This window comes from Homo sapiens, chromosome 4 (genome assembly GCF_000001405.40).
Source record: "Homo sapiens chromosome 4, GRCh38.p14 Primary Assembly".
Taxonomy (NCBI): Eukaryota; Metazoa; Chordata; class Mammalia; order Primates; family Hominidae; genus Homo; species Homo sapiens.
Window position 1 is genome coordinate 188,755,262 of NC_000004.12, and position 144,179 is coordinate 188,899,440.

Below are 144,179 nucleotides of genomic sequence, written 5' to 3' on the forward strand. Positions count from 1 at the left end.
ATCAGTGCTCCGTGTCTAGCTAATCTAGCGGGGACTTGGAGAACTTTTATGTCTAGCTAGAGGATTGTAAATACACCAATCAGCACTCTGTGTCTAGCTCAGGGATTATAAATTCACCAGTCAGCACCCTGTCAAAACGGACCAGTCAGCTCTCTGTAAAACAGACCAATCAGGTATCTGTAAAATGGACCAATCAGCTGTCTGTAAAATGGGCCAATCAGCACGATGTGGGTGGGGTCAGATAAGGGAATAAAAGCAGGCTGCCTCAGCCAGTAGCTACCATCTTGTGGGGTACTTTTGCACACTGTGGAGGATTTGTTCTTTTGTTCTTTGCAATAACTCTTGTTGTTGCTCACTCTTTGGGTCTGCACTGCCTTTATGAGCTGTAACAATCATCGTGAAGGTCTGCAGTTTCATTTTTGAGGCCAGTAAGACCACGAACCTACCGGGAGAAATGAACAACTCCAGAGGGGAGGAACGAACAACTCCACCCGCACCCCTTTAAGAGCTGTAACACTCACCGCCAAGGTCTGCAGCTTCACTCCTGAAGCCAGTGAGACCATGAATCCCCCAGAATGAAGAAACTTTGAAGATGTCCAAACACTGGGAGGCACAAACTTAGGACGCACCATCTGTAAGAATTGTAACAGCTGCCGCGAGGGTCCCTGGCTTCATTCTTGAAGTCAGTGAGACCGAGAACCCACCAATTCCGAACACATGAGGACTTCAACATATGAACCTGGTGGCAGGGTGGGGGGAGGGGGAGATGGCAGCGGGTGCGGGAGAGGTGACCATAATGGCATACTATATATTTTCCTTTTTTTTTTTTTGAGTCTTGCTCTGTGGCCTAGGCTGGAGTGCACTGGTGTGATCTTGGTTCACTGCAAGCTCTGCCTCCTGGTTTCATGCCATTCTCTTGTGTTAGCCTCCCTAGTAGCTGGGACTACAGGCATCTGCCACCACGCCTGGCTAATTTTTTGTATATGTAGTAGAGACAGGGTTTCACCGTGTTAGCCAGGATGGTCTTGATTTCCTCTCCTTGTGATCTGTCCACCTCGGCCTCCCAAAGTGCTGGGATTACAGGCGTGAGCTACTGTGCCTGGCATATGTTTTCTTAAAAATGTGGGGACAACTTATACGCATGGATATACTGTAAAGAGGATAATCAGGAAATAAAAAGAGGAAAGGAGAAGAGAAATTACTGTTACCAGAAACCCTGCATTGGGTTATTTCAGGTGCTGAAGTTAGCACTGTTTTCCTAGAACCTACAACACAAGGGAAGACAAGTTGAGATAGAAGGAGGAGCACAAGAAGGATGAGAATGAGGAGTAAGAGAAGGAAGAAGAGGAGGAATCTATCAATTTTTACAAACAAAATTTTGATACTGCCATTGAATTTAAAGAGGAAAGTTTTGAAAAGCAAGGACTTATATTTGAGGTATTGGGAAAAATAAATAATTTTAACAAGTTATAGACTAAAAATAAATGGTTAAAATCAACATTTCTCATAGCAACTCTCACTAATACTTGTGTGGTATTACTTTAAATCTTAATTCAGAGTAGCCTCTTTTTGTTTTCAGCATCTAAGATTATGTGGTATATTTTGTTTTGCGATGACAATACAAGATCAGACCTCAGAGAGTCTAAAGACAATCTTAAATGAATTGTTTATTTGACAGATTCTCACACATCATTGATTTCAAATGGTCTTTAGCATAATTTATCATCATGTTGTGAAAATTTAAGACCTAAAATTGTGGAATTTCCTGGATCAGTCTATTTATTTCTAGAATTGGCTACAAAGCAGATCAAAATTAAGCCTTCAAAGAAAATATAAAAACATTGTCAGCTGGGCACGGTGGCTTACGCCTGTAATCCCAACACTTTGGGAGGCTGAGGCTGGCAGATAACTTGAGGTCAGGAGTTTGAGACCAGCCTGGCCAACATGATGAAACCTTGTCTCTACTAAAAATACAAAAAAATTAGCCAGGCATAGTGGCAGGTGCCTGTAATTCCAGCTACTCGGGAGGCTGAGGCAGGAGAATTGCTTGAACCTGGGAGGCAGAGGTTTCAGTGAGCCAAGATTGCACCACTGCACTCCAGCCTGGGCAACAGAGTAAGACTCCGTCTCAAACAAAAAAACCAAAAAACAAAATTGTCAAGCAATTGAGGGAAATTTTTGCTTGAAATCTATGAGAAAATTGCCCTTTAGCCTAAAATTGACATATTTAGTCAAATTTTTAAAAATTTAGTCAAAAAAGAAATGCATGACCTCTGTCAATTTTTTAATGGATTTTCCATTAAGTGTCAGCTGCGAATTGAATAAAAATAGCGACTATTTACTGAAGATCTCCCACTTAGAAAATTCTTTCTATATGTCATCTCATTCTGTCATCACAATCACTTAAGACCAACATGCCTTTACTGCTAACACTTTACAGACGAGGAAACCGAGGCTTATAATGGGAAGTAGCTTGATGAGAGGTACATAGTTAATGGCAAGCTAGATTTGCAGCGCAGATATAATTTTCACACTATAATGTAGCATCGATTTGTGGAACATAAAAAATTTCTAATAGAATTACTTAGTGTTATACATATAACTGAGGGGGTGCGTTTTCAAAATACAATGATTTTATTTTAATGTAATTGAGTATACTTTGTATCTTTGACAGTAATCAATCACGTGTTTCAGAGATTTCTTCATTCTCTTCTTCTTTATGAACAATAAAACACCATTAATGACATCAACAAAGATAATTTTTTCTGGTTTGGTATATCGATATATTGATACCTCTGCTATATTGATATACTGTCATATTTGTATATCTGATATATTTGGTTAATCTGATACACTGATTAATAGCTGTCCTAACTTGTTTTATATAGGTTTTTTTTTTGAAAAGAGGAGCCAAAAAACTTTTATTTTAGGTGTAATATATCATTTAAAAGAAGATCTGTTAGAACTTTGGTCAACTTGGATTTTCATAGGAGCATTATAACACAGGTTTGGAGTATTAATAGGAACTGTACCTACAATCTAAATTTCTATATTTAAATAATTGAAAATGGAAAGTAAATGCTGTGAAAAATTTATTTTGATCTTATGAGAGTATTTTTCTTTAAAAAATATATCACATTTTAACTTCTCAAAGAAACTCTTTTTAGGGAATATTGAGTCAATTAGCTAAGAAATCTCCCCACCTCGCAAAGATTACACATATATTTTATAACTGAGTGTAAAGTATGATAATCCCCAATGAGATATAGAAATTCAGTTACAAGAGATCAGATAGCCTCGAAGTAGTGAAATCATTAAATCTTATGGAAATGACCCAGAATCCTAATAGGTCAGAGGAGTCTTTTTAGAGCTTCATTCTTGAGTGAAATATTTTCTTTAGTTTTCAAGGGAATATCAGTTGTAGTAGGATATTTTGAAAGTAAAATTCTGGCAAAAAGTAAAATCTTTGATAGATACCAGTTCCCCAGTGAGGTTTATTGTAATCATAATCACAGTTGTGCTTTGTTTTATGAACTCATTCTGTATTACTTTATTAAGTCTTTAGCTGACTGTAAGAGTTTCCTTGGAGGTGTTTTCTCAACTATTTTGCTAGGAATTTGGCTTCAAGGTAATATTTATCCAACCCAGTCATAGACTGTCAAGTCTTCTACAAGGAATACAGGCTGCTTTCATATTGTCTAAAGTCTGTTGATAGGAAGTTAAAGTAAATTTTTTTTCTACAAAAGAAAGTGAATAGTGTTGTACATTCTTTAGTCCTCAGGGGTTGATACTGAAATTGGCCAATTATTTTATCCATGTGGAGAAATATTTTAATATAACCCAAAGATTATAATTAAGATACTGTGCATAAAATACTTTGAAATAATAATGTTGAGGGTCAGAATGAAATTTGTATTGTTAGTAAGATTTTTAAATGAAATATTTTAAATAGAAAAGTGGAGAAAAATATGAAACATATATCACAAAATTTAACAAATGTGAGAGCCTTGACATGTAAGCTTCAGCTATTTTTTTCATAAACAACTCAGACACAGTTCAAATCTTTTAAAAATTCCTCTCATTATATTTCTTCTCTTTCACACATTTGTGAAACTATTTTTTTCCAATTGTTTTAATAATACATTTTCTTATGTAGCTCCTTAGGAGGTTTTTAAGTTGTTAAATTTCATTTTAAATTATTTAATTTTTTTGACATTGACAAAATTGCATATATTTATGTATACAACATGATGGTTTGATATATGTATACATTGTAAAGTGGCTAAAAATAAAGATAATTAATATATGCATTACCTCACATACTTTTTTTTGTGCTGCGAATACATAAAATTTGCTGTAAGCAATTTTAAAGTATACAGTACATTGTTATGAACTATAGTCATTGGGATGTGCAGTAAGTGACTTCAGTATATTACTGTTATCTAACTGAATTTTGTGTTCTTTGACAAACATCTCCCCAGTATCCCCTTTCCCCAGCCTCTGGTGACCACCATTCTCTCTGCTTCTGTAAGTTCAACGTTTTTATTCCACATATAAGTGAGATCACACAGCATTTGTCTTTATGTGCCTGGCGTATTTCACTTAATGTAATGTCTTCCAGGTTGATCCATGGTGTTGTCAATAATAGGGTTCCTCATCTTTTTAAGGCTGAATAGTATTCCATTGTACCCATACCACATTTTCTCTTTCTTTCTTTTTCTGATTTCAATGGTTTGCTTATTTATTTATTTATTTATTTTCTTTAACTTTTATTTTAGTTTCAAGGGTACATGTGCAGATTTGTTACATGGGTAAGTTGCATGTCACAGAGGTTTGGGGTACCTGTCACTCAGGTAATCAACATAGTACCCAATAGGTAGCTTTTCAATCCTCACCTTCCTCCCCACTTCCAGCCCTCAATGATGCCCTGGTGTTTATTGCTCCTTTTTCTGTGTCCATGTGTACTCAGTGTTTAGCTCCCACTTATAAATGAAAACATGCAGTGTTTGTTTTTCTGCTCCTGTATTAGTTTGCTTAGGATAATGGCCTCCAGTTCCATCCATGTTGCCATAAAGGACACAGTCCTGTTCTTTTTTATGGCTCTAGAGTATTCCATGGTGTATATATACCACATTCTCCTTTTCCAGTGCAATGTTGATGGCTGTCCAGGTTGAGTCTTTGCTACTGTGAACGCTGCTGCAGGGAATGTAGGGATGCATGTGTCTTTATAGTAGAACAATTTATATTCCTTTGGGTACATACCCAGTAATGGGATTGCTGGGTCAAATGGTAGTTGTTTTCAGTTATTTGAGAAATCTCCCAATGCTTTCCTCAGTGTCTGAACTAATTTATACTCCCATCAGCAGTGTGTATGTTTTCTCGTTACTCCACAACCTTGCCAGCATCTGTTATTTTTTGACTTTTTGATAATAGCCATTCTGACTGGTGTGAGATGGTATCTCATTGTGGTTTTGATGTGCATTTCCCTAATGATTAGTAATATTTAGCATTTTTTCATATGCTTGTTGGCTGTATGTATGTCCTCTTTTGAGAATTGTCTGTCCATGTCCTTTGCCCACTTTCTAACAGGTTTTTTTTTTTTTTTGCTTGTTGATTTAAGTTCCTTATAGATTCTGGATATAAGACCTTTGTCATATGCATAGTTTGCGAATATTTTCTTCCATTCTGTAGTTTGTCTATTTACTCTATTGATAGTTTCTTTTGCTGTGCAGAAGCTCTTTAATTAGATCTCACGTGTCCATTTTTTGTCATTGGAATTGCTTTTGGAGTCTTCATTATGAAGTCTGCCAGGACCATTGTACAGAATAGTATTTCTTAGGTTTTCTTTTAGGGTTTTTATAGTATTAGATTTTACATTTAAGTCTTTAAAACACCTTGAGTTGAGTTTTGTATATGGTGAAAAGTACGGACCCAGTTTCAATCTTCTACATATGACTGATCAGTTATCCTTGCACCATTTGTTTAATAAGGAGTCCTTTCCCCATTGCTTGTTTTTGTTGACTTTGTCAAAGATCAGATGATAGTAAGTGTGTGACTTTATTTCTGGGTTCTCTAACCTGTTCAATTGGTCTATGTGACAGCTTTTGTACCAGTACTATGCTATTTTAGTTACTATATCCTTGTAGTATATTCAGGCTTTTTGGTTACAAATGAATTTTAGAATAGTTTTTTTTTTAATTCTGTGAAAAAAATGTCATTGGTAGTTTGATAGGAATAAACAACAATGAATCTGTAAATTGCTTTGGGATGTATGGCCGTTTTAACGATATTGAATTTTTGTATTCATCAGCATGGAATGATTTTTCATTTTTTAATGTCATCTCTGAGTTCCTTCAGCAGTGTTTTGTAATACTCAATGTAGAGATCTTTCACCTTCAAGGCAGCCTGCTGGAAGAAGCACAGTTTACTGGAGCCCTGGTGCTTCCTCTCTGGCCCCATCACTGCATTTGCACAAAGCCCAGACACTTCCCCAGCAGTTCCCAGTCAGCAACTGAAATAGCCAAGGGTGCTACTATGCACCAGTCTGGAGCTGCTTTCCAGTGGGCCACTTTTGTTTGGGAAACCCCAGTTGACCTGGGTAAGACTGTTTTAGAGATACTCTGACTAAGCCTCTTCCTCACTAATCATTCCCTCCCACTGTCCTTTCACAGGTGCCAGCCCTCCTTCTTGGCTGTGAGGTTCTCTCTGCCTACTCCTGCTCCTTCCCTCTTTGTCTTTCACAATCTTCTCCCCATAAACTTCTCACCAGTCTCACTCTGCTTGGTATTTGCTTTTCAGAAGAATGAACAAATATATCAGCTTTTTGCTTCTCTATAACATGATTTGAAAGTAAGGAAAACAAACAAACATAGTTTTCATTGAGATATCTAATGGACAAACTGTTATTAATACTATAATAGCCAATTCTAATATTTAAGTATCTTAGCATAATTAATAAAGATTTTAGAAACACGTTGCTTAGTAAATTGTAAGGCGTCCTAGATATCTGAGAAGTCAATATCTTTATTTTCATGAAAATGTGGTTATTTGTAAAAACAAAAATAATTAGGTATGCATAACTGAAAAGTTTACTCTTCTGTTGTTTTCTATTTTACTTATTTACTTATTTTTATTGGCAAGTTACAATTGTATACATTTATGGGGTACAATGCGAAACATATATACACATATATATGATATATACACACACACACAAGCAATGTGGCATGATTAAATTGAGCTAATTATCATTCATAACTTCACTAACCTATCATGGGGAGACATTTGAAATTTTATGATGAGACATTTGAAATTTTCCTTTAGTTATTTTGAAATATTTAATACATTATTATTTACTATAGTAACCTTGCTGTGCAATAAATCTCAAAATCTGTTACTCTTGTCTACCTATAACTTTGTACCTTTTGATAAGCAACACTCCATCTCCTCTCTTTCCATGGCTGGCATCTAGTAACCATCATTCTAGTCCCTGGTTCTATGAGTTCAACTTTATTAGAGTCCACATATAAGTAAGATCATCTAGTATTTGTCTTTCTGTGCCTAGCTTATTTCATTTAGTACAATGTTGTTCAAATTCATCAATTTTGTTGCAAACAATGGGACGTTCCGCAATTTTCAAGGCTGAATAATATTGCTTTGTGTACATATACCACATTTTCTATATCCATTCATCCATTGATGGACACTTAGGTAGTTTCTGTATTTTTTTATACTTTAAGTTCTGGGGTACATGTGTAGAACGTTCAGGTTTGTTACATAGGTATACACGTGCCATGGTGGTTTGCTGCACCCATCAGTCTGTCATCTACATTAGGTATTGCTCCTAATGCTATCCCTCCCCAGCCCCTCACCCCTTGACAGGCCCTGGTGTGTGGTGTTCCCCTTCCTGTGTCCATGTGTTCTTATTGTTCAATTCCCAATTATGAGTGAGAATATGTGGTGTTTGGTTTTCTGTTCTTGTGTTAGTTTGCTGAGAATGATGGTTTCCAGCTTCATCCATGTCTCTGCAAAGGACATGAACTCATCCTTTTTTATGGCTGCATAGTATTCCATGGTGTATATGTGCCACATTTTCTTTATCCAGTCTATCATTGATGGTCATTTGGGTTGGTTCCAAGTCTTTGTTATTGTGAACAGTGCCACAATAAACATAAGTGTGCATGAGTCTTTAGAGTAGAATGATTTACAATCCTTTGGGTATATACCCAGCAATGGGATCGCTGGGTCAAGTGGTATTTCTGGTTCTAGATCCTTGAGGAATTTTCACACTGTCTTCCATAATGGTTGAACTAATTTACCCTCCAACCGTGTAAAAGTGTTCCTATTTCTCCTGTTGTGAATAGCACTGTAAAGAACAAGAGAGTGCAGATAGCCCTTGGATATATTAATTTGGGGAAAAGGTTAACAAAGCATACCTCTTACAAGGGGTTAAAGGGTGCTGTGCCAGGTGCCTTTAGTCTCAGTTACTTGGGATACTGAGGCAGGAGGATCCTGGGAGCCCAGCTTGGACAACATGGCAAGGCATCATCTCTTTTTAAAAAAGTGTGTGTGTGTCTATATATATATATAGACACACACACACGTGTATACACACACATATGTATACACACATACATACACATGTGTACACGTATATATACACATGTATACACACGTGTATATATACACATATGTATACACACACGTATATATACATATGTACACACACATATATACACATATATGTATACACACGTATATACACATATGTATACACACGCATATATACATATATGTACACACACATATACACATGCACACACACATATATACACATGTATACACACGTATATACACATATGTATACACACATATACACATATGTATACACACATGTATACACATATATACTCATATGTATACACACATATACACATATGTATACACACATACACATATGTATACACACATATATACATGTATATGCACACATATATACATATGTATACACATATATACACATGTATATGCACACATACATACACATATGTATACACACATACACATATGTATATGCACGCACATACACATATATAAACACATATTTATACACACACACATATGTATATATATATATACACACAACTCAATAGCAAGAAAAAAATAAACAGATTAAAAAAGGGGCCACGGACCGAAACAGACACTTCTCAAAAGAAGACACACAAATGGCCAAAAGGTACATGAAAAAATGCTTAGTACACTACTCAGTAGGGAAATGCAAATTAAAACCACAGTGAGATATCACTTCACACCTGTTAAAGTAGCTTTTATGAAAAAGATGAAATACAACAGTGATGAAGAGGAAGCTGAAAAAATAGAACTCTTTTACACCATTGGTGAGAATGTAAATTAGTATGTCTATTACGGAAAATAGTCTGGAAGTTCCTCAAAAACTAAAAACAGAACGACTGTATGACCCAGTAATCATTCCTGAGAATATACCCAGGATTTAACCCCTTAATGTAAATTACTTCTTCTAAAAACAGTTTGTCTCTCGGTAACTTGAGGAAATATGAAGATCAAATGAAATGATGCGAAGCTGAGATCAGCTGTGTGGAGTCAGGAGAGTGGTGTCTTGGCAATGACGTTCCTCTGGGCTTTGAAAACATGCCAAATCGTCCGTCAAATTAAAGACTCAGTGAGGGTGGCAATTCAGAAGCCGCCTTCATGGCCTTAGAATCACCGGACTTCAGACATCAATGTGTAGTGTCCAAGTGCTAAACTTGCGCATCCTTACACCATGCGAGTATTCTGGCCTATCTGTGTGAGGGAGACGTAGAATACACAGTAACAAATGAGATTCAGATAAGATGTTACAAAAATAAAAAGAGAATCACCTAACTTAGTTCCAGGAATGCAGAAAATAAATGTTGCTATTTCAGGAACTGTTCCTTTTTTTAAGAATATAAATTTATTTTATAAAATGGAGGATGGTTTATTTGTTATACATCATGTCACACTGCCGTTACTTGTTCATCCTCATTCCTTGGAAGTAATATTATTTGCTCCCCCTATACATCTAAATTACTACTACTTAGTAGTAGTCAAATATTATTTGCTGCCCTTATACAACTAAAATATTATTTGCTTCCCTTATGCAACTAAAATATTATTTGCTCCCACTATACGTCTAAATTACTACTACTTAGACACTAAGCAGGATTGGATTGATGGTCTTTGAAATGGCAACCTCGTGCAGAATTCATTTGGTCAAGTTTATTGAGTAGGGCTGCAATTCAGGATGGAAAAGAAAAGCCATGAGAAACATGTCCCGCAACTGACAATGCTCTGTCAGCTTCTCCAAATATTATAGCAACTGAATGAAAAAATATTTTATAAAAATAGCAAGTTACGGCCGGGCGCGGTGGCTCACGCCTGTAATCCCAGCACTTTGGGAGGCCGAGGCGGGCGGATCACGAGGTCAGGAGATCGAGACCATCCTGGCTAACACGGTGAAACCCCGTCTCTACTAAAAATACAAAAAATTAGCCGGGCGAGGTGTCGGGCGCCTGTAGTCCCAGCTACTCGGGAGACCGAGGCAGGAGAATGGCGTGAACCCCAGAGGGCGGAGCCTGCAGTGAGCTGAGATCGCGCCCCTGCACTCCAGCCTGGGCGACAGCGAGACTCCGTCTCAAAAAAAAAAAAAAAAAAAAATAGCAAGTTACTCATTCATCATCTAAATTAGATGTACAGCAAAGGAGTTCATGCAACTTTCTGAGTTTATTTGGTAAGTATAAAGTAATTTTGTATGACAGACATCTATTTGCCTTGATACATCACTATAATTATGAAGTTACATTTTAAAGTATATGGCAGTGAATTTTGAAAAACACATAACCATTATAGAACGAGACTTAGTGAGGAGAAGTCATAGGGGACATTTATTTTACTGTCATTGAGACTAATGTAAAAATGGCAGTAACATACAGAAAGAAATTCTGCTTACTCTTTCATTACTATAATGGATAAAATTTTAATTGCCTGTTTTTCCTTGAAATGTAAATATTTATGAAATGTGAAATACTCTGTAAAGAAATTTTAGCTTAACAAATATTAAAAATGAATTATTTATGCAAGTAATTTTGTCCTTAAATATAGCCGAAGCATTTGCATAGCTGAAAAATAAGATTCAAATCTCTATGAACAGATGATTTTATATGTACATATGTAATTAATAGAAACTCAGAAATTATAACAAGACCATAGTTCAAAAAGTAAAGTCATCTATTATGATGACTGAAGAATAATAATTTTGGAAAACATTATTTTATAGCAAAACATTATTAATAAGATTAACCTAAAAAATCTTTCTGCTTTCCCTTAGGCTCTACATTCTTTTTAAATACCATTAACGTAAATTCCTGAAATTGTAAGGAACAAAATGAATTTTACAAAATACCATTTATCTCTCTCTAGAGTAATGGTAAAAGTCCAAATAAATGAGCTAATAGGATTGTATACAATTTCCTTCTAAAAACACAAATGTAGTTTTAAAGAACTTTTAACTATGTGTTCAAACTACATAATTCTTCTTTATTCATCTACCCAAAGTATAATTATAGCAAGTAAACATAGTGACTTCAATTAATTATGCCCAATTTTGAGGAAGAAAAAAATGTGTCTTTTATGAATTTTAAATTAAACTCAAATACACAAATCAATGTTATTTTAACTAAATAAAAAATGAAAATAAATTGTACCCCAAATTCTGGTTTGTTAAGTTCAAAAAAAGTAATATACTGACAAAAGTCATAAGCTTAATATACACTGGGTGCATTTAACTAGAGTAATATTTTTAACAAAGAGAGAATAGGTTGTCCATAATGTTTATTTTACTGAATGGTCCGCTAGGATGATGGCATTATAAATATGTATGTGTGTGTGTGTGACAGAGAAAGAAAGATAATTTTTAGGCAAAATTCAGTTCAAAAATTGCTTGCATTGAAATATAAACACTTTACTTATTAAACAGCTCATTTTTCTTTCATTTGGATCGTATTATTTTAAAATTATTTCAAACATAGTAAAATGTTCACATTTAAAAGCCCATTTCAGAAGAAAAACAGCAGGACAAATAGATAAATGATAGATAGATGATAGATAGATAGATAGATAGATAGATAGATAGATAGATAGACATAGATCATGTCTTAGTTTGTTTGTGCATTGTCATAGAATAGCACAGACTTGGTAATTACAAAGAATAGAAATGTATTTATCATGGTTCTGGAGGCTGAAAAGTCCAAGATCCAGGCACCAGCATCTGGTGAGGACTTTCTTGCTGAATTCTTACATGACGAAAGGCAAATGGACAACAAGGGGATGAATGCTGTGTCCCCACATGGCAGAGGAGCAGAATAGTTCTTTTTTTAGTGGAATGAGTCAATTCATGAGGGCAGTGTCTCATGACTGAATCACCTCCCATTAAACTCCATCTCCCAACACTGTTGCATGGAAAACGAAATTTCCAACACATGAATTTTGGGGTACACATTCAGACCATAACAGATATATATATATTTCCATTTATATATGGAGAGAGACACAGAGATAGAGAGGGCGGGAGAGAGAGAGAGAGACTGACAAAACAAAAAATGACAGTGACCTGATTAGCAGGTCAGAAAAATTTTAAAAAGGCAGTCACAAGATCTGAAAAGTCACAAATGTTTGGAAAAATCATAGATGTTTAGAAAAATCAATGTTTGGATTCACTTAGTATGAATTCCTCAATATCACTAATAATTCAGCATTGTATAAAAATGATGTTAATATAATGGCTCTGAATAACAATGTACATTTTGTGTAATAAGTTTGGACAATTTAGAAAGCTTTCCTCTATCCTAAATATCATATTCTTAACTATCCCAAAGATGAAGAATTTTTGAAAAGTGAAGGCCTCTCACTGAGTGAGAAATTAGATTGACTTTGAGAATGCTAATCAAGATTAAGGAAGATGTGCGAAGGTCATGGAAATGACGGGCTGTCACACTTGGCCAGACTTGGGTGCTTGGTGCAGTGGTGACTTTGACATGTGCTGTCACTGAGCTACCCTTGTATCCAGCTCTGCAACTGTGTTCCTTTCTCTCATTAATTCCAGGGGATGGGGTCCCCTCAGCATTGAATACAACTATTTATTAACATCTTAAACAGCGTCATGGTCATTCCAGTAATTTAAACTACTACTCAAGAATTTGTGGCTATTTCTGTTCTTTTTTCACCTCATTTGAGTCTCCTCAGTGTCACAATCAGAACTCTTTATCTCTTCAATAACTAACTAGTTACAACAAGCCACAACGGTCCAATCTAAATCATCTTTTTTTGCCAAAATAAGCGGGGACATCTATTAGCTCCTTTGTTTCTTTTTGATTTTGCTTTTTCCTATTGTTTTGTTTTTTCTTTTAAGATCTTAGCTTCATCCCTTAAGTATGTACCACCATTCTAAAAGTCCTTTTTATAAATTCTTCTCAAAGATTTTGGGGCCCTCATGCAGAATTCTTTGTGCCTTATTCTCCAGCAATGGAACTTCGGCATCTAGAGATTTCAAGGTGAGCGTATTGATTCCCTTTAGCACACTTTCTATAATATATGTAGATTTCTCATGTGGTGTAAAGCATTTAAATTATTTTACTAGCTACTTACCATTCTTTCCTTTCCTCAGGCCTTTTTTTTTTTTTTTTAAAAAAAAGAATGAATTCTGAGGTGATAGGTGCAGATGACTTTGGAGTAGCAAAATAAGGCTGGATTTATCCATCTAAAAAAAAAAAAAGAAAAACATTAGGCCTAACAGTAAAAATTTGAAGTTGAGTAAGAGGATAATGGGATTAGAGTGACAGTCGCAGAAGCTAAAACGTGTTTACGTGGAAGACAGAATCGAGAGATTTAAAGTCATTCTAAAAGGGTGAGGATATCTGTAATGAGGAGAAAAGGCCAGGGATGTAACCAGGGATGTTTTGGTTTAATGTTTGATGTGCCTCCTGAGTTTCTTCTCACCATGAAATCCTTGGGAAATAAATGTATATTCTTATCAATGCTGTAGAAGTTGGATTTATATTTCTTCTTTTGTGAAATATTCTCACAATTACACTGTCATCCCTAAAAACAAGGTCCTAGTTTTATAATACATATCTAATGCAAATAAAATCTCCTTTCTTTCTGAGGAGCTCCATCAACTACTTTATGGGTACTAGATTCGTTTCCATAGAGTGGGTGCTCTGTTTCACCTACAGATTATGTTATTTAATGGCTCTATTGGTTATTTCTCTTCTAATACTTCAGTCCACCGTCTCCTCTACCTCTCTATTACAAAACCTAGGTCCTGTGAGTTTCTTTTATTAAACATCTCTTGCACAACCTTTCAGAATCCAAAACAACTATCTTCATTTTTTTATCCTTTATATGAGACTGCATATAGTTTTTCAGTTGCCAACAGTGTCCATTGAATTACATGCACATTCAACACTCTTTCTTTCAATAATTTTTCCTCTTTTAGTTTTCTTATTTCAGTAGGTTTTTGGGGAACAGGTGGTGTTTGGTTACATGAGTAAGTTCTTTAGTGGTGATTTCTGAGATTGTGGTGTATCCATCACTCGAAAAATGCACACTGTACCCACTGTGTAGTCTTTTATCCATCACCACCCTCTCACCTTTTGCCCCAGTCCCCAAAGTTCATTGTGTCATTCTTATGCCTTTGCATCCTCATAGCTTAGCTCCCACTTATGAGTGAGAACATAGGATGTTCAGTTTTCTATTCCTGAGTTACTCCACTTAGAATAAAGGTCTCCAATTCCATCCAGGTTGCTGTGAATATCATTACTTCTTTCCTTTTTATGGCTGTCTAGTATTCCATGGAATGTGTGTGTGTATGTATGTATATATACACATACACACATATGTGTGTGTATACATTTTCTTTATCTACTCATTGATGGATATTTTTGCAATTGTGAATTGTACTGCTATAAACATGCGTGTGCAAATATCTTTTTCATATGATTTCTTTCCTTTGGGTAGATAACCAGGAGTGGGATTGCTGGATCAAATGGTAGATCTACTTTCAGTTCTTTAAGGAATCTTGACACTGATTTTCATAGTGGTTGTAGTAGTTTACATTCCCTCCAGCAATGTAAAAATTCCCTTTTCACCACATCCACACCAACATTTATTATTTTTTTATGTTTAAATTATGGCCTGTATTAGTCTGTTTTCACACTGCTGATAAAGACATACCCAAGACTAGGCAATTTACAAAAGAAAGAGGTTTTATGGGCTTACAGCTCCACGTGGCTAGGGAGGCCTGACAATCATGGTGGAAGGTGAAAGGCACATCTCACATGGTGGCAGACAAGAGAAGAGAGCTTGTGCAGGGAAATTCCTGTTTTTAAAACCGTCAGATCTTGTGAGGCTTCTTCAATATCAGGAGAACAGCAGGGGAAAGATCCTCCCCCATGATTCAATTACCTCCCACTGGGTTCTTCCCATGAAATGTGGGAATTGTGGGAGTTACAATTCAAGATAAGATTTGGGTGGGGACATGGCCAAACCAAATCATGGCCATTCTTGCAGGAGTGAGGAGGTATCACATTGTAGTTTTGATTTGCATTTCCCTGATAATTAGTGATGTCAAGCATTTTTTCATATGTTTGTTGGCTATTTGTATATCTTTTTTTGAGAATTGTCTATTCATGTCCATAGCTTGCTTTTTGATAGGATTGTTTTTTCATGCTGTTTTGAGTTTCTTGTATATTCTGGATATTAGTCCTTTGTCAGATGTTTAGATTGCAATGATTTCCTCCCACTCTGTGGGTTGTCTGTTTCTTCTGTTGATTATTTCTTTTGCCATGCAGAAGCTTTTTAGTTTAATTAAGTCATGAAATTAATTAGTTTAATTAAGTCATGAAATGATCATATTGCCAAAAGCAATATTTAAGACATGAAATTTCATGGTTATGAAATTTTTGCCTAAGCCAATGTCTAGAAGGGTTTTTTCTGATGTTATCTCCTAGAATTTCTATGGTTTTGGGTACTAGACTTAAGTCTCCCACCTTGAGTTGATTTTTGTGTAGGGTGAGAGACGAGGATCTAGCTTCATTCTCCATGTGGCTGCCAATTATCCTGGCACCATTTGTTAAATAGGGTGTCTTTTCCCCACTTTATGTTTTTGTTTGCTTTGTCAAAGTCAGTTGACTGTAAGTATTTGACTTTACTTCTGGCTTCTCTATTCTGTTCCTTTGGTCTATATGCCTATTTTTATACCAGTACCATGCTGTTTTGGTGACTATGGCCTTATAGTATAGTTTGATGTCAGGTAACATAATGACTCCAAATTTGTTCTTTTTGCTTAGTCTTGCTGTGACTATGCAGGCTCTTTTTTGGTTCTATATGAATTTTAGGATTTTTTCTAGTTCTATGAAGAATGATGGTGGTATTTTGATGGAAATTGTATTGAATTTGTAGATTGCTTTTGGCAATATGATCATTTTCACAAAATTGATTCTACTCACCCATGAACATGGGATGTGTTTCCATTTGTTTGTGTCATCTACAATTTCTTTCAGCAGTGGTTTGTAGTTTTTCTTGTAGTGGTCCTTCACTTTGTTTAAGTATATTCCTAAGTTTTTTGTTGCTCTTGTTTGTTTGCTTTTTTGCAGCTATTGTAACAGGGGCTGAGTTCCTGATTTGATTCTCAGCTTGTTCACTGTTGTTGTATAGCAGGGCTACTGATGTGTGTACATTAATTTTGTATCCTGAAACATTGTTGAATTCATTTACCAGTTCTAGGAATTTTTTGAGTCTTCAGGGATTTCTGGGTATACAATCATGTCATCAGCAAACAGTAGCAGTTTGACTTCCTCTTTACTGATTTGGATGCCCTTTATTTCTTTCTCTTGTCTGATTGTTCTGGTTAGGACTTCCAGTACTATGTTGAATAGAAGTGGTGAAAGTGGGCATCCTTGTCTTGTGCCAGTATATCTTGTTCCCATTCAGTATAATGTTGGCTGATGGCTTTTATTAACTTAAGGTATGTGCCTTCTCTGCTCATTTTGCTAAGCATTTTAATCATAAAGGGATGCTGGATTTTGTCATATGTTTTTTTCTGCATCTATTGAGATAATCATGTCATTTTTAACACTATACATATGATGTGTCACATTTATTGACTTGTGAATGTTAAACCATCCCTGCATCCCTGGACTGAAATACACTTGATCATGAATTATGTTTTTGATATGCTGTTGAATTCTGTTAGCTAGGATTTTGTTGAGGATTTTTGCATCTATGTTCATCAGGGATATTGGTCTGTAGTTTTCTTTTTTTGTTATGTCCTTTCCTGGTTTTGGTATTAGGGCGATATTGCCTTCATAGAATGATTTAAGGAGGATTCCTTCTTTCTCTCTCTTTTGGAATAGTGTCAATATCATTGGTATCAGTTCTTCTTTGAATGTCTGATAGAATTCAGCTGTGAATCCATCTGGTCCTGGACTTCTTTTGGTGGCAATTTTTAAATTACCATTTCAATCTCACTGCTTGTTATTGGTCTGTTTAAAGTCTCTATTTCTTCCTGGTTGAATCTAGGATGGTTGCATATTTCCAAGAATTTATCTCTATCCTCTAGGTTTTCTAGTATATGCATGTAAATGTGTTCATAGTAGCCCTGAATGATCTTTTGTTTTTCTGTGGTATTGATTGTAATATTTCCCATTCTGTTTCTAATTGAGCTTATTTGGATCCTCTCTCTTCTCTTCTTGGTTAATCTCTCTAATGGATTATCAGTTTTATTTATCATTTCAAAGAACCAGTTTTTTGTTTCATTTATCTTTTGTATTTTTTTTGTTTCAAATTAATTTAGTTCTGCTCTGATCTTGGTTGTTTCTGTTCTTATGCTGTGTTTGGGTTTGGTTTGTTCTTGTTTCTCTAGTTCCTTGAATTGTGACCTTAGATTGTCTATATGTGCTCTTTCAGAAATTTTTTTTTTTTTTTTTTTTTTTGAGATGGAGTCTTGCTCAGTCGCCGGTGCGATCTCGGCTTACTGCAAGCTCCTCCTCCTGGGTTCAAGTCATTCTCCTGCCTCAGCCTCCAGAGTAGCTGGGACTACAGGTACCCGCCACCACGCCTGGCTCATTTTTTTGTATTTTTAGTAGAGACGGGGTTTCACTGTGTTAGTCAGGCTGGTCTCCATCTCCCGACCTCGTGATCTGCCCGTCTTGGCCTCCCAAAGTGCTGGGATTACAGGCGTGAGCCACCATGCCCAGCCAGACTTTTTGATATAGGCATTTAATGCTATAAATTTTCCTTTTAACATCGCTTTTGCTGTATCCCAGAGGTTTTGATAGGTTATGTCACTATTATCTTTCAGTTCAAATACTTTTTTAATTTCCATCTTCATTTCATTGTTGACTCAGTGATTACCCAGCAGCAGGTTATTTAATTTCTATGTGCGTGGTTTTGGGGATTCCTTTTGGAGTCGATTTCCAATTTTATTCCACTGTGGTCTGAGAGAGTACTTGCTATAATTTCGATTTTCTTAAATGTGTTGAGACTTTTTTTGTGGCCTATCATATGGTCTACCTTGGAGAATGTTCCACGTGCTGATGAAGAGAATGTATACTCTGCAGTTATTGGGTAGAATGTTCTGTAAATATTTGGTAAGTACATTTGTTGTAGGGTATAGTTTAAGTCCATTCTTTCTTTGTTAACTTTCTGTCTTGATGAGCTGTCTATTGCTGTCAGTGGAGTACTGAAGTCCCCCACTATTCCATTGCTCTCTATCTCATTTTTTAGGTCTAGTAGTAATTATTTTACAAATTTGGTAGCTCCAGTGTTAGGTGCATATATATTTAGAATTGTGATATTTTCCTGTTTGACAAGTCCTTTTATAATTGTATAATGTCCCTCTTTGTCTTTTAAACTGCTGTTGCTTTAAAGTCTGTTTTGTTTGATATAAGAATAGTACTCCTGCTGGCTTTTGGTGTCCATTTGCATGGAATATCTTTTTCCACCTTTTTATCTTAAGTTTATGTGAGTCCTTATGTGTCAGGTTATTCTCTTGAAGACAGCCGATACTTGGTGAGTTCTGCCATTCTGTATCTTTTAAGTGGAGCATTTAGACCATTTACATTCAAAATTCATATTGAGATATGAGGTATTATTCTATTCATCATGCTATTTGTTGCCTGAATACTTTTTTTATTTCATTGTGTTATGTTTTACAGGTCCTGTGAGATTTATGCTTTAAGGAGATTCCACTTTGGTGTATTTTGAGGGTTTGTTTCAAGATGTAGAACTCCTTTCAGCAGTTCTTGTAGTGCTGGCTTGGTAGTGGCGAATTCTCTCAGCATTTGTTTGTCTGAAAAAGACTGCATCTTTCCTTCATTTATGAAGCTTAGTTTCACTGGATACGCAATTCTTGGCTGATAATTGTTTTGTTTAAGGAGGCCAAAGATAGGACTCCAATCCCTTCTGGCTTGGAGGGTTTCTACTGAGAAAACTGCTCTTAATCTGATAGGCTTTTCTGTATAGGTTACCTGATGCTTTTGCCTCACAGCTCTTAAAATTCTTTCCTTTGTCTTTAAGTAACTTGATGACTGTGTAGTTAGGTGTTGATCTTTTTGTGATGAATTTTCCAGGTGTTCTTTGAGCTTCTTGTATTTGAATGTCTAAATCTCTAGCAAGGCCAGGGAACTTTTCCTCAATTATTTCCTTGAATATGTCTGTCAAACTTTCAGATTTCTCTTTTTCCTCAGGAACACCAATTATTCTTAGGTTTGGACATTTACCATAATCCCAAACTTTTTGGCGGCTTTATTCCTTTTTTAAAATTCTTTTTTCTCTGTCAGATTGGATTAATTTGAAAGCCTTGTCTTCAAGCTCTGAAATTCTTTCTTCTACTTGTTTGATTCTGTTGCTGAGACTTTCCAGTGCATTTTGCATTCCTCTAAGTGTATCCTCGATTTTCAGAAGTTGTGACTGTTTTTTATTTACGTTATTTTATTGGAGATTTTTCCATTCATATCCTGTATCTTTTTTTTTTTTAATTTCTTTAAGTTGGACTTCACCTTTCTCTGGTGCCTTCTTGATGGGCTTAATAATCAACCTTTTGAATTCTTTTTCTGGTAATTCAGAGGCTTTGTCTTGGTTTGGATCCATTGCTGGTGAGCTAGTGTGATCTAACAGAGGTGCTAAAGAACCTTGTCTTGTCATATTACCAGAATTTTTTCTGGTTCCTTCTCATTTGGGTAGACTATGTCAGAGGGAAGATCTGGCACTCAAAGGCTGCTGTTCAGATTCTTTTGTCCCATGGAGGTGCTCCCTTGGTGTGGTGCTCTCCTTTTTCCTCTAGGGTGGGGATTCCTGAGAGCCAAACTGCAGTGATTCTTATTTCTTTTCTGGATCTAGCTTCCCAGTGGAGCTACCAGGCTCTGGGTTGGTAGTGGGTACTGGGGGGGTGTCTGCAAAGAGTTCTGTGATGTGATCCATCTTCATGTCTCTCAGCCGTGGATATCAGCACCTGCTCTGGTGGAGGTAGCAGGGCAGTGAATTGGAATCTGTGAGGGTCCTTAGTTGTAGTTTTGTTTATTGTACCAGTTTTGTGTTGGTTGGCCTCCAGCCAGGGGGTAGCACTTTTTGTTCTTTTTTTTTGAGACAGAGTCTAACTCTGTTACCCAGGCTGGAGTGCAGTGGCGTGATCTCGGCTCACTGCAAGCTCCGCCTCTCAGGTTCACGCCAGTCTACTGCCTCAGCCTCCAGAGTAGCTGGGACTACAGGCGCCTGCCACCATGCCCGGCTAATTTTTTGTATTTTTTTTTTTAATAGCGATGGCGTTTCACCGCCAGGATGGTCTCGATCTCCTGACCTCGTGATCTGCCTGCCTCAGCCTCCCAAAGTGCTGGGATTACAGGCGTGAGCCCAGCGCCAGAGAGTAGCACTTTCAAGAGAGCATCAGCTGCTGGAGGATGGGGAGGATCAGGCGGTGGGCAGGGCCATGGAGCTCCCAAGAGATTATGTCCTTTGTCTTCAGCTACCAGGGCTGGTAGGAAAAGATGATCAGGTGGGGCAGGGTTCAGCGTGTGTCTGTGCTAAGACTGTCCTTAAGCAGGGCTTGCTGCTGCTGTTCTGGGGGATGGGGTGTGGTTCCCAGGCCAATGGAGTTATGTTCCCAGGGAGAGTATGGCTGTTTCTGTTGCATCACACATGTCGCCAGGGAAGTGGGGGAAAGCCGGCAGCCCCAGGCCTCACCCAGCTCCCACGCATCCGGTAGCCTGAAGGGCCAGTCTCACTTCCACCATGTCCCCGCAACAGCACGGAGTGTATTTTCAGGCAGCCGGTGAGTAGGGCTACAAGCCTCCAGCTGAGAAAGCAAAGCCAACTCACAGTTCCTTGGCTGTCCCGCGGAGCCTGCGGTGGCAAACCACCTCCTTCAGAAGGGTCTGTGGATTCTCCTGGCTTTTCTGGTATGTTCCTGTGGTAGTTCTTGGAGCAGAAGTTCATGATGCCAGTCTTCATAGGCGGCTCTGTCTGTCTGAGTGGGAGCTGCAGGTTAGTCTGGGCTCCTTTCCACCATTTTTTTCTCAATAATTTTTCTTGATCCACTACTGTGCCAGGCATTTTGTAGTGTTGGACGTTGGAAGACACATAATATAGACATGGTTCCTGTCGTATTGCAGTTTATATTCTACCAACAAGCGATAAACTAACAGGAAAATATATGAGTATAAATGCTACCTACACTACAAAGGAAAAGAACGATGGATGTGTGAGATTGAGAGAATTAAATCTTAGTTTGGGTGGCCAGCAAAGGCCATCATGGGAAGATCACACTTCCTTAAGCTCTTTTTTCATCTTTTAAAATATTCATACTAACAATCACAATTTGAAATTGTACATTTATTTGTTTATATATTTATTTTAAGAAATGTAGGAAAGTGCAAAAACTGCAAAAATCTCTAAACTACAATACATGTTTTGCAAGCTCAGTTGATTACTTCTTAAATAGTCATATCCTGAATTTTGATTATACAATTTGCTTCTATTCCTTTTGAGTTCTTCAGAAAATATTTAAAGTTTCCTTTACTAAACTTTTTGAATGAATTTACATTTTTTTTTCCTATTAATGGTAGCATAGCATGTTTTAAAGTTCTATTTTTGCTGGGGGCAGAGTCTTACTTAGCTTGAGGGTTACTTGAGCATTTTTATTAGCAGCAGCTTTATTATCTATGATTAGATTTCACCTGGGCCAATTCATTACTCTCACCTTCCACACTTCAGAGTAGGTAGATAAACTTAAAAATAGTCAAAGGAACAATTTAGGGCATAGTTTACAAAATAAATCTAGCCTCTAAGTAATAACCAGCAGAAAATGAAAAACAATTTTTTTTTTATTTTGGTGCATTAAATGAAAAATACAAGAAAATATGTATATATTTTGGATAGAATTTGCAGGTTGTAAACTTAGCAGAGGCCGGGTGCGGCGGCTCATGCTTGTAATCCCAGCACTTTGGGAGGCTTAGGCGGGCAGATCACTTGAGGTCAGGAGTTTGAGAACAGCCTGGCCAACATGGTGAAACCCTGTCTCTACTAAAAATACAAAACTTAGCTGGCCATGGTAGCAGGCACCTGTAATACCAGCTACTCAGAAGGCTAAGGCAGGAGAATCACTTGAACGCAGGAGGCGGAGCTTGTGGTGAGCTGAGATTGTGCCATTGCACTCCAGCCTGGGCAACAGAGTGAGACTCCATCTGAAAAAAAAATTAAATTAAATTAAATAAATAAACTTAACAGAAAGTTAAGCAAACACAGGCTTCCCATATGAAGTAATTAGCATTTTGCAAAGAGGGAACATGGCATTAATAAAGGATCCTAGACTTAGGATCTCCACTACTCCATTTAAAATTGGATCTTTTTGAATTCACGGCAGGTTTTCCTTAAGAAACAATGTCATACATGATGGCTTAGTGTACTGGTCAATCCAGGGAAACTGATTTAATCCATAATATGACATTTGGGATAATATTGGACTAGACCAACATATATTGGGACCATCATATATATACAATGCTTATTAAAAAGATGTCTATTTAAGGTAAGTTCCTGAAAAATGAAAAATAATAGTATGCTGAGCAAACAATATGCTACAACAGAAGTTCAAAAGAAACCGAACAACCGAAACCAAACTGAACAAACAGGTGTGAAGAATTCGATGGGAAAGAACAGTGAGAAATGGTGCGGTTGGTTTCTGACTTTAAGTCACATTGATTTTTTTCCACAAGCACCATGTAAGTATTGGAATGCCTCTTAAAACTAAGTTGTGCTAACTTGGCTGGGCTGCTTTATAAACTCTTTACAAAATTTGATTCATGTTTTATTTAAGATTACATTTGGGAGGCAAGTCCCTAGGACTTGAGACAAGCTGCAGCATTCACCTGCAAGTGTGGCTTGCAAATCAGCAGACTTTGGAGCCATTGGAAAAGGCTACTTCCAGCTACAAAGTGAAAAGATATAAGCAGCGTGTGCTGTAGACTGAGGTAGTATCTTCGAGTTCTGTCATTGGCACCTATCAGTGGCTGAGATATCCTGGGTTGAAGTCTGCAAGGTCCAGCATAATGTATTATGCATGAAAAGACATCTCCTGTTACTTCATTTTTGTAAAAGATTACCTCAATACTCCTTAAGGGCTGGATGACAGTGTGTGAAGTGGCTGAAACTTACATCAAATGCTTTAATAACAGGTCAGCAAAAAGGCCAATGGGCTTAACTTTTACATTCCAACTGGCACAGCTACAGGAGTGGGCTATTTGCCAAAGACATCGAACCAAGCCTCGGAGAAGTAGAAACAGCTCAACCAGGTTCATTCAGCAGAGAATCGTGGTTAAAATATATTAAGCCTGGATTCCTCAAATTCTGTTGGTAAAGTTAATCGGGATAGGGTAACACTTGGCATCCTTATGCTATGACTGGATCTCTCATGGGAATGAGATCTTAGCTTTAATTTTTAGAATTTAATTAAAGCTTCACAAGTATAAATATAAAAGTACTTGTTATTGTTGTCACCTCTGTTCTTTAGCGATGACAAGTAACATCTTATTTGTGCTAACATGAGGAATCCATATGATATAGATTTAAAATATATCATTGTGTAAGATCTTATTTTTTCACCTTAACGTTGGCACCTATGTAATTTAGCTGAAACACTTTTAGAATTCAAGTGAGCTATGCACACCTCTGGGGAAATCTTGCTGGCCAGTTTTCCAGCGTTCCCATACAGGGATATTCACTCTTTGGCTGAGCCTTTGCTTAATTGTATTATTTTAGATGATGGGTTGCCTTGTGAGTAAATGATGAAAAGATGGAAGCTAAAATATACAGTAGCACACACCAGCCCTGTGGAAAATAAATAGCTGACTTTAAAAGAATGTTGTTCCGAAAGTCAAGGGCAATTTTAAAGAAGCAGTGAGTAGGCCAACTCAGTAACGAGTCACAGTGGTGTACTCATTGCTCCTCAGAGGCTCACATACGTTCTGGGTGTGTGTGTGGGGCCCAGCCTGGAGACTGAGAGACAACATTCTTCACCTAGTGAGGATGGTCTAAAAACAAATACATTTTAAGAAACTAAAACCTAATAATATCTTGGCCAAGTTATGTATTATAAAAACAAAGCTAAGAAAGGTGAGCTAATGAATGAAAATTAGAAATACAAGTTCTGCAATACCCGTGGCATTCATGGGAGTGCTGGGTTAATTTATTTAAAATTGCACCCGCTGGCAGATGCAAAAAAAAAAAAAAAAAAAAAAAAAAACAGAACATTATCTGTACGTTATCCTGTACTTCTTGCCCTCATGGGTAACATTTTTACTCATTTAGAGATCAACCCAGCACTTTTCACTGCTGACCACAAATTGTTTTACAAACTTTCATGTTGATTTTAACTGGATTGCCAGATTTGCCTCACAGCTTGAAGCAAATCACATCCCATAGTATCTGATAAGAGCTTGTAAAATAGTGGTACATGTTTCATTTAAGGGAAAGAATAGTTGCCTCAGAAACCGTCTGGTCTGTTAACTAGGTGACTGGATGGAATTGCGAGAAACACACTATGGACGGACCCTTACACACAGAACCGAACACTGGCCCCAATGTGTTTTGGGAAAATAATCCTTCAGGAATGAGCGTATTAGCTCCAGATATCAAACTTTAATAGTAGAGAAATTGCATGTATTATTAAACACCAACTTTACATTTGAGGTCTATGGGATGCATATTTTTCTTTCAAAAGTTCTACTTTTTTCAGGATGGGGATGAAACTGTATCACCACCCAAATCTAGGATACTTTTACTTCTACAGTAGTGAAAAAAAATTCCATATAGTTTTTTTTTGCAAGTTGTAAAAGCATACATGTTCACATACACCTGCCCCTTCTTCTAAAATTTTTAAAGAAAATGTTTCTGTCTTATTTACAGCTCCCTGAAAAGTAATGTTATTAAAAATAAACGTGTTTATTTGACTGGACACCCGGGTTTAACTACCCATGAGAGACCGCAGTGCTGTGGTTCAGTATCAGATGTGACTACCCACAAGAGGACACAGTGCTGTGACTCAGTGTGGTCAAGGACAATGCCTGCTACGTGCCTTACGGAATTAGAAAAGGGGGCTTTTACTTGTATTTATTGGTCTTTAAAATTTTGTTGTTTATATTCAGTAAAGCAATACTGAAAAAATGTTTTTGCCATAAATTAATATCATTATAACATCAGAAGAGAAAAATCTCCAAGATATTTTAAGGAGAATTAAAAATAGTAATATCAAGTAAATCAGCCAGTATTTATACGTTCACATCACACTATGAGAACGAAAACTCACTGTTTCTTGTGCATATTCAAATAAATAACAATATGAGTGTAAAATCTTTCAATTCTTCAGTCTGTTGAAAAGCCTGTGGAAAAACTAGAATCTATATTCCAGGTACTCCAGAGTATAGTAATGAAAATACTTATATTAAAAACAGGACGGCGGGCGGTGTGCAGTGGCTCACACCTGTAATATCAGCACTTTGGGAGGCCGAGGCGGGCGGATCACGAGGTCAGGATATCAAGACCATCCTGGCTAACATGGTGAAACCCCATCTCAACTAAAAATACAAAAAATTAGCTGGGCGTGGTGGCGGGCACCTTTAGTCCCAGCTACTTGGGAGTCTGAGGCAGGAGATTTGCTTGAACCCAGGAGGTGGAGCTTGCAGTGAGCCGAGATCACACCACTGCACTCCAGCCTGGGCGACAGAGTGAGACTCTGTCAAAAAAAAAATAATAAAATAAAAAACCAGAGAGGATATGACATTTTTTTTTTGAAAAGTGAGCAGTTAGAAGTTACAAATTTGATATGTAATTATATACAAAATGCAATTTATAGATATATTTTCTAGGAGCCAGTTGCACCATCAGTGCATTAGCCCTAAGCCTGTGTTTCAGACTTGTGAATTAGAAGCTTCTGACTCTCAAGAGGAGGCCTCAAGGCTGAGAGTGAAGAGGCTGCCAGTCCACGCATGACAGCCAGGGGTCAGCTCTCAGCTCGAAGGAAAGGATCAGCACAGGAAATATTTTACAGCCACGAAGAACCTTGACCTTTTCCACTCTTCTCTTTTTCCTATTTCCCCTTCTCCAGCCCCCTCCTCTAGCTCATCCCAATAATAGAGTAAAATCAAAGCATCCTGAATATTTACTAAGTGCTACATACCTTGTGAACTATTTCACTTGCAGTATCCCTAATACAGTTTCAATAAACCATGACCAGTAAAGTAATAAGCATTGTTTGAAAGAAAAAAATAGCCTAATACACTTCTTGTCAGACACACAAAAAGCTTTTCTTTTGTACATGTCTATGGTAAATTGCTTTGCATGACAGCACATAATCTAACCAAAGTGGATGTTCTCTGTTTGATCTGATTGTCTGAACAAAAAAAAAGCAGGTATTCTAAATTTCTTTCTTTAATGAAGTATACTCCATGAGAGACAATTTCTTATTAAGGCATATTTGGACTTTTATCAAACCTATTATTGATCTCTTCATCTTTTTCCCCCTGCTAGTCCAGGAAATGGGAGCTACTGAAACCACAGGATCTGCTCACGGCTTCCAAACACTCTCTGCAGACAATATGACCACGTCCATGTCCTCCTCTGGCTCCTGTGAGGCCCTTTTCATGGACCCCAGGCCCTTTCCTGTTTCTCCCAGAGGAGGAAGTCCAAGGCAGGGTCTGCATCTCCCTCGTCTTTGCAAGCCCCACAACAGCTCTCCTGGACAGTGTCTAAACTAAAACTTCTTGGCTGTTTAGTCTGGTTATACGTGTTACAAATTCCCCATTTCCTGTGGGGTTCACAGAGAGCTACAAAATTATAGTAATACTTCAATAGAAATTTCTGACTCCATTTTTCAAATATTATCAAATCTTCTAAGGTTCTAAGACCCTTTGCTGTGAAGATAGGTAGAGAACCACTCTAATACAAAACAGCGTTTGTTTTTCTCTCTCAAAGGGAATTGGGACTGTTTGGAAAGTCATGGAAATTTGCTATATACTTTAAAAATCTAGAATGCCTTCCCAACTGGCACACTCAGGATATGAGGAAGCAATGTCACTGCAAATCACTCCTGAACTACATTTAAACTGAGTTACTTGGTTTAGCTTGAGTTTTCTCTCCAGGCCCACAGCATCCTCAGAACTCTTGTCATCAAGGCTTAGGTAGAAACCTCTCCTCTTCAAATCGTGCCTTCCTTTCAGATCTAGTTAATTCTAGTCAGGATTCTAGGAAGGCCTCCCTCTGAAGACAATGCAAAAATAAAAAGAGCGACAGACCTTCCTTTAGTTGACAGCTTTCCATCATTTTCCGAATCAACTGTGATTCAAACTTTAAAAAAACCCAAGTTAGTGCCTGATGACTCCCTAGACTCTGGGACATCTGGTGCTGCCAAATTGAGATTCCCCTGACAATTTCCGAGGACAAAGATCTTCGAGGAGGGCAGCTCTAGGGAGAGTTTAGTCACCTCTGAAGTTGTGTCTCACAGACGCAGCATCCACTGACCCCTGACTTTCAGTTCATATTTTAGAACTGTTCCCAGGGGATGGAGATAAGGCAGTCATCAATCAGGAAAGTCAAACACATGCAGATGACTGAGAACAGCTCTCCTTGAATCCCAGTCATGGGAGTTGAGGAATGACCATTCCTCTACATAGTTCTATTAAAAAAAGTGAAATAAAATTTGTTCTATTTTGTTAGAGTTGCAGAAATAAGACAACAAACACAACCTCAATTGGGTTAAAAACCACACAGCTCTGGCAGCAATGTTAACATCATTTACATCAAGTTCCTTGGCTAAATGAGCAATTTCCATATGTCTAGTTTACATGAGCTCAATTGTAAGTGTGGTAGAATTGGCATCAAATAAATGGCATGGGTTCAGATCTGGTTTTGATTACCAAGATTTCTAGAGTATGTTTTTGTGTTTAACTCTTTTTTGTAACTTTGCCCGTGAATGTTTGTCTAACTTCTGCCTCATGAGCACTCAGTTTCAATTCCCTACATATGTCTATGCTTTGCAATTTGTATCTTGTAGTCCTTGCCGGAGTCCCACTGCTCCCGAACACATGCCCTGAGGCAGCGTGCCTGCACAACCAGCTTCCATCTGAACGCTTCAGACATGCGCTGCATTCAGGCAAGAGCCCTTTGGATCTTCCCAATTAGAGCAAAATCGCTAGCATTTAACTTCTAATTTTACAAGTAACAGTGATTTGCAATTAGTAACAGACATCAAGATGACTTGTGACCAGCATTATACATGTTATTAATTTGCACTCATCTATAATTAATTTTACAATGGCATTTAGCTCAATGCTTATTATAGGAAAATCTGTCGTTGAGAACCAGGATTATTACCTCTACAAATACATTATTTTCTCTGTAAAAGAACTCTGACTACTTTCACCAGAAGTACATTTTTAAAGTTAGTATTTTGTACTCGTAGAACTAGATTAAATAATATCTCGTTGAGTGAACGATATTTTAAGATTACAAGCTGAATTGCTTATTATGGCTTTCTAAATTCATACCTGTTCTGCAGCAGAATATTTAAAAATTTAAGTATTGAAAATAGTCTAAGCAAAGAAAATTGCTACTTGTTAACTTTGGAAGACTTGAAGACATAAAATTTCACCAAATGACAGATTTATAAAAATTTCTTTTTGGGGGAATGTTCAAGTATTGTGAAACTGTTACTGAAAACAAAACATTAAAGCATTAGCACGTGTTTTAAAAAGCAATAAGACAATCACCTCTGTAAGAAACACACAGCTAATTATTATGTGTTCTAGAGAATGCTGTCACAATCAGTCAACTTACAGAAGCATGATTTTCTTTTTATTGAAGTTGTCCCTTTGCAAAGGGTCCCTTTAGATATTATTTCTGTGAATAAATAATTCACTGTCTTCTTCATACTCAAAGATATGCTTTTGAGATATATGTATATATGACTCTTTAGTATGAGCTTAATTTTTTTCTCCAGCAATGGCTGTAAGAATGCACAGACTACAAGAGACAATAGTGAGAAAGCTGAGAAAGCTGGTGATCCACACCCTTTCCATTGGAAGCCTACAGGGAGCTTTCCCCTAGGGCCCCACGTGGTCAGCCTTAGAGCGACTAACACTTCCTAATTCAAGAAACCAACCCTTGGCCCCTGCACAGCGAGAACCAAGATGAATTGATTAATGCACAGTGAAAACTATAATTCTCACAAAGACAAAATCTTGTCAGCAAGTATGTCTGTCCCCCATAGCCTGGTGTTTAGCAAATGAAATATTTGAAATTCAGTGACCACAACATCTGCTCCTCAGGCCAGTATCTGGATGCTTATTGTCCATGTTCAGGTACATCCATCTCAAAGGATGTAGAGCCACACACCTTCTTTCATCTTACATCATTTATTTTGTTATTTCCTATACAGGGCAGGGACTTTTCTTGGACAGAGAAGCTGAGAAGTATCAGATAAAGATGACCTGCATGTACTGGAAAATAATCTGTGGTTTATATGTAGGCGGATGGAAGCAAACCAGGGTAATATACATTTAGAGGCAGAGGGCTCTCACAATATCCTCTTCAAAAAACATTAGGATGAAAACAGTTGCAGAACATTTCTAGTAAAATATATCATTAAAACTTAGGCTAACTTAACTCTTTCCACCTACACACTTTAGTAATTTACAAATAGCGTTTAAGCATATATTTCATTTAAAATAGAGTCCACATGATTGAAATAGTTATGAAACTCTGAGAGACTCTCAATAGAACTCTTAGCTGCTTATTACTATCTCCTAAGAAAACAATTTAACTACCCTCTTCTCATTAAAAAGTAAATAAAAATAGTCTTCATGATATTGTAAAGATCTAATAATGCTTCCTTTGACTTGTAGGAACAAAAGAAGAATTTGTAGTTCACAGCCACATGAGATAGTCAAGTGTTAAAAGGGAAAAAGAGCTATCGAAGGCAGGAAGCAAAATGCCTTCAGAGATAAAAGGTTATTCGTGGCTGAGTGAAAAAAATGGACAATGAGCAGAAAATAATTTATACTACAAAGTCTTTAGACGTCATTTACTTGGTAAGACATTATAGAAATATTTTTGGCCGTTTTGTTTGCTTTAAAATCCACTTAACTACAAAGTGACTTCACAGTTTAAAAATGACATAACATAATCTATATGGTACTACACTGATAATATCATCTAATCTTTCATTATGCTGTGACCAAGTCTTCTGTTAAAAGTCTAATTTTAACCTGGCACAGTGGCTCACGCCTGTAATCCCAGCACTTTGGGAGGCCAAGGCGGGTGGATCACAAGGTCAGGAGTTCGAGACCATCCTGGCTAACATGGTGAAACACCGTCTCTACTAAAAATACAAAAATTAGCCAGGCGTGGGGGCTGGAGCCTGTAGTCCAAGCTATTCGGGAGGCTGAGGCAGGAGAATGGCGTGAACCCAGGAGGCGGAGCTTGCAGTGAGCTGAGATCGCGCCACTGCACTCCAGCCTGGGCAACAGAGCCAGACTCTGTCTCAAAAAAAAAAAAAAAAAAAGTCTAATTTTCTTGTTGTATCAACATTTGATGTCCAATATGATCTTTAAGCAGCTATAAAATTATCAAAAATTAATGCTAGAAGAAATCTTAACTTATATCTTTCTTGAGATAACAGCTCTCTACATTTCAGTCTTTTTTAACTGTGGTTTTAGAATTTCTACCTCTAGAATAAGAAAATAGAAAAAAATTCTTTTTTTGAGACGGAGTCTCATTCTGTCACCCAGGCTGGAGTGCAGTGGTGCCATCTCGGCTCACTGCAAGCTCCGCCTCCCAGGTTCACGCCATTCTTCTGCCTCAGCCTCCCGAGTAGCTGGGACTACAGGCGCCCGCCACCACGCCCAGCTAATTTTTTGTATTTTTAGTAGAGACAGGGTTTCACCATGTTAGCCAGGATGGTCTCGATCTCCTGACCTCGTGATCTCACTGCCTTGGCCTCCCAAAGTGCTGGGATTACAGGCGTGAGCCACTGCGCTGGGCCAGAAAAAAATTCTTATGCCATTTTTAACTGAATATGTCCATAAAATGAAGTGGTTCTAACTAATTAGCACTTTTTCAAACATTGGCAAATATTATATTATTTATTCTCTGAAAATACCTACAAGTTATCTCCATACACCTATGCATCCTTCTTATTCTACAGATGGACGGAAATTTTAAAATTGTAAAAGCACCTCTGCATTGCTATATTAGTTCCCTATTGCTGCCGTAACAAATTACTGTAAATGCAGTTTATTAAAACAACACAGACACATTATTTTACCATCTGGAGGACAGAAATCCAAAATGGGTCTTCAGGGCTGCATTCCCTCTGGAGGCTCTAAGAGAGAGTCTATTGCCTTTCCATCTCCAGCTTCTAGAGGCTCCTGCCTTCCACGGCTAGTGACCTTCCATCACTACAGCCTCTGCTTCCGTCATCGCATCTCCTCCTGCCTCCTTCTTTTCCTTATAGGACCCCTGATTATCTTGGGCCCACCTTGTAATGTAAAGTAAACTCCCATCTTAATATCCTTGACGGGGCGCGATGGGCCAGGCCTGCAATACCAGCACTTTGGGAGGCTGAGGCGGGCGGATCACAAGGTCAGGAGATCGAGAGCATCCTGGCTAACATGCTGAAACCCCATCTCTACTTAAACAAAAAAAAGATCCTTTATCACTGCAAAGGCTTTTTTGCTATGTAACCTAACATGTTCAAGGATCCCAGGTACTAGGATGTGGACATCTTTGCAGGATCATTATTCTGCCTGGTACAGCTGCCTAGTGTTCAGTGTCCACTAAAACACTTTATTTCTCTGCTAATATTTTGTTGAGGATTTTGTGTCTTTGCTCAGGAGGAATCTATATTGCTTTGTAATTTTCTTTCCTTCTGACATCTTTTTCTGGTTTTGCCATGAGGCCTAAGTTGGTCTCAAAAACAAAGACAGTAAATGTTCTTTTCTGTCTTCTGCTAGTGTCTATATAAAATTGAGATGATGTCTTCCTTTAAAGTTTGATAGAATTCACACTTACGTTTGAAGTGCTTGAGGAAATGTTTTTAGTTATAAATTCAATTTCCTTAATTTCTCTTTTTGGTAATTTGTGCCCTTGAGAAACTTCACGTCCTCTAAGATTCAAATTTATTGAAATGTAGTTATTCGTGTTGTTTTTTAAAAATTATCTATTGGATGCATAGTAATGTCCCTTCCTCCAAGCTAATTTTTGATGTCTCTACTTAGTAGATTATCAATTTTTGTCAAAGAACAAGCTTTTTTGTTTATATTCATGTTTCCCTGTTGCTTTTGTCCATTTAGTATTTCATTGTTTTCGGCACTATAATTACCTACTTACTCTTCATTAGTTTTAATTTTCTCTTTTTCTTCTAATTTCTTAAGGTGAAATCTTATATCACTGATTTTGTGCCTTTCTTATGTATGAATATATGCATCCAAAGTTCTAAATTTCCCTCTAACACTGTTTTCTCGGCATCCCTCAACCTTTAGCATGTTGATTCATTCACTGTCATTGAATTTAAAATATTTTCTAATTTTATTTGTAACTTTTTTCATGAGCTCATGGGTTATTTGGAAGTATATAGTAAGGATGTTATAGGAAAATCAGCTTGAGTATTTCTCACAAATATGAAGTTGGTTTAATATTAAAAAATCAGTGTAATATACCATTATCAGTAAAATAATAAAGCATGTTAATCTCTACAAATGAAAAGTATTCACAAAATTCAACATCCATTCATGATGAAAAATTATCAGAACATGAGGAATAGAAAGGAATTTGTGTAACTTTATAAAGGACCTCTTCCAAGAAACTGAATCTATCCTCCTAATGGTAGAAGAATATTTTCTCCCCTAAGATGAGAACAAGGCAGGAATGTCCACTATTACTTCTTTCCTGTATTGTACTGGAGGTCCTGCCAGAGTTAGATGCACTGGGCAATGAAGAAATACAAAAATAAAGGTATAAATTTGAAAGGAAGAAGAAACATTGTTAGGTGACAGTTATGTACATGGAAAAGCCTGAGAATCTACCAAAATGCTACCAGAACTCATATTTCTATGTATTACCAATGAACAATTGGAAATTACAATTTAAAAATAAATGCCAGATATTTTAAATTTTATTTTAAGTTCAAGGGTACATGTGCAGTATGTGCAGGTTTGTTACATAGGCAAATGTGTATCATGGGGATTTGCTGTGCAGATTATTTCATCACCCAGGTATGAAGCCTGGTACCCGTTAGTTATTTTTCCTGATCCTCTCCCACCTCCTACCTTCCACCCTCCAATAGGCCCCATTGTGTGTTGTTCCCCTCTATGTGTCTGTGTGTTCTCGTCATTTAGCTCCCGCATAAGTGAGAACATGCTGTATGGTTTTCTGTTCCTGCATTACTTTGCTAAGGATAATGGCCTCCAGCTTCATCCATGTCCCTGCAAAGGACATGATCTCATTCTTTTTTATGGCTGCATTGTATTCCATGCTGTATATATACCATATTTTCTTTATCCAGTCTATCATTGATGGGCATTTAGGCTGATTCCATGTCTTTGACATTGTGAATAGTGCTGCAGTGAACAAACATGTGCCTGTGTCTTTATAATAAAATGATTTCTATTCCTTTGGGCACATACCCAATAATGGGGTTGCTGGGTCAATGGCATAAATACCATTTTCAATTTTATTTTATTTTTTATGTTTATATTTTTTGAGACAGAATCTCACTCTGTCACCCAGGCTGGAGTGCAGCAGCGCACTCTCGGCTCACTGCAAGCTCCGCCTCCCGGGTTCATGCCATTCTCCTGCCTCAGCCTCCCGAGCAGCTGGGACTACAGGCACCCGCCACCACACCCGGCTAATTTTTTGTATTTTTAGTAGAGACGGGGTTTTACCGTGTCAGCCAGGATGGTCTCGATCTCCTGACCTCGTGATCCACCCGCCTTGGCCTCCCAAAGTGATGGGATTACAGGCGTGAGCCACTGTGCCAGGCCAAATACCATTTTCAATTTTATAAAAAAATAAATATTTAGGGATATGTCTGGAATAAATGTGCAAGATGTAGCATAGAGATAGAGATGCAGATCAATGGTACAGAATAGAGAATACAGAGGGAAACCTAAAAAATATGGTCAATTGAGTTTCTGTTGCTCTACATCCTCGCCAGCATTTGGTGCTGTCAGTGTTTTGGTTGTAACCATTTAGATATGCAATGCTATTTTGTTTTAATTTGCACGCAGTATCCAGTTGCTTCAGCATCCTTTGTTAAAAAGGCTATCATTATTTTCCCTTTGCATTATCCAGGTGCCTTTGTTGAAAATCAAGTAGCCATGATTATAGTGGTTTATTTTTACACTCTGTATTGTTTTCATTGATCTATATGTCTATCCTTATGCAAATATCAGACTGCTTTAATTACCATAGCTTTATAGTAAGCTTTGGAATCAGGCAGCATAATTCTTCTAATTATGCTTTTTCTTGAAATTGTTTTTTGACAGTTCTAGGGGATTTTTGTTTGTTCGTTTGTTCATTTTTGCTTTTCCATAAAAATTTTAGGATTGGATTGTCAACTTCTTTAAAAGCTTGGTAGAATTTTGATAGGAATTGCACTGAATCTATAGATTAATTGCTGTCTTAACACTATTGAATCTTCTGGGCATAGATATTTCTGCATTTGTTTAGAATGTAAGCATGTATGTATTTTTTCTCAGCTCTTTAAGTTTCCAGTGTTCAGATTTTTACACTTGTTTTATTAAATTTATTTCTAAGTATTTTATTATTCTTAAATGGGATTTTCTTAATTTTATTATCAGATGTTTTGTTACTAAAATAAAGAAATAAATTGAGTTTTTATAATCTTGTAATCTGTGACATTGCTAAAATTATGCATTAGTTCTATAATTTTATAATTCCCTAAGATTTTCTATATACAATAATGTTTTCTATGAATAATGACTTTCATTTATTACTTAACATTATTTCAAAGAAACAACTATAATATTTTTAAATTTCTTTTTAAAAAGTGTATTCAGAAATCTTTTACGAATAGCATTTTACATTCGCCACATATAAACTGCATATTTCCTTTCAACATCTTAATTAATATGGTTCCATTAACTGAAACCTGGCCCTTAACAGGTTATCCATAGGGACACGGGAGTACTTACTGTGCCATCCAGAGGTTACTTCCTGCAGGATTATAGAAGCTGTTCAGTTTCTGTTAATTCCTGAAATTCACTAGCCTGTGTGAGTCTCCCAAGCTGTCAATAGTGATCATATGGATGACTAGCAAAACCTTGAACATACTGTAGGCAACAGTAGCTACTCAAGTATTAGTTGAATGAGTTTATTTCTGACTCCTCCTCATCCTCACATCAGTTTGTCTTCCTAAAGGGACATTAAAGAAGAGGCATAAAGTTCAAACTTGAAAGTACAAACTTGATTAAGGCTCAAGCTCAAACTTGATTAAGGCTTTCATCTCTCTGCAGTTGGGATAGGTAGATATAAAACCTTTTACTACATCTTAGACTCATCTACTGTGAATTAGGTTCATTTACATACAAACACATACACACACACACAAGAAAAAACTCAATGTAAACATAAATGAAAATTCTTTTAAGCACCATTTCCAGGGGAAAATAATGGGAACAAAAAATTATTTTCCTGTAAATCCTTTAATCCTTTCTTTAGAAAAAGTCACATTCCTTTTTTTTCTACTTCTGTCCTAATTTCTGAAGTTCCTCTGAGAATGGATTGTATAATCTGAAAGCGTTTTAGACACATGCATTATGTCTCTCTTTTTGAATGCCTAAGATACTGGAGGAATTTAATAATTACCTTTTATCTTAAAGATAAAATATGGCTTCATTTCCTAAAAGTCAAAGGACTGTCTTGTGGTGTCCAATTCTGAGCTCAGATCAGTCATCTCAGTCAGCTTGAGCTATTATTACTCTTAGTCTAAAAATTATTTTTGTTCCCCTATATATAGCCCCCCTCACTTCTTCCTTAAGAGACTGAGAATTTTTCAAGCCCACTCATATCAATGTGATATCGTAGATTCGATTAAATGTGATGTTCACTGTTTTTTGTATTGAAAAGGCATGACTCCTCATGTACAAGATGATTCTACATTTTTGAATTCCAAAATAAATTTGTTTCAATGTTGTATAAGATTGAAGATGTCCACCCTGATGTTTTTCCAAACAAACTATAAATGGTCTTAATATGACTGCCTATTAAATTATATTTTTAAAAAGTAGATCCTATTGTTTTTTCATATTTTAAAAGTCAATGTTCACTGATTTTCTGATAAGCTATACTTCATATATGTTCTTTTATATAACCACTGTATATTCAAATTGGATGCTTGCTATTAGCATGAAGGGCCTCTTTATTAACTGATTTTGTACATTATCTAGTATAAGGAGGAAGCCACAAAGAATACATCATATTTTCCAAATGCAGGTAGAATCTCATATGAGTTTTCACTAGAAAGGAAAATTAAATTTTCTTTTTACAGTTTTTGGCATGGTCCAAATACAGGATACTTTGTGAGACAAGGATCTGGGAAGAAAGAAAGGAATGATGTGTTTATATTATGCTTGTGAGTAAGTCTAGGACTACAGCTTTATCACTGAACTGAGGTCTTGTTGTTCACCAATCAATGTAATAGAAATGGCAGTTAAGAAACAGATATTCATGCCAAAACTAGAGGTTGCATTCAAGCCTGCATTCAGAGAAGTTAAAAGTTCTAAAAACAAAACAAAATAGAAACTAGAGCTAAATTAACCTTGGAGAATTAAAAGTAGACTAAAGACAGAAAGAAATGAAGGCAGATTCTAGAAGGCATATTTTCGGCCTCAAGATTGGCCTAATATGGATGAAAGCCTGAATGTGCTTTCTCCAAAAATAGAGAGGAAAATTCCTTTGTGTGTGAGACCTCAAGTCTTTAAGGAGGTGTAGGATGGAGTTTTATAGACTAAAATTATCAAGTTCAAATGAGCAAGTGTTACATTTTCAAGAAAGAAAGAGCTGGATCATGTCAAGGGCTGAGGTTGGGAAACACATATGAAACCTGGAGGTCACATTAGTTCCAGAGGTGCTGATGTGAGAGACAAAACATGTTAGTGAATGCAAATGACCAGTTTGGATTCATTTATTCAACTTAAGCAGAGAGCAGAATTTCCTCTGGGTCATAGTCTGCTCTTGAAAAGTGTAGAATAGGCTCATTAATCTGATAGTCTATCCTCCAGCAAACATTACTGTCAAAAGGGACAATATTAGTAAATAAAGGAAAGCAATATCTCCTGTTTCCAACCAATGAATGATCTAGGTAATTTCCTCTTATACAATAAATGAAGGATATTAAATGTGTATATACATGTGTGTATATGTGTGTATACATGTATATATATATATGTTTGACCTTCTCCATACATTTAAAAAATTAAATTGTAGTATTTATTGACGCTTTCCTGATCTTTGCTAGAAATAATTGCTCTTTATTATACTTTTGGGAGAATATATCCATGTAACCCTTTTTTGAGAATTGACAATGTAGAATTCTCACAGAACAAAGGATCTCACCAAAAACATGTTTTATTTCACTTTTAGTCTCTGGGTTCTGGTATAATATACGTGCTGAGTTTTAGCACATTTTTAGTAAATTTGCTTTGCTTAAAGCTATTAATTAGAATTACATATAGACAATTAGTCATGCTTTACGTTTTACCTGTAGAGAGAACTGAACACTATTTTAAAATAAGAATAACTGGAGTTGCAAGAAACGGAAACAACCCACAGAGCACTGTCATAGCCAGTTGGCGCTTCATTACATCTTTCCACAATTACTTAGAATTCGCTGGATGAAACATTTGCTACAAATCATTGCTAATGCAGCATCTTAAATAACCTCAAAATGAGCCGGTACATTTCTATTAAACTGCCTTAATGAACAATTTAAGAAGTAAAATACTCCACTATGTTATAATGCATTTTTTTCTCCCTCTTCACATGTTATTTATGTTGTTGATTTTTTTTGTAGTACTAATTTTCACAACTAGGAGAATTGCTGATAATAGAAAAATTTCTCCAGAGAATTCTGGTCATCCCAAGATCCCACTGGCCAGTGCAAGATTTTTGTGGGTGCTTTATACAGTAAACTTTTCTCTCCATTTCAAATGTCTTCAGCATTTTTTTAGGAGGACTGCTGATTGTCTGCTCAATTATAGTAGAGATGTTTAATTCTATTTGCAATGCTCAGTAATTTAAAGAAAGGTGGAAAAGGAGTCATATGAAGAGCCACAGAGCTCAATGATATTTTAGGTTTTGCTGATGTTTTTACGTTTTCTCTTAAAATTATGTTTCCAATGTAATGATCTTTCTAGTTACATAAAATAGAAGAACAAAGCACTCTGGAGGAAGAATGGTGCTACCAGCATGCCTCCTTGGGGTTGGCAGCCTGGCTAGGTAGTTTTGCAGGGTTCTTGGGTAGAGGTAAGCCAGTTGACATAAAGAATCCAGCAAACTTCCAGGAGAGCCCCAGGCCTCTTGCTTGCCTGAAGCAGAAATATGACACCCATACTGAGAAATAATGGGAGATGGCCATGCTCCATCACTGTAGAATATAAAGGTAAAGAAGACCCTCAAATAAACCTGCAATGAATGGGAAGAGCCAAGGCCAGTAGGGGCTTGGCCAACCACAAGATGGGTCATTGTGCTGGTGTGGAAGGGGGTCCACTGTCCGGGAGGGCTGGTTGTGGTTTGGGGACAGGGAAGAAGTGAGTGTCTCAGGATCAGGGCAGTTGCTCATGCCACAACTATTGTGGCCTAGCTTTAAGATGAAGAACTGTGCTCAGCTGAAAGAGCACTTTCAGCAGATAAAAGGACCAAGGACCTTGAATTCCTTCCCCATTTGGTGTGGTGGTGTCTCATTTGGATGAATTCGTCTTACCTTCAGCCATTCCCCGTTCGGTGTGGTGTTGTCTCATTTGGATGAATCCGTCTTACCTTCAGTCATTCCCCGTTTGGTGTGGTGTTGTCTCATTTGGATGAATCTGTCTTACCTTCAGTCATTCCCCATTTGGTGTGGTGTTGTCTCATTTGGATGAATCTATCTTACTTTCAGTCATTCCCTTGATGCTGCAATTGTCTGTGCATAATCCTCTAGCAGGAACATCACTGCAGATGGCTTTTATAAAATGTCAAATAGTGTCTCTAACTTCTAATTTTAGAGCTCCCAGAGAGGGCTAAGCCCCAAAGTAGCTCAGTCTATGTCTGGAGTCCCACTAGGGTCTTGTGAAAAAAGTTCTTACCTAGTATATTCTTACCTAGTATAGTTTGTATATGTTTTGCCTCCAAATCGCACATTGAACTGTGATCCCCTGTGTTGGTGGTAGGGCCTGGTGGGAGGTGTTTGGGTCATGGGGCAGATTCCTCAGAAAGGGCTTGGTGCCGTCCTTGTGACAATGAGTGACTTCTTGCTCTATCAGTTTTCCTGACATTGATTGCTGAAAGCATCCTGGTGCCTCCCTCTTCTCTCTCTCCCTGTGTCTTGCATCCCCTCTTGCTATGTGATGCCTACTCTTCTTCACCTTCCGTCATGATTGGAAACTTCCTGAACCCCTCACCAGAAGCACATTTAACACTGATGACTAGTACCATGCTTCTCAAACATTTTTATAGTGATATTTTCTTGACACTTCTTGCATCACTGGGCTTCTCAAGCCTTTCTTTAAATATGAGTGTTGGCCACAGCTCTATCTTTAGACTCCTAATGTTTTCACTTGGCCACAATGGCCAATTAATTGTTGAAGATTCCAAAATCTATACCTCTAGCTTAGTATATTTTGCTGAAATAAAGACTCTCACACCCACATGTCCCCGGGTCATATTTATGTGCACATGCCACAGGTTGCTCAGATTTAGGACTTCTGGCCCATTTTTGATTCCGTCTCTTCATAGTCACATCCACATGTCCCATCAATATAACCAACTTCCAAAAAGTTCTCTCTCTCCACACTCCCCTTACCTTCACCACTCTTTAAAACAATGGCTAAATCCCACTAACCAATTTTATTACATCTGGTGTGACACCTCCCCTTCACCTTCCCAGCTGCTGACAGACTGACTTTTCTAAAACACAAATCTGTATCAGTCAATTTTCTTCACAGGAAACTCCTGCCTTCTTGAAGTCAGCCTAAATTTGCCCAGACCTCTCCACTGTTATCTCCTTTCACTCCCTCCATATGTATGCTTTCTCCAGCTGAATGGAGTTTCCTGCCACTCTGCAAGTTTTGGCATGATTTCCGCCTCTGTGTGTTCACACAGACCGGTCTTGGTGAACACTTGTTCCTGTTCTCAGGTCCCTTCATCTAACAAGTTCTCAACTTCCTTCAAATTCAGCTCTAGTGTCAAGACCACCTAAAGACTTCTCTGCACGTATCCACCTCTGTTTTTGCCTCCTGTTACGGTGCACCCTGTAAACGGCGCTATCATTACACTATTTCCTCCGGAGAGTGAGGCTGTAGTTTCATGATACTAGTTAACACATAGTACTTCACTTACGCCTCACAAGTAACCTAATAAGAAGAGACACTTACGATTATGCTCCTTTTACAGATCAATAACATGAGAGACAGAAAATTGAAAACAAAAAATTAACTAAGGCCACACACTAAATGGCCTTTGCACCTCACAGACCCTGCGCCCATCACAGACGCCGCGCCCCTCACAGACGCCGCGCCGCACCTCACAGACGCCGCGCCACACCTCAGACCCTGCGCCGCACCTCACAGACCCTGCGCCCTACATCACAGACGCCGCGCCACACCTCACAGACGCCGTGCCACACCTCACAGACCCTGCGCCCCACCTCACAGACGCCGCGCCACACCTCACAGACCCCGCGCCCCACCTCACAGACCCCGCGCCCCACCTCACAGACGCCGCGCCACACCTCACAGACGCCGCGCCACACCTCACAGACGCCGCGCCACACCTCACAGACGCCGTGCCACACCTCACAGACCCTGCGCCGCACCTCACAGACCCTGCGCCCTACGTCACAGACGCCGCGCCACACCTCACAGACGCCGCGCCACACCTCACAGACGCCGCGCCACACCTCACAGACGCCGTGCCACACCTCACAGACCCTGCGCCGCACCTCACAGACGCCGCGCCGCACCTCACAGACGCCGCGCCACACCTCACAGACGCCGCGCCACACCTCACAGACCCTGCGCCGCACCTCACAGACCCTGCGCCCTACGTCACAGACGCCGCGTAGCACCTCACACACCCTGCGCCGCATCTCACAGACGCCGCGCCCCACCTCACAGATTCACAGACGCTGCACCGCACTGCACAGACACTGCATTTTCATAGATACTGCATCGCACTTCACAGATGCTGCATTTTTTCTACACAGTGAAGGTTTATGGCAATTGTGTGTTTAGCAAGTCTATTGGCACAGTTGTTTTTTTTAAAACATGTGCTCACTTTGTTTCTGTGTCGTATTTTGGTAATTCTCTCAATACTTAAAACTTTTTTTGTTATGATTACATCTGTTATGGTGATCTGTGATCAGCGATTTTTGCTGTGGCTTTTCTACTTGTTTTGGGGCACTACGAACCATGCACATATGAAATGGCAAACTTCATTGGTAAATGCTGTGTGTGTTCTGTGTGCTCCAGTGACCGGCATTCCTCGGCCTCCCTCCCTCTCCACAGGCCCTTTTATTCTCTGACACACAATCATATTAAAATTAGGCCGATTAATAACCTCACAATGGCCGCTAAATGTTTAAATAAAAGGAAGAGTTGCACATCTGATTTTAAAATCAAAAGCTAGAAATGATGAAGCTTAGTGAGGAAGGCATGTTGAAAGCTGAAACAGACCAAAAGCTGGGCCTCTTGTACCAAATTGTTAGCCAAGTTGTGAATGGTAAGGAAAAGTTCTTTAAGGAAATTAAAAGTGCTACTCCAATGAACTCATGAATGATAAGAAAGCAAAACATCCTGGCTGGGCACAGTGGCTCACGCCTGTAATCCCGGCACTTTGGGAGACTGAGGCAGGTGGATCACCTGGGGTCAGGAGTTCAAGACCAACCAGCCTGGCCAACATGGTGAAACCCCATCTCTACTGAAAATACAAAAAATAGCTGGGCATGGTGGCAGACACCTGTAGTTCCAACCACTGGGGAGGCTGAGGCAGGAAAATCCCTTGAACCAGGGAGGCAGAGGTTGCAGTGAGCTGAGATCACACCACTGCATTAGAATCTGGGCAACAGAGTGAGATTCCATCTCAAAAAAAAAATAATAACAGAAAGCGAAACATCCTATTGCTGATATGGAGAAAGTCTGAGTGATCTCAGTAGCAGATTAAGCCAGTCACAGTATTGCCATAAGACAAAGCCTAATCCAGAGCAAGGCTCTAATTCTCTTCAATTCTATGACGACTGAGAGAGGTGAGGAATCTGCAGAGGCAAAGTTCCAATGTAGCAGAGGTTGGTTCATGGGGTTTTAGGAAATAAGCAACCTTCACAACAGAAAATGCAAGTTGAACTGGCAGGTGATGATGTAGAAGACGCAGCAAGTTACCCAGAAGATTTGGCTAAGATTATGGTGGAGGATGGCCACACTAAACAAGGTTTTCAGTGTAGATAACTCAAACAGCCTTCTAAAACAGCCCTCTAAAACAGCCTTCTATTGGAAGAAGATACCATCTAGGATTCTCAGAGGTAGGGAGGAAAACTCAATGCCTGACTCAAAGCTGCAAAGGGCAGGCTGACTTTCTTGTTAGGAGTTAATACAGCTGGCAACTTTAAATTGAAGCCATTGCTAATTTACTCTTTCAAAAATCCTAAGGCCCTCATGAATTGTGCTAAATTCTCTATGGATGGTCCCTAAATGAAGCAGCAAAGCCCAAATGACAGCACTCCTGTTTACAGCATGGTTTATTGAATATTTTAAGTCCACTCTTGAGACCTACTTCTCAGAAAAAACATATTTTTCAGAAAACATTACTACTCGTTGACAATGCACCAAGCCACCCAACAGCCCTGATGGCCCAATGGAGATGTATTAGGAGATTAATGTTGTTCTCATGCCTGCTAACACAACATATATTCTGCAGCCCATGGATCAAGGAGTAATTTCAAATTTCAAGTCTTATTATTTAAGAAACGTATTTCATAAGGCTATAGCTGTCATAGATAGTGATTTCTTTGATGGATCTGGGCAAAGTAAATTGAAAACCTTACAGAAAGAATTCACCATTCTAGATGCCATTAAGAACATTTGTGATTCATGGAATCATGGAAGGAGGTCAAAATTTCGGCATTAAAAGGAGTTTAGAAGAAGTTAATTTCAACCCTCATGGATGATTTTGAGGGGTTAAGACTTCTGTGGAGGAAATAATACACTTGTGGTAGAAATAGCAAGAGAATTAGATTTCTAAGTGGAGCCTAAAGATGTGACTGAAATTTGCAATCTCATGAGAAAATTTGAACAGATAAGGAGTTGCTTCTTATAAATGAATAAAGAAAGTGGTTTCTTGAGATGGAATCTCCCCCTGGTGAAGATGCTGTGAACACTGTTGAAATGACAACAAAAGATTTAGAATATTCCACACACTGATTTGATAAAGCAGTGACAAGGTTTGAGAAGATTGCTTCAATTTTGAAGGAAATTCTACAATGGGGAAAATGCTTTCAAATAGCATCGCATGCTACAGAGAAATCATTCAGGAAAGAAGAGTCACCCAGTATGGCAAATTGTATTGTTATCTTATTTTAAGGAATTGCTACAGCCACCCCCACCTTCAGCAACCATCAACTTCATCAGTCAGCAGCCGTCAATAATGAGGAAAGAGTCTCCCTCTGCCAGCAAAAAGATTATGACTCTCTGAAGGCTTAGGTGATGATTAGCACTTTCTAGCAAGAAAGCATTTTTAAATTGACATATGTACTTTTTTTAGACACAATGTTTTGCACACTTCATAGACTACAGTATAATATAGATATGATATTTATATGCATTGAAAAACCAAAAACATTGTGTGACTTGCTTTATTGTGATATTTGTTTACTGCAGTGGTCTGGAACAAGACACAATATCTCTGAGGGATGCATGTATTCTTCCATGGAAAAACTCCTTCAGGATTTTTGGTTTCTGGTTAGAAGGCACATAACATGTATTAGATGACTTTTTCTCTCTTTTGAATAGGCTAACAGGGCCATAATGCTGTCACAATAACCTACTCTTGCAGAAAATGAGAATTGTTCTAAGAAAGTCACTTCTTATTTTCGTGTCTTAACTATTTCAATTGAGAAATGAATGAAGAAAGATTTAGGAGAGAAACATTTTTCTAACATTTTAGAAGAGCTTTGGGGATAGTGGATAATGAAAGAAAGATTTCTAGAACACTAGCAGATTTGAAGATAAAAGTTGCTGGGAGATGCAAAGATGATAAGAATTTTACGCAAACAGCCCATTTAATAGCCATTTACACGAGTGGTCTAATTCTAAGAAGTGCATGAAGAAGTGCTTCGATTTAGCTCTTAACGTCCAAGTGATTATTTCAGGCCTTTAAAAAATACAAACTTGGGTAGAAAACAACAAAACAACTCATAAATATGTCACCTTTGCTAAAAATCAAATTCTGTTTCCTAAATTTAAAATGTAGTATGATTGGTTACTCTGTAAGGAAGCAAACAAAAAGTGCCAAAGAAAGCAGAAATCAGCATGTTTCCTAACAACAGAAATGGAGTTATAGAATCAAAAAAATAAGATCCTGCAGCTCATTCCATTTTCCAAATATTCAATATAGCTTTTAGCTACCAGATAAAATAGGAGTAGGAGATATATGTTTATATATTAAGTATTGTCAAAGAAAATATAGTAATTATAAACATATGTAAAAATATCCTTTGTTTATCATTTTAGTAAAATATTACATTGACCCAAATGTAATATTGCGTGTATGCACGGAAGTGAATTGCATTTTAAAAATCAACATAGATTTTTCCTACTATTCTTTAGGAACTTAATGACTTAGCTTGAATGAAGCTCTGTTTACAGACTATAATATTTTACTCAAATTAAAAGACAGCTTTTTACTTAAATTCTCTTCAATTAAGACCTATTATCAAGTAAATGATCTTTAGTTTTATTTTCTTTCCAATGCATTTTGGTTACCTACATCCATACTCAGGAAAAGGCAAGCTTTCTTATTTTCAAAATACAACCTTTTGTTTTAAAATAATTTAAGACCTAAAATAAGCCACACAAATAATACAGAGTTCCTATGTGTCTTGTACACAAATTCCTCTGGTTACAATTTCTCTCATATCAAACAAAATGACAGTTAATGCCAGGAAATTAACACTGGTGTGTACATACAATATATGTATACACATTCATAAGCTAGATGTAATATATTGAAGTCAGACAAATATGCAATACATAATGGAAGTCATTTCTGGTAATAAAGAAAAATGTACAATCTATGCATCAGTGCTGTAAAATACAAAACCAAATAGCTTGTGTAGCAAGAGGGCAAGCAAGAATTAGTCTTTGGGCAGAGGCCTCTGAGCCAGGTTCTCTGGGATATGTGTGTGTGTGTGTGTGTGTGTGTGTGTGTGTGTGTGTGTATATATATCTTCTCTAAAAATACAAATATATGATTATATATATATGCACACACAGTGTACACACATACAAGTGTATATATACACAATTGTGTACACACGTGTCTATATATACACTATATATGTATACATATATATAATTGTGTGTGTATGTATATATATTTTATTTATTTATTTATTTATTTATTTATTTAGATGGAGTCTTGCTCTGTTGCACAGGATGGAGAGCAATCTCAGCTCACTGCAACCTCCGCCTCTCGGGTTCAAGCAATTCTCCTGCCTCAGCCTCCTGAGTAGCTGGGACTACAGGCGCCCGCCAGCACGCCCAGCTAATTTTTTTTTTTTTTTTTGAGATGGGGTCTCACTCTGTCAGGCTGGAGTGCAGTGACGTGATCAAGGCTCACTGCAAGCTCCGCCTCCCGGGGTCAAGTGATTCTCCTGCCTGAGCCTCCTGAGTAGCTGGGACTACAGGCGCCGCCACCACGCCCAGCTAATTTTTGTATTTTTAGTAGATACGGGGTTTCACCATGTTGGCCAGGCTGGTCTCTGCCTCAGCCTCCCAAAGTGCTGGGATTATAGGTATGAGCCACTGCGCCCGGCCTTATACATTTTTTTTCAGATGTGATTGTTTTTCCCTTGAGATAAAAGTTAAATGGAAGAATAGGTAACAAATTACTTCAATTCACACGAAAATAAGAGAAATTTGATCTTTCTTTTACCATATAAGCCCCTTAACCTTCTGCTATGCAATTTATTTCACTTACCCACTGCAGAAACATTATTCTTATCACTATTAATCACGTTATTTTTGGCCATAACCCGGACACTTCCTTCCCTTTCAACTTCTTGCTGCGTGTCCACACCCTCTTCTCTGTCACACTTAGCCAGCATTCTGTCAGTACCTGGCTCAGGGGCCTCTGCCCCAAGACTAATTCCTGCCTGTCCTCTTGCTACTGAAACTATTCATTTGGTTTTGTGTTTTACAGCACTGATGCATAAGTTGTACATTTTTCTTTATTACTAGAAATAACTTCTATTATTTTTTGCATGTTTGTCTGATTTCTTGCAATAGATTATACATTGCAAAAATGTAGGAACCATTTCTTCTATCTCTCTTGAATTCTCCTAAGTGCACAATCAATTATGCATATGGTGAAGCCTAAAAGTGCTTGTTGAATATAGGCTGACTTTTGGCATTGGATGTAAATAGGGCAGTTATAGAAAGACATATTTGTTTTGAAGCCATTTCAAGAAACATATTTAATAGAAGTTTCTGGAATAATCCACATTCATTTAGAAAATATTACTCTTTGGCATAGACTTGAGAATAAATAAAAAGAGATCGAAAGTCGAGGGAAAATAGAATTAAAATGACCTGGAAAATTGAATCTACAGCTTTTGACCAAGATGCTAAAGAAAATTAAAGTCCAAAATACACGTATCTTAAAAATAGAAGGGAAAGTATAATAATCTGTTGGTAAAATGCAAAAACAAGAATAAAAACCCCAAACCCAAACTCTTGGAATATTCTTCCTGGGACTCCTGAAGACTGACATGTAAGAAGTCCAACTACAAGAATGCCCTTTGATGGGGTCCCATGTCAGCGTTTGGGTGGATTGTCCCACCTGAGCCCTGCCTTTCAGCCCTCTTGCTAAGTCCTCTGACAAGCAAACAGTACTGTGGTGGACCCTCCCAAGGAGGCCACACCTGCTGAAGATCCCAGGGCAATCCTGATCCACACCATGGGACAAGGATTGCTTTGTCAGGCCTTGTGCAAAATCCTGCTCACAATATTGTGAAAATAAAATGCTTGTAGTTTTAAGCCACTAAACTATGAGAAATAGTGGATATCAATTTAGCATAAGGTAGCAATGGAGTCCTTATATTAATAACAAACCATATTAAAAAGAATTTTATGATTGTTGCTGCATTACAGTAAAGACTAGGATATGAATATGTGTGCATATATATATGCATCATACATATGCATTTTTATTTTGCAGAAAATATTTAAAATAGTGCATAAAATCAGAAACCCTTAGTTGAGTGATTTGCTGTTCACTGTATTAAAATCAGGCAGTGACAGTAATAGTGAAATAGCTGCAAACAGATAAAATCAGTGGATTGAACCTAGAAAAGAAAATCAGGAAAATGTTCATCAATGTTGACAAATAGGCACTGTGTGAAGGGGCTTTAGACTGATTCCCTAAACGTCCACCAATATTGAGCATAATGGACCATGGATTTTTATATCCATGCCAAACTCACACACACATTTATGCTTATTTTATGTATTTATGTATTTATTTTTGAGACAGGGTCTCACTCAGTCATCCAGGCTGGAATGCAGTGGTGCAATCTCAGCTCACTGCAACTTTCACCTCCCAGGCTCAAGGAATCCTCCCATCTCAGCCTCCCTAGTAGCTGGGACTGCAGATACACACCAACATGCCCGGCTAATTTTTGTATATTTTGTAGAGATGGGGTTTCCCTATGTTGCCCAGGATGGTCTTGAACTTCTGGGCTCAAGCAATCTGCCCATGTCGACCTCTCAAAGTGTTGGGATTACAGGTGTGAGCCACTGCACCCAGCCTATACTTATTTTAATAGGCATTTTTGACCTTTAATTACACACCTCTCACACAGAGAACTAGAAATCCACTGGTCCTGGCTGTTTTCAGTGTGTTCTGAAAATCTTTTAAGAACTAAGGTTGTCAACTACATCTTTGGTTTCCCTGGGGCATTAGCTTTATCTAATATATATTAACTTTGTCCAAATTCAATGCTTCTTGTCATTACCTTGGGAATCTTATATCTTTATTCTGACGGACTCACCACTCCATGTGGTCATTTCTTCTTACTTGACAAAGTCTTTGCATTCATTTCTCATTTGGCTTGCAAGATAACAACTCTATTTTTGTTAGTTCAAAACAATAAATATCACTACTACTATCAGCATTAATATTTAGTCATTTTTATTTTATATCATATTATCAATTAGATACTTGAATTTGAATGTGACAGCATGGAAGCGACAGCAAAGACCATATGTTCATATAGATGGCAAGCAAAGAACCAGAAAGATCATGTGACTTGTCATGTCAAAGATCAAACAATTATCATACTGGAAAGCATATTCTAATGTTTAATTTAATTTTTAAAATTTAAATTATAAAGTGCTTTCTACATTTATAATAGTACAGAAAAGAATATAAACAAATCAATTGCTGAGGTATTTAATAGGAGATAATTGTCAATTTGTTTCAGATCTCTACCTTTAAGGAGGAAAAAAAGAAAGAGAAAGAATACTCATTTTTCGGCTCAATATTGTTTTCATAACACACTGCTGACTGTCTCACAGCTTGGAATTATTGCTGATGTTTACTCTTGTAAAAGGTTAATAGTAAGTTTACTTCTTAAAGGGCTTTCATCTGTTAGCACATTTGATTATCCCCATATACTTGGGAGACAGGGCATCTATTACAATCTGTGTTTTATAAACCAATGAGGCATAAAAATGTTAACAGATTTGCCAAAGATGTCAAAGTGATTCAAAGAGAACCAGCCAACCTCTGACTGCCAACCTGCATGAGCCCTGCTGCGCCTGGCTGCGTAATTCATAGAGTCATAGCTTAATATCTGAATATGAGAACACTATCAGGAGAAACACGTTTTGAATCACAGTTACAACTCCAATTTTTAAAGAATTTAAATCAATCAATAATTCTCCATCACGATAATTGCAAACTCATCTAGAAAATTGTAACATTCTCAGAGTGCGAAAAACTATTAAATGTTTATCTTAAACATAAGTTTATCCCTTTCTAAATCCATTCACATAGTATCTTTATATAATCATTCCAATAATCCTACAAAGCAGGAATTTGTGAGTGATTCTTTTACCAACGAGAAAGTGGAATAGCTGAAAATTCACGTTGATAGTGGCTTAAGTCAGTTGTCCCTGGTCTTGGCTGCACACTAGAATTATCTAGGGAGTGTCTAAAATTCTTAGGCTCTGCTCACATTGTATACCAAAAATATCAGAATGTCTGGGAGTCAGTTCCAGGCATCACTGTTTTAAAGAGCCTCAGGTAATTCCGGATTTCCAGTTTGAGAAGCATTAACTTAAGCAGCTGCTACACTGCAGTTACTTGGTCCTCCTCGTCTAGTGTTTCTTCCTCTACAGAATGAAAGTGCATCACAGATGATCCTTTATCTTTCCTGCAGATATCAGCTATAAGCAATTAAGAAACTATTTTACATTTAAGAAACTCTTTGCCCCTAATTTGGATTATTCCGTTCATGTGCGGTTAGAAAGAGATCCTTATGGAATGCAATCACTATGACATTTTTGACTCTATGTCAAATTGCAGGTGAGATGCCAAGGTAGCCACCTAAGGTGCTGGTCTTTAATAACTTCAGTTCTGGAAATAGCTCACCTTGTTCATGGCTTATGAATTTATTTTTGTTATGACAAAGAACAGAAACTTCTCTCTTTTTAACTTGGATTTTAAATCAAATGAAGAAACTTGGGACTCCCTCTGTACTTAAAAGACGGAAATAGGAAACTTGTGAACCAAAATAATAAACCTTGCTTTATCTACAAGCCACACATGCCAATGGAGTCTCAGATGAATCCCGGAGATCACAATACTTTCAGTTGCTGTGCTATGATGTGTCCTCGGAGGTACATCATTATCACCTGGGGCCCAGCTGGGGATTGCTTATTAACACTTTCCTGAGAAACCTCAGCTCATGTGGCTGTCTCATTCACAGATCATGAGGAGTGATTGGGAACCATGTAACCTGGACATTGTGTTCAAGAAACTGTATCATCATCACTATCATACAAATATTCACACACTAGGAATTGCACAGCCCACTTTCAGAAACAGGGACACACCATGCTCCCTTAATCTGGAACAAGAAATAGCAAGATCTCTGCTCTAGGCCTTCACCTCCTCAGAGAATATGGGTTTAGAAATGAGAAGCTGCTGAATTTGAATACCTTTATTTTCTACTATTATTCAGGGTCTCTGGTAGTAAACAAAGAAGTTTTGAATCTATACTATGCATAACCCAATCTCTCAAGAAGCTTCCTAGATTGCAGTGGCTTGATAAGGAAGGTAATATGTCGTACCAACACAAATAAATCATTTTTCTCTAAGCAATTCCAGAATAATTTGCCCAATTTTGCCACTTGACATCTTTTGGCTATTATATATTAGCAGGCTTCCCTTTTCTCATATTGCAAATATCATTAAAATCATCACGCACGTCATTGACCTTCTTATTTCTACATTGGAGAAGTCATTTAGATATAACTAGCACTGAATTAATTTGCTACTCAGACTAACAGTAAAGTTATTGAAAAGTGCTTTAAATGATTTAACAGTGCAAAGAAATGGATCCCCTAATTTTGATACCACAAATCTTATGTATTTTAATCAATCTAATGTTTTCATGAGTCAAATATTCTTCAATAGGAGAAAATTTTAACTGGCATTCATAAATAATTGTATGATATAATGAAACTGCTTCCAATGTCTTCCCTGATACAAGCTCACTTCTCAAATACCAGTGTGTAGACAAATGTTGTACATAAATAATAATTAAGTTTAAAATAAAATCAAGGTTTTCTGCACGGTATTTAATGTTCATATCCTTTTCTATGCAACTCACTTTGCCACCTGGTCCTCAAATGCCCCATATTAAGTGGGCACACATATAATGTTCAGAGAGCTTTGATTTTTCTCTGTTTTCATAGTGTTTAGTAAAAGACAAAATATATCTGATTTCAAAATGCTATTTTAGGCTCATGCTTGTAATCCCAGCACTTTGGGAGGCCAGGGTGGGTGGATCAGTTGAGATCAAGAGTTTGAGATCAGCCTGGCCAACATGGTGAGACCCCTCTCTACTAAAAATTCAAAAATTAGCCAGGCATGGTAGTGGGCACCTGTATTCCCAGCTACTCAGAAGGCTGAGGCAGGAGAATTGCTTGAACCAGGAGGCAGAGGTTGCAGTGAGCCAAGATCGGGCCACTGCACTCCAGCCTGGGCGACAGAGCGAGACTCTGTCTCAAAATAAATAAATAAATAAATAAATAAATAAAATATTACATTACAAGGCTACTATACTAATCTGTGATATCAACATTACTATCCTAATAAGCTGGTTTATAAACTAATTAATAATTTGGATTAAGATAGGATCACACATCTCCTTGCCTCACATTCCACAATATGACAAAAAAGATAAGTTTGAATATGGCAAATCCAGTGCAGAATGGGAAAACGATAAATAGTGTCATTAAGGCACAGACATTTTATAGGGTCTTTGAAAGGTAGAAAATGCACAGGGATCAAATCTAGGTAGAAATAAAATCAGAAGAAATATGTATCTAAAACAAGTGCTGAGGAAAGCTATTTTTAAAGCTACTGCTGGTGTGTGGAGAAGCTTAAGGTCTAGAATCGATGGCTGAAAGAAGTGGGAAGGACCATGGGAAATGTATCTTGATTAAGTGGGAGCTAAATTGAGAGGAGCTAGGTCATCTGACTTACATGGAAAATTATTCAAGTGAGCACTGGTAAAAGCATTCACGCTAAGCAGCAAATAGTGGTGCAATTACCCTCTGGTTATAACGGAAATGCAGGAACTGGAGCAGAGATCAAGACAATTCCCCAGGTAATTGCTGGTCACAGAAAGGGCAGGATCTCTCCGGCACAGGACCCAAGTCTCATCTTCCAGTTACCAGTTTAGACTTAAGTAAACATAATAGAAGGATGTAAAGAAACTGTGAAACATGAATATGAGTAGACAACCCCAAATACACAACATTGGAAGAAAATCAACACCACTGGAGGCGATGGATACTCCATATACCCTGATGTGATTATTATACCTTATCAAAATATATCATGTACACCATAAATATATATACCTACTATGTACCCACAAAAATAAAAATTAAAAACAAAACAACAAAAAAGCAAACCAATATCACAAAAAGTTGCCAATCTCAAGGACTAAGAAGGACTAAGATTCAGTGAAACACGTAAAGTCAATAGGGACTTGAGAAGAAGTGTCAGTAAGTGGTGTGTGTCTTCAGGGATATACAACAGGATACGTTCCTCATAATGAAGAAGCCATCACGTGATTTGGAAATTAAAATCTTTATTTTTTAAAGCTCAACAGATGCAGTAAATACCAGAATGGACAATCTGGAAAAGAAGATTAGTCAGCCAAAATGATTACATTTAAGAATTTTATTAGGTAAAAGGTGAAAGAAAAGAGGCACGTAAGTGATAAAGGACATAAAAGCTATATCCAGAAAGCTAACAATCTCTCTAATTGAACTTTGGGAAAGGAACATTGAAAGAATATGGGGGATGTGCAGGAAAAATAAGAGAAAGAAATACAGAATCCAAGTCCTTTGCTTTTTTCCTTTTAGTTCATTCTGAAAATTATCTTCTCTATATTAACATCTTCAGCATAGTTTGAAAACTTCAAATAATATTTATTTATACTCCTGATTGTTCTAGTTTTATAAAACAGTATAATGAACACAGTGGTAAAGCTGATATTTAGTTAAATTTCAGCAGTTTTATCTGCCTTCAGTTGACACTGTTATCTTGGTCTCAAAGGGCTGAATGTAGAATAATAGGCTGTCTTTAGCCAACACAGAGATTTTCATAAATTTCTCCAAATATAATCACAAACTTAAGATTCCAGGCAGATAAAATTATGATGGAAGGAAAAGAATAACTGGGAGTCCATCAATCAAACATAACCAATGTGCTGAGTAGAGAAATTTACATGCTACAAGGAGTGAAGACATTCATATCTTAACAAACACTTCTCTTTCTGCATCACGTAGTCTCATATTTTCATAAAATTAACAAATTAGCTTTTGCCCAAGGTAGGCAAGCTTTCTTTAAGACTCTTGAACCTGTTGTAAATATTTGTAAATAATAGGTCTCAATTTGTTTGTCCTGTGTCAATGATAAGTAACTTGTTATGCTTTCTTCTTATTACTGAAATCATGCTTAATATTTGATAGACTCTATCTATGGCAAATACTCCATATGGCAGCAAAGATCCATTCCTTCATTTGTGTTGTTAAGACTGGAAATGCCATTTCAAGTGTACGCACTAAGGTTTATAGCACAATAAAGATTTATTAAAACCACTCCACAGAGCCACGTTGTACAGAATTTATGAACTGTAAAACTGCTATAAAGGTCACTTGAGATGCAAAAGTTTAATTTGGAATATCATGTTATGGTACAGAATTGCTGCATTCAATGCTTGTTAATATAAATGGTTTAAAGATATTTGTCTCAGTCTGTGAAGTTTATGAACTTCAACAAAAATAATTTCATATTTTATAATATTTTACATAGATTTGATTTCTTTAAAGTTTTTCTACAAATCCATAACTCATCTCATCTGTAAAATAGTGAGGAAAATAGATACAAATTGGATCTTACTTTCAAAATTCACTGTTGTTTCATAGAGCATATTCCTTATCATTACTTAACCAACTTCTGACATTTACCATTTCATACCATTATTCATTCATTGCTTTTCTGATACCAAGAGCCTAAGGAATGGATAGCTTTTCAAGAGATATCACAAAAATGAACAAGATATTGAGCATTTATAACAGGAACATTGGGGAAGGCATTGCTAAAAGAGATTATGAATTATAATAGTGTCTGAATGTGTGATATTATATTTGTATATAGACAGATACATATAAAGTTACATCAACTCAAGTGAATACAATCTAAGAAAAGATTAATTATAGACAATTATAATTCTGTAGTAGGATGAATATCATACAATAAAAGTGTAATAAGATGCAAAGACAACATAAACAATAGGGAGCATTTTCAAAGTACATCTTCCAGCAATTTTTTTGTTGTAAAACAGTATAAACTGATTTTTCTATGTTTTGTTATGCATAAGAACCAATACTTTTTTATCAAAGATCAAGAATGTAGAAGCAGAATATTATGGAATGTATGTGAAACTTCTGAATAGCACCAGAACACGGCATAGCCATTCCCATGGCATTTACGTTGTAAATGTTAAACTATAAAATATTGTGCTCATCTCTCTATCAACTAAAACATTTGAAAATCATGGTTTCTTTTAATGTTAACCACAAAAGGATCATGGTATCATGTAATTCTATTCCTCCACTTTTTTATATAAGGATGGTAGAGATGTCCCCAAAATGTACAGGACTAGAACTTTCTGCCCACCATGAAAAAGGTATAGCTAACATGCTCTGCATACTTACGATTTACTGAGCATTTTATTAAATAATTCTTTGGAATTTTTCTCTTTCAACAACACTTTGTCAGAGATGATATTATTATTCATATCTTCAAGATGAGAAAAACTGAATCTTGGGGGTTTAAGTAATCTGCATAAGGTGACACAGGCACACAATAGTGGAGCTGACACTCAAACCCTTGAATGAACCACAAAGCTTATGTTCTTAATAATCCATTATCCTCTATTTTACTGCTTTCATGCTAGGACCAATTAGAGCAGCCCATGAGGATAGGCAAAACAATCACAGGTTATTATGGAAAATATAAACATTTCAACCGGAGAATTTTCTGTTCCCAAATATTCCAGACATGTGTCTACCTGAAGTTGTAGATCATGTACAAAAGAATGACAGAGTTCAGTTCATTCCTCCAGTTCTAGTGTTCACTGCACATAGTCTCCCTCTCACACAGCCCAGTGCACACAAACAGTGTCTTCATGCTTTAGTAGATCTCTCTTTCTTTGGTTTCCTATTCCAGGATCATGTTTCTCCATCAAACACAACCAACCCAACAAACAATACTTACCTTTCTGTTTGGAGAAACCCAGAATATACATATTATATAATTATATTAATATATATATAATAATATTATATAATTAATAATATTATATAATTAATAATATATATTATAATTAATAATATATATTATAATTAATAATATATAATTAATAATATATATTATAATTAATAATATATATAATATTATATAATATATAATATATATAATATAATTATATATAATGTATATTCTGAGTGTGTATACATATATGTGTGTGTATGTGTAGATAGATAATTATATAATTATATTATATATATTATTATATAATATAATTATATAATATTTAATATATATAATATATAATATATATAAAATATTATATATTATATGTATAATATATTATATAATATATTATACATATAATATGTATATTCTGAGTGTGTATACATATATGTGTGTGTGTGTATGTGTAGATAGATAGATACACTAAGAGGTCTATGATTCATGTCACAAACCCATCAGGGTCATATGTTGCTTCTAGAGAATGTGCTGTACACTACATCATTATGGGTCTCAATTTATCCCTACCTATACCCCACATTACCACTCTCTTTGAAATCTGATCCCATCTAATATTAGTACTCATTTCTGGAAGATATTTTTTGCTCCTCTTTGAACTGTAAAATTTCATTAAATTTTTCTCGCTAAAGTGTAAAACAATATCCATAGACATTTGTAAATGGAGTACATTTTTGTGCCCTCTTTGTATGCTCATTTTCACTGACCTTGCCTGCAGTATAGAGCTGTATAATGATACACCAAAATGAGTGAAGATAAGACAGATAAATTAGGAAGATTAAGATTATCTGAGACAGATCATCTCTGTAATTTAAATGATGAGCTTTAAAAAACTCTAGACAGAGGGTAGAATTGTTAGCAGTTAGTACACTTGCTCTGATTCAAGGAAATAAGTTTAACTCAAATATTCATAAATCAGAGTGGAGTTAAAGGGTTGTGGCATAAAAGCAGGGTGACATAGGAGAACTAACCCAATCACGGCCACGAGAAGAAGTTCTTCTCTAGCTTCTACCAAGTAATACTTCATCCTCATCCTAGACAGACGGGTATCCAGGCTATGCTAGCTGTATTGCTTTTATCATATACAATTAGTAGTGTGTATAGAACTTTACTTATGACATACTGTAAAGGTAACTATACTTATCCTCTAATTATAAATACATTTATTTTCAACTAGTCTTTAAGTTATATTTTTAAGGTTTGGATTTAAAAGTAAAACTTTAAAGTGTATTACAGTGAGGCACCAAATTTCCAGGAGCTAATTAATGATTTTGAAATGTGCCTGGTGTTGGCTGAGTCGACAGCAACACTCTATGGATGGGTGGTTTGTGGAGGAATTCTGACTTGAGAGTACAATAGCACTCAGCAATAAATCATATTAGTTTCAGTCAACTCTAGAGGCAGAACAGACCTAAGAACATACACAGCATAGCAGCTCCTGGGTGCTGCTGGAGGCCCTCATGACAGAGACAGACCAGTGGGATTGTTTCAAGCAAATTCTAATCTGTTTCTATATCCTGTCTGTATGTCTGTATAAATAAGATATAGATATGTCACTATCAAATATATTTCTCAACACAAATTTCATGCTTTCTTCTGTTTTTAAAACAGAGCTGTTGTAACTATTTAATTTACATAACTTTAAAGCTTCTATGAAGCTATTATTGTGACTGAATACACAGGCAAAAGACATAGTTGGCTCAAAAGAATCAAAATCCAATGGAAAAGAGTGTTTCTTAGACTATTCGTTTTAGATGAGAGTCTTAATTCATAATTTTACTGCAGAAATAATTTGGTAGGTTTAAGAAAAATGATACTAAAGGTTACTTTCTATCAAGAACTATACAAAGCATAAAAATTATATTTGTTGACCTGAAATCACAGAAAGATTAACAACCTAAAATTTCATATATAATACCATAATGTCTGCGCAATCCTGCAAACAGCTCTTTCCTCCTACCTGAGAGCAACTTGCCATACTGAGTGTCCAATACATTTTTTCAAGTGGTAAATTTATTTGTGTGTGTGTGCGTATGTACACAGGTGTGTTTATATAGTTTAGAAATAAAGTTTGCCTATATGGTAAACAATTTCTGCTAAGCCATATAGCTATGACCTATATTCATATTTTAAAAAAAACCCTTAGGAAAATAGAATACACAATTTGAACTTAGAGTGTTTATAGTTTCTCATACTTTCAAAATTCTCAGCATGGCTTATAGGACATTGCAGATTTGGTTTCTGTCTTCTTTTCCAACCACATCTCCTAAAACTCATTGTCCTCCACCCTTCATGCATTCTATACAGCTAAGTTACTTTTCAATTCCTTGAAAAGTGCCAAACACTTTCCTGCCTTAACTGTAGCACACATAGTATTGTTTGTGCTCTGAGTAATTTTCAAATATTTATAATATTCAGAATATTATATATATAATAAACAAGTTTGCTAATACGTGAGGGAATAGGACAATGTAAAGGATGACCAAAATGATTTATAAAATAATCAACATAACCATTAGAAGTTAAATATACAATCAAAATTTTAAAATAAGAGGAAAGATTTAATAGCAGATATGACATAGTTCAAGAGAAACTTAGTGAAGTGGAATAAGATATACAGAAATTATTCAGAATGCAGTGAAGAAAAACGAAAAGATGAAATGTAAAAGAGAGCTTAAGAAACATGGAAGAATGTGTGAGAAGACCTAACATACATATAATTGGTGATCCTGTTGGAGAAGAAAAAGGAAGAGAGAAAGAATGGGGCTGAGGATATCTTTGAAATTATAGGGACTAAAAATTTTCAGAAGAAATAAAAAAACACAAAGTTTAAACAGCTCCAATATGTACCCAGAAAGAGTTTAAAATATCAACACAAAAAGAGATCATAATGAAGGAGTAAACAGAGAAAGAAAATATATTAAAATTAGCCAGAATTAGAAGATTGTTTCCATTCAAAGGAGCAAGAGTTAAACTAGAAGCTGGCATTTTAGCAGAAGTAACAGAAGTCTGAGAGATACCTTCATTGCATTGCAGAGAATAACCATTTACCCAGAGCCTTTACCAGGAACCAAGTGTCTCTCAAGAATGAAGTCAAAATAAAGACATTTGTCGGGAAAACAAACTGATAAAACTTATCAACTGCAAACTTTTTCTAAAGAATATTTTAAAAAATGTACTTCAGGCACAAGGAAAGTAAATCCATAAGGAAAATCTAACAAGAAAAAATGAAAAGCAAAGAAATTAATAGATATATTTTAAAAATTAGATTATAAACGATACAAACTACAACAATAACATTTTGGGAGATTAGAAAAATGGAATTAAAGTATGTGTCAACAATAGCACATTCATTGAGAAAAGGTTGAATGAGTTAAATGCTCTCTATAGTTCAAAACAATAGAACAAATGTTCATTAAATTTAGATTTTGTAAAGTGAACAACCTACAATCATCAGTATAACACTAAAAGTCTGAAAAATGGAACAATTAACTTCTAAACTTATAGAGGGAAAAAATGAAATGAGAAATAAAAATACCCAATTGTAATTGCAATATTAAAATAAAACACTTATTTTTGTAATAGGCACTGCTATAAGAGCTTTATCTACATTAACAAATGCAAGCCTCCACTGTCACAGTTTTAAAAATATATAAGGAATATTAAAAAGAAAGGCAAGATAGAAAAAAACAAAGCAACGATAAGTATGAAAAATAGAAATTAAAAGATAGTGAATAGAAATTCAAATATATCTGGAGCAACAAAACTGTAAATGCACTAAATGATTCAACTAAAAAACTAAGATTGTCAGACTATACTAAAGCACAAACAAGAAACTGTGTAATGCAAAATTGTACATTTTACCTGAGACATCTTAAATTAAAAGATACAGAAGGGATTTTACAAAAATAGAAAAATTTATACTAGTAACATTTTTACTAAAACAGAAGTGGCAGAAATACATTATCAGGTAATATAGACTTTAAGAAAAAGGCTTGACAAAAATAAATATGACCATTTCACAATCCCAACATTTAATGTGCCAGTAAGGTGTATCAATTTAATGTGGAGCACTTAAAAACAAAGCTACAAATGTGAAAAATTGAAAACTAAGAGCAGAATTAGTATGATGTACAGCAGGAAAAATTTGAGTAAAATTTTTGAGTGTTACATAAAATAGCCAAAAATCACTAAGAATATAAAAATTCACTAAGACTGTAGAAAGTTTGATAAACAAGACCAAAAAACTTGACTCAATATGTATAAAATATTGTGCAAAATAACTAAAGAATACACATCCTTTAAGCCCATGGGGAACATATAAAATTTGACTGTGGTGAACCATAAAGGAAGCCTCAATGATTTCAGTATTTGAAATCCTGCAGCTCCTATTAAGCTCAAATCAATAACAAAAAGATCACTTAAAAAATCTGCGTCTGTCTGGAAGTTCAGAAGCATACTTTTACGTCACCCAGACAGTTTTTTAAAAATTATCATTGAAATTAGATTACATTTGAATTAAGTAATAATTAAAATATAATTTGATGCTATTAAATTACAATAATCCTGCATATGTAATCTTATAGATGTGGCTAATGTAATTCACAAAGGAAAATGTTAAGCCGTTAGTGCTAATATTAGATCCCCATAATATACTATATGTCAAACAGGCTCTCCTGGAGCTGCCTACATTTTTTTCAACCCCTAAAATCACAAAAGTAGTTCCTAGAAAGTCATAAAAGTGACCTTAACATGCTAGCAATGACAATTCCATTTATGGATTGGATATTATGTGCCATTCAACAAGTGTGGGGGAGATTGCTGTTTGTTCTACTAAATGTCTGTTCTTCCCTCTTGTCTTATTAATAGGACTCTAACTCTCTCTCTTTTTTTTTTTAGCAATAGGTTTTCAGTATAAAGACTCTATTTTCCACCATCCCTTGCCATATGTTTGGACCCTGTACTTAAGTTGAGGCCAATGGGTTGTGAAAGTATTGAGAAGGAGCTTGTGGAAAGCCTTAAAAAAGAAATCTCAGCTGGTGTGCACCCTCTGCATGTCTAAGTAATTCTGATTTAACTGCTGGAGCTGCTGTCTTGACCCATGGCCATGAAAGTTATTTCTAGGGACAGCAGAGTGCTGATCTGGAAGGAACCTGGGGCCTAGCAACTTTGAAGCCAGCATGCCCTGTACGCTTACATCTGTACTTTGTATAAGAGGGAAATAGGCTTCTGTCATAATTAAACAGGTATTTTTGGTTTTCTGTAAATGTAGTCAAATCTAATGGATATATTATGCTCTGTGCTTCACATATTTTATTTAGTCTTTATGCATGCTCATGAGGTAGGAATTACTATGCCTATTATGTTTATTTTACAAATTAGGAAATAGATATTTCAATTTTCATTTTAATTTCCTGGAGTTAGTAAGCAGAAGAGCTGAGTTTTGAATCTAGGTCAGTCTGGCTCCTGCCTTATGTTTTCATGGGCTAATCTGTGAGGTTTTATATAATCATGCATTCTGGGGACCTTATCAGTGCCTGAAACACTGCCTAGCTCTCTGTATACTACCTTATATGCAGTGGATTTTAGTAGGTATTTGTTATTCAAGTCATCTACCGCCATGGGTTGACAAGGCTTAGGCAGAGGGAAAGGGGTATCTGTGGGGAAAGGGAGTGTGGAGTAGGCAGATATCACTGCCTCTCCTCTCACGATGAAAGGGCTCCCTAAACATGTGATGTCAATTCACTTAGGTACAAAATCATGGCAAAATTACAACAATAGTGGTTGGATGAAAAGAAGGATAAAGAAATGACAACACAATAAAGGAAAAAATGCCCTGAAAAATGAATTAAAACTGCCAAGTTCTTCTTGTACCCATAGAATATTTGTCTTTTTAAGAAAATTTTAACTCTTGGCTGATTTTCAACTTCCAAAAAATTAGATCTTTTTTTTAAGTACTTTGTTGTGTACTTAAAACTTTAAAAATAATATTGCAGATAAACATATCTGTGTAATCTCTACCTCTAGTCAAAGGAGTAAAAAGCTAGAAGAAAAAAAAAATAACCCACACAATGAGAATGTGAGAAGTGACAATAGCAAAGTAATTATTTCAGTGAAACTGCAGAAGATGGAAAACAGGAATAAAAATGTTTTCTCACTTACCAGAAGAGAGGAACTTTCAACTCTTGGAAGGAGGGTGCTGACAATGCCCAAGCCTCCATTCTGGAGAAGCCATGGGATCTCAGGTTTCTAGCATCGGGGCACTGCAAATAGAGACTCAGAAGCAAAGGAAGCTAGAGGAAAGGCAAAAAAAAAAAAAAAAAAGTCATCGAAACAGAAAGAATTGCAAAACAGAGAAAAAGGACAGAGAGCAAGAAAATGCTTTAAAATAAAATATGAACAATTTGTACTTTATTTTTTTTTTAAATTAATTAACTTTTTTTGAAATGGAGTCTCCCTCTGTCACCAGGCTGGAGTGCAGTGGTGCAATCTTGGCTCCCTGAAACCTCCGCCTCCCGGGTTCAAGCCAGTCTCCTGCCTCAGCCTCCCGAGTAGCTGGGACTACAGGTGCCTGCCACCACGCCCGGATAATTTTTGTATTTTCAGTGGAGACAGAGTTTCACCGTGTTAGCCAGGATGGTCTCCAACCCCTGACCTCGTGATCCGCCTGCCTCGGCCTTCCAAAGTGCTGAGATTACAGGTGTGAGCCACTGCGCCCGGCCAATTTGTACTTAAAAAAGTCAATATCCGTGAGACATAGTGCCTGTCCATTATGTTCTTCAGAGAAAAATAGAAGAACTGAAATATAGAAATTATTCAGAAAAACACACAAATTTCCCATTACCTAAAAATCTCCAGACTGAAAGGACGCAGAATGCCCAGGACAATAAAACAACGAAGACTGTCTCAGGAACACATCCTGGGATTTCAAAACACTAGTGATGAATTTAAATCCTCTAAGTTTGCAAGCACTGGCAGTGTTGGGGGCAGGGCGCATTGCAGAACAATGGCGTGCAGAATGACGTCAGAATCTGCGCCACCATAACTGGATTCCAAAATGGTGGAGCCAAGCCTTCAATCCCTAAGGAAAAGTACTTTTAATCCAGAATTCCACATGCATCCATACCATCATTTAAGTGTAATGAGAGAGTAGAAGTATTTTCAAATATCCTAGGGTTAAAATGCATACAACTCTTATGTTATTATAGACTATGCTTTAGAACAATTATTAAGGCAAGTAGACTTTGGGAAAGAGAATATCCAACAGAGAAACCGGCCCAATATTAGAATAGATTAGTATAGATGGGAACAGTGGGTACAAGAGGGAGGTCTCCAGGAAATGAAAAATTCATGAACAGATTAGTGATATGAAAAAAATTGAGAGTAGCTTGATGATGACTTATGAGGTGAATAGTGATAAGTATGTAGAAAACGAAGTGGATGGAAAAACATTAAACAATTTAATAAAGTGAAAAGTAAAATGATGGTCTATAAAATAATATTTATGGTTTATATTAATGAAAACACTGTTTCTTGCTTAAACCAAAATGTTATGATTTTATAATATTGAGCTGTGTGAAGAAGTTGTGGGATGGCATCAACAATTTTCAAAAAAAAAGTGAATAGATGATGTTTAAATTGATCATTTGTTCCACAGGCACATGATTTTAAAATATGGAGTCACCACACCTTGAATATTCAAAACTTTTTAAATTGCTTTGTAAAAAATGTGCAAGACTTACTGTACTACAGTTCAGCATGGTAAATGGTTTTGCAAAAAGCAATCAATTCTGATTAATTTTCTCATTTGCATGAGTGCCAATGCATTTTCTTTCTCCCTGTGAATCACCACTCAGTGATACCATTGACTCTCAGAGAAAACCACTTAATGAAATTTTTCATCGAGTCAATTCTTTGCTAATAATGAAAGAACATATTGTCATGAGCCAGGCATGCATGCTTTGCCAAAATACTTCCCTCCATCATATAGGCCTTAGTTATCCAGGACACAAAAATGAATTCCTAGTAGAGTCTAATAATTTCATTCTACTGATTCATTCCTACTGTCAGTAACCAAAGACAGTTTTACAAAAACAACAGTTACCCACTGAGAAGGCGTAATACATAGCTCTTTTTCCCAAGAGTTTGCTAATGAATGCAACTGTGATATGATTTTACTTAATTATGATAATTTAGACATGACCCATAAGAAAACTACTGATTTAAGGAAAGCATTAATTTAGTAATATATAAAAATGTATGTTGATGAGAATAAGCTTTATATGTAACACACCTAACCAGAAAGGAAATTTTTCTAACATTATCATTTGATATGTTTGTCAGTATTTTTCCTATGTTGAAAGATCAGAATTCGAAGAAATGTAACTGAGAAATTACACTTCCTTGAGTATTTATTTCAGTGCCGAGATAATTTAATTTTCAGTTTCTACTACAAGTGGTAGTAAAAAGAAAATTTTATACATTTTCCTATAAACATTTCCTATATTATTTTCTATCATTTAGTTTAAAATGATGCAATCAGAAAAGGAAGTGCTCCTCTAATTGCCTCTTACTATTTTTTGGAGCCAAATTTTAAGGAAACATTTTTGTTTATATCTCATCTTGACTTCATTTTATTTTTATTTAAATACATTCATGGTGTATTTCTTCCATTGCACAGAGCATGGATGTCTCCTTTTAGAAGCTTTATTTCAGATGGGTAAAATCTACTTTATAAAAGGTAAGGTCACACAGCTATGTGGCTGGAAAGAAATGGATAGGTACATGTTGCTGGGAGGTACGTGAAAGAAGGACGAAAGAATTGCCAATTACTTTATTCTTCATTTAAGTTATTTTATAACAATGATATGGTTTTGCCTTGTTTTAGGCATTGGTTAGGGTTCTTCCCCTTGAAAGCGATGACCTATACTGGCAATGAAAATAAATTGTTAAAATCTGACATATTTGAGAAGTACTGATAGACCTTTATTTATTAATGCCCACTAGTGACTTATAACAAATGTGAAATTGCATATTTAAAGAAATAAACATCATATATGTAAAATGAGAGCTATTATGTGCTGTCTGGGTTCCATAGCTAACATTCTTTAGTCTTTGTCTTAGAATAGAAGAAAGAAATGGAATTCTAGAGCACACAACTAGTTTAGAGGGGTATTAGTGAATTAAAAGAAATCACTCACAAAAGTATATCCGATGTGTTTGGAGTCTTTCATTCTTTCCAGGTTCGGATCAACTATAAAGCTTGTGATCAACTCTTTCCCTTAGCTGAGTCTTCCTTACTGTGATCTCTTCCCAAGGAGGTATACTAAGAATTATTTTAGTGGCTCTTGAAGGGTAGGGTAGTGGGAATGGTTAGACCAAATCTGGCCAGTAAGGGGTGAATTGTCTGAAGGTAATTTAAAATGAGTAACACCTGCTAAGTGCCAGCCAGCTTCTTTGTATCATCATGCATTGGCAATGCTCAACAATGCCGGTGATAACGCACTCCTCCCTCCAAGGCAGATGCTCCTCACTGCCCTGCTCTTGTACAGCCAAGTGACAAATAATTGGAAAAAAAATACTAGAGCTGAACTATCTACATGGATTTTAATATCAGACTCCTTTTCAAGTTACATAAAAGCCTGCCTCTAGATTCTCACTTATTAGACACTCAACAAAAATATGATGGACTACTATGCCTGGTATTGTCCTCAATACCGCAGACACAAACATAAACCAAAGCTCCTGGTCTTATTTATTTGTATAAGACAGAGGGAGACAAAAAAGAAGTAAACAAGTAAATACGTAGTGTTGGAAGATCATGTTTAACTGAAGAAAAACAAAGTAGGGTAATGGCATAGAAAATACTATAATAATAATGTGTATGAAGCGATTTCTGAAGAAATTGACAATGATAGACAATTGATAGACAATGATCATAAAAGATCTGGGACCACAGATAACAGGACATTTAAGCAAAGACCTGAAAGAAATGCAGGATCGTGTGGCTGATTGATATCGGGCGAAAGGGATTTTCAGGCAGAGGGAAGAGCAAGAGCACGGTGTTGACATGTGAGCATTCCAGGTGTGTTTCAGGGAGAGGAAGGAGAACTGTGTGCCAAGCTGAGCCAGCAAGTGAAGGAACTGGGGGACCAGGACACAGAATCGGCAGCAGGGTGGTCAGCCAGGCTTCATGTCATGTTTATCACTCTAGATGGCATCAGAAGCCATTGAAAGGTTTTGAGGAAAGGAGTGAAATCATGTGCCTTCTGTTTTATAAAGGTCAGTTGTATATATGTTTTGTAGGTTTTACGAGAATTCTGGCTAGTGTGTCGAGTATAAACTTTAAGAGGCGAGGGTAAAAGGCCATAGGAAACTATTGTTTGGAGCTCGGCTGCCTGTTTTGAGAACCCCTAGTCACATGTCACTCTTGAACACGTAAAACGTCACGTGTCTGAATTGAGATGGGCTCTAGGTGTGAAATTCACAACAGATTTCCAAGACTTAATATGAAAAGGAAGTAAAAGACCTCAATAATTTTTAAAATTTAGTAAATGATGAAATAACATTTTGAATACTCTGAGTTAAAATACATTATTAAAAGTAACTTGGCCTGTTCCTTTTTTCTTTTTAATGTGGCTACCTGAAAATTGTATGCTACACACCTGGCTTGCATTATATTTCCAGAGAGAAGAGACCAGACTCTGGATATATTTAGAATGAACAGCCAAGAGAATGAATTAAAATAAAGTTTGAAAGCATAGAGTCAAGGATGAATACAAGGTTTTTTGTCTGAGCAACTTGGAAGCTAAAGTTGACATTTTAAGATCAAGATGAGAAGATTAAAGGACCAGATATAGGAAGAAAAATCAGAAGTTAAGTTTTGAACATGTGAAGTCAAAAACTTTTATGAAATCTGAAAAGACAGGGCTGTATTTTATGCTCATCTCATTATCACACTTGGCCTCCACTTTTACATCAGAGAAACTTCACATCCCCTCACAGTCTCCCCAGGTATTTTTGTCTGCTCTTGCTTTGTTGTAAAGGTGGCATGTTACTCTCTCAACTGCAAATGCCATCCCTCTACTCTGAGCCCTCACGGCCGAGGGGGTCACAGTCTGTGGAACAGTGAGACAACAGGGTGGCATTATGTGTGTCAGAGCCTCACAACGGTTTCTATAAAACCCTTCTGTAGGATACAGTCCACAGTTTTCTATTACTGGAGCTCAAAGGTGATCTATTAGGACAGGCAGGGCAACAGTGTGCTATGTTATTGTATGTGAAGGTGAGTCCGGTGAAGCCACAGTAGAGGACATCAGAAAGGTGCAAGGAAACCCAGATTATCACACACACAAGCCCTAAGGTCAGGAGGCACCACAGGCCACCTGGCTCTGGATGAGTAAAGGCAAAGGAATGCGGCCTCCTGGGGTGGAAGGGCACAGAGGCAGGGCTCTGGATGGATCAGTGTGCACAGGAAAGGCACACTCCACTCTGAGTGCTGGGACATCTCTGCAATTGCCTAGCCCTGGAAGGGGCATCACTCCCAGGCCAGTGATGTGAAAAGATGTGAAAAACATCATAATATACAGAAAATAAAAATATATGCAAAACACAGATCTATTACCATCTTGATGTTTACTTTAGGCATGCCCAAGTGTCCATGAACAGAATTATAACTGTTCTTCCAGTCTCACCTGCAAAGACCAAGTATATCAAAAAACGCACACACGTACACACACAAATACACAGACAAGGAAGTACACACACAGAAAGAATTACAAGGACAAGAAGCTACACAAAAGAAAGCACACATAAAAGGAAGCAGATTACAAAAAGCACACACAGGGATGCACACACACACGGAAGCACAGACAGAAAAGGACACACAAAGGGACGCACACACAGGGACGCACACACAGGGACGCACACAAACAGGGATGCCCACACAGGGACACACGCAAACGGGCACACACACAGGGACGCAAACAGGGATGCACACACAGGGACGCACACACAGGGAAGCACACACAGGGACGCACACACAGGAAAGCACAGACAGAAAAGGACACACCCTGGGACACACACACACGGATGCGCACACAGGGACACACACATAGGGAAGCACAAACAGGAGGCACACACACAGGAAAGCACAGACAGAAAAGGACACACAAGGACGCACACACAGGGACACAAACGGGGATGCACACACAGACACACACACAGGGATGCACACACAGGAGGCACACACACAGGAAAGCACAGACAGAAAAGGACACACACAAGGACGCACACACAGGAATGCACACACAGGGACGCACACAAAACAAGGAAACAGACACAGGGATGCACACATAGGGAAACCCAAAAGGCAGCATACACAGGGACACACACACAGGGGAGCACACACACAGGGACACATACACGGGAGCACACACACAGGGACACACACACAGGGAAGCGCGCACACAGGGACGCACACACACAGGGAAGCAGACAGAGGGAAGCACACAGAGGAATGCACATACAGGGACGTACACACAGCAAATAACACACAGAAGGACGCACACACACACGGACACACACACAAGAAGCACAGACAGGGACGCACACACATAGGGAAGCAGTTCCACAGTGAAGCATACACAGGGAAGCACACACACAGGGAAGCACACACACAGGGAGTCACACACACAGGGAAGCAGACACACAGGGATGCACACACACAGGGAAGTACACACAGGGAAGCAGTCCCACAGTGAAGCACACACAGGGAGGCGAACACACAAAGGGAAGCACACAGGGATGCACACAGGGACGCACACACAGAGGGATGCACACACACAGGGAAGCGCACACAGGGAAGCACACAGGGAGGCACACACACAGGGAAGCAGACACACAGGGAAGCACGCATAGGCACACACACAGGGAAGCAGACACACAGGGATGCACACACACAGGGAAGCAGTCCCACAGTGAAGCACACACAGGGAGGCACACAGGGACACACAAAGGGAAGCACACACACAGGGACACACAAAGGGAAGCACACACACAGGGACACACAAAGGGAAGCACACACAGGGACACACGCAGAGGGAAGCACACACACAGGGACACACACGGACGCACAGACACGGGCGCGCACACACAGGGACGCACACACAGGGACACACAAAGGGAAGCACACACAGGGACACACACGCATAGGGAAGCACACACACAGGGACACACACAGGGACGCACAGACACAGGGGCGCGCACACACAGGGACGCACACACGGGCGCGCACACACAGGGAAGCACACACACGGGGAGCACACACACAGGGACACACACACACACAGGGAAGCAGTCACACAGGGAAACACTCCCACAGTGAAGCACACACAGGGACGCACATACAGTAATGGGCACATTGTATGGGTCCCAAGCTCTTCAGCAAAGCCCAGACTTTAAACAGTAATAAAAAGCTCCACTGAAATCCTTCGTTGCATTTGGTTGAAAGTTTTTTTGTATATTTCCTCATCCTCCTCTGCTGGTGGTTTTGTCTTCAGCAGAGGTGTTCCCTCCTGTATTCTATGCTCCAATGCCACAGAAGATGAAACCTACATCAAATGACCCTGATTCCGTAAAGTAAGCGTGAGGCTGAGAATCTGTAAAGCTATTTCCAATGCTTCAAATGATGCGAATATGTAACCTCCTTTCAAAAGATATATAGATAACCCTCCATTTGGATTTTTGATACATTATCTTAATTTCCATTTTTGTTAAGAGCAGCAAAAAGTATTTGCGACTATCAAGAATGGTTTACATCACAAGACTTTAGTAACTAAAATATATGAGCTATATTTCCATTTATGTGTCTCAGACTTTAAATGTGGCAAAATGTGTTGTAATTGAAGCTCCGATTTTGCCTCCTTGTCAACCGTGATTTAACAGTAAGGGGCCTGCTAGCTGTGGGTTAGCATGGAAATTAACTCACCTTGCAGGCACTTTCCAGTGAAAAGAATTACAACGCAAGTAGTAGACTGAATATTTAGTTCATTAGGAGCAATACTGTTTGAAATTCCTATTCTTTAGTTTTCATGATGACATGACTTATTTAAAATATGGTTTAAGAAAAAGTGACAAAAATATTTTAATTTTTTCAGTTCACTTAATTCATGTTAATCTTATAGCAAACAAACCACTTGATTCCTGGAGCAATTATTTGCTCATTGCAAATATTTGAGTAGATGTTAGATTATAGTTCACATTTCAGTTTTTTAGTTTAATAGACTTTTTTAGAAGAGTTTTAGGTTTACAGCAACATTGAGAGGAAAGTAGAGAGATTTCCTGTATACCCCCTGCCACCAGACATGCATAGACCCTCCCTTTATCCACGTCCCCCCACCAGAATGGTACAGTTGTTACAATTGATGAACCTACTTTGACACGTAATTTTCACTCAAAGACCATAGTTTACATTAGGTTTCGTTGTTGGTGTTGGACTTTCTATAGGTTTGGAAAAATGTGTAAAGACTTGTTTCCACCCTTAGAATATCAAACAAAGCACAGGCATACCTCATTTTATGGCACTTCACTTTACTGTATTTCTCAGACATGACACTGTTTTATGTGTTGAAGGTTTGTGGCGATACCACGTTGAGAAAGTCAAAGGTGTCCTTTTCCCACAGCATGTGCTCACTTTGTGTCTCTGTTTTGTATTTTGGTAATTTTCACAACATTTCAAACATTTTCATTGTTATTGTATCTGTCACGGTGATCTGTGATCAGTGATCTCCGATGTTACTACTGTCGTTTTTCGGAAGTGCCACAAACTGCATCCATATAAAATAACAGAATTAATGAATAAATATTGAGTGTGTTTCAAATTCTCCACCATCCAGTCTTTCCCATTTTTTCCCTCTCCTCCAGCCTCCCAATTCACTGTGACACAGAAGTATTGACTTTAGGCCAGTTAATAACCCTCCAATGGTCTCTAAAGTGTTCAAGTGAAAGGAAGAGTCACACATCTTTCACTCTAAATCAAAAGCTAGAAAATGATTAAGCTTAGTGAGAAAGACTTTTTGAAAACTGAGATAGGCTGAAAGCTAGGCCTCTTGTGTCCAACAGTTAGCCAAGTTGTGAATGCAAATAAAAAATTCTTGAAGGAAATTAAAAGTGCCACTCTAGTGAACACACAAATGATAAGAAAGTCAAACAGACTTATTGCTGATATGGACAAAGCTAATGGTCTGGATAGGAGACTAAAATAGCCAAAATCTTCCCTTAAATTAAAACCTAGTCCAGAACAAGGCTGTAGTTCTCTTAAATTCTAAAAAGTTTGAGAGAGGTTAAAAAGCTGAAGAAGAAAAATCTGAATCTAGCAGAGGTTGGTTCATGAGGTTTAAGGAAAGAAGTCATTTTTGTCACATAAAAGTGTGAGGTGAAGCAGCAAGTGCTGATGTAAAAGCTGCAGCAGGTTGTCCAGAAGATCTAGCTCGGATCATTGATGGAGGTGGCTGTGCTAAACAACACATCTTCAGTGTAGACCAAACAGCCTTCTATTGGAAGAAGATATCATCTAGGATGTGAAGAACTACAAAGGAAAAGTCAATGTCTGGCTTCTAAGTTTCAAATGACATGTTGACTCTCTTGTTAGGAGTTAATGCAGATATTGATTTCAAAGTGAGGTTGGTGCTAATTTACCCTTCTAAAACTCCTGAGTCCCTCAAGGATTATGCTAAAACTACTCATCCTTTGCTCTGGAATTGAAACAACAAAGCCCAAATGACAGCATTCCTGTTTGCAGGATGATTTACTGAATATTTTAAGTGCACCATTGAGACCTATTGCTCAGAAAAAAAATTTTCAAAGGATTACTGCTCAATGACAATGCACCAAGTCACTCAATAGCCCTGACAGCCCAGTGAAGATGTATTAGATTAATGTTGTTTTCACGCCTGCTAACACAAAATATCTTCTGCTGTCCATAGATCAGGGAGTAATTTCAAATCTTAATATTTAAGAAATATATTTCATAAGGCTACAGCTGTCATAGACAGTGATTTCCTTGGTGGATGTGAGCAAAATAAATTATAAACCTTGTGGAACAGATTCACCATTCTAGACGCCATGAACGCTTGTGATTCATAGGAGGAGGTCAAAGTATCAACATTGATGGGAGTTTGGGAGAAGTTAATTTCAACTCTCATGGATGACTTTGAGGGGTTTAAGACTTCAGTGGAGGAAATAACTCCACATCTGGTAGAAACAGCAAGAGAACTAGATTTAGAAGCGGAGCCTGAAGATGTGACCGAATTGTTGCAATCTCATTAGAAAACCTGAACAGAAAAATAGTTGTTTCTTGTGGATGAGCAAAGAAGATGGTGTCTTGAGATGGAATCTCCTCCTGGTGAAGATGCTGTGAACATACCTTTAAAATGACAGCAAATGATTTAGAATATTTCAGAAACTTAGTTGACAAGACAGCATCAGGGTTTAAGAGGATTGACACTAATTTTGAAAGAAGTTCTATTGTGGGTTAAATGCTCTCTAGCAGCATGGCATGTTACAAGGAAAGCTTTCATGGAAGAAAGAGTCAATTGATAAGGTAAATTTCAATGTTGCCTTATTTTAAGAAATTGCCGTAGCCACCCCAGCCTTCAGCAATCATCACCCTGACTAGTCAGCAGGCATCTATATCAAAGAGTTGCTTCTTATGGGTGAGCAGATGAAGTGGTTTCTTGAAACGGAATCTACTCTTGGTGAAGATGCTATGACTCTTCACAAGCAAAAAAGTATGACACTGAAGGCTCAGATGATCATTAGCATTTTTAAGCAATAAAGTACTTTTAAATTGTAGCATGTACAATGTTTTCCAGACATAATGATATTGCACACTTAATGGACTACAGCATAATGTAAACATAACTTTTATATGTACTGGGAAAGCAGAAAATTTGTGTGACTCATTTGATAGCAATATTTGCTATATTGCAGTTAACCTGAAACTGAATCCACGATATATTCAAGGAATGTTTGTAGCTCCACTGTCCTAAAAATCCTCTGCACTCGCTGCATACCACCTATTCATCCCTTCATTCTCAGTATTCCCTTGGTGCCTACTTATCATGTGTGTGTGTGTGTGTGTGTGTGTGTGTGTGTGAGGGGTTGGGGGAGAGAAAGAGAGAGAGCGAGAGAAAGAGTACTGTGTTTCTCTATATGTGATGTCTTAGTAAACTCACTCACTGAAATCTCCAGATAAAATGGTAGGAGATTGGAAAATAGGAATTGGATGGTGTGGAGTTGAAAGTAGAGAATGTCAATGGAAGATCAAGAGTTACCTCAAAAAGAAAGTGAAACGGGAAAAGCCTTACTTTGATTAAGTTGAGGCACAGTGGGAGAAACTGTTAAATCAGGACAGAAATAAATGGGTCTTAAGAGCTGTTTTGAATGCTTGATTTTCATGATGGAGCAATTTCAAGTGAAATAAAAATTAGCACGAGCAAATGTGTCAATGAAATTGTATTAGGGAAAAAAATCACTAATTACCAACTTGAGATCCTCCACAAGAGCTAACCTGAGAATACAGTATTAATACTTCGCTGTGCTTCACACTCCCTACCTCACCACCAGAAAGGGCAATGTTTTCAAGGGACCTCTTCTGTACCCCACAGCTGAGCTTTGCTTCTGCGACTAGGGAACTGCTTGAGCTGACCTGAGTATGAGATCAAACATGAAGGTAATAAATTGATTGGAAGCAGAAAACAAAACTAAACAACAATAACAACAACAAGGAAACAGTCTAACTGACTTGACATTTAGATACCTGGTTCAGCTATACAAGTTCCTAAGGATGGGAAGCTTAATAATATCAAAATGATGTGACTCTACAATTCACAAAAGGAATTATAATCTGAAGCATTGACATGCTAATCAAACAGATATAAGAAAAAATTTTTACTATTCTAGTGAATGGAAAATCTTTAATAGGGGAAAAAAGCAAATGGCACAGATAGCGTACAGGACAAGGACGTAACTTAAATTGATCTGCTGTAGGACATAGGGGTAGACTGCTCTCAAGGAGACAGACATCGAAAATACATCTCAGTCAAGGCAGGTGGAATTTGATTAAGATAAATGAGATAAAATTGTAGAAATTTAGGTTAATTATAAATAAAATGGGCTGGGCATGGTGGCTCACGCCTGTAATCCCAGCACTTTGGGAGGCCGAGGCGGGTGGATCACGAGGTCAGGAGATCGAGACCATCCTGGCTAACACGGTGAAACCCCATTTCTACTAAAAATACAAAAAATTAGCCTGGCGTGGGGTCGGGCACCTGTAGTCCCAGCTACTCGGGAGGCTGAGGGAGGAGAACGGAGTGAACCCGGGAGGCGGAGCTTGCAGTGAGCCGAGATCAAGCCACTGCACTCCAGCCTGGGCGGCAGAGCAAGACTCTGTCTCAAAAAAATAATAATAAAAATAAATAAATAAATAAATAAATAAATAAAATGACTGAAGAGACGGATCTGAACACAGGATTAATTAATATGACCCCTCAAAAATAAAAAGTGATTTTCACAGGTTAAATACAACAAAATTGATAATAATAAAAATTTGTATTCTAATGTTATGTGATATATGATTTTATGTTAATGATAATGTAGTGAGATTAGAAATTGAGAAAGCTCACAGTAGCCCTTACAAGCAAATTAAAAACCCTTCCTGGTAAAATTCTTTAAGTTCAAAAGAAAACCATCAATAAAAGTGGTTACTTTTCTTTTTATTATTTACTTAAAAATTACAAAGTTAATATATTTTCACAGTAAAAAAAATTCAAACATCAAAAACAGATACTTTTCTTCTTTCTACACCCAAATCTCCATTTGTCGCCTCAAATGTAATTACTATTAGTAACATCTTTGGTATGTTTCCAGAATTTGCCTATGAATTTTAAAACACACATATATGAAGAGGAAAAACACTGTGATAAATTAATGGAAGCTTTCTTTTTCTCTCCATTCTAAAAACTGTTTAATCATTTCAACAAGCCATTGTTCATTTCTTCAGAGGAGGATAATATGGACTGAAGAAAAACACCAAAATTCTTTCTAACCACAAAAACATTCGAGCCGTCATCGTGCTCCAGAGTAGAAACTATCCCATTTACTTTAGTCTCCCTGACATTTTGTAGGTGTGAAACCTAAATTCCAGTGGACAGAGAGTATCCCCGCCTGGGTGTAGAAGGGAGTGTGGTGTAGCTGGTTACTGGCCATTGAAACCTGTGCCCCGTGGGCTTCTCGGATGTGTACTCGATTCCATCTAAGTTTTGGCCATTGGCCCAGGGAGGGGCCATAGCTATTTTCTCCTTCATAAGACCACTGGCCACCTCCTGGCTTTTGAGATCTCTGGTCCAAATCTGTCCTCTCAAACATGCACAGGGCGCTATCCCTCCATTTCTCATATCCTGCTGGCATGTAGGCACCCTAAGGAGAAGTTCCAGGCCCCTCTACCTGGACACGTGATTCTTTCAGAACCAGCACTTGCTGGCAGCTGAATGATCCTGAATTCTCTGATAGTTTCTTGGAAGAAGGAAGAACGTTCTCATCTTTGGATTTCCAAACCTACATGTTAGCTGTAGGTATGTCAACTATCATCATCACTTTATTTGCCTATCTGGCTACTTCTGCCTGCATTCATTCACCTGAATATTAATATGCATCCTTCTATTTCATAAAGGAATTCATACTTTAGATACTCTTCTGAAACTAGTAATAACTATACTTTGGACAGCTTTTTATAAAAAATTCCATTATAGCAATGTACCACAATTGATTAAATCAGTTTCCAATTGTTGTATATTAATTTTCATCACTTTTTATTTAACATTATAATAAACATGTACATCTATGTCTGACACTTTTTAAAATATATACTACATTTGTAAGATAGACTGTTTGAAGTAGAATTGCTTCGTAAGAAGGGATCCAAATTTAAAATGAGATGAAACTTGGACATTTTTATTGATGTTTAAAATATTTCATGTATACGTATGTGTATATGTATATGCACACGCATATGCATACAAGTTTATATACACACGTGTAAATGTATATGTGCTAAACTTATATATCTGAAAACAGATATGATAACATTATACATGTTGAATGACTGTACTGCTAATTTCTTCCCCCAATTCTGTCTCTCTATTTTCCCTTTAGTAATAAAACTCCTAAGTTTGGCTAGATACTTAATGGCCCAAACTCTTTGCAAATAAGTGTGGTTACCTTTTAGACAATAGAATGCAAACGGATACCAACACCAGTTTGTGATTGTATTTTTATAAGGAGGCTGTGTGTCTTTCTCTCTCATTTTCCCCTTTCCACTAATTGCAAAATGATACATAATAATAATAATAATAATAATAATAAACAGGAGGAGTTGCCTTGCATCTCATGATGAAAACCACAATCAAAGGATGAAAGAGTCACCCTACTAGCTTGAATTCCTTGATTATTTTGTGGAGCAGAGCAGTCCACCAACTCTTGACTATTCACTTTAGACTTGAGATTTGAAAAAAAAATACTTCTTTTTAATTTAATCTGTATAAAATATCACGTTATAGCAATTTATCCTATATTGCAAATAGACTTGTTTTTCCTTTTTTACTTTGTTTTTCCTCTTTTATCACAATCTCACTTTACATCAGCCTCTCTCTCTCCATAACCTCTCTTCCAAAGAATGCATGCTAATCACCTTGTAATTATTTTTTAAACGTAGATTCAGTCATGCAAAGACTTGTGTATACAAATATAAACATATATCTACACATATGCATTTTGAAATTTTTTTCTAAAATGGAATTACATTTTGTATACTTGTCTGCATCTTACATTTCCCATTCAAGAACACAAAATGACAATTCCTCTGAGTTGACTGATACAATTTTCTTTCTTTTTAACATGATTCTTGATTTAAATGTAAAATATTTCATTTAACCATTCTTCTAACGATTTCCAGTCACATTTTTCCAGTTTATTTTTTGCCACTGTAAACATATTATAATAAATATTTGTATATCCTTAAAAATGTTAATATATTAGTGTTATTAGAAAAAATATAAACATATTTTTATTGAAATTGGTTTTGCTGGTGTGATTTTCAAAAAGATTACAATGCTGCACATTTTCACAAGCAATGTCTGACAGTGTTCCTTTCATCACAGCCTCAACAACAGAAAAGTTTAGAATTCTTACTTTTACCAGTCTGATGAACATAAAGAAGTATCTCATTGTTACCTTAATTTTTATGTCTTATTTACAAATAAATTTATTTTCCTGTGTTTCAGTATTTCAATTTGTGCCTTTATAAACTGAAAATGTATATACATTAACCCTCTTTCTGTTGAATAATTTTTATTTCCATTGACACACTGTGTAAACTTTTCACACATACATATGCATACATACATAAATATGTACGTGTGTACACTTTTTGTCTATCTTGGTCTTTGCGTTATATTTTTCCCAAATAATATGTTGGTCCACTTACTATGCATATGATATCTTTTAAATGTTCAATTAGAAAATATTTTGTGAAATGTCTGACATTTCTTTCATACATTTTGAGTTTTTAGAATTGTTCAAGTGGATCGCCATTAAAATGCTCATGTGATCGCTTAGATTATCGTGAAGTAAGTTATTCTTTTTCACATTAAAAATTTAATATATATGAATTCTGTTTTTCTTTGTGACATAAAATTAATATCTATTTTTATTTTCTTCCAAAATTGCAGGTTGTCCTTCAGCATTTATTAAATAATATTTTTTCCCCAAACTTATGGTACTACCTTTTTATGTGCAAAATTCTCATATACAGTGTGATTTGTATTTGGGTTCTCTATTCTTTTCCACGGATACATTTTTTTCTAATTTCTACACTTACAGTAATTTTCTAAACTATATACATCAACATCAAGTAGTAAAATACTCATTTTTCATGTCTTTTATACCTTTAAATTTGTCACTCACACACACAAAAAATGCAACCAACAATGGGGTGGAATGTTTTGTTCTGGCTACATGGCATCATAAATTAAACATAAATTCTGTTGTTAAACCCCCTTCCCCAACAAAATTGAACAACTACAACAACAAAGACAACAAAAATTTTAAAAGCATAGAAGTGCTAGTAGAAAAAGGAAAAGAAAAACAAATACACACACAGAAAGAAAGATGAAATCTCTATGGAAGAGACACAAAGGAGGCACACATTGTAAATAATTTGGTTAAACATTACAGCAGTTGGAGGGACGTTGGTGGCAATCAGACCTGGGAATATTCGCTAATAACTATGGGCTTTGTTTTCCATGGCCACAGATGCACAAGAAGTAAGCTCTTGAGAGCATTTAAGAAGGAAGTTGGAAAATAACACAAAAAGTGCCCCTGGATCAGTGATACACTATTGTGATTGGCTCAGCCGCAAAGAGAAAATCACCTGGAGGTAACAGTTGCTCCCCAAAGGCTGCGTGGGGTTTTCACAGCACTGGAAGAGGCCACACACAGGAGGCCGACGTGAGGTGGGGTTAGGACCTACTGTAACAAACTCTTATGAATGTTTTCCAAAGCATCCCAAAAGCTGCTTATTTATTTTATAAGGAAAATATAAAACGAATTCTAAACCAAAGGCGTTTTCCTCATTAAACACACACACCTGTTGTCCAATTTTCCATAGCTTGTTTGCTACTCTCTCTCTTGCCCCAACAGTGGATAAGACATTCTATAATTTTCATAAATCTATCAGCAAATGTTAAAAATAATGCATCAAAATCCAATAATGTTTATATCAGATATGTAATTATGTTTAATACAGGGATTTCTGTTATGAAAGATATGATCAAAATGGCCAAATATGAAATAGTAAAGTTGTTTACGGCATGGGCTTCAATGTCAAATGCCTAATGGTTCAAGTCTCGACAGAACCGTGTCTGTGTGCCTATTTTACCCCTTCCATATTAGAAATATGATAAAACGGGAATCAAAGGAGTCCTTCTTAATTGTATAGAGTGGTGATCTAAAAACAATAGTCATTGTCATATTCAGGGTAATTTACAGATGCTTTCTCTTACAAACAGGAATGTAAAAGGAATACAAACCTTCACAACTACTATGATGGGACTGACATTTTGGAAAAAAAAAACAAGATAAAAAACTAAAAGAAATGAGTTCTAAAAAAGACAGATTTGTCATTATTTTTTAGCAATATAAATACATAAGTAACCAGTCAATAAATATACAAAATTAATACTTTTTTTTTTAAATGAAGCACAACACAGGAAAACTATATACAACTTAGAAACTGTCCTCTCCACCAGCACCAGCCACCTGGAAAATGTATTGAAAAAAGAGATCCCATTTACCATAGTACAAACAATAACATGTTGGCACAACCACAAAAGATCCGTTGTAGGACCTCCAGATTGAAAAAGTCATTGCGATGAAGGATTTGAAAGACACTTTCAAAAATGTAAAATTTATAGTGTGTTCCGTATTACTATTACACTCTCCTTATACAGTATACAGAAGTAGGTTCTAATTTTCAAAAGTTCCCAGAATTTGTTTTGGATATGGATGCAATTTAGATTCAAATTCTTTTGACTTCAAATTTAGTCAAATTCTTTTGACTTGGCTTTTACATGGCTTCAGATTTAATATTTTATGAAATATTTCATAATAGTTATATAGATATAACTATTATAACTATATAACTATATGAAAACTATATATATAATTATATATAACTATTATAACTATGTATAGCTATATAGTTATATCTATATAACTATTATGAAATATTTCATAAAATACTAAATCTGAAGCCATATGAAAGCCAAGTCAAAAGAATTTTTGGCAGCATGGCATTGGAAAAGGAATAGAAAGACATCAGATCCATCCATTAATACATAGGTGATAGATAAGTATAACAAAATAGTCTCTAAGAAGAAACATTATAAAGATTTAATATGTAAAAAATATGCTTATTCTAAATAACTCAGAATGATTAGGTGATTGAGAATTTGGGTGAAATTCAGTTGTGTGGGGAGTTTACTTTAGGTAACAAGGTAATAAACAGCTGGATTAAATAGTTTAATGATTCAGAGAATTATCATGGGAGAAAGAGCACATAAAATATTTTAACTGAGTATGAAAAATCTAGAGATTAAACAACTTTTTATCCCAAAACACAATAGAAATATTAACAGAGATTAGATATTTAAGGTATAAAAATTAAGACATAAAAATGTAACAGAATTTATTTTTCACGCCCTTCGTATGGATGAATCACATTTTGTGTATTCTTTCTGCCACCAATGGACATTTACACTGTTACCACATTTGGGCTATTGTCAAAAGTGTTGTAATTAATATTTGTGTGTAAGTTTTTATCTGAACATCTGTTTTCAATTTTTCTGAATATATACCAGAGTGAAATTTGTGGGCCATGTGACGGCATTGAACTTACTGAGGAAACGCCAAACCATTTCCATAGTGGCTGTAGCATTTTGTAATCTATTCCCACCAGCGATGTCTGATGTATGAGGGCTCCATTTCTCCACATCCTCACTAACACTTGTTATTTTTCATTTTAATTTTTGATTATTGCTGTCTTCATGGATATGAAGCGGTATCTTACTCTGCTTTCGAATTGCACGTTCTTAATGACCACCACTGAGCGTTTTTCATGTGCTTGTTAAACATTTGTAGGTTTGCCTTGGAGAAATGTGTATTCAAGTCCTTTGCCAATTTTAAAAAAGAATTATCTTTTTGTTAATTGTAAGAGTTCTTTAGATATTTGGGTAACAAATACATGATTTGCAAATATTTCTCTCTCATTCTGTGGGTTGTCTTCACTTTCTTGACAGTGTAAAAGTTTTCTATTTTGATGTTCAAGTTATTTATTTTTTCTTTTGTTTCTTGTCCTTTCATTGTGATATCAAAGAATCTATTGCCAAATCTAAAATCATGTGTATCATGATTTTTTCTAAGTATTTTCTATGTGTTTATTCTTTTTATTGTTATTCTAAATGGAATTATTTTCCCAGTTTCCTTTTCTGATCATTCATTGCTAATGTGTAGAAATGCAACTATATGTTTTATGTTGCATTATTTTGTTCTGCTTTTTTACTGAATTCATTTATAAACACAAATAGGTTTTTGATGTGTATTAATTCTTTAGGATTTGCTGTATATAACATCATGTTATGTAAGAATAGTGCTAGTTTCACTTTCTTTACAATTTGGATGCCTTTTATTTCATTTTCTTGCCTAATTGCTCTGGTGAAAATGTCCAGTATAATATTAAACATTAGTGATGAAACAGGACATTCTTGTCTTGCTACCAATCTCAGAGAGAAAATATCCAGTCTTTCTCTATTGAATATGATGTGAGCTGTGGATTTTTCATAAATATCCTCTATTATGTTGAGGAAGCTCTCTTCTATTTGTAGGTTTCTTTGTGCTTTTATCACAAAAGAGTGTTGGATTTTGTCAAATGCTTTTTGTGCAGCTGAGATGATCACGTGGTTTTTTTCACCTTTGTTTTATTAACATGACATTAATTAATTTTAGTATATTGTAGAGATGTATGTTTCATCCTATTTTTATGACATTCTTGAAATGACAAAATTATAGAAATGTAGGAAAGATTAGCGGCTGCCAGGGATGAATGCGGGAGTTGGTGTGGGAAGGAAGCGGTGATGGCTGTTATAGGGCAGTATGAGGAATGCTTGTGATGGTGATAGAGATGTTTTGTATCGAAACGGGTAAAGGGTATACTGGATTTCTGTATTATTTTACATTCTCATGTGAATTTACAATTATCTCACAATAAAGGTTTTTTAAGAAATGTAAATTTTTGTTAAGAAAAAATTAAGTGTGAACAAAGAACAGAAAAGCTTCATGAAAATGTTTTTGATTTACCTATCCTCAGTGCCTAGCACACAGTAGTTGCTCAATAAATGAAAATATAAGTGATAGGATTATCTTTCCATTGCTTTAATGTACACACCTAAAAACACTGGTTCTCAATTCTAATGAAGATGTGTGCTGAAAATGCAATTTAGAGTTGATGTCAATGCAAATTTGTAGAGTCCTATAGATATGTAATTCGACAGTTAAAATAAGATTTGGAGTGATAACTTTTGCTTTCATTTTCTTAATTCTTAATGCTATTTTAGTCTCTATTACAGTTATATTTTAAAATTTAATTCTCTAAATATTCAGCACAGTTTAATTTGACAAAACCTTCCCATTCTAGTTTTATTTTAATGAAATAAATTGTGTAATATATTCAAACTATTAGGTCCTCTGTTATTTGCTCTAGGTTATCAGCTAATTTTTTGGTTAAATAAATTTAATAAAGTGCTTTCTTCTACAAATAATTATTCCAACTCTTGGGAAAACACAAATGAATAAAAAAATACCATTCAAATGTCTGTTGAATGAAGACATTTTCTTTGGAAAGAAAACTTTTCAAGCCTTAAATGGAAACCACCTTCCCTATACATTTGTCCTCCAGGGTATAGCCTTACATTTGATTAACTTAAACTTCAAAAGGATAAATTTTATAGACCTATGTTTTCAACTCTAATGGATGGCATTTAGCATCTATTAAACAAATATTTTAAGATTGCCCTAAGACTGTATACAGATTATACAGTTGGAGCTGCAAGTACATAAGCACCCAGCAGGCAGATACCATCCAGAGCAACATCAAATCTCCTTTGATGGCCATGCATTTCTAAACCTAGCTGCTATTTAGGGAGTTACTGAATTAACGTGGATTAAAACCCTGCTCAGTGGAGGATAAGGTCTGCTGAAGAACAGATGTTCTATATCACTAAAAACTGTGTGCTCATCGTCGGAAAGATATTATGGGTCTTTCATCAGATATGTGTCTGGTGGTATCATCAATAGGGAAGAACTCTGACCTCAAAACCCAAAACCTCGGGGAAGTGAGGAAATTCATGATTCTCAAAAAATAATCATAATTACCACTTTATATCACAGTATACTTCTATCAAAACTCTACTCTCCCTCAATGAGTCTGTCAAATGAAGCAAATACCTAAATGCTTTCAGAATGTAGTATGAGAATGATTTTTTAAATCTCATAAATAAATTGGAAGGAATTGAATTTCTATCACATAACATTTAGGTATTAATGTACAAGTGACTAAATATTTTCCTTGGCTTAAACATCGTTAAATTCATGATAATTAATTAAAAAGAATTGTTTGTATTAATTGTTATTTGTATTACAAATGTTCATGATATGAATTTTATACATGTATATGTAAATATATACTTTTTTTTAGTGACTGCATTTCATACCCCATGAGCATGAAATGTAGCATCTGGTTTTGACCGTGTGCATTCACTTCAAGGAAATAGGGAATAGAGTCAATTATGTAAGAAATTCAAGCCAAAATACATTTGTGATTTATTTATTCAACTATTTTTATATTCAATGTTGCATTTTATAAACTATTGCTTTATTTTTCCCAGGATAGAAATGAACAACCTGGATTAAAACTCTGAAGCAATCAGATTATGTTTTTCTCTGGACATTTACTTTCAAAAGTGGCATTTAATTTTTTAAAAATAAATAAAAATGATAAAAAGTGGTTAGATTTATTATAATAATTTATAATAACCCAAGATAGGCTCCTATACAATCTGGAGAGAAAGATAGAGGTAAAATGTGAGAGAAACAAAGAAGAAAATCTTATTTTTTTTAAAACAAAGAAAATTAGACACAGAATCCCTGAAACAATGACAAGCTAGAGATATGGGAAGGGTCTCTTGCTCCAAATAATTGGTTTGATGTTAAAGGTAGAAGTGCTTGTTTCACATGCTAACAAATGAAGGCAAAGAACTCAGCTATGTTAGTGTGCTTCAAGGAAGAGTTCGTTCTCTTTCAGCCTGTGTCCCACGTTTAAAGTGAAGTGTGGGTATGAAAGTTGTATGGTACACACTTGTGTTGTTTGACTAATTGTTTGGGGTTTTTTTTGGTAAGGAAAAAGGAATGGATAGAGTAACTTATACCTCAAACTTTTCCTGGCACTTCTCACCTTGTTGCCATTCAAAAATTTCGACACGTTTTAACTCTACTCATGTTACGATCAGTTGGAGAAAACAATCGCTTTTCCTTCAAACTTCTTTGTAATAGATGATGATGTTGCATGAGTCCTGACCAGCCTTTCCGAGAGAGGGCTCAGTAAATTTCTAAGGTACCAAATGTATTTTGAAAATACTGAGCCATCAACCTGCTCTTTGGTAAATCTAGTTTAATAAATACCAAAATGAGCAGACCAAGCCATCTGTGTTCTCTCTGCTTGTAATAAAAAAGGCATTTGTCTGATGATGACATGTTTTTCAGAGTGCACCAAGTACTTTATTTTATGATGGTATTTATGCAGCTTCCTCTAAATGAAATAATGCAAGATGTTTATTATTTCAGCATCTGCTCCCATATTCTCTTAGCCACTTCACCAGTGACTCACATTTCTTTGACACAAAAAAAATCATTAGATTGTTTCATCTGATAATTACACAGGTAGGTCTGTTTTCTTTTTGGCATATTGTTGACTTTCAATCCAACAAGTGCTATCAAAGAGAAATGTTAATATTTTGAATTAAGGGAAAGAGAAAAAGTGAAATGGATAGTAATGAAAAGTATTTATAAACCAGTTCTGATCCTGTTTAAATTGCTATTGATACATTTATTGATACCCCCTCCTGGTTTGGAAGGATTTAATATGGTTGCCCTGTATTAGATTTTGAATTCCTCTCATGTGACCAAGAATAAGATTTTTAAAAACCACAAATATTCACAATTGTTGTTACTATCATTATTATTGTTTCATTCTCAGAACCACTAAGGCTCAGCTGCTTTCCCTGTATTTACATACTAGAGAAGTAAATAGTGACAAGTGTTAAGTATTCACTTGAAGATCCTGCTCCAGAATATCTGCTTGGTTGTATTTTCATTGTGCTAAATTCTGACAGTTAACACGCTTCTCTTAAACACGATCTCTAACATATTTCATGCATTTGTACTTACATATATACTGTAGAACTTCAGGAAAGTCACCTCTAATTCCTGAATCAAATAGTGTATACTGAATACAGAGCTGCAGGGGAATACATGATTTACTTTATATAACTGCAATTAACAGGAGTAGGAAAGATGTTTACATTTAGTAGCCTACTTTTAAAAAACAAACAAAAACAAAAGAAGACAATAGAGAGCTCATTTGAGGATAGCACATATTACATAGCTCATGAGTTGGAATGTTGAGCTAGCACTCAGGTGCAGACCACACTGGAGTGTGAGGCCATCCCATTGCAGTCTGGCCTCTGGGTGCCCTTGTTGCACCAGTTAGTTTTTAAAATTCTGGGTATTGCCTTGGCTTATTGGGGATTTTACATCCTGAGAAAAATCATAGATCTTAATAAATAAACCAAATGAGATCATGCATTACATGATTACCCCAAAGTTTCGCCTTTCATTTTTTATTAATGTAGATATTCCATGTTAATTGGATACTACTGTATTCCCAAATATTTTACCTAGAAGATGTTGTTACCAAGGAAGACAGTAGAGGACTTGGTGTTTGAATGGAAAAGAGAGATGTGGAGGGTGGAGGTTTTCAATATTAGAAGAGGGTTAACGTGGGGTAAATTGAGATAAAAAATTGGGTTTTGGTCATGTTGAGATTCAGATTAGTGATAAGGCTAGTTTTTGTTACTGGTTAAGCCAATGGATTACATTCACAAATATATTAAATATTCTCAACTGCAGTGACTGTGACTTTCATGTAATCAGAAACCACTACTAGATTTTACTGACTAAAACCTACAATCTACTTTTAACACTTTGCTATGGGTATAAAAGAAGGGGAATGACCACACTCCCACTTCCTTAGCCCATTCATCACACAGGCATAGTTGGCATATAGTGTCTAAACCAATACCTAAATTCATCCTATTGGAAGTGAGACAGTGGCTCAAATGAGTACCCCCTGATTGTCTATAGAGCGTAAGAACCACATCAGGGTCCAGAAGAGAGCAAGCCAAAACTTGAAGCCTGTGATCAGAACGCTCCCTAACTCTGCGAGGCCAGAGAGACGTGTTGCAATTTACAATGTGCTTTGCTCGTTCCCAGAGTTCCCTAACATGAGGTTCTTTGCTTGTGGGGTGTGAGTCAAGCTTATTCACATGGTTAAGAACACATTAAAACAAGCCGACAGGAAGTTTCCAGTGGTCCTTGGAGATAGTCTAAAATATGAAACGAAAGAAAATAAAGAGATCTAATTTAGCGAACAAAACACGTCCATCCAGACTCATAAACGGTGTGCTTATGTTCTTATTCCGTTTTATTTTGGTAATGGAAAAAAAGGCTTGGGGCAAATACACAAGGATAATTCATGTTTCCTTCTTTTAGCTCAGAGCTGCTGTCCTCACTTAACCCCTCCAGCCACATCAACTTAACCTTGACAAATCAATTATTTTTCTTTCAGGAAAAAATCACTGTTATTGCCAATCCATAGAACCCATTAACCCTTCAAGAAAGAAACCATCAAAATTATGATTTTAAGATCTCAATTCAGAAAACTTTCCTGAAATAATAAGCGCACACACCTTAAACATAATTGGAGGATTCATTCTAAGAAATCCTCTTCCCAGTTTCCTCAGAAGTCTTTAGAGCTGTAATACAGTGTGAGCTCTCAAAAGTTATTAAAACAAAGAAAAAAGTGGTAGCAAAAAATATGAAAATTATGAAGAAAAGGATAAATAGAATTTTTTTCTAATTTTGTATCTTTTTCATTTATATATATTCAGCAATTTTGCAAGGAGAAGGAGCAATTTTTTATACATTTCAGTACAGACCCACAAAATAAAAGTCCGTTTTTAGTGACAAGTTAAAATTCAATATAACCTATAATTAGTTTAGCAGTATGATAAATTTCACTATTTATATCTACCTTCTAATAATCTTACATTACAACGAAAGCTGCTATTTTAGGTAAGTTACCCTCTGCTCCTCATGCTAGGGAGGAAAAAAGCAAAATGTGTTTAGACTCCCTGGCATTTTGAAAGTGTTGATTCCAATCCTCATTGAGAAGACAATGTGAGGTGTTTGACTCAGATTCATGTATTTCAGTTGCCATGCTTTAAACTTTAATAATTAAAGGAATCTTTTTCAAAAACTCATCAAAATCTTAGAGGTCAGGATAGTTTTATAATATCTACCAAGGGATAAACGAAGTAGTTTATCCCATTTGTAATTAAAATGCTCCAACAGAGAGCACCTTGCTCCATTATGAGGACACTTTGTGAATTTGACACTAATGTGTGTTTACCGTTTTAAATTTTTAAATTCTGACGTTCTAACAAACGTTCTAAGGGTACATAGGTTAGATATAAGAATAATTATGGTCTGTCAGTATTAATGACTGTTTCTCATAATCATTAATGGAAACAATTTTTTTGTTGTTTTCCTATCAGATAACTCCCTTTCTTATTTTCACAAATATCTATTTATGATATTTCTGTTGGTTATTTAGGAGTGCAGCTGTGCAGCTGTAATCATCTATCACTAGACAACTATTAAGTTTTTCATCATGTTTTACCAAAGTTAATTTGCAAAAGCTTTTTTAATGTTCACTAATGGTCTTTTCTGCATTAAAAAAATGAAAGCTCAATCATGCTATTTTATGGGATAGGTGAAGAATCCATTACACATTTTTCTAATTAATTAACCATTTCCTAAACATATGGATAAATAATGCACTAAAGCACTATTGGCATGTATTACTGTTTAATTTTAGAATGCTCTATTTACACGTAGTAGGCCTAGGTCAAGGCGGGATGCTCTGCTCTGCTCTGCTCTGCTCATTGTGTGTCTCGTTTTCAGCAGCTGCACTGTGTCTTTGTATGTGGGCTTCATGATCTCTTTTACCATATGGTATCCTGTCTTCCTCACTGTGTTTTCCAATAAATGTCTACTTATTCTTGCCTGTTTGCTTCTGTTGATCAACTTTAGAACCATTTTGTAACTTTTGTGTGTGTGTATGTGTGTGTGACAGAGTCTCACTCTGTTGCCAGGCTGGAGTGCAATAGCACGATCTCGGCTCACTGCAACCTCTGCCTCCTGGGTTCAAGCAATTCTCCTGCCTCAGCCTCCCGAGTAGCTGGGACTACAGGCGTGTGCCACCATGCCCGGCTAATTTTTGTATTTTTAGTAGAGACCGGGTTTCACCATGTTGGCCAGGATGGTCTGAATCTCTTGACCTCATGATCCTCCTGCCTCGGCCTCCCAAAGTGTTGGGATTACAGGCCTGAGCCCCTGTGCCCTGCCATAACATTTTTTAAAGCACCAAAAGGAATGTAATTGGGTTTCTGTTTTATTTACATGTTCACTTGAGACAAATAGAAGGTTTCCCAATATATATTATTCACATTCACAGTGATGTTATATAGCTCCATTAAAAACTAGTAATAATTTCAGATTTATAAAAATTTCAAACATAAAATTAATACAGAGAACATGTGTATGCCTTTCACCAAGGTTCAAATATTAACATTTTATTCCATTTGCATTGTAATTTGCCCATGTTCTCTTTCTGTGAATTTTTTTTCTCTGAACTATTCAAGTGTAACACATCATGGCCCTTTACCTGGGACTTCCTCGGTGTACATTACATTACCTAGGAACAGGGATCGTCTTCATCAATTTCTATTGATAGACTACATTTAATTTCTTATTTATATTCGTTTTATTCTATTTGACTTAATAATGTCCTTTATACCATTTCCCCCCTTCAGAACCGGGTCCAGTTGGGGTCAAGAATTACATTTAGTTGCCATGTCTCTTTAACTTCCTTTAATCTAGAGCATATCCACATATTTCTTTATCTTGCATTATTTGATTTTTTTAAATCCCTCCATTTTAACAGACTTGTCCTCATTTTGAGTCTGTTGGTTAGTCTAATTATTATAATTACACTGAAATGATGTATTCCTGGTCCAAATATGAAATATTTAGCATTACACTCTTCACAGTGTAGCACATCTGGAGGCCCATCACTGCCATGCGCTCTTTCATTGGTGATGTTAATTTCATCACCTGGTCAAAGTGTTGCCAAATTTCTCCGTTGTATAATTACTATTTGCTTTTTCTCCCTTCCACCTAATTTCAGATTGAGGGGAGATTCTTTAAGGCAATGCAAATACCCTGTTCTTCATGAAACCGCTCCCTAGATTTAGCACCCATCCAGAAGCCTTGCCTAACGCACTCTTGCCCTGGTGGTTGCCAAAGGATGATCGTTCACCCAGCACCTCTTTCGCTTCTTGAAGTCACCCTTAACCATTCTACTGCAACAAACAGCCCCCCTCTTAACCCCATTTATTTATTCATTATTAATGTGGACTCAGTCTATTTTTTAATGGTGTATCATTCAGATGCACTCATTGGGACGCTGTGGTGGGAAGCTACTCAAGCTGGCTCCCGCAATAGACCCCGTCATTTTTTAAGCACTTCTTTACTTTTTGGCAGAACTAGAGACCTGGCTCATCTTGTATTGTCTTGTCCCAGCCCTGTAACGAGCCATTTTCCTGAGGAACTCTGGTTTCCAGATCTTGGCATTCGGTATGTCCGTTGTTACTGGAGTGCATTTGCATCATGGTCCTTTCAGAGACTAGACCTAGGAAATACATGCACACACACACGTACGTATGTATGTCCACACACACATAAACAGTCATGAATATACACATACACATATGTATTTTAGGAATCATGAGCTCACAGCAATACTTCCAATTCCAATCCTACCAGCAGGGTTTTCTTCACTCTCCTCCATTCCGTACTTAGATGCCCTTTCTTCAACATGGGCAGCCTGAGCTCCCCACCACCTCAACACATTGATCTATGGTTCAATCCTGGAATACATCTCAAAAGGTTTAGTATTGCTCCACCAGGACCTCTACATTAACCTACCTCAAAATAACTTATTTTCAACTGCTTTTGCTGTACTCCAACTTTTCTTTACAACTGAGTATAATAAACTATTGTATTTATAAGTTAATAGGATTAGTTTTCTCTAAGCTATGTGGCCCTGTATGTCTCTTTGTCTTTCTCCTTCAGGGTGCTTGTGATAGTCGTTTGAAATAAAGTTAAGTTCATTTTTAAAAGTTTACTTATATTTTAGAGTTTTCTTTTGTTCCTTTCTCATTCTGATTGATTTAAATATATTTTAAATATATGTAGTATTAACATGCTATCTGCTGTGGTGTGAATATGGTTTGTCCTCACCAAAACTCATGTTGAAATGTGATCCGTGATATGGCAGTGTTTCAAGGTAGGGCCTAGATTAATGCCCTCCCACTGGGGTGAATGAGCTCTCCTAAGAACAGGGATTAGGTCCCCCGAGAGAAGACTGTTAAAAAAAAAAAAGGCTGGTTTTCTTGGTTTCACTGTCCAGTTTCTTTTGTCACCATGCGATCTCTCTGTATGTACTGGCTCCCCTTCCACTTTCCAGCATAAGTGGAAGCAGCCCGAGATCCTCACCAGATGCAGTTGCCCCATCCAGGATTTTCCAGCCACCAGAATCACGTGCCAGATAAGCCTTTCGTTGTTTATAGATTACCCAGTCTCAGGTATTCTGCTACAGCAAAGCGAAATAGACCAAGACACTATCCAAAGTCAAAAGGCACAAAAACTTATACTCAGAGAAGGCCCACCCCAACCCTGTCCTTTCCCATTCATACTCCTCTCCAACACTTTAAACAACATCATTGTTTTCTAATTTATCTGTTCCTTTTGGTAGCAATAAGCAGATATATGCATGTTTTTCTCTTTGTCACACAAAAGTTAGGATATTTTTTATGGCTTCCTTTTACGTTTTGATTTTTTTCATCTGGTAATATCTCCTGCAAAGAAGTCACTGTCAATTCACAGAGCCCTTCCTCATCCTTTCTTACAGATGCACAGTGTTCCGTTGTATGCATGTGCTGAAGTAGATATAATAAATCTCCCATGGTTAGGTTTTCCGATAGTTTCCAATATATTTACAATTACAAATCATACTGCAATGACTAACATTGAGCATGTGCATTTGTATATTGTTGGAGGTTTACTTGTGGAATCAATTCTTAAGTGTGTGATTTCTAAGTGGAAGGGTAAGTGCATACATAATTCTGTTGTACAAATGCAAATTTCCCTCCTCAGGTATTCCACTTTGCATTTCAAACAGCAATGTTGGGAGTGACTGTGTTTCCACATTCTCACCACAGAGTATATTGTTAAGCTTTTCAATTTGTGTCAATCTGATCGGAGATGGGTAAAAAATGGTACCTGAGTATTATTTTAATTTTCATTTTTGTTATTATAAGTGAAGTTGGGTGTATTTTTATATACATACAAAGGGTCTTTAATATCTTTTTGAAAATTATATTTTTGTCCATTCTTATATAAAATTTCAAATTTTAAAATTTCTATAACATTTTTGCTAGTTTGTCTCCTAAATTTTAAAAAAGCTTTTGTAAAATTAAGTGAGGGGTATTAGCCTTTAATCTGTGATATATCTTGCAAATATCTTCCCCAGAGTATCATTTGTCTTTTGACATTACTTACGTTGTTTTAGCCATGTAACTTCTTATATTTATGAACATTAATTAATTAATCTTATATTTTATTGCAGCTGGATTATTATAGTTAGAAAGTCATTCGTTGTAGCTAGATTATAAAAATATTTTCACATGTTTTCTTGTAGGATTTTTGTGTCTAAACATCTAAATTTAGAACTCTCATCCACTTGGGTGTTTTATAGAGGGTGGTGATTGGATCTAAATTTACCCTTTCCAAATGGCTGTCTAGTTGTCCATCTCCATTTATTATGAAGATTACATTTTGTCCCTATGACTGATAAATCACCATAATACACTGAATTTCTGATTGTAGTTGAATCTATTCGTGGAGGTTGTATTCTATTCCATTTAATTATCTTTTCATTGAGATGCCAGCATAACACGTTAGTAGTTATGGAGGCATTGTGGCATTTATAAATTGTGGTCAAAAACACAACACATAAAATTTATCATGTCAACTATTTTTTAAATGTACAGTAGTGTTAACTATATGCACATCAATGTGCAACATATCTGTATAACTTTTCATCTTGCAAAATGGGAACTCTAGATCCATTGAACAACTCCCTGTGGCCTCCCTTTAGACCAAGCTTGTCCAACCTGTGCAGCCCAGGATGGCTATGAATGCAGACCAACACAAATTCGTAAACTTTCTTAAAACATAATGAGATTTAATATTTATGCATGGACCTTTTTTTTAAGCTTATCAGCTATCATTAGTGTTAGTGTATTTTATGTGTGGACTAAGACAACTCTTCTTCTTTCAATGTAGCCCAGGGAAACTAAAAGATTGGATACCCCTGCTTCAGATTCTGATGACCATCATTCTACCTTCTGTTTCTATGGGCTTGACTACTTTGGATACCTCAAATAAGTGAAATGATGCATTTGTCTTTTGGTGACCGGCTTAATTTACCTAGCACAGTATCCTCAAGGCTCCTCCAAGTTGTCACATATGGCAAGATTTCCTTCCTTTAAAACTGAATAGTACTCCATGGTATGTACATGTTATAGTTTCTTTATTCATTCATCTCTTGAGGGGCATTTATGTTGCTTCTACTTTTTGACTATTGCAATTATTGCTGCAATGGACGTGGATATGCAACAATCTCTTTGAGAACTTTCTTTCAATTCTTGTGGATATGTACTCAAAACTGGGATTAATTTTTTTAATTGCCATGCTCATTTCCATAGAGTTGCATAATGTTATCTTCCTACCAAAAATACACAAGGGTTTCAGTTTCTCCACATTCTTTACCAACACTAGTTATTTGCTTAAAAATTATTCATTAATTTTTATTGACACATAATAACTGTAGATTTATGGAGTACAAGTGACCTTTTGATACATGCATACAATGTGTAACAATTAAATCAGAGTATTTACAATATCCACCACTTTGAATATTTTGCTGGAAACATTTCAAATATCTCCCAGCTATTTTGAAATATACAGTAAACTATTGTTAACTATAGTCACCCTTAGCTATCTCATACAGGAAATTATTTTTTCTATTTAATTGTATGTTTTTAACCTTTATCCAAACCGTTGTCATTGCCCCCTACTTCAAACACACACTCCATTTCCCAGCCTGTGGTAACTATCATTCTACTCTCTACCTCCATGCGATCAACGTTTTTAGCTTCTGCATATGTGTAAAAACATGTCATATTTGTCCTTCTGTGCCTGGCTTTTTTCACTTAACATACTGTTCTCCAGTTCCATCCCCGTTGCTGCAAATGACTAGATTTCATTCCTTTTTATGGCTAAATACTATTGCATTGTTTATATATACCACATTTTCTTTATTTATACATTCATTGATAGACACTTAATTTGATTCCATATCTTTGCTATTGTGCATAGCACTTCAGTAAACCTGAGGGTGCAGTTATCCCTTTGATATACTGTTTCTTTTCTCTCGTATAAATATTCAGTAGTGTGATTGTGGAATCATAAGGTAGGTCTATTTTTTAGTTTTTTGAGAAACCTCCATATTTTTTTCTACAATAGATGTACTAAATTACTTTGCCATTAATAGTGTTTTAGAGTTCTCCTTTCTTTGTATCCTCACAAGCATTTTTTTTTGTCTTGAAAATAGCTATTCTTTTTTTGTTGTTGAGACCTTGCTTGTTGCCCAGGCTGGAGTGCAATGGCACCATCTCAGTTCACCACAACCTCTGCCTCCCCGGTTCAAGCTATTCTCCTGCCTCAGCCTCCTGAGTAGCTAGAATTACAGGCATGTGCCACCATATCCAGCTAATTTTGTATTTTTAGTAGAGATGGGGTTTCTCCATGTTGGTAATGCTGGTCTCTCACGCCCGACCTCAGGTGATCCACCCACCTCAGCCTCCCAAAGTGCTGGGATTACAGGCCTGAGCCACCATGCCCTGACCAAAAATAGCTGTTCTAATTGGAGTGAGATGATATCTCATTGTAGTTTTGATTTGCATTTCCCTGGTGATAAGTGATGTTCAGTATTTTATCATACACTTGTTGACCGTTTACATGTCTCCTTTTGAGAAATGTCTATTCAGATCTTTTGCCCACTTTTTAATGGAATTATTATTTTTTTCCCATTGAGTTGTTCATGTTCCTTACATATTTTGGATATTAGTCCCTGGTCAGATGAATAGTTTGCAAATATTTTCTCCCATTCCACATGTTGTCTCTTCCCTCTGTTGATTGTTTCTTTGCTGTACAGTAGGTTTTTAGTTTAATATAGTTCCATTTGTCTATTTTTTTTTGTTTTGGTGCCTGTGTTTCTCAAGTCTTAGCTATAAAAATCTTTGCCTAGACCAATGTCCTGAAGCATTTCCCCTATGCTTTCTTCTAGTAGTTTTATAGTTTCAGTGTTGTGTTTAAGTCTTTTATCCATTTTGATTTCATTTTTTCTTTTGTATTTGGTGAGAGATAAGAATCTAGTTTTCCTTTTTCTGCACATGGATATCCAGTTTTCTCAGCATCACTTACTGAAGGGACTGTCCTTTCCTCAATGAATGTTCTTGGTGCCTTTGTCAAAAATAATTTTGCTATAAATAAGTGGATTAAATTTATTTCTGTGTTCTTTTTTCTGTTACCTTGGTCTATGTATTTGGTTTTATACTAATGCCATACTGTTTTGATTACTGTAGCTTTGTAGTATATTTTAAAGTCAAGGTAGTGTGATGCTCCAGCTTTGTTCTTTTTGCTTGGTATTGCTTTGGTTATTTGGGGTATTTTTTGGTTCCACATAAATTTTAGATTTTTTTTCTGTGAAGAATAATGTTGGTATTTAGATGGGGATTACAATAAATATGCAGATTCCCTTCTGTGATATGGTAATTTTTAATAATCTCAATTATTCTGATGCATGAGCATATCTTTCCATTTGTTTGCATCCTTTTTATTTACCTTCAACAATGTTTTGTAGTTTTTATTGTAGAAGTATTCCACCTCCTCAGCTAAATTTATTCCTAGGTATTTCATTTTATTTTTTGTAACTATTTTAATGGGATTATCTTCTTGATTTCCTTTTCATCTAGTTTGTTATTGATGTATAACAAAGCTACTGATTTTTGTATGCTGATTTTGAATCCTGTGTTGTGGGAAGTCAGGGACCTCAAATGGAGGGACCGGCTGGAGCCGCGGCAGAGGAACATAAATTGTGAAGATTTCATGGACATTTATCAGTTCCCAAAATTAATATGTTTATAATTTTTTACACCTGTCTTGACTGCAATCTCTGAACACAAATTGTGAAGATTTCATGGACATTTATCAGTTCCCAAATAATACTCTTATAATTTCTTATGCCTGTCTTTACTTTAATCTCTGAATCTTGTTATATTCGTAAGCTGAGCATGTACGTCACCTCAGGACGACTATTGTACAAATTGATTGTAAAACATGTGTGTCTGAACAATATGAAATCAGTGCACCTTGAAAAAGAACAGAATAACAGCGATTTTCAGGGAACAAGGGAAGACAACCATAAGGTTTGACTGCCTGTGGGGTCGTGCAGAATAGAGCCATATTTTTCTTCTGGCAGAGAGCCTCTAAATGGACATGCAAGTAGGAGAGATATTGCTGAATTCTTTTTCCAGTAAGGAATATTAATAATTAATACCCTAGGGAAGGAATGCATTCCTGGGGAGAGGTCTATAAACGGCCGCTCTGGGAGTGTCTGTCTTATGCAGTTGAGATAAGGACTGAAATACACCCTGGTCTCCTGCAGTACCCTCAGGCTTATTGGAGTGGGGAAAAAAATCCCACCCTGGTAAATTTGAGGTCAGACCAGTTCTCTGCTCTCGATCCCTGTTTTCTGTTGTTTAAGATGTTTATCAAGACAATACATGCATAGCTGAGCATAGACCCTCATCAGTAACTCTAATTTTGCCCTTTGCCTTGTGATCTTTGCTTTGCCCTTTGCCTGGTAATCTTTATTGGCCTCAGAAGCATGTGATCTTTGTGACCTACTCCCTGTTTGTACACCCCTCCCCTTTTATAGTCCTTAATAAAAACCTGCTGGTTTGCGGGTCAGGTGGGCATCACAAACCTATCGATATGTGATGTCACCCTTGGTGGCCCAGCTGTAAAATTCCTCTCTTTGTACTCTTTCTCTTTATTTCTCAGACCGGCCGACACCTAGGGAAAATAGAAAGAACCTATGTTGAAATATTGGGGGCTGGTTCCCCCGATAATCCTGCAAATTTACTAAAATTGTTTATCAGTTCTAAGAGTTTTTTGGAAGAATCTTTATGTTTTTGCATATCTAAGATTATGTCACCTGCAAAAAGAGACCATTTGACTTGCTGTTTTCCTATTTGAATGCCTTTTATTTCTTTCTCTTGCCTGGTTGCTCCAACTAGGATTTTCAGTACTATTTTTGAATAAGAGTGATAAAAGTGGGCATACTTCTCTTTTTCCAGTTGTGGAGGAAAGGTTTTCCGCACTGCCCCATTCAGTGTAATGTTAGCTGTGGGTTTGTCATACATGGCCTTTATTATGTTGAGATATGTTCATTCCATGCCTAACTTTTTGAGGGTTGTTATCCCCAAGGGACATTAAATTTTACCAAATGCTTTTTTCTGCATCTATTGAGATGATCATATGGTTTTTGTCCTTTATTCTATTGATGAGGATTTTTATATCTTTGTTCACTGGGCTATTGTATAACAAAGCCACTGTTCCCCAGTGAACAAAGATAAAAAAATCCTCAACAAAATACTAGCAAACCAAATATTACATCAAATAAAAAAATAATGCATGATGATCAAGTAATGTTTATCCCAGGAATGCAAAGATACTTCATCATACATAAATCAACAAATGTGATATATCACATCAATAGAATAAAGGACCATATGGCTTAAAACTCATCCTCAAATATAACAAGCAGCTATATGAAATTACGGATGTAGACCAAGGATGCTGAACATACCATAATGGCAATTTCATTTGGTTAAATCTAATACTTATATCAATGGTAAATTATCAAATTATCAATCACATTAATCTCTCTGAAGTCATTTTCTACATTCATATAAGGCATAAATTCTATACATAAACTATTTTAAGATATAGGTTCTGGGATCTATAACCTGTAAATCAAGAGTTATTATCTTTGAGAGTATGTATTTTTTATATTCTCAACTCCTATAAGAGATATTTTATGTAAATTTAATGGTTTCCTAATAACTAAAGTGGTACATTAAGCCTCATTTTTTACTCTTCCTCCACAAAACTCAGGAAACTAATCAGGTTGCCTGTAGTTCAATGTTGATCAAGTTAATTATCTCAAGGATTATTCTCATTTTGTGACATAATATATTATCCATTGTTGTTTAATTCCCAGCAAAATAGAGACATTTTGAAAATAATTTTCACTGACTTTTTAGAATTCAAGTGGCTTTCACAAATGAAATAACTTTACTATCTTGCTGTTATTAATCTGTACATTGGCTAATCTGACTTTATATCATCAAGATGACTATTTTATTTGAATGAGCATGAACTCATAAAATCTTTACAATTCCTGGCTTACTCAAGAGACAATCATATAGTATAAAACAGTACTCAAATTACCATCAGCATTTATTTTTTCATTACAACCTCATTACAAAACTATTTATCATGTCGTATAGTTCAATATAAAGCTGGTCAAGGGATCTTTATAACCGAGTGACTGATAAGATTATTGTCATATTTTGAAAGGCACCAAAGGGCTTTTTCAAAGGACAAGACCTCAGAACAGTTTTATGTTGAAGTGAGACCCCAGTGTGCCTATAATAGCTTTATTGAGATAGAATTGACATAAACCATACATATTCAAAATATATAATTTGATAAGTTTTCATCTATTTATAAGCCTGTGAAACAACCACCACAATCAAGATAGTGAATATGATTTATTTTAATTTTATTTGCTTTCAAAATAAACATAGCTATGTTTTCAGAAAATCCAATTTTTCCTTAAATCTGCAAGTTTTATGGTTCCATTTCATTTAAAAATTAAGTCATTTTTCAAAAATGATAGTGTGCACAGTTTTATTAAAGTAATTACCATCACCATCATTGCAACAGCAAGAGCAGCAGCTACAAAAACTCAGCAGGTCATTTTTAATAGATGCCTTTTTCTCACTGACATAAAACATGAGCATCTTTACAGTACAGGTTACAGCAGGATGGCCCATGATGGTTCATGCAATCGTATCACTGTTATTGCCTCAATGGACATTCCTGGGTGCTCACTTACCAGCAGAAGTATTTTCCTCCTCAGAATTCTTACCTACTTTGTTCTCCTCTGCCATGCTCTACTTTCTCTTTTCTCATCTATACTTTTGGGATAATTTTGATATAAAAATATGCCCAAAGAGTTAGACTGGAAATTAAATGTCCCTCATAATTCAGTAAATAAACATCTGGATAAAACAGAGTTTCTAATAAGCTTAGGGTTTGTTGGAATAATACTCGTTTAATAAAATACTAATTTATTGAATGCTTAAATGAATTTTTTATATTAAGAAAACGAGTTAGAAAAATTGAAATACGAACCACAGAAATGTGTATTTTTAATTACAGGGCTTTGAATAAAAAATGAAATCAGTTAAAAATTGGAGGTCAGCCATTCACTGTGTAGATTAGGATTAATTAGTACTGATACATATATATTTTCAAAATATTCCATTGCTATAATAAATTTCCATTTTGGTATTAAGAAAACGACGGAAGGATATATGGCTGATTGCCTAGTCCATGACTTTGTGACATATTGAGACAAGGGTATTATATAGAAATAATAAAATATCTCTTTAGATTTAAATATATATATTTTCACATATATTTATGTCTAAGCTAATAGATATTTTTGTACTAGGTAATATGAAATTGCTCAAGAGTGCTGAAATAATCGTAAAGAACAGTAGGAGCCAGTTTTATTGGGCAGTAAGTTAGAATTACTTTACCAGCTGTCTCCAGTAACTACAGCAATACTAGACTGTAGAAAACACTCAACACATAGTTGTTTAATGAGTGAGCCATTAAGAAAAAAGAATAGATCTCAGGTTAACTTTTATTAGTGCAGCAGAATATTTTTTGTAAAGAAAGAAAATATTTTATACTAGTTTTCTCTGGCTACTGTATATAGATAGTAACACACTTTCCAATTTGTGGAGTATATTTAAAAATATACATTAGCAATGTCTGAGAGGAGGGAAGTTTTATTAGTAGAAAGATAAACAAAATAGTAGTGATTTATTAAAATTTGCAAATATATTAGTTATAAAACAGGAAAAGAACACGTGGAAAGCAGGAGTTTTGAATTTCAATTTCATCACATTTTCTTAATTAGAATAATATAATTGAAATCCAGCTCTTCCCCAAAAGGAGATTTTCCCTTGCAAACAACTTACTCATTTCCTTTCACTTTTTCTTTCTCTCTCTCTCTCTCTTTTTTGTTTGCTTTCAGTCTTTTCCAGTTTATTTCCAAAGATGTTTTTATACTCAGTGAGTTCTCATCATGGCAGTATTCTCCACAATGTATTCCTAGAGTTTCAACTTAGTTTTTCTCTTCTCTGATCCTCTCCTTATCCTGGCTGTACTTCACGGCCTGGCAGTTTTCTGGGAGGCTCCTGTCTATCGCTTGATACCAGAGGAGTGGATCAAAATTGTTCCAGAAGTGAATTCAGGAAGACAGTGGGCAATTAATTCAAGATTTATTTTTCTATATAAATTGCAGAAGAGAGGTAGTTTGGTGGAAAATCTCATCATAATAAATTGTGAAAGTTATATTTATTGAGACCTATTTTCCCGGCATTTATTCCTTCTTATGCTATTTTATTTACTTCTTATATCTCTCAAAAACTTGAGAACCATATGCATTGTTCAATGCCATACACAATTAGTAGGCAATAGATGGCAAAATCCAGAGTCTTATCATTAAACGTTTTAGTTTTTTGAGAACATTATAGTTTTATAATGCTTAATTAATGTATTGCTTTTCTAGGTACTTATTATACTCAATTCACTCTTTTAGATGATTAGAATTTTATAAAGATGTATAGTGAGCCTGCCCTCAGTTATATGTTAACTTTGCTTATTGCCGAAATTTTCCCTGAGATTTGGAATTTATCACAATAATTAGTAAATAATATCTTCTTAAACTAACTTTGGAAAATTTCTATCCAATAATTCAAAATATTTGACTGGCAATCAGGTAAATTAAACTGTGCAATACAGTAGGTAGAACTCTGTGGGCTTTGATATCACACAAACATGAATTTAAAGATGATTCTTCCACTTGTGTTATCACAGGCAATTGAATCAATTATGACATTCTTCAGTTCATTACTCTATAAAAAAGGGAAACGAAGAATAACTACCTTGTAATGCAGTTGTAAAGGTTACTTGAAGCAATTTAGGCAACATCACCAACTATACTACCTAGCTCATCATAAAGACTCCAGACTGAATGGTCACTATTGTCCATTTGGTTAGACTCATGGTTAAAAGTGCAGCTCTAGAAGTCTGTTGTTGGCATGGATGGGTCAGCTCCTACTAGACTAAATCTCCCACTAATAGCAACAACACATTATAAAGTATATAAACAAAGACATCCCTAAAGTTGTGAAGAGTTGACAAACTATGCAGTTGCTGGAGGGGAAGACTTGGAAAATGAAGATGGAACCGACACAGGGTGAGCTTGCTGTTTGACCATTTTTAGCATGAGACAAGTCTGCATTAACATGCTACACGAGAAGTTCTTCAGTTCCTCTGGCCTGGATAAAGAGGATGGAGTTGAGGTGACTTACTGGTTCTGAAAAGTAAGGAGGCAGTCCCAGGAAGCAAAGAAGCAGGCAGGGGCTTCAGCTTCTGTTTAAGAAATCTTTCCAAGTCTCTGGCTGACTTTTCAATCATGCAGCTTCCAGCCAGACTACAACAGTAGAAATAAATGAGCAAAGACAAAAGCTCTTACCCAAGCAGTAAAGTTTGCAGTTTGAGTTCAAGCTAGTTAATTACCTCCTAAAACAAAAATATTAAGACATTTTGGGGCACTAAAACAGAATCAAGATTCACAATATAACATTAACAAAGTCCAAGATACTACACAAAATTACTTGACATATAAGGAACCATGAATATGCAACCATTTTCAAGAGAGAAGAAAATAAATTGGAGTCAATCCAAAAATGAACCAGATGTTGGAATTAGCAGAGAAAGGAATGAAAGTAAATATTATTACTACACCTATGACAGGAAGGGGACAGGCTCACAATGGAGGGCAGAGACTCTCAGCAGAGACATAAAGAAGCTAAGAAGAACCAAGTGGAAATGTTAGCGCCGAAAAATGACATCTGAGATTCAATATTCAGTGGATGGCATTAAGATCAAAATGGAGATGACCAAGGAAGGTATTAATACCAGCAAACATGAAGATAGTTCAATGGAGAGGATCTGGTCTGAAGAGAAGAGAGAAATATATTTGAAAAAGTGTTGAAAAGAGGCTGAAACCAATGAGGCAATACCAAAAGTGCCAACTTGTGCATAGTTGGATTCCCAGATGGAGGGAGTGGAAAGCGAGAATAAGACAGACAAAACATAAATAAATAACATAAACATAAATGTAAAAACAGCATAGCCAGGTATTCCTCCAAATTATTAAAAGTTGTATATTTATATTTCAAGAATCCCAGCAAAACTCACACAGTGTAAATGTGAAGAAATCTATGCACAGGCATATCATGGTCATGATTATCAAAAGCAGAATTAAACAAAATCTTATATGTGTATAGAGAGTTACACATAGAGGAACAAATGGGCCAATATTTTCAAAGTGCTGACAGAAAAATACTAAAGACTTGGAATTCCATACTCAGTGAAAATTAATGTCCTTTAACAATAAAAGTTAAATAAAAACTTCTTCAGACAAATGCAGGTGGAGAGAATTTGTTGCAAAGAGAACTGTCCTACAAAGAAGCATCAAAGGACATCTGTGAGACTGAAGGGAAATGTTACCATAGGGAAACTCAGATCTTCGGGAAGTAAAACACAATACCAGACATCAGAAATTATTTGGAAAATATAGGAGAAATGTTAAAGGTAAAATTACATTTAAAAATTTAAAACATAGAAACATATACTTTGTTTTTGAGACAATGTGTCCCTCTGTCAGCCAGGCTGGAGTGCAGTGGTGAGATCACAGCTAACTGCAACCTCGACATCCTAGGCAAAAGTAATCCTCCCACTTCAGGCTCCTGAGTAGCTAGAACTATCCTATAGGCACATGCTACCACGCATAGCTAATTTTTAACTTTTTGTAGCGTCAAGGTCTCAGCTATGTTGCTTCAGCAGGTCTTGAGCCCCAGTTCCTGGCCTGAAGTGAAACTCCTGCCTTGGTTTCCCAAAGTGCTGGGATTACAGGCAAGAGCCACCATGCCCAGTCTAAAACTTCCTCTTAATTTTTTTAATATACATTGGAAAAAGCTGATTTCCTGTAAGTGTCCAAATGACAAATTCCCAGCTAGACAGATCAAAAACATATAGTGAGATACAAATTGCAGATATCAAGAATGAAAGAAAAATTAAAACTAGATTTTGCAGAAATTAAAATAATATTAAGAAAATATTGCCAGGTGCAGTGGCTCACACCTGTAATCCCAGCAATTTGGGAGGCCTAGGTGGGTGGATCACCTGAGGTCAGGAGTTCAAGAAAAGCCTGACCAACATGGAGAAACCCCGTCTCTACTAAAAACACAAAATTAGCCAGGCGTGGTGGCGCATGCCTGTAATCCCAGCTACTCAGGAGGCTGAGACAGGAGAATCGCTTGAACCTGGGAGGCAGAGGTTGCGGTGAGCTGAGATCACGCCATTGCACTCCAGCCTGGGCAACAAGAGTGAAACTGTCTCAAAAAAAAAAAAAAGAAAGAAAGAAAATATTAAGAAAAATTTATCCCACTAATTTTGAAAACTGAGATAAATGAATAAATTCTTTGAAAAATACAACTTAAACTGTAAGCAAAAATGTAAAAAGAGACACTAAGATGAAAGGTAAATGTGTTAAATTTATTAAATACATTTTTATTAAATTCATTTTTTAAATTATTAAATTATTTATAAATTTGTTTAATAAATTTTAATTAATAATTTAATTATCAATTTAACCAATAATTTTATTAATCCATTTAACAAAATTTAATTAATAAAGTTATTAATTTTATTTAACAAAACACATTTTATTAAATAACATTTAAATGTATTAAATAAATTAAATATTTATTTATTAATATATATGCTGCCGAAGTGAGCACTATTTATTTGTTTTTATTATACTTTAAGTTCTGGGATACATGTGCAGTAATATATGTGCCATGGTAGTTTGCTGCTCCCATCAACCAATCATCTACATTAGGTATTTCTCCTAATGCTATCTCTCCCGTTGCCCCCCACCCCACAACAGATGCTGGTGTGAGATGTTCCCCTCCCTGTATCCATATTTTCTCATTGTTCAACCCCACTTATGAGTGAGAATATGTGGTGTTTGGTTTTCTGTTCCTGTGTTAGTTTGCTGAGAATGATGGTTTCCAGTTTCATTCGTGTCCCTGCAAAGGACATGAACTCATCCTTTTTTATGGCTGCATAGTATTCCTTGGTGTATATGTGCCACATTATTTTTATCCAGTCTATCATTGACGGGCATTTGGATTGGCTCAAAATCTTTGCTATTGTGAATGCTGTTGCAATAAACATACGTGTACATGTGTCTTTATAGTAGAATGATTTATAATCCTTTGGGTATATACCCAGTAATGGGATTGCTGGGTCAAAGAGTATTTCTGGTTCTAGATTTTTGAGGAATTGCCACACTGTCTGCCACAACGGTTGAACTAATTTACACTCCCAACAGCAATGTAAAAGCATTCCTATTTCTCCACATCCTCTCTAGCATCTGTTGTTTCCTGACTTCTTAATGATTGCCATTCTAACTGGCGTAAGATGGTATCTCATTGTGGTTTTGATTTGCATTTCTCTAATGACCAGTGATGATGAGCTTTTTTCTATATGTTTGTTGGCCACATAAATGTCTTCTTTTGAAAAGTGCCTGTTTGTATTCTTTGACCACTTTTTGATGGGGTTGTTTGTTTTTTTCTTGTAAATTTGTTTAAGTTATTTATAGATTCTGGATATTAGCTCTTTGTCAGATGGATAGGTTGCAAAAATTTTCTCCCATTCTGTAGGTTGCCTGTTCACTCTGATGATAGTTTCTTTTGCTGTGCAGAAGCTCTTTAGTTTAATTAGATCTCATTTGTCAATTTTGGCTTTTGTTGCCATTGCATTTTATGTTTTAGTCAAGAAGTCTTTGCCCATGCCTATATCCTGAATGGTACTGCCTAGGTTTTCTTCTAGGGCTTTTATGGTTTTAGGTCTTACTTTTAAGTCTTTAATCCATCTTGAGTTATTTTTGTATAAAGTTTAAGGAAGGGGTCCAGTTTCAGTTTTCTGCATATTGCTAGTCAGTTTTCCCAACACCATTTATTAAATAGGGAATCCTTTCCCCATTGCTTCTTTTTGTCAGGTTTGCCAAAGATCAGATGGTTGTAGATGTGTGGTGGTAATTCTGAGGCCTCTGTTCTATTCCATTGGTCTATATAGCTGTTTTGGTACCAGTACCATGCTGTTTTGGTTACCGTAGCCTTGTAATATAGTTTGAAGTCCTGTAGCATGGTGCCTCCCACCGTGTTCTTTTTGCTTAGTATTGTTTTGGCTATACAGGCTCTTTTTTGGTTCCACATGAAATTTAAAGTAGTTTTTTGTAATTCTGTGAAGAAAGTCAATGGTAGCTGGATGGGGATAGCATTGAATCTATAAATAACTTTAGGCAGTATGGCCATTTTCATGATATTGATTATTCCTATCAATGAACATGGAATGTTTTTTCATTTATTTGTGCCCTCTCTTATTTCTTTGAGCAGTGGTTTGTAGTTCTTCTTGAAGATGTCCTTCACATATGTTGTAAGTTGTATTCCTAGGTATTTTATTCTCTTTGTAGCAATTGTGAAAGGGAGTTCACTCATGATTTGGCTCTCTGTTTGTCTATTATTGGTGTATAGGAATGCTTGTGATTTTTGCACATTGATTTTGTATCCTAAGACTTTGCTGAAGTTCTTTATCAGCTTAAGGAGATTCTGGGCTGACATGACGGGGTTTTCTAAATGTACATTCATGTCATCTGCAAACAGAGATTTCACTTCCTCTCTTTCTTTTTGAGTACCCTTTCTTTCTTTCTCTTGCCTGATTGCCCTGTCCAGAACTTCCAATACTATGTTGAATAGGAGTGGTGAGAGAGGGCATCCTTGTCTTTGGGCGGTTTTCAAAGGGAATGCTTCCAGATTTTGCCCATTCAGTATGATATTGGCTGTGGATTTGTCATAAGTAGCTCTTATTATTTTGAGATATATTCCATCAATACCTAGTTTATGGAGAGTTTTTAGCAGAAGAGGTGTTGAATTTTATTGAAGGGATTTTCTGCATCTACTGAGATAATCATGTGGTTTTTATCATTGGTTCTGTTTATGTGATGGATTATGTTTATTAATTTGCATATGTTGAACCAGCCTTGCATCCCAGGGATGAAGCTGACTTGATGGTGGTGGATAAGCTTTATGATGTGCTGCTGGATTTGGTTTGCCAGTATTTTATTGAGGATTTTCACATCGATGTTCATCAGGGATATTTGCCTGAAATTTTCTTTTTTTATTTTGTCTCTGCCAGGTTTTGGTATCAGGATGATGCTGGCCTCATAAAATGAGTTAGGGAGGAGTCCCTCATTTTCTGTTGTTTAGAATACTTTCAGAAGGAATGGCAACAGCTGCTCTTTGTACCTCTGGTAGAATTCAGCTGTGACTCCATCTGGACCTGGGCTTTTTTGGTTAGTAGGCTATTTCTGCCTCAATTTCAGAATTTGTTATTGGTCTATTCAAGGATTCTCCTTCTTTCTGGTTTAGTCTTGGGAGGGTGTATGTGTCCAGGAATTTATTCATTTCTTCTAGATTTTCTAGTTTATTTGCATAGAGCTGTTTATACTATTCTCTAATGGTAGTTTCGAATAGAACTAATAAAGATAGGGTAAGAGATTTGCTAATTAAAATTTGACAATGTCTAACACTGAGATTTAGTTAGAAATAATATTCTTTATGTATCTTATAGATATGTTAGGTGTAGGCTTTATCAGGTAATAAGTAAGAAAGAGTAAAGATCAATGTATTTCTTGATCTCAAGGAACTTTTTAAATTCAGAATAATGCATTTTCACAATTTTAAGGTGCTATATAGGTTACATTTTCATATACCTATAAATTATATACACATCTAAAATCAATTTATTTTAGAGATTAGAGATATGAGTAAATTTGATATAAATTATTAGCATAAACATTAGCTATCAACCACTTTTGAAATGGTACTCATTAGGAGGTTATTCTCCAACTAACATAAAATTTCTTATATCATTTTTCTATATGCAGAGTAGAGAAATTCAAGCCATAATAATAGTTGCTATTTAAGATAGTCCAGCTCTGCTCTTTTATGGAAAGAAAAATTATAAGAATTCAAGAAATAACACATATACAAATATCAAATTTTTGTCAAATTTAGAGACAAGATTTTATAATGTTCATCTTAAATCATCACAATAAGAAATAGTTTAGATCCAGATTTATCTCTTATTAAGAATTCCTATCAATTATAACCAGATTTCATATCAGCTTTGATTCTTTTTTTGTTTTTCCACTGTACTATGGTTTAAATGTGTCCCAAAAATTTTATGTGTTGGAATCTTAATCCCTAAATTTATACGTTGATTGGAGGTGGAACATTTAAGAGGTAATTAGGATTAATAAGGTCCTGAGGGTGGGGCCCCCACAATGGGACTGGAGGCTTTATAAGAAGAGAAAGAAAGAGCTGAGTTGACACGCATGCTCTTGCCCTCTTGCCATGCGATGTCCTCCACCATATTATGACACAGCAATAAGGCCCTTGCAAGATGTCAGCTCCATGCTCTTGGACTTCCCAGCCTCCAAAACCATAAAGTAAATAAACGTATTTTCTTTAAAATTACTCAGTCTCAGGTATTTTGTTATAGCTACAGAAAACAGAGTAAGACAAACTCAATCTGATGACACACGTCAACTGGTAGACACAGGTAGCTTCTTTAGCTGAGTCAATCTGGTTCGTGAGATGTAGAATATAGCAAAGCTTACAGTCAAAGGGTAGGGCCCCAACTGCTATCTATTTTGTCCTCCAAGTCATATTTACTAATAGAGTAAAGATTCTAGAGCTTAGAGGAGCGCTTTAGTACCTATTACCCCCTAAGAAACACCATCCACTGATCTGGGGGCATAGCTTCTGCCTAAGTTTGGCTTAGATTTGCATTCTGATTGTTGAATACTCTTGTGGCCTCACTCTTTTTACATTCACAATTAGAACTGGAGACCAAATTTCCATTTCTCTGGCTAGGCTGTGGTGCCTATCAAACACAGTTTGGAGCCAAGAGGAAGAAACTGCAGGAATATACAGACTGCCTGCATGATATACTTCTCAAATATTACAACTTAATGTCACAAAGGTGAAGAAAGATATGTAGTTGACCCTTGACATGGGCTTGAACTGCATGGGTCCACTTATTTGTGAGTTTTCTTCTGCCTCTGCCAGCCCTGAGACAGCAAGACCAACCCTTCTTCTTCCTCCTCCTCAGCCTACTCAAGGTGATCAAGACAAGGATGCAAACCTTTATGGTGATACACTTCCATTTCATAAGTAGTAAATACATTCTCTCTTCCTTATGAGTTTCTCAAAAATATTTTATTTTCTCTTGCTTACTTTATTGGAAGATAGTATCTAATACATATAACCTAGAAAACGTGTGTTAATTGACTGCTTATGTTATCTGTAAGGCTTCCAGTTAACAGTAGGCTATTAGCAATTACGTTTTTGAGAAGTCAAAAAGTATACAAAGATTTTAGGGTATGTGAGGGGTCAGTGACCTTAACTCCTGCATTGTTCAAGGGTAGACTGTATATCTGTAAAAAATGAATCACATTTATGCTTACAAAATCTATGTATCTGTTTGTGTTCTGGTAGTCAACATTGTACACTTTGAATGTACTAATTAAACCATGAACTATTAACCTATGAACACCACTTTATGGAGCGATCTCCTACACTATATCATACTGTGCCCCTTTGCCCAGCACTTCAGCTCTGTGTAGTTTCCCTTTTTCAGATCATGGTGCTGTTTTCATAACCTCCAAGCATCAATAAAGATGTTATCAATGAGAGACAAATCTTTCAATGCTGGGCTCCAGACAGAATTTCACAAAATGGCAGCTCCTGTATTTTCTCTTATTTGTGCTCCAAATCATCTTATTCTCCTAATTTGGAAATAACCCACCCCAAAATAACTTTAAAGAGCCAAATATGTTAGAAAGCAAAATGTAGAAGTATTATAAGAAAATATAGGCAAATGGTTGTGATAGTTGGAAATTGGTAAGACATTCTTAAGCAACATATAAAATGCAAAGCCATAAAGGCACACATTAAGATAATTAGTAACATGCAAATAAAGTCACCCTATCTTCTCCTTCCCTATGCAACGTCACCCCATCGTCTTCTTCCCTGTGCAGGGTCACCCCATCTTCACCCAGACCCAAGACCCAATCTCCCTTCCCTGTGGAGCGTCACCCCATCTTCTCCTTCCCTGTGCAGGGTCACCCCATCTTCATCCAGACCCAAGGCCCAATCTCCCTTCCCTGTGGAGCGTCACCCCATCTTCTCCTTCCCTGTGCAGGGTCACCCCGTCTTCACCCAGACCCAAGGCCCAGCCTCCTTTCACTCCTCTCCACTCTCCATCACTCCATTTGGATTTCCCTTTGTGTGACAACTCATGCTGCAAGCTTTTTGCTACTGTCTTTTTCATAGAAAAATCCATGTTCTTGTTCCTTATTTCATATTTATCTTTCTACTCACATAAGATTATACAATCATTTCTTGAAGTCAGGCCCTTAACAAAGGAGTAACTAAAAATGGCTTTCGACCCTGGAAATACCAGAGAAGGCTTTTTGCCTTTTGCTTTTTTTTTTCTTTATATCAGCCTATCTAGCGATGTCCTGAAGCAATATAAATGGCCAGCATTGTTCCAGTACTCCAGCATTCCATTCACGCTTATCGATCTGATATTCGTAGTGAAAATCCCACTTTTCCCCCAGTCACTTGATCTGTAAGAGGTGAGAGGAAACTTCAAAGTGATTGCACTGAGCTTCCGTGGCTTTTACGCGGATTTTAGAGGAAGCTGATTAAACGGTGATAAGTACTTTCAAAGTTTCAAATGCGATTTCTGTTCTAAGCCCATATTAATAAGTCATTTTAATATACTGAACAAAACTACAGATGTGGCTAGAACAAAGAAACATTTTAGACCAAAGCTCATGTATTTATCCAAGTGCCAAATCCCTTTGGCTGGACTGCTTGTCTTTTACAATGCCTGTGATAGAGACCAGAGTGTTTAGAATAGGACACTTATGTGACAAGCCTTTCACAATTAATTTTAGCTTAGCCATACCAAACATAAACCGTAATAGTATTCCTGGAAAGGAAATGCGTAACCATCACGAATACCAGAGTTTTTAAGACAAAATAGTTTAATCAGAGTCAGGGTATCAAAAACACAGAGAGAAAAGTTGAAAAATTCCCCAGGAATTTAAAAATAATTTGTTCATTTGGCCTGCAAAAAAAAATGCACTTGTTCTGAAATTCATACATGCCAACATTATGCCTAAAATACAGAAGAGATAGAAGAAACGAATTGAAATCCATTGACTCTGTAAAAATTGAGATGACACTGGCTGGATGGACTGTTAAATATAAGATTTTGGTACTTATCGGAGATGACGGTGAGATTAGGACTAAAATGAGACAATAGAAATATTATGGGGAAACGTTATATTACATGAAGTTCTGAAATAAAAACATTTTGGAGAACATTAATCTGGCACAAAATTTTATGCATGTTAATGATAAAACGGCTTTTCAATGTTAACTTACTGGAAAATAAAATATTCTGTTTGTGAATCAGTGGTTAACTGGTGTCATGAGGGAGCTGCTAACCTCTAGCAGATAGGCTGCAGGTGATCTGAACGCAAGCCAATCCCATCTAGATCATGGAGAAAGCAGGGTAGTGGGAGGAATGGCACCAAAGAATTAAATGTTAAATGCTTGGAAAACTAAATAAGGCAATAATTCTTACAAGCTACTCTCAGGTGAGAATCCAATTACGATACCATTATTATGAATACATTTTCCTTTTATTAAATAGAAATAATTTAATGAAGGAGTGCCTTTCATTTTGAGCCTCATCGTGCAGCTTTGTGCAAAGTGGCCTATGGGTGTCAATAAATAGGAACTAAACGTGACTATGTTCTTGGAGGCCAATGAGATCATCTATGTAAAGAAAAGGCAGAATGTTGGAAATGATCATTTTATGATAATGATTAAAATGATAACTTTTAATTATTCATACTCCCTGCCTATTTAAGAAGCTAATTCCTTTCAAGAATTAGGCCTTGAGCCACAACAGAATAAAATATAAAGCTCAATTTGCTTTTTCTAGTAAATTACAATGGACTAGAATGTAATATAAGCCAATATTTTTTAAAAATCAGTTGTGTTGTCTTTCTCCAGACCTGCCAATCAATCACAGAGAAATAGTATGTATTCTTCCCTCTCTGATTCCGTTGAGTCTAGATAGTTTTAAAGGCATTTACATTAGATCTTCAGGGCTCCACACAAGTTTAAGTAACTTATTTGCTGCCACAAAAAATTAATTTCATAGATATTCTAAGTAAATGTCCATGTTTAAACAGCTTCACATTTTTCTCTTTTTCAATGACTCTAATTCTTGGACAAAACATATTTCTCTTTACAAATTCATTTATGCATTCATAAAAATTCAAATATAAAGTTAAAGTTTGGGATATTTTAAAATTTTCTATATCTTATAATTCAGGGTAGACATTATGGAAAGTATGGAAATAAGCACTTTAGCCAACAAATTCTTCAAAGCAGGCATTCTACTCTGTGTATTTTCACCAGAGCCTGTGGGGAGTTCCAGATCAGAAAACCCAATTTATCTGTCACTGCTGTTGTCTTGGGGAACCAGGATCTTTTGCAAGTTTAAGACCCAGTGAACTTCTTACATTTCCCCAAAGAAATAAGATTGAATTTTATGTAAATATACATCCAATGACATTTAAGCTTACCTCATGTGCCACAAAAACTATAAACTAGGGTCAAACAGAGATATTACCTTTTAAAAGGGGATACATATTCAAAATGAACCAATACTTTTTTCTCAGAAAAATAGCTATTGCAGGAGAATTCTAACAAAAAAGATAAGGTCTTATTTCTTAAAACATTAACATTTAGACTAGGAAGCATCAAAGGACATCTCAGAGACTAGGGCAGCTCACCTGAAAGGTCATTCTACTGCCAAGTTTTGGATTACAATTGAATTCAGCTTCTGACCCCAGAAATGAAGATAAATGGTGGACTCTCTGCATGATGTTAACTTATATTTTTGAAGAAAGTCTTGTTACTTTTTTAAACTTTGTTCTGTATAGTGCACTGACTCCTTTAGCATGTATCTTAAATTAGCTTGCTTATAATATTCTTTCTCTCTCTTTCCCTCTCTTCCTGTTAAAATGAAAACAAAGTACTCTGAAAAATTAGAATGAACTACAGCCTCATTAATGTATGTGTATGTGCATATTGCATCTGTGAATGAAAATTTGTAATGTAAATTAACTGATAATTTAAGATGAATACTCAGTTCATTATTACTTTGGTTTTAGCTTTTTTCTAGAATCTCCATTTATAGACATAATAATTTTCTTTTTACAGGATACAGTCTGATTTCTACCATTCTCTTGCTCTTAAAAAATTATTATCTCAAAGGTCAATAATGACATTTTAATTACCAAATGTAGTGACTGTTATTTTCATTGATTTCCTTATTGTTTTCATTGATTACCTGCAGCATTTGAAACACTTGCCTTCATTCCTTTTTGAAACATGTCCTTCTCCCTTTTCTTTCTTTTTCCTTCCTCCCTCCCTCCCTCCCTCCCTCCCTCCCTCCCTCCCTTCCTTCCTCCCTCCCTCCCTCCCTTTCTTCCTTCCTTCCTTCTTTCCTTACTGCCTGTCTTTAGCTTACTAAGGGCTTAGAAATTTGAAGCCCAGCAAACCAACAGTGATACCTACATACCAGTTGTGCAACCTTGAGCAACTTGCTACCTAACCTGTCTAATCAGTGTGGTGTCAGCTTGTGATGTCAAGATTGAGCTTAAATGCTTAAATGCTTAGCTTAAATGCTTCTGTCAATTGAAAAAAAAAGATATAAAGAAAATGGTAATACGTGCAATAAAATCCTGAGTGTTGAAGCCCTAGCCACTCTTGAGAGGTTCTCAAACTAGGTAGATGGTGGGAGGCCTGGACACATCGCCACAAACCAGGTTCAGGTATGGATGGGTCTTAGCCCTTTCTCTCTCCTGGACTCAGTGGCTGAATTTCCAAATAGATATCATCTTGTGAAGGTGCTGCTACCATTGCAGATGCAAAAATAGCCATGAACTCGGGCCGAGCACAGTGGCTTATGCCTGTAATCCTAGCACTTTGAGAGGCCGAGGCAGAGGGATCTCTTGAGACCAGGAGTTCGAGGCCAGCCTTGCCAACATGATGAAATCTCATCTCTACTGAAAATACAAAAATTAGTCAGGTGTGGTGGTGGGCACCTGCACTCCTAGCTACTCCAGAAGCTGAGACAGGAGAATCACTTGACCCTTGGAGGTGGAGGTTGCAGTTTGCCAGGATTGTGCCACTGCACTCCAGTCTGGGTGACAGAGCCTCCATCTCAAAAGCAAACCAAAAAAAGCCATGAAATCAGTTTTCTCATCTCTTCATCCTGGGGACTTGAGAGCTCTCTTTCCCTCTTCCTTGCTCTGCATGTGGAATGTTATGAAATCTTGCCCTTCTAGCTGCCCTGTGTGCCCCTCCATAATTCTCCTGCCACCACTCTCATAGCTGCCCTGTGTGCCCCTCTGTAATTCTCCCGCCACAGCCACAACTCTCATAGCTGCCCTGTGTGCCCCTCCGTAATTCTCCCGCCACAACTCTCACCACAGGGCTCACTTTCTTTTGCCACAGCTATTGTGGTATCTTCCATATGTTCCCTTTCCCTCTAATCTTTCCAGTCTTGAACCCAACCTCTCTGTGGCTGCCAGGTGTCAAGAAAGAAAACTCCATTCAGGTTGTTCCCCTACAAATCCCACCCCCACCTGCCACTATCGGCACTGCTCTAGTGATGACTTCTGCCAGCATACCACCTTTCTTTCTTCTTTCTTTTTTTGACAGAGTCTCACTCTGTCGCCAGGCTGGAGTGCAGTGGCGTGATCTCGGCTCACTACAACCTCCGCCTCCCGGGTTCAAGCAATTCTCCTGCCTCAGCCTCCTGAGTGGCTGGGACTACAGGTGCGCACCACTAAGAGCAGATAATTTTTGTATTTTTAGTAGAGACAGGGTTTCACCATGTTGGCCAGGATGGTCTCGGTCTCTTGACTTCATGATCCACCTGCCTCGGCCTCCCAAAGTGCTGAGATTACAGGCATGAGCCAGCGCGCCCAGCCGCATACCACCTTCCTATGCTGTGACCCCCACCTGTTTTAGCATCTTATCTACTTAGTCACTCATTGATTTCATTTAATATCATATACATATGTACTGAGGGCCTACTGCATGTCTATAGTTATAGTAGTGACACACATCACATATGAGCTCCCACTTCCATCTCACTTACATTACAAAAAGGAGAGGTTGATGACAAACAGCTAAAAGAATAACAAAACAGGACGATGCAATAGAGGACGAATGAGGAGAGAAGGATCCATTTCAGATAGTTAGCCAGTGATGGCCTTTCTCCAGAACAGACATTTGAGCTAAGATCTGAATGTAAAGAGGAAGCCAACCACGCTAAGTTTCAGCAGAGGCTTCCGGGCAGAAGGGAGGCAGAAACAAAACCCCAGTGCGAGCCAACATCAACATACTATACACACTCAGGCCAAAACTGGACTCCTGGCTGATTCATGACTCTTGCTTTGCAACTTGTTTCCATTAATGCTGTTGTTCATGATGGTTCCTCTACTCCAACCCTTTTTGTTAAAATCCATCCGTCAAGTCCTAATTCGAACGCAACCCTGAAGTTTCCCTTTTTCATCAAAATTACGTGCATTCTTCCTCTCCATTAAGACTTGTCTCATTCTTGGAGTTTTATATTCTGTCACTATGTACTTATCTGTGTGCTCAGCTCATGCCCCTAGCAAAGTGTGTGTTACCGGAGGACAAGATTTAAAATAAATTATTGGTTTTTGTTCTGTATGGAGTCTGATATAATGTTTTAAGTACAAGAATTTTTCAAAAAGTATTTATGGAATTTGAGAAAATGTGCACACTTATTTAAACATCAGACTACCATTTACTAACATTTGTCTGCAGTGATCATGGCTTCCAATTACCCTCTAGAAAACATCCAAAGTGCCTCACAAGGATGCAGGGCTTTTGCGATCTGGCCCCCACCTTCATGTTGCAGCTTCAAACTTGTTTACACTGGGCTTTATTTCCCTGTTATCCAGCTATGTTTAGCTATTTTTATTTCTCATAATGGAGCATGCTATCTGTCCATATTCACCTTTGCACATGCCATTGAGTTGGCTTGGACTCACCGTCCACTCCCAGCCACCACAAATCTACCTTCTCCGTTGCTCCCGCCTGGATGGTAGTCTAGGACTTCCTATGCCAGCACCAGACTCCCCAGAAAGCATTTCTTTTCCTGTCTCTGCCCACATGTGGATTAGCAGCCCATCTTATGTGTTTCCTAAAGCCTCATATTTATCCCTATCCCAACACTGAAGAAAGTGTGGTGATCTACTCATTTATTTACTTCTCCTAATGCACTACAAGGTTCTCGAGGTAGGAAGTTAACTAAGTTCTCCCTCTCATTCCCAGTGATAGCACAGTTCCCAGCATATAGTGAGTGTTTAATAAGTATCTTTGAAAGAATGAATGAGCTGATCAATCATGAATTCCGCAAGAGCATCTTCTATAGGCCACTGCATCCTCACTGCCTGGGACAGTGCTTGATTAATCATGAATTCTGCAAGAGCATCTTCTATAGGCCACTGGGTCCTCACTGCCTGGGACAGTGCTTGATCAATGATGAATTCCTCAAGAGCATCTTCTATAGGCCACTGCGTCCTCACTGCCTGGGACAGTGCTTGATCAATCATGAATTCCTCAAGAGCATCTTCTATAGGCCACTGCGTCCTCACTGCCTGGGACAGTGCTTGATCAATCATGAATTCCTCAAGAGCATCTTCTACAGGCCACTGTGTGCTCACTGCCTGGGACAGTGCTTGATCAATCATGAATTCCTCAAGAGCATCTTCCATAGGCCACTGCGTCCTCACTGCCTGGGACAGTGCTTGGGTATATGGTCAGCACTCAATAAACATTTGTTAAATAGAGGACTAAAATATTACAATTATGACTGTCTATTTTCCTCTATTTTTTCACACTTGTGCTGTGTATTTAAGGGGACTGACTAGGCTGAGGTGAATAGACTACAGTGCCTTCTCTCCAGGAACTCAGGATCTTGTTGAGACACAAAATACTTTAAATATGACAAGCTGATAATATCAACTGTTTATAGATAACTCATAACTCTAATTGACTTAAAAACTACATAGTGGAAACAGCATAGAACATGAATTGAAACAAAACTGGATTTAGTTATGGTGTGATTGTCTAATCACATTTTACATTTCTCACCTTTGGCGTCAGCCAATGTAACTGAGGATATTAAGGTATTTTGGATTTGGAGGACGATGTGCCTGGAAATATGCTAAGGCATTTTGGCATCTATTCTCTAGTCATTGGGGCAACAATAAAATATTAAATATTCTTTCCAAAATTCAAATGTTTGTATTTGTAACATTTATTCCTGATGCTGTATATAAAGTATAATGCTAATTAAACTACAGTCCCCATTCTCGAGTGGGCATTTTTGTTTTGGGTTATGACTGGAATAGTCTCTATTTCTTATGAACTACGTGGATTTATCCAGTGAAACTTCCTTCAGAAATTATATAAGGCTGTTAGGATGCAGGACTCACTGTAGCACCAGTATCATTTCTTCCCTAAACATGAATTATCATTTAAATTTACTTCTTAAACAACGCTTTTCATGAGTGAAAAATGGCATATGTCATATGGATAAAGAATCACCGAATGACATCAGTGTATCCAAAACCATTGCGGAAAGATAACTTGAAAGTACTGGATTAGGCCGGGCGCGGTGGCTCACGCCTGTAATCCCAGCACTTTGGGAGGCCGAGGCGGGCGGATCACGAGGTCAGGAGATCGAGACCATCCCGGCTAAAACGGTGAAACCCCGTCTCTACTAAAAATACAAAAATTAGCCGGGCGCAGTGACAGGCGCCTGTGGTCCCAGCTACTCGGGTCTGAGGCAGGAGAATGGCGTGAACCCGGGAGGCGGAGCTCGCAGTGAGCCGAGATCGCGCCCCTGCACTCCAGCCTGGGCGACAGAGCGAGACTCCGTCTCAAAAAAAAAAAAAAGAAAAAAAAAAAGAAAGTACTGGATTAAGTCTAACGCCTTAAGAGGAGGCGGATGGTTTACATAGTCCTTGACACTGGAAACATGTCTCAATGACACTGTATGTTTTCTCTCTTTAGTTTTCACTTCATTTTGATCCATCGCTTCATGTGAATTAAACAATGGGAGCAGGTGGTATGGAAGTCCTGATTTGACCACATTCTTCTCTATGACATGTCTTAAATTTCATGAGTTTCCTGTGTAAACTCTCTTTGGCAGACCCTCTGGATACTTCGTGATGGCAAAAACACATCTTACTCTGGTAAAATATTAAGGGTGTTCCTCGAATCTGAATAATAAAATGGCATTGAGATGAAGTACATTAATGATGCTTGGCAGAACAACAGTCAGGGTGTTTTCAAGGTATTCCTCCTTTAAAAGTAAACATGGTAAGCGGAAAAGAAAATCACATGTAAATATGCGTACTTCATATGTTGGCAGGTGTGAACCTGTGAGTGGTGAAAAGGCGGGCTTTGTGTAACCAACACACATAGGTGATGTGGCAGATCTTGTAGAGTGAGCTCAGGGCTGGGGTTGGCAGGGAGGAGCAGCAGTAAGTCTGACTTGGTGCCATCACGGAGGAACATGGCCTTGCTCCAGGGCGTATATCAGAGCTCCTCGGTGGGGACAGCACGATTGTCCCTGGTGTCTGCGTCCTGGCTCGCACTGCGGGTCACAGGCGGTATCTCCTCTGGCAATAGCTGCTCGTCCTCCCCTGAGCTCCAAGTATCTCCTGTGAGATATTTGCCTGTCGTGCAATCAGCCCAATTTTCTCCTGGCTCTGATCTTACAGTGCGCACTGTTTTCCGCTGTCCTTGAGAAAAAAATGTCGATTGAAGCCTGTTTCCTGGAGGCAACACTTGTGACAAGAATTTCACCACGTACTTCAGGGGCTCTGGCCCACTACCTCTTCTACTGGAGCAAGTGGTGTGACTGTCTTATGAGAAAAGAACTCTGTTATTCATCTTGTTAGGTGGGTAGAATATGTCTTGGAAGTACAATCAACACCTGCAATATTCTTAATTTTGTCAAAATCCCCAAGGCTTCACACTACAAGGTACAGAAATCTAGCTTGGCACCGGCCCGGCGCGGGGGCTCACGCCTGGAATCCCAGCACTTGGGGAGGCCGAGGCGGGCAGATCACGAGGTCAGGAGATCGAGACCATCCTGGCTAACACGATGAAACCCCGTCTCTACTAAAAATACAAAAAATTAGCCGGGCGTGGTGGCGGGCGCCTGTCGTCCCAGCTACTCGGGAGGCTGAGGCAGGAGCATGGCGTGAACCCGGGAGGCGGAGCTTGCAGGGAGCCGAGATCGCGCCACTGCACTCCAGCCTGGGCGACAGAGCGAGACTCCGTCTCAAAAAAAAAAAAAAAAAGAAAGAAAGAAAAAGAAAAACAAAAAAGAAATCTAGCTTGGCACCAGAGAACTAATTTCTAACCATTACTTTGCCGTATATAAAAATTGGGCACAATTACAATACTCTTCAATATTTTATGTGAGGAGGAGCCATTTACATATAAAGGACTTAGCATAATGCTTTATATGACTAATATAGGCCAATACATGTAGTAACTATGATTGTTGTAAAATATTAAATAACGATTAACGATAGAAATTCCAAGCAAAGAGACATCAGGTGGGACCTATACTTAGTGTTGCCCTCTGAGATTAGAGTGTCCAAAAGTAGAGAAACCTTGTACTGTGTGTTCCTCAGGACAGATCCAATGCAGATCTGTGGTCCCAGCATAATTATTAGTTAATAGCACACTCTTTGACTCTCAAGGATCCAATGCAGAACTGTGGTCCCAGCATAATTATTAGTTAATAGCTCACTCTTTGACTCTCAAGGATCCAATGCAGATCTGCGGTCCCAGCATAATTATTAGTTAATAGCACACTCTTTGACTCTCAAGGATCCAATGCAGATCTGTGGTCCCAGCATAATTATTAGTTAATAGCACACTCTTTGACTCTCAAGGATCCAATGCAGATCTGTGGTCCCAGCATAATTATTAGTTAATAGCACACTCTTTGACTCTCAAGGATCCAATACAGATCTGTGGTCCCAGCATAATTATTAGTTAATGGCACACTCTTTGACTCTCAAGGATCCAATGCAGATCTGTGGTCCCAGCATAATTATTAGTTAATGGCACACTCTTTGACTCTCAAGGATCCAATGCAGATCTGTGGTCCCAGCATAATTATTAGTTAATGGCACACTCTTTGACTCTCAAGGATCCAATGCAGATCTGTGGTCCCAGCATAATTATTAGTTAATAGCACACTCTTTGACTCTCAAGGATCCAATACAGATCTGTGGTCCCAGCATAATGATTAGTTAATAGCACACTCTTTGACTCTCAAGGATCCAATACAGCATAATTATTAGTTAATAGCACACTCTTTGACTCTCAAGGATCCAATACAGCATAATTATTAGTTAATAGCACACTCTTTGACTCTCAAGGATCCAATACAGATCTGTGGTCCCAGCATAATTATTAGTTAATAGCACACTCTTTGACTGTCAAGGATCCAATACAGCCTAATTATTAGTTAATAGCACATCCTTTGACTCTCAAGTCTCAAAGTTTAGATGATAAATTTAAAGTTTTCTCTCCTCTTGGAGGACAGAATTGAGGAGTGTGGTGCCAAGAGAGAGTGTCCAGGAAATCTGATAACAAAGACAATATCCAGTTATCCTCATGGATATTCAAGCCAAAGCAAACTGGGCTGCTGTTTCCATCAGCAAAGTGACTAGAAATGAACCTGTGATCATTACAGGGGTCTGGATGTCCCGCACAGCATGTGTGTATGTAGGTAATTGCCCTAAGGAACGGTGACGGGGTCTGGAACAGGACTTCAGTCCACACCTTAGAGAAAGGCCAGGACACAAAAGCAAGGCACAGGCAGGTTTCATAAGGGCAAGAGCTCTAGGAATCCATCAGGTCAGAGACAAAGCACAGAACACCCAGAAGGTATTTAATTTAAGTGTGTTAACTCCTTCCATTCTCTAACCTGGAATTTGGCGTCAGTCTTAAGTTCCAGTCCTGTTTCTGTCATGTACATCTATGTCACCTTGCCCAGGCTTTTTACTTCATCATAACCAAGGCTCCTGGTTTTTAAAATAGGAACAAGAATACCTGCGTCACTGGGTGATTGTGCAGATGAGATGAAAAAAGACAATATACACGCAGACTCACATGGAACTTAGCAAATAGGAAGAACTCATTAATGTTATAATTATTCTGGTGATTACCAAAAGTGTAATTTGAAATGCAGTTTCATTTCAGGAGCAAAGCTAAAGTCCAGCTCCCCTCACTGGGATTCATGTCTGTCAATCATTTTCTTGGTCCTAAGCCACCTAATCTGGAGCCTTTTAAATTGCTCATGCTAATTTGAGATGTGTAAGGTGGGGTGAAGCTTGTGCAGAGAGAAATAGATGCTTGAGGTATGGGTTAAAAAGAGATGTAGAAGGTAGAAAATAATACTCTTAATCACTCTGATGCATGCCCTTGATAGCATTTGTCTTCTAGGGAATCTGGTCTATTCACAGGATATGTGTGTTACCCTAAATTATCAGGTTTGTAAGAAAGCTGAGAGATAAAGAAGGGCATCTTTAAACATTCTAGAATGGCTATTTTCTTTCCCAGAAGCATAATCTATGTGACAAATTTATCTATTTTAGTAATGTGACTAATTTACCTATTAAGTTCACTTAATGAAATTAATAGCATCATCTTGAGTTTGAGAACAAACTTTTTCACTTCCTAGAGAAGGTACAAATAATATGAATCTGGAAAGAATATATTCCTGATACAAAATTTACTCCAGTACCTGTACTGACTTCACAGATTAAATTCTTGCCATTAAGAAGTTTAGTTGAATCTCATTTTTCTCTGCGATGGCCAAGCTGGTGATAAGCCAACAATAAAATAGAATGGAGCAGCCGTGGTTGACTGGTCTCCAACAGACTCATAAAACATCCATTAGTTCTTGCCTATTGCCTGGAAAATCGAGTGAGATATTTAAAGCCATGGTTCCAAAGACTTAAATTAAGGCACAAGGAGAGAATTAATTATCTTTAGAGTTAAGTACTTCGCAAATACACCGTGACATTCAGTGTTGCTTTGGATCAATCAGTGTTGTTTCAGATCAATCAAGGAAGTCATACAACACCACTTTGAGACAGGCCAGTTACTCCATTCTTTTTCTTGTTAACAGTAAATTCCTTCAAGACTACATATTTAAGCTTCATACTAAATGTAAAAATCTTTGAACCCAAATTTGAATTTGGAGCAGAATTGGTTTAACAGTCCTTACCAATGACCAAAATAGAGCTATTTGGCCAATAAAATCCAGTATTAACCAAACACTCATAGCTATCGTGGTCTGTGCCTAGCTCACTCCCCCATTTCTGGGTATTGGCTTGCATTTCCTTAGTGTATTTACATGTTACAATAAGAGGAATTGTGTTTTTAAATGATGACCTTATCTCTCTGGCCACAAGCAATTTGCCCAGGGATGGACACCTGATTCACATTAGTTCTTTCCATAAAAATGTTACATTGGAGCCAAGAAAGATTTTATTGAATGTCTTTCCAGAAGACTGAACAAGAACATGTTAACTTGGAATGACTGCAGCCATGCTTCCAGTCACGTGAACCAAGAAAAAGATTCCTCCAAGCTTGGGCACACACAAGAAAACAGAGATGTAAGATGACAATACAGCCTCCTTCTTATGTCTCTGCTGTGTTCACTTTATTCCTGATACTCTGTGGCTTCCCTCGCCTTCATTTTCATGTAAAGCTCATGTAGTCGTCTATTGAATGTTCTTTACTTAAAGTAGTTGGACTGGATTCATGTTTCTTGCAACCAGAATAGTCCTCACTAATGCATGCTGTGATTATGTTGAGTACTTGGAAAAAGTCATTACAATCATTTGCCTTTGACAAAGACCTTTAACGATCTTTTACCTCTATTTCTAAGGGATATTAAATGAAAAAAGATGGTGTATCATTAAATAGGATTAAAAAAATCTGAGTTGAAGAAATCTAAACCTTTTCTTTTTTTGCTATACTTAGTGCTTTAAAATGCCTGTGATTGTAAATTTCTAAGAGCTCAGTGTATTGTACAGCATTTTGCACCTTTATGTAGTCATAGAGCTATTTTTCTGAGGAACATCTTCAGGTAATATTTCATGAAGAATCCTCTGGAATATGCTGATTTATCCCATCTGCCTAAAAGAGAAACAAAAGCCACGTAATTTCGTTTCTCCTAACCCACCTCATAGACGAGAACCTGGACTAAAATCTAGATTTCCAGGTTTTCTTTCTCGTTGTTCTCCCTTTACCGTATGTTGACTTTGATCATAGCCAACAGGCATGGGAAAGTGATACGGTTGGCCTGTGTCCCCACCAAAACCTCAATTTGCATTGTAGCTCCCATAATCCCCACATGTTGTTGGGGGACTCGGTGGGAGGTCATTGAATCATGGGGGTGGTTACCCTCATGCTGTTCTCGTGATAGTGAGTGAGTTCTCACAAGATCTGATGGTTTTATAAGGAGCTTTTCCCCCTTTTGCTCGGCACTTCTCCTTGCTGCCGCCATGTGAAGAAAGACGTGTTTGCTTCCCCTTTCGCCATGATTGTAAGTTTCCTGTATCCTCCCCAGCCCTGCTGAACTTTGAGCCAACTAAACCTCTTTTCTTTATAAATTACCCAGTCTTTGGTATGCCTTTATTAGCAATGTGAGAATGGAGTAATACAGAAAGTAAACCATATAGAAATGACTTTCAGTACACACACACCCCTGTACATATTGCAGTGACTTTCCATACACAGGAACAGTCCCTGTGAGTCTCTGCAGGGACAGCCCAGTGAGAGGAGCAGAGTGAAGACTCAGGGGGCAGCATGTCCAGGTTATAATGCTTGTTTGGCTTTCTTTTATTCTTTTAAATTTTTTTTAATTAATTTACTTATTTTTGAGATGGAGTCTCGCTCTGTCACCCAGGCTGGAGTGTAGTGCTGCAATCTTGGTTCACTGCAAGCTCAGCCTCTTGAGTTCAAGCAATTCTCCTGCCTCAGCCTTCCGAATAGGTGGGATTACAGGCACCTGCCACCACGCCTGGCTAATTTTTTGCGTTTTTAGCAGAGACGGGGTTTCACCGTGTTAGCCAGGATGGTCTTGATCTCCTGACCTCGTGATCTGCCCATCTTGGGCTCCCACAGTGCTGGGATTACAGGCATGAGCCACTGCACCCAGCCTTGGCTTTCTTTTAGTTGTGTGACCCTACACAGGGATGTGACCTGGCTGGCCTTGGTGTCATCTATAAAATGGGAATGCTACCTGTATCTCTCCTGGTGGCAGTGAGGAGTAGATGATTTAGTGAGCATGCAGCTGACTCTGAGGAGCTGTTCAGTTACAGCTACATCCTAGGGGCCTTCCTCACTAAGACCGTGTGGGCAATGCTGCACTTCTCAGATCTGCTGCCACTGAAGTTCTGGATATCATTTTAGGTAGAAAAATCCGATCAATGCTGTCTTTTGAGGCTTGGATTTGAAACTGAGCTACATGGGAAAAGAGGCAAGGTGCAGGTGACACAATTCCTAGACACACATTTTATCAGAGACAGAGTGATGCTGGAGCTGGCCATACAACTAGTGGCTTCTCACTCCAGCAGGGGCTTCTGAGAGTGAAAGGTGCAGTCGTCCCTCAGGGGTATGTTTGGGAGTTCCCAAAAGCAAAGTGTAGACTGTGTTTTCAGTCCTCCCAGTGACTCTGAAATCCACTTTATACTGATAAAGAATCTCTTTCTTAAACTGGCCATATGGATTAAATTTTTGAAAAAAAACTTATGATTCAAAAAACTAAAAACATGTTCTAAGAATATTACATAAAACAGTGTAGAAAGCACTTATATGATCTCTTATGATTATTATTTGGTGGACTATCCTGCAGCAATATCCCGGGTGTGGCTAGGATGCACTAATTGCCACTGTAGTGTCCCAAAGCAATTAACGTGCCTCCCTAAGTGAAAAATTGTGACAAGGAAGGATATGTATCACACAAGAAATAGAATTACGTGCTTGATCTTGACATCTCTTTATTAATGGAGCTGTAATTTCTTTGTATTTAAGTTGCTTTATCTGAACATTGGGCACAGAAACACAGAGATGGAGACTGACACAGAGAAAAGATGGCCTTGGGGCTCATAGAGGAGTCACCATGATTCCATAATATGTCTTTTTAAATTTCTGCAGCAGAACCTCAACTGAATCTCGCCAGTTACTTAGTAGTACAAGAATAACTTCAAGGAAGGAAATCTATTTATATCATCTAGAAACAAGAAGGAAACCTATTTATGGAAATGAAATTACTCTTGACTGTTAGGCCTTCAACTTGTACTAGGCTTTGACCATAGTGTGTCTGTAGTCACCAGATAACACTAAAAATCAGCCCTAAAATCCGTCTTTTCTTCAATCATATGCTTTGTAATTGAAAAAGTATAACATTAAAAATTTTTAGTTGGAGAGTAGACAACTGTTTCTGGCTTATGGAACAGTCAACAAATACTTCTCCTTTCTTTCTTCTTTCTTCCTCCTATTCTCCATAAAACCATAAATTATTGTTTGAATCCTCCAAACATAGACAGCCATCACAAGGTTCATATGATTGCTTGATATTACCAAGTATTACAAGCAAGTTAATATGAAAGCTTGAAGCAAAAAAGGCAGGTGCCTGAAAGGAATTACAGAACATGGGGCATGAACTTTAATAAAGACTAATAAATGATAGATTTATGTAGATTGCTGCTTTTAGTCACTTTTAGTCTTCCGAAGAAACTTACGAGGAATGTAATCATTGTGGATGCTGCCATGGGAACTTATTTACAGTGTCACAGTTTTAAAATAACTGCTGAATCTGATGTTCCAACTGACCACAGAAAGGGCAGTCCAGCTCGGCAAATCACACAGGCCGCCTCTGGGATCTCATGTTTTGGACACCACTTCTCGATTTTATACTGTCCAGTCATCCCAATCCACAGACTCTCTTCTACGCTATTGCTCTAGTTAGAATGTATTCTAACATAGAATAATTCTACGCTAACTGCTCTAGTTAGAAGCTGATCATCTCTCAGCCAAGACTCTTTCAGACTCCTTTCTTTCCCTTTAATCTTTCTAACCTATCACCAAAGGGATTGTGGTTTTTAATTTTTGTCATATTGTGACAGCCAGAATAGGCACATAGTAATCTTTAATTTTTCTTAGTTATGCTTGTTGAATGATTAGTATAAGCCAGGCACCGTGCTAAACCCCTTAACACACATTATTCCATGTAATTGTCACCATAATTCTGAATTAAGTGCCCTTATTCACACATAGCAAACATCAGAGCCAGAATCTCAAACAAATTCTGTGCTGTTTTGAAAGCAAGTAGCCTGTTGGTAAATATTTGATGAAGACCCAATGTCTTTACTGTGTGCTCACTAGTGTCCTAACTACTCCTGATTAATAAAACGAGGGAAGAGGAAGGGATTTTCCAGGTAATATCCAACCCCGAGTTTACTTTTCATCTAAAATCTTTATAAAGAATCAAAGGAACAATTTTGTAGATTGTAGAGTAGTTTAAAAAATAGAAAGAAAATATATCCTAAACACTGGTTAAAGGCAATAATTTTAATAGGCATACCATCAGAACAGTCAATGTGAGAACACAGACAGTAAAACACTGCCTTCATGCTTCCCCACACTCTCAACAGAGCAGGCCATCATATCAGTCATCGTCAATGTTGAATTTATTTTGCACAACACTTTGCATAAATCGATGACTCGTAGTGGTCAAGCTGTGTCCGAATCCAAGCAGAAGCATGGAGGTCATCAGAGATTGTATGTTCTCTGAGAGCAGCGACTGTGCTGTACACACAGTGCGATTCCCATGATCCTCACAGTGGAATTGGCCAGTGGGCTTCTGTGGGCTACTAGTGCCACATAATATTTACAAGTATTTAGAGGATTAGAAAAATGACTTGGTGTCTAAAGAAGTCTCAGAAACAATGGGTGTATCAATTGGAGCAGAAGTCCTCACACATTTGCACTGTTATGCCTGTTGTATGTTGTATCCTGTGTACAAGCACTGCTATAAGAGGGTGAAGAGATCTGAGGCACCTTCGTCCTTCGGGTGCCTGAGCAGGGTTGTGAGACTAGAGACAGATATGATCAGCCTCATTTATATAGCCCAGAATGCTGAACAAATTGTTTTACGTGAGTGCCAGGATGTGGAAAAGGCTGGGGAAGCATTGAGTTAGGTTTTTTGGTTATGTGCCCTTATTCACACACAGCAAACACTGTCCCTTGATAAACTGATTTTTTAAAAAGTGAACTCCTAGCTGATAGTTCCAATAAACCTACACAGGGCTGGTGCCATTTTCAAAGGGCATTAGGGTTCTTTTAAAAGGGATAGAGTCCAGTTGGTCATAAGTATCCATATGGGTACTACTTTGATTAAACAAAGTTAAACAGAATTTTAGGATATTGTCTGTAATTGTTTTCTTCTGTTTTGATTTGATTAGGCTTATTTTATTTAATTCTCAGAACTTTTAATCTGCATTATAAGCCATACAAGAAACATATGTGAATTTCCTATATATGATCAAAAACAATAGCTACTTGACCACTGAGAGTTTGTTCACAATTCAATTCTAGGAGCTAATGTGCAATGAAGCACATTTTTGGTAAACTTGCTTCATAATTAAATTTTCTGAAAAGATTTGCTCTTACACATTTCAAATGTGTCTAAATAAAATAAAAATCAGAGAGATGTAAAAGAACTAAGATAATTTTGACAAGCAGTTGTAGATTATCAAGACTTTATTTGGTAGTTAATTCAACTTCACTTTTGTATTAGTTTATTTTTTTAAAAAAATGGGTGAGAAATTGGAGTGAAAATGAAAAGAAATGAAAACTGTAGGTGTTTGCTCTAAGCACCTAATGGTGGGTGCTCAACAAATCAAATGGTTTCCATTCTTTAATTATGCAAATGACTACTGAACTCAGAGTCTGCCTGAAACAACCTACTGCTTTCAACATACATGCAAAATAGTAAGCGAACACTGGTGAGGTGACAACGAATTAACACTGGCTTACGGTCCTCCCTGATTTCCCTACCTGCACCTGCGTGACTATTAGCACTGTTCTCCAAGTCGATCAACTCGGCAGCTGCTTCTGGGATATGCTTACTCCCCAAAATCAGTCCAAAATCTAGTTCTGTGCTCATTCCACCACCAATGACACCTTAAATGTATCCAATTTCTCCTATTCCCAAGTACCAACCTAGTTCCAGTCATCATTATCTGTCCTGCCCTTGTGTGGTGGTTCATTCACTAGTCTCCCATTGCATCTCATCTTCTGTTAAAGTAAGCTCCAGACAGGAGTCAAAAAAAAAAAAAAAAAACAAATAATAGGTTTAAACATTTTTCTTATTGTAAAGCTTTCAATCCTATTCCAATAAGATTTTTAAAAATTAGCGGCCGGGTGCGGTGGCTCAGGGCTGGGCGTGGTGGCTCATGCCTGTAATCCCAGCACTTTGGGAGGCCAAGGCAGGTGGATCACGAGGTCAGGAGTTCGAGACCAGCCTGGCCAAGATGGTGAACATTGTCTCTACTAAAAATACAAAAATTAGCCTGGCATGGTGGTGGCGCCTGTAGTCCCAGCTACTCGGGAGGCTGAGGCAGGAGAATCTCTTGAACCCGGGAGGCAGAGGTTGCAGTGAGTCGAGATCACACCACTGCACTCCAGGCTGGGTGACAGAGCGACACTCCGTCTCAAAAAAAAAAAAAAAAAAATTAGAATCTTGACTTCTTCCCATGACTTGCAATGCCTTCTGTTCTTTGCTGTATCTCTCCAGCCTCCACCTATTGTCCTCTTCCCAGGACCTGTTCCAGGCCTCTCTCCTTGCTTTCGGAGGTTTGCCGGCAACCCTTGTCATTCCTTGGCTCACAGAGGAGTCATGCTCACCTCCGTCATGCTCACGTGGTGCTCTCCTGTGTGCCTTGCTCTGTGTCCAGGTATCCTTTTTTTCAGAAAGATACAAATTATATTGAATTAGGGTCCATCGTAACGACCCCATCTTAACTATTTCTTCTGCAAAGACCCTATTTTTAAATAAGATCCTATTCTTCTGGGGTTAGGGCTTTAACATAGAAATTTTTTCAGGAACACAATTTAACCCATGGCATTTGCTATATGTTTGGCATTTGCTAAAAGGACTTAGGAGAAGCTCATTTAATGCCTGCATCAGCCCCATGACAGGTGTCATTATTCCCACTTTAGAATGGAGAAAATAGAGACTTCCATAAGTTAATTACCCAGAGTTACACAAGTGGCCAATGCCAGATCCAAGAGTCAAACCAGATGTCACTGACTTCAAACCCATGCTCTTAGAATGACATTTTGACACTTCTAAACAAAATATTATTTTGAAGCAGGTTTCATCGTGACATGTCTGAAAGTAGCAACACTTATTCTCAAAAAGTTGTTATTTAAGCTGTAGTACAATAGGGAAACATAAACCAAAATGAGAAAAAAGAGGAGGAGAGACTAAGCCCGGGCTGAAGAGATGGCATGTACATATTTAAAAACAATTTATATGTATTCCTCAAGGTGTTTTCTATGGTTTCTCTGCTGCATAGGGATAAGTAGTAAATGGAAAGTGATGTCCAAATTTGGTTTTCCTAAGTCATAACTCAAAACAAGGCCATCAAACAGAGACGCAGGCTTTCAAATGATCAGGCCGAGTAACTCCTCACCTCAATCCTGCTGGCTCTTCTGTCATGTCATCTTTCAAATCTGGACCTGATAATTTATTCCTCTGGAATCACGTTTCAGATATGGGAATATACATAACTTTACATCTCATTATTAAGGCCTTTCAAGGCTTTAACATCTATTACAACGATGTAATCTTCAAATCTTACAAACATGTATAACTTCGACATGATCATATTATATATGTATGCATACATAGATTTGATTTTGGTGGGTCAGAAGTTTGCTAGCAGTATCTTGATCGCTATTATATTTACTTTTCCAGTATGTTTTACTCATCTTTTAGTTTTTAAGAATCCAAATGGGTAACCTAACTTGAGAATGTTCCCTCAACATCATGGCTTAGAATAAAACAGCCTATGTTAAAAGCTACTAAAAACAGGCTGGACATGGTGACTCATGCCTATAATCCCAGCACTTTGGGAGGCTGAGGTGGGCAAATCACTTGAGGCCAGGAGTTCGAGACCAGCCTGGCCAAGATGGTGAAACCCTGTCTCTATTAAAAATACAAAAATTAACCAGGTGTGGTGGCATGCCCCTGTAGTCCCAGCTATTCAAGAGGTTAGAGGGGGAGAATCTCTTGAACCTGGGAGGCAGAGGTTGCAGTGAGCTGAGATTGCACCACTGCGTTCCAACCTGGGTGACAGAGTGAGACCTTGTCTCAAAAAAGTAAAAAGTAAATAAAAAATAAAAACTTATTTTTTACTGAAGCCAAGAAAACTTAATTACTTGCTCCAAGAAATAGTTGCTCTTCAGAAATAAGACTGAACCCATCAAAATAGCTCACTTATCAAGACTAATGGCTTCAGAAGTAAGACTGAACCCATCAAAACAGCTCACTTATCAAGACTAATGGCTTGCTCTTCACAGCTCACTTCAAGGTCCTCTCTTTGCTATGCCCACTGTCTAAAGCTATTATTTCACTATCTCTGTCCATCCCAGAAATATTTTGAGCCTTTTAAGAATCGCCTTAAATATCACACATCCCAGACCCTGGGATAATGTATTAATAAATATCTTTTCCTGACATCCCTCTTCAGCTAAACAGTACTAATATTATGTCAAAGTAGTGTTCTCTTTTACTTCAGTCAGTGTAAGGAACTTAGCTTTTTTTGTAATAAATTTTTCTGGTTGTATTTGGAAGAGTCGGTGGTCAGCAGTTGAGTATGCAGCATCTGAACATATGTCTACTTCTATTTGTAATAACGATGGTGGTAGCAATAGTAGCTGTGGTAGTAGCAGACGTGGAATTAGAAGCCACTTTGACAATAGCAAGTACTTCACATGCTTTCCTGTTAAATTAGGAGTATGAAACTCATGATTCACACAATTATAAAAATATTGACTCATGTATGTTTTCAGATTCTCAAAATATAATACATTGAAATAATTTTCTTCTGGACTCACAAGAAACTGTTACTATTAAAATACTAAACATGCATGTGGATTCCTTTTTTTTTTTTTTTTTTTTGAGACAGAGTCTCCCTGTGTCTGTCAGGCTGGAGTGGAGTGGTGCGATCTCAGCTCAGTGCAAACTCTGCCTCCTGGGTTCACGCCATTCTCCTGCCTCAGCCTCCCAAGTAGCTGGGACTACAGGCGCCCACCACCACGCCCGGATAATTTTTTGTATTTTTAGTAGAGGCAGGGTTTCACCATTTTAGCTAGGATGGTCTCGAGCTCCTGACCTTGTGATCCGCCCACCTCGGCCTCCCAAAGTGCTGGGACTACAGGCGTGAGCCACTGCACCCGGCCTGCATGTAGATTCTTAAAGTATACAGAGCTTATGTTATTCTTTCAAAATAACATATAATAGTATATAACAATAATAATGTAAGAATAATGTTTACATTATTCTTCTATTTTCTGGGATTTTTAGGGCTGGGTACTGCAGCTCACACCTGTAATCCTAGTACTTTGAAAGGCTGAGGCAGGAGGATTGCATGAGTCCAGGAATTCAAGACCAGCCTGAGCAACATAGTAAGACCTCATGTCTACAAAAAATTAAAAATTAGCCATGTATGGTGTCACATGCCTGTAGTCCCAGCTACTCAGGAGGCTGAGGCAGGAGGATTGCTGGAGCCCAGGAGTTGGAGGCTGCGCTGAGCTATGATTGTGCCACTGCACTTCTGTCTGGCTGACAGAGCGAGACTCTGTCTTAAAAAAAAAGATTTTTAGAGAAAAACATTGATGAGAGAGTGAAATTATGGAAACTCAAAAGAAGAATTAAAGTTCACTTAACTACTATGTCAATTAAACGCTCCATGTTTTAAAGCTCATGCTCGTTATTCCACTCCAGACCGTCCTTTCAATACAACTTTGAAGCAGTAATTTACTACCTGAAATGACTACGGTAGTTTTTATAAAATACTACATTATCTCCTTTGTACCTCTCATTCTATCTTAAAATAAATGTACTGTTTTCAACATTTTTATTACTACTTATTTCATGGTGAGGGCATGTGTTTGTATGTTTGTTTCCTGAAGCTCTCTCTGTGGATAGATATTAAGTGCCATTCACTTTTGTATGTTTCACTGAATGGCGTCTGGACTACAAGGACTATATATAGTCACACATATTTGTTGAATAAATGGATGAATGAATGAATGAGAGTCCTGAAAAACTGAGAGCTTAATTACAAAGTTCATTTGTTACTTAAAAAGCTGTCTTTAAACATTTTACACATAAAACATCTGTTGCAAACACATTTTATTTCATAGTTAAATGTTTTCATATTGGTTTTCTTATAGTGGGCTCCTATATTTCCTTTACCTTTCTCATGCAGTAGCATTTTGTTATACACATTTTCTTGAAAACTAGGCCCAAGCAGGGGGTCAGAAGAAGAATTATGTTCTTTACTACAATAGAAGTGGGAGAAATAATTCCTAGTTCTGTTTTCTGATAGAACCTTCAGGGCAGAGTAAAATTCCTCCCGTTAATTTGTAAACTGAGCATAATAAAGCACACAATTCATGATGGTTCTAAGATTATTTTGCTTGTGAAACAAACATATCAACTCTTGTACATTTCACGTGAACATTACAGCACGGCCCAGGACAGGGTCTACAGCACTAAACAGCTGTCACTAGAGTCAGGAGACACGTCTTGTGACCCTGCAGGAAAATAACCAGCACGTTGCAACTGTGGCCAAACCTGGCCTGAATCTCTGTTGTGCAATTAGTCTGCCCACCAATAGCAGGCCCAAACAGTTTTATTGAGCCTAACCTCAGTAAACCAGTCTTATTGTTAAACTACTCCAGTTACTTGCCCTCTTTTGCTTCCTTCCCTGCAAAGAGCCTGCTCTGGGACTCCCACGACCTCTGAGGCCGGTGAAGCACTTCCTTGCTTAGTGGTCCATAATCATACACACTTGCGTTTCTACGTCTCCTGGGTTCAGTAAGGAGACCAGAACTTTTCTTAACCTTTAACTAGTACTTATACATTTGCCTTGCCAAGGTCTGCTTGTAGAATCCTTGAGCGACCTGGTGGTCTTGCAACCTTGGAGCCAGCTTCCTGTAGGAGTAAACACCTTGTGTAAGAAATGGATACAACTAGGCCACCCTATGTCATTAGTGCACTCATGGTGCCCAAGTGAAAGATTTAAGGCAATTGACAAAATGCTTCAGTGGCACCTTAGTGTCCTAGAAGCACGGATAAGCCCAGCCTCTTTATGTCTCTTAATGCACTCTGGAACATTTCATCCCTCTCCTGCTTCTCACAACAATCTCACAAGACTCAAGAGATAGATTAGTATTTCAGAAATGAGGACACTGAGGCCTTTTCCCCATTTGTAGCCTTACAGACAGTGTGCCTTTGGTTTATGTTTTAGAACATTTTTATGATTATAAAATTATTGTGCAATCATTGTAAAACACTAAAAAAAGAGTAAAGATTAGAATAAAATAAAATTCTCCTTAGCCCAACAAAAGATAACGAGTTAACACTTTCATATTTGAATAGATTTATACATTTATACATTTTTTCTTATGAACTTGCAGTTACATATTTTATTCACTTAATGTACCTTGAGCAATTTCTGGAATTTCTGAAATTCAAACCCAATTTTGAGAACCTGATGAAATAGTTAATGATGTAACACACCCCTGCCTAATTCAAGCAATCTACTTCTAACTAACTGGCTGCAGTCATATTCTGTAAAGGACTCTTTGCTTAACTATGATTGTTTCTTCATAACACATTTCAGGAAGTAGAGTTAATGGGTTAAAAGCTTGTACATGTTTAAGAGTCTTGATGTTAACTGCCATATTGCCCTTGGAGTGACTGGAAAAATTACACTCCCAATCCAACCATATGAAAATGCCTGTCAACTCCCATGTTGCCAACCCTGGATGATTTCATTGTTTTGAATCTTTACCAATTTGGGATATAAAAATGACAGTAAATTATTTAAACTTGTACATTTTTGATGATCTGTGAGACTGATTTCACTAAATGGTCTATATATGTTTGGGTGTGTTTCTAAACTTTCTGCTGTTTCACACATTTTATGTTAATTCTTACATCATAAATATTTATAATTATCATAATTTAAAAATATAATATAGAATATTTGTCTTCATTCTATTTACTCAACATTTTCTGTATTATTCTATTCCACTTGTTGTTTCACGTGAATTTGGAATTGTTTTATAATATTAAAGAAAAGTCATTGGAATTTTTAAGCCATTAAACATGTTTACAATTTGGGGGAATTAACAGCTATATATTTTGTACTTGTAAACTTAGGAAGGCAAATTAATTCTACAATTACTCTAATATTCTTAGGAAGACAAATTAATTCCACAGTTACTCTAATATTTTTATTATTAATCCCATAGTAAAGTAAAATTTTAAAATTTTATTTTGTAACTTTTTCCTGTTCCTTATGATTATACTTAAGTGCACCTTAAGTTCATCCAGTCTGTAGTTTTAGATACTAGTTACAGTTTAAAATGTTTGAATTTGTATCTTAGGACTCAACCTTTCTGCTGAATTGCTGATTCATATTCCTTGGTTTACCTAATGTTACTACTTGGACATCAAATGTTCATCTAAATTTAAAACAAGACGAAAACCTGATTCTCTTTTCTGCACAAATAATGTCATTTCTTTAGGAAGTCTTCCTTGGCCAACCTAGTATACTCCTTCCACTCCACCCAACCCATTGCTACTGACTTTTACTGAGTTATTTGGCCTTGATTTTCTTCATAGTAACTCCATTACCCAACACATGTAATTTATATATCTATTAACTGTCTCCTCTGTACACATCCTTGAATACATACTACTTAAGGGTAGGAACTTTTGCCTTCACATTTATTGCTACAGATCTTATAACGGTGCTTCCAAGGCAGTTGTTACTATATATGTATATATATATAATCAATGGTTAAAAAATTAGTAACCCTATTTATCTTCCCATTATTTCTAAACAATTATTTTCCTGACTTTTAAATTTGAACTCTTATGTCAATTTAAAATTTTAATGTCTACTCTTTCTTAATTTTTAATATTTCACTTTATTGTCACTTCTTCTTTAAGGCTGTCTTCTCTGATCCCGAGCCCCTTACTCAAGAAGAGTCAGCCCTCATTTTCTTGCATCCCCATTAGATTCTATTTCTATTTGTATCACATAAGTTTGTGCATGACTGTATTCCTTTTTAAATAAATGAGTTGTTTTCATACATATATGTATGTACCAATGAATAAATAAAAGACATCGTATTAGTTAGGGTTCTCTAGAGGAAAAGAACTAATAGGATACATATATCATATTGGTTCTATATAAACATATATATATATATATGACTTTATTAAGTATTAACTTACATGATCACAAGGTCCCACAATATGCAATAGGCTGTCTGCAAGCTGAGGAGCAAGGAGAGCCAGTCCAAGTCCCAAAACTGAAGAACTTAGAGTCCGATGTTCTAGGGCAGGAAGCATCCACCACGGGAGAAAGGGAGAAAGATGTGGGAGGCTGGGGGGCCAGGCCAGTCTCACTTTTTCACATTTTTCTGCCTGCTTTATATTTGCAGGCCCCCGATTAGATGGTGCCCACCAGATTAAAGGTGGGTCTGTCTTCCCCAGATCATTGACTCAGATATTAGTCTCCTTTGGCAACACCCTCACAGACACACCCAGGATCAATACTTTGCATCCTTCAATCCAATCAAGTTGACACTCGGTATTAACCATCATAGACATAAATTAGAAAAGAGAAAAAAATAAAGGAATTGATTATGGTTGATAATAAAATCAATAAAACATTTGAAATATTTAATCTGGGAGAAAAAGAAAAGCACAAACATCCAACATCAAATAAAAAAACTGTAAAAAGATTGGCTACCAGTTTAAGAGAAAGGCATTTATTCATTTACTCAGTGAATATTTACCAAATATACACTATATATTCAGCGCCCTTCCCTGAAATCCAAACTCAAAAATATAAATAAAGAGTATATTCCCTTTAACTCTTTTTTTAGATTTAAGTTTTATTTTTTAAAAACCTACATATTATTTGTCCATTTGTATGGCATACATGTGGTATTTTGCTATATGCATAGAATGTGTAATGATCACATCAGGGTATTTAGGGTGTATATCACCTTGAATATTTATCACTTCTATGTGTCAGGAACATTTCAAATCCTCTTTTCTAGCTATTTTCAAATATACAGTACATTGCTGTTATTGATAATCATTCTACTATGCTATCAAACATTGGAACTTATTTCTTCTATTCAACTGTATGTTTATACCCATTAATCAAGCACTCTTCATCTCCCTTCCCCCAGAACAACCCTTCCCAGCCTCTGGTAACTATAGTTCCATTCCCTACTTCCATGAGATCAACTTTTTAAGCTCCCACATATGCGTGAGAAAATGCAATATTTGTCTTTCTGTGCCTAGCTTATTTCACTTCACGTAATGTCCTCTAGTTCCATCCATGTTGTTGCAAATGACAGAATTTCATTCTTTTTTATGACCAGGTAGTATTCCATTGTGTATGTATATAGCATATTTCCTCATCCATTCATCTGTTGATGGACACTTCTGTTGATTCCATATCTTTGCTATTGTGAATAGTGCTTCAATAAACATGAGGCTGCAGGTGTTCCTTTGATATAATTTCCTTTTCTTTGGATAAATACCCAGTAGTAGAAGTGCTGGATCATATAGTAGTTCTATTTTTAGATTTTTGAGAAATCTCTATCCTGTTTTCCATAGTGGCTATACTAGTTTACATTCCCACCAACAGCATATAAGGGTTTTGTCTGCATCCTTGCAAGCATCTGGTGTTTTTTTGTTTATTGATACATAATAGATGCTCATAGTCTCAGGATACATTTAGTAATTTAATGCGTTCATATAATTTGTAAAACTCAAATCAGTGTAATCAGGATATCTATCATCTTAAATATTTGTCTTTTCTTTAGGCTAGAAACATTGAAATTATTCTCTTCTAGCTATTTTTTTTTTTTTTTTTTTTGAGACGGAGTCTCACTCTGTCACTCAGGCTGGAGTGCAGTGGTGCAATCTCGGCTCACTACAAGCCTCCTGGGTTCTTGCCATTCTCCTGGCTCAGCCTCCCGAGTAGCTGGGGCTACTGGCGCCCGCCACCATGCCCGGCTAATTTTTTATATTTTTAGTAGAGATGGGGTTTCACCGTGTTAGCCAGGATGGTCTCGATCTCCTGTCCTCGTAATCTGCCCACCTCGGCCTCCCAAAGTGCTGGGATTACAGGTGTGAACCACCGCGCCCGGCCTCTTCTAGCTATTCTGAAATACACAATAGATTATTGTAAACTATGGCCTACTGATCTACCGAACTCTAGGTCTTATCTCGTCTACCAAACTTTATATTTTTACCTGTTAATCATCCTCTTTTGACCCTCCCTCTATACTTCTATTCTTGGCCTCTCATAACAGCCAATCTACAGTCTACACTCTATGAGACCCATTTCTTTAGCTTCCACATACAGGTGAGAACATGTGATATCTGTCTTTCTGTGCTTGGCTTATTTCACTTAAAATAGTGACCGCCAGTTTCATCCATGTTGTTGCAAATAGAGGATTTTATTTTTTAATGGCTGAGTAGTATTCCAGTGCTCACATACACACCACATTTTCTTTATCCATTCATCCACTGAAAAACACTTAGGTTTATTCCACATCTTGGCTATTGTTAAAAGTGCTGGAATAAATAGGGGAGTGCAGATACAGATACAGCTTCAATATATTGGTTTGCTTTCTTTTGGGTATATATACTCAGTGGTGGGATTGTTGAATTATATGTTAGGTCTATTTTTAGTTTGTTGGAAAAAAAAAACCTATTTACAATTTTCCACAGTGGCTACATTACAGTCCCAGCAACACTGTATGACAGTTCCCCTTTCTCCACATCCTCATCAGCATGTTATTGCCTGTCTTCTTGATTTAAGTCATTTTAACTGGGGTGTGATGATATACCTATGGTTTTGATTTGCATTTCTCTGATAATTAGTGATGTTGAATGTTTTTTCATTTACTTGGCCATTTGTATGTCTTTTTTAAAGGAAGATCTATTCAGGCCTTTTGTCCATTTTTTAAAAATCAGATTATTTAATTTTTTCTACTGAGTTGTTTGAGCTCCTTATATATTCTGGTCATTAATTCCTTGTAAGATGTGTAGTTTCCAAATATTTTCTTTCATTCTGTGGGTTGTAACTTCACTTTGTTGATTGTTCACTTTACTGTGCTGAAGCTTTTTAAATTGATGTGACGTCATTTCTCTATTTTTGCTTTGGTTGCCTATGCTTTTGAGGTCTTACACAAAAACTATTTTCCCAGACCAATGTCCTGGAACATTTCCCCATGCTTTCTGCTGGTAGTTTCATGTTTCAGATTTAAGTCTTTAATCTACTTTCATTTGATTTTTGTGCATGGTGAGAGAGGATCTAGTTTCGTGTTCTGAATATGGGTGTCCAGTTTTCCCACAACATTTATTGAAGAGGCTGCCCTTTCCTCTATTCTATGTGTTTGGTGCCTTTGTCAAAAATAAGTTGGCTGTAAATGTGTGGATTTATATCTGGGTCCTCTATTCTATTCCACTGGTCTATGCATCTGTTGTTATGTTTGTACCATGCTGATTTAGTTACTATAGCTTTGTAGCATATTTTGAAGTCAGGCAATGTAGTGCCTTCAGCTTTGTTCTTTTTGCTCAGGATTGCTTTGGCTCTTCAGGGTCTTTTGTGGTTCCACATAAATTTTAGGATTTAAAAAATATCTGTCTGTGAAGAATGTCATTGGTAATTTGATAGGGATTGTATTGATTCTATAAGTTGCTTTGGGTAGTATTATATTAACAATATTAATTCTTCAAATCCATGAGCATAAAACATTTTCAATTTTTTTTTGTTTTTCCAATTTCTTTCATCAGTGTTTTACACTTTCCTTGTGTAAATCTTTTACTTTGGTTAAATTGACTCCTGGTGATTTGTAGTGATTAGAAATGGGATTGCTTCCTTGATTTCTTTTAGATAGTTCCCTGTTGGCATACATAAATGCTACTCATTATTGTTATGTTGAATTTGTATCCTGCAACTTTGTGAATTTTTGCATTTGTCGTAATCATTTTTTTTTTTTTGGTGAAGTCTTTAGATTTTTCTAAATGTAAAGCCATGTCAATTATGAACAAGGCTAATTTGACTTCTTCCTTTCCAATCTGAATGCCATTTATTTCTTTCTCTTTCCTAATTGCTGTGTCCAGGACTTCCAGTAGTATGCTGAATAAAAGTGGTGAAAATGGGCCTCCTTGTTTAGTTCCAAATCTTAAAGGAAAGGCTTTCAGTTTTTCCTTATTCAGTATGATGTTCACTGTGGCTTTGTCATACAAGGCCTTTATTATTTTGAGGTATGCTTCTTCTATATGCAGTTTGTTGAAGGTTTTTATCATAAAGGGATGTTAAATTTTATTGTTTTTTCAGCATATACTGAAATGATCATATAGTGTTTTTTCTTGGCCTTGTTAATGTGATCTATAATGTTTATTGATTTGCATATGTTGAGCCACACTTGCATCCCTGGGATGAAACTCACTTGGTCATGGTGAATGATCTTTCAAATGTGTTGTTGAATTTGGTTTGCTGGTATTTTGTTGAGGATTTTTGCATCTATGTTCATAAGAGATATTGTCCTGTAGTTTTCTTTTTTTGTTATTTCCTTGTCTGGTTTTGGTATTGGATAATGCTGGCCTTATAGAAAGAATGAGTTAGAAAAAAAATTCGGATGCCAGCTTAAGATGAAAGCATTTATTCTTTTATCTAGTGAGTATTTACTAAAATATATATTAGATTCCCAGTAATCAACTGCATTTGAACTTTAAGAATATAAATTACAAACAAGAGTTTATTTGCTTTAACTCTTTAATAAGTAGAAAGAAAATATTTTGGACAAGAGTTGTATTTTACTCAATTTCATGATCCTAGGACTTAACCTAATTACTCACATGTAGAAAAATCCTGAATACAACACAGTATTGGTTCAAAGACCAGTGATTTGCCCTACTGACTTGGAAATAATATGTTAAAATAATATAAGCATGTCTATAACAAATTTACTATTACTAACACAGCATGATGGTTATCATGAGCTGGGATTTGTTGTAATTTCATGGTGAGTAAATAGACTTTTGGATTTTCTTTAAGATTCTTAATTTTGAAACATATTTTAAAAATACTGCTATATTCTATGTAATGTCTTTTACACAGGTCAGAGCAAATGGCTATAAATTAGATAAATGCTTTACGGCAGTCCCTCAGGGTCTCTTAGAATGAGGTTCTAAATATTTCCTGGCTAGACTGCCTTTGCATTTTACCCAAAGTTTATCTTATATTTAATCTTGTCATTTTTTTCTTCAAATAATGTTAATGTCTCAATATTTTCTGATGTATGTTTAAAGATCTGTTTATAATTTTTTAATTAATAGAAACCTTATCCAGAATGTTCAACATCGACAGTTTGACCCAGTTCAGCTTATAATACAGAAGTTATATAGTAGATCTTAGAAAACATTTTCAACCATTTTTAAAATATGATTTTTGACCTAAATGCAACTGAAACACAAGTCAATAAAAACAGCTATAACTCAGTAAATAAAGGCAGTGGTTACAGATTAAACTACTTATGGACCATTGAAGCTAGCTCATCCAGTTATGATGAAATATTGATTCCTTAGTGTTGTGGCAAATAGAAGCTAGAATATGTATTGTCTAGGTGTTAAAACTATTTTTAGTTTATCTATCTTTAGGACTAAGTCAATTGAAAAGTTATGAGCCCCAACCAGTTTAAGTCACTTTTTCTATAGAAGTATAGGAGGGAGGCTGGGCATGGTGGCTCACACCTGTAATCCCAGCACTTTGGGAGGCCGAGGTGTGTGGATCACTTGAGGTCAGGAGTTCAAAACCAGCCCACATGGTGAAACCCTGTCTCTACTAAAAATGCAAAATAGCCGGGTGTGGTGGCATGTGCCTGTAATCCCAGCTACTCGGGAGGCTGAGGCAGGAGAACTGCTTGAAACCGGGAGGTAGAGGTTGCAGTGAGCTGAGGTCGTGCCACTGCACTCCAGCCTGGCAACAAAGCAAGACTCCGTCACAAAAAAAAAAAAAAAAAAAAAAAAAAAAAAAAGAAGTATAGGAGGGAGTTCTTTTTGGCACCACCAGGCATGAAGCTAAACTAGTAAAATTCTAACATATGTCACTTTGTTGTTAGAAAGCTTTTATATAACAAAATAACTTGTAGTTATAAAATACTGCTTTTAGAACAAAAATGTGGATAACTCATTATCAAACTACTCCTATTTTTTTCCTTTGTAAACATGATTTTTAGGTATTTCTGTAATGATATTTTCCTGCCTCGGTTCCTAGCACCATAATTTCCCTTTTCCCCCATGTTTTTATGTCATCACAAGCTCCATATCTTTTTCTGCCAAATTTATTACCTCCTATATTCCATCTATACCGAAAAAAAAAACACGCTCAAGGGAAGATTATTTTCCCTTCTTGGTTTTGCTCTTTTCCAGAATGGATTTTTCATCTTTATTTGACCATACTTTTTCCTTTCTTTATTTCATTCCTTATGGAATTTTTGTCTGCTTCTCACTTCACTTCATTTCTTAAATGTTTAACGTGGAGAGCTCTTTTATTTTGTAACATAATGTGAATAAAGCTTCCTTTATTTCATATATTTTACTTCTATTTTTTCTATCTGATCTGATAATTATATTTCTTTTTCTTATTTTGATATACACAGTGTGTTCTTTTCACTTAAGAATATATATCTAGAGGGTTCAAGTGTCCAAGGTGAAGAGCACACCAGGGATCCCCAGGTCTGATTTGATTGCTTCTGGTTATTGTCATTGTCATGGACTAGGAGCATGGCAGGCAGTCCCCCAGAGTTAGGAGACACATGGTCTATACTGGGTTACTTTGATTCTTGGTCTTTTTGTCTTTTACTTCTTTGGCCACACTTTCAATTTTTTATGAGATTGGACTGTTTATTTTATTTATTATTGGCATTTTTCTTATTTATAAAAAATGAATTTAGCCCAAATTTATTATATTTTAGGGAAGGAGGGATTTTTATTTGACTTAACTTCACTGTCTTAACCAGTAAGTCTCTCTTATTTCTGTTGAAAAGCCATTAAATATGTGTAAAAATAATTTAGCAAGAGCAATTAATTGGTCTGGTGAGAGGAATATTGTGCTGTGCAATGAGGTGGAAAAGATAGCCATCATCTTATTTTTTATTTTATTTTTTAAAACTGGTTCTTGGCTCTGTCACCCAGGCTGGAATGCAATGGCACTATCACCGCTGACTGCAGCCTCAAATTCCTGGGCTCAGGTGATCCTCCTATCTCAGCCTCTGGGTAGCTGTAATTACAGGTGTGCACCATGCCCAGATAATTTTTTTTTTTTTTGTAGAGACGTAATCTTACTATGTTACCCCGGCTGGTCTCAAACTCCTGTGCTCAAGCAATTATCTTGCTTCAGCCTCCGAAAGTGCTCGGATTACAAGTGTGAGGCACTGTGCCCAGCCCACCATATTATGTCTACATTTATCTGCTCTCTACTGATAGTTCTTCAGCCCATGACATATATGTCTTTGAAGTAGTATTGTTTGAACACTGGCATAAGAATGAACATTAATGTCTTTTAAATTAAATAGAAGCTTAAAAGTGGTTATCAATTGAGGACATATCTCCAAAAAATATGAAAATCAAAGGATTAGAATCTTTAATATATGACGAGTACATTCCAGTGGATGAAATAACATCAAAGGCGATGGACAGACAATTTGGGAATGAGGGAAAAGTGAAAGCCTCCGAGTAACAAGGAGGGGTACTGGGCAGGTTCAGACTCACTCAACATCCAAAAAAGGTATGATATTCATCTAGTCAACTAGCAAAATAATACAATCATAAAAACATAAAAATCAAAATGAAAAAGTCGAAATAATAAAATTTTCAACCTAAGAAATTTAAACCGAAATTGATATTCCCAGCCACTGCAAGGCAGAGTGGGAAAATTTTCCATTTTGGCGAAATCTATTTGGTAAAATCTGCCACTACCACCTGCTGGGCACCAAGGAAGGTCAGAAAAGAAGACACACACTTCCCAGAGACACTTCTGGGAAGACAGAAAACAAGGTGATTGTTAAAATGGGGGACATTTACTGCAGGTTAGAGGGATGTAATCTAGCCTTAAAAAAAGAAGTTCAGATACTTTCACATAGCAATTATACTCATAGGGATTTATTAATGGTAAACCTGCAAACAAAGTTTTATGCATTAAGGGCTTTTATTGCACAAATGTGTTAATTATTCACAGAGTCAAAAATTATGAACAGATGAAACATTCAACATTTGGAATAACTGCAAACTATGCTGCAGTACAAGTCTACAGAACAGTAAGATATAACCATTAGAAACAATATATATGAAAAAGCAGCAAAATGGAGTAATCCACATGCTAGAAGGTAAATAATAACAAAATTTCAAGCATAAGGTTAGCTAATCACTTAAAATATTCATAAACTGAACAAAATAACTGAACTAATATGAAGAGTGGTGAAATAATGTTTTTATATATTTGCATGTATAAGATTCTTTTTTACAACAAAATTCAAATAAAATTTAAAATATAAATACAATTATAGGCAACTACTTCTTTTTATATTTATGATTTAGTTAAATTTTCCTATTTTTAAAAATAGAAACATTTGAGACGATGCCTAATTTAAAAGATACAAGCCAGTGTAAAGAAACCTCCCTTCCCTACAGCATCCAGCCACTTCGTTGTTTTTGCTTTGGAGAGAAACACACTCCCCTGCTTCATCAGTTGCTTGTGTAACCTTTGAGAGATAATTTTTGCATATTTAAGCATATATCTGTAATATATGCTAATATTATGTACATATTGGTTAGATATTTGAGCCTGCAGATCTCTTGTAAGAGGACTCAGTGAAGTGCCAAGAGGGATAGACGTGGACTGAGAATACGGAGTTGTTTTAGTTCTACCACTTAGGACAGTCATCAGAATTGCAGGTTCCTTCAGGTTTCAGATTCCTTCCGTGCAGATGAGGGTACTAGCCTCTTACCTGCTAGTCTCACAGTACTGATAGATCAAATGAGATGTGGACAGTGGTTCAGAGAAGGTGCTCTGGAGCTGTCCTGCTTGGATTTGCTGCCCTCTACACATTTCCATATGCTGAATAGTTAATGAGAATTAATGTTGTTTAATTTCCAAATGTTGAAGGATTTTTTTCTGTCATGCTGAAAAAATCCTATATTGACCTTTTTTGTCCCCCCAGCACTGGGAACATGTTGCTCCGTCTTTTTCTGGCTTAATTTTTTTCTGATGAAGCAACTACTATTATTTAAAAATCTTTCTTCCTTTTCATCTATGATTTCAAGATTTTGTCTTTATATCTGTATTCCCAGCAATTTTTTACATAATCTTTGATGTGGTTTTACTTGTGTTTATACTCAATGACATTCCATGGACTTCTTGGACCTGTAGCTTTATACCATTATCAAATGTGTAAATATTTCTATATATCTTAAATATTTTTTCTAATTTGTATATTCTTCTATGCTAATTCTCAAGTATTTTTATCTCTTTCTGGAACTTCAGTTATCGTAAG

The 144,179-nt window shown here is 36.8% G+C and overlaps 2 long non-coding RNA genes across 6 annotated transcripts, besides 3 other annotated features; one reads left to right on the plus strand and one right to left on the minus strand.

The window, feature by feature from the left end:
- Positions 1–13,720: 13,720 nt before the first annotated feature.
- LOC101930028 (uncharacterized) lies at positions 13,721–63,241 on the minus strand. Of its 5 annotated transcripts, NR_188358.1 has the most exons (4): positions 63,065–63,241; positions 62,383–62,513; positions 35,811–36,030; positions 22,413–22,790 (listed from the first exon to the last, which is right to left on the minus strand). It is a non-coding gene; the product is annotated as an uncharacterized LOC101930028 (long non-coding RNA). The 5 variants fall into 5 exon arrangements; NR_188360.1 differs by lacking the exons at positions 22,413–22,790; positions 62,383–62,513; positions 63,065–63,241 and adding exons at positions 13,721–13,810; positions 41,247–41,400; NR_188359.1 differs by lacking the exons at positions 62,383–62,513; positions 63,065–63,241 and adding an exon at positions 41,247–41,400.
- Positions 21,396–30,250, plus strand: LINC02508 (long intergenic non-protein coding RNA 2508). Its single transcript, NR_149102.1, has 3 exons — positions 21,396–21,506; positions 28,652–28,750; positions 30,035–30,250. It is a non-coding gene; the product is annotated as a long intergenic non-protein coding RNA 2508 (long non-coding RNA).
- Positions 25,601–25,770: an enhancer, noted in NCBI's record as "experimental_77214 CRE fragment used in MPRA reporter constructs". NCBI's record gives its function as "activates a minimal promoter by MPRAs in K562 erythroleukemia cells, with activity observed for both the introgressed and non-introgressed 4:189702101 variant alleles {active_cell/tissue: K562}" and the evidence as "EXISTENCE:reporter gene assay evidence [ECO:0000049][PMID:34662402]".
- Positions 67,951–68,949: an enhancer, noted in NCBI's record as "H3K27ac-H3K4me1 hESC enhancer chr4:189744366-189745364 (GRCh37/hg19 assembly coordinates)". NCBI's record gives its function as "activates a minimal SCP1, AML or CMV promoter by ChIP-STARR-seq in naive H9 embryonic stem cells {active_cell/tissue: H9 hESC(naive)}" and the evidence as "EXISTENCE:reporter gene assay evidence [ECO:0000049][PMID:30033119]".
- Positions 68,950–69,947: an enhancer, noted in NCBI's record as "H3K27ac-H3K4me1 hESC enhancer chr4:189745365-189746362 (GRCh37/hg19 assembly coordinates)". NCBI's record gives its function as "activates a minimal SCP1, AML or CMV promoter by ChIP-STARR-seq in naive H9 embryonic stem cells {active_cell/tissue: H9 hESC(naive)}" and the evidence as "EXISTENCE:reporter gene assay evidence [ECO:0000049][PMID:30033119]".